General features: G+C 43.7%; 2 protein-coding genes and 2 pseudogenes across 8 annotated transcripts; 2 read left to right on the top strand and 2 right to left on the bottom strand.

The window, feature by feature from the left end:
- Positions 1 to 759: 759 nt before the first annotated feature.
- Positions 760 to 859, bottom strand: LOC121822190 (U6 spliceosomal RNA; annotated as a pseudogene).
- A 46,758-nt stretch (positions 860 to 47,617) lies between these two features.
- Positions 47,618 to 103,347, top strand: Acsl3 (acyl-CoA synthetase long chain family member 3). Of its 5 annotated transcripts, none has more exons than XM_076549987.1 (16): positions 47,629 to 47,753; positions 67,472 to 67,588; positions 76,598 to 77,015; positions 85,280 to 85,457; positions 87,736 to 87,845; positions 89,859 to 89,997; positions 90,340 to 90,490; positions 91,555 to 91,678; positions 92,246 to 92,317; positions 92,711 to 92,850; positions 94,960 to 95,132; positions 96,830 to 96,904; positions 98,466 to 98,657; positions 99,373 to 99,487; positions 101,449 to 101,606; positions 102,628 to 103,347. In XM_076549987.1, exons 3-16 carry the CDS (start codon positions 76,638 to 76,640, stop codon positions 102,783 to 102,785), a joined length of 2,163 nt encoding a protein of 720 aa, XP_076406102.1. In that variant the 5' UTR covers positions 47,629 to 47,753; positions 67,472 to 67,588; positions 76,598 to 76,637; the 3' UTR covers positions 102,786 to 103,347. The 5 variants fall into 5 exon arrangements, with proteins under 5 accessions (XP_076406099.1, XP_076406102.1, XP_015865354.1 ...); XM_076549986.1 differs by lacking the exon at positions 47,629 to 47,753 and adding an exon at positions 53,780 to 53,882; XM_076549984.1 differs by lacking the exon at positions 67,472 to 67,588 and having other exon boundaries at positions 47,618 to 47,753.
- LOC102919225 (U3 small nucleolar RNA-associated protein 14 homolog B-like) lies at positions 47,646 to 59,005 on the top strand. Of its 3 annotated transcripts, none has more exons than XM_076549983.1 (2): positions 47,646 to 47,753; positions 56,083 to 58,658. In XM_076549983.1, the coding sequence occupies exon 2, from the start codon at positions 56,144 to 56,146 to the stop codon at positions 58,517 to 58,519; it is 2,376 nt and encodes a 791-aa protein (XP_076406098.1). In that variant the 5' UTR covers positions 47,646 to 47,753; positions 56,083 to 56,143; the 3' UTR covers positions 58,520 to 58,658. The 3 variants fall into 3 exon arrangements, with proteins under 3 accessions (XP_076406098.1, XP_042115985.1, XP_042115986.1); XM_042260051.2 differs by lacking the exon at positions 47,646 to 47,753 and adding an exon at positions 53,746 to 53,882 and having other exon boundaries at positions 56,083 to 59,005; XM_042260052.2 differs by lacking the exon at positions 47,646 to 47,753 and adding an exon at positions 54,908 to 55,046.
- Positions 103,348 to 121,783: 18,436 nt separating the features above from the next.
- LOC102909542 (glyceraldehyde-3-phosphate dehydrogenase pseudogene) lies at positions 121,784 to 122,799 on the bottom strand (annotated as a pseudogene).
- Positions 122,800 to 143,741: the final 20,942 nt, after the last annotated feature.

Genomic DNA, 143,741 nt, shown 5'->3' with positions numbered 1-143,741 from the left:
TTATCGTTGGATTGGTTGGTTCTCCGAGCTGTGTGTGTTCCCTTGTTTGTTTTGAGTCATGGTCTCACTATGTATCTCAAACTGGCCTTGAACTTGAAACCTTGTGGCCTCAGCCCTCTTGAACAGTGGGATTACAAGGCTCTACTGGCACACCCAACTGGTATTGTCTTTGATTTGCAGAGATGCTATAGTTTGTTAAGCCATCCAACCCCCTCTAAGGCGCATGGGTTGATTCCAGTCAGCGCTCTTTCGAGTGAGGCTTTAATGGGTAACTCTGAGCATATGTCTTTTCCTGTGTGTGCTGGCACATATGTACAGCCACACTCCAAGAACTGAAGGTTCTAGAGCAGAGCATAAATGCAACTATACTTTTTTTGGATTACAAAATTACTCTGTTGCACTTCCAACAGCCAGGTATGGGAAGCCTATTTTCTCTGAGCTTTCCAGAATTTCATGTTGCCAACCAAAGTCATGCATTTATGCTAATCTATGGGATAGGGCGGGGAGATAGGGAGGGAGAGAGGAAGAGGAGAGGGAGAAAGAGAGAGTGAACCAGATACAGTAGTGCAAACCTGTAATCCCAGGACTTGAAAGATGGGGGTGGGGGCATCAGGAGTTCAAAGCCAACCTAGGTTTCATAGCAAGTTCAAGACCGGCTTGAGTTCGATGAACTTCTGTCTCAAAACGAACAAATATACAAACAAACCACATCTCTGTCATCTCTGCAAGGCTTTCATTTCATTATTGCTTTCTTTTCTTACATAATATGAATATTCCACAAATTTGTGTCATCCTTGTTCAGGGGCCATGCTGATCTTCTCTGTATCATCCCGATTTCTATATGCTGCTGCATGAGCGCGTCTTGGAATATTTTTTTATGGTTGAGACTGATGTCTATGGACAGCTCTGTGTGAGCCCCTTGTTGAAGCCATAGCCCCCTGATTTCATAGAGCGGTAGTGAGGGTTTTCCAGTGCTCGATTTTCACATCTTTGATCTTTTGCACTTTTGCACTAATACACAACAAAGGTATACATTTTAAGTAGGGTTAACTACCTTTGTAATATACATAGTAAGAGGGATATGATTTGTTTCTTCCCAAAAGGTTTTCCTAGATCAGTGGAAAGAGGAATTGTCCTTCACTGGGATGGCCACTTTGTTTGGCGGCATCACTGTTCTTGTGAAACTGAAATTCATATTAAATAAAACAACATATTTCCTTATAGCCAACTGAACTACTTCAATGTATGTTAGATGCCTGCCATCAATTGCACTTGGGTTTCTTAGAAATAATAATCCCTAGGATTTTCTGGAAGAGGAGTACCAGAGCCAAAGTAAACAAACAAAAAGCCCCAAACAAAAAAATTAGAAAGTATTACTTCGAATCGTCTCGTGCGTGTGCGTGTGCGTGTGCGTGCGTGCGTGCGTGCGTGCGTGCGTGCGTGCGTGCGTGCGTGTGTGTGTGTGTGTGTGTGTGTGTGTGTGTGTGTTTGATGTTTGGGTTTCACATAGCTCAGCGTAGCCTCAAACTCAAGGTGATCTTGAACTTCTGATCCTCTTGTTCCCCCCTTCTATGTTGGGATTATAGGCCTGTGTCACTGAAACCTGGCCTTTCCACTTGATATTTTATCAAGTAACCTTATCCTTTTGGAACTAAGACGCTTTTAAAGAAGTAAATGGAGGCCTGGAGTGGTTAAGTGCACTGGTTGCTCTTGCAGAGGACCTGGGTTCGGTTCCCAGTGCTCACATGGCAGTTCACAACTGTCAATAACCCCATTTTCATCAAGTTCCAGGGATCTGGTACCCTCTGCTGGCTTCTATGGCCACTGAAAAGTATGGCCACTGGTACACTTACACACATGCAGGCAAGATACTCATACATATAAATAAAACAAAAATAAATAAATATTTTTGAAAGAAAAAAAGAAGTAAATGGATTTATACATGTTCTGATTTACTTCCATTCACTGAACGAAAATCCTGAGACTTCTGCACAGGGCACAAGTGTTTCCCTTTAAGCAGTACTTCCTGATAGGTGACCATCATCCTCTCCAAGGGCACTGTCCAGCAGAGAGGTCTCACTGCACCCTGACAGACTGGGGTGTCAAGGCAGGGCAGCAGGAATTCTCCTGTGTGTTATCCACACCTCATCAAAGGCACAGTGAAGCAGGCAGGCCCTCCAGACTCTGACATAAACACTCCTCAAACAGAAGCCTGCCCTGACTTGTAGATGCCCTGATGCTCTCCCACAGACTAGGGCATGTGACTAAGGAACCACAGATAACAGGTGCCAGGGGTCAGAGCCGGTGATTCATTGCTGTGCTGGGAGCGTGACCGAAGCGCTCTCAGGTGTGGTTCTGGTTGGGGCGGGAGCAGGGGTGGTGGTGGGATGGGGGGGAAGGGAGGGTGTCTTTAATGAGCTAGGGTGGTGGCCAGGAAATGCCTAAGCTAGTGGACCAGCCCTGGCGGCAGAAGGATGTCCAGACCCTCCTGCAAAAGCTGAAGTCTCCAGCCTCAACTTCACCACTGTTAGATAAGTTTGCTTTTGTTTACTTATTTACTTAGTTGTTTTTTGAGACCAGGTTTCACCCTAGCCCAAGCTGACCTGAAACTCTGTAGTCCAGGCTACCCTCAACTTCACAGCAATCTTCACTCTTCTTCCTGAGGGCGGAGATTACGGGGTGTATGCCACCACACCCCCTCCCCCAAATTCTCGAAAAGAAAAAGCAGTCAGATATTCTGACACATGCATGCCATCTCAGCCCTTGGGCAACAAAGGCAGGTTGATCACCCCGAGTTCAACACCAGGCTGGACTACACAGAGAGTTTCAGGATAGCATAAGCTACAAGACTCCATTTCAATCAAACCAAAGATAAGGCGCCCCTTTTCCCCAACAACATAAATATATGTGAAGCTGCTTTGAGGGAAAAAAAAATGTAAAGATGAGAAGGTATTCCTTTTCCAAGATAAACTGACATAAACCCACGAGTAAACGAAGATGAAATTCCGACCTACTCTGTCATGAAGGGGAGGACAGTCCCACCTGGCTTCTGCTGCTGATCTTGTTGAAGCGCTTTCTATGGAGCCTGCTTTCTCGTCACGTGATAAGTTCCGCCCTGGGCTTTGTGTTTGGACTTCATTTGTCGCCAAAGGAAAACCGGAGAGAAAGGCTAAGTCACTCTCACCCCCCCCCACCCCCGCCCCCTTCAATAGCAGCGTGCACCACAGTACCAGTCCAGAGGAGGCAAGGAGTCTAGGAAGGCGGATGTGGCAACTCACCTAAAAGAAGACTGTTTTGGGGATGCACGTGCTCCCCCTTGGTTCTGTGATTTTTAAGGACGTAGGCTCCTGGCACTTTCTAGTTCCAGGAACTAAATCAACTGTTTCTGATGCTAGTTTCTTGGGCACGTTTGAAGAAAGAGCAGGCTCACCTGATTCAAGAGGAACCGGCCTTCTGCAAACAGACTTGCTGCCCTGTTTCTCACCATTGGTTCAATTGGACAAGGGATTCTTTTATTTATTTATTTATTTTTTAAATAATTTGCTTGTATTTTACGTACATTGGTGTCTTGCCTGAATGTATGTCTGTGTGAAGGTGTCAGATCCCCTGGAACAGGAGTTACAGATGTTGTGAGCTGCCAGGTGGGTGTTGGGAATTGAACTTCCTAAGGTTCCAGCCAATTCAACAGCTGGGATGTTTTGTGATAGGGATGTTTGGTTCTCCTCATTCAGTAATGTGGAGATCCTAAAATAGATTAAAAAAGAAAAGCTTAAAGCCTTTTTGGCTTTCCTGCCTGGCTTACCAGCAGCATAAACCTGGTTAAAATACTTATATGATTGTTTTTAAAGCAATCAAGTCCCTTGCAAAAGTCATCAAAAGCATCACTGGGTAAAGATTTTAAAATGCCTGGAAAAAAAGTTCTCTGTAGACTTAATAAGGAGCTACCTATGCGGTGTTGTTTTTTTTGTTTTTTTTTTTACTATAAAAATGTAAGGCCATGGGTAGCAGAGTGGAAATCCTTTTAATGTTAATTCCAGGATACAACAAGCATCCTGTGAGCACTGGACTTGGAATGCTAGCTCTCCCTGCTCTGTGGGAACTTTATAGAAAACCTTGCAAAAGTTCACTTCAAAGGAACTAGAAATGCTACCTGAGTTGGAGGGGGGGTGGGGGGACAGAGAAACAGCAGGAATTAAGAACAGCCTGGGCTGCTGGAGGGAATAAGAGACCCTTTGTGGCACCTCAGGGCCCATTGCGTCAGAGATCCCCAGGGAAAGGGCTGACAGCTGGCGAGTTGATGTGAATCCTATGGAACTATTAATTAAAAAGTCACAGCCATGTGGGTGGAACTCAAATTGAAAAGGCTTTTTGAGTGGTTATGAATATGTGAAACATCCATTAGTATCATGACGACACTATTCCAAGGCCCAGTAACATATGTCTCTGCACCCTTTAGATGGTTGTTACTTAAGATTTTTCTCAATTAAATTGGCTCAGATTACTAACAGGGGACAGGGGACAGCAGCTGTCAGGGCCTCACTCAATGTTATGAGCCCAAAACTCTTCTAAAAAAGAAAGTCTGTGGCTGGGGAGACAGTTCAGTCACTAGAGAGTTTGCCTTCTACGTGTGAAGACCTGAGTTCAAGCTTCAGAACCCACACTAAAAATGCTGACTTTGCCGGGCAGTGGTGCTACACGCCTTTAATCCCAGCACTCAGGAGGCAGAGGCAAGAGGATCTCTGCGAGTTCGAGGCCAGCCTGGTCTACAGAGTGAGTTCCAGGACAGCCAGAGCTGTTACACAGAGAAACCCTGTCTTGAAACAAAACAAAAACAAAATGCCAATTTTAATGGCACATGTTTATAAACCTAGCGCTGGGCTGGGGAAATAGGCAGAATCTTGGGGCTTGCTGGCTAGCCATCTAGCAGACTTGGTGATCTCTAGGCCAGTAAAAGACCTGCCTCAAAGAAAGAAAATAGCCATGTGCCACCTTAGGCTATCCACTGCCCTCCATGCACTGCTGTGCGCACATAAACATGCACACACGTATAAGTACTGAAAGGTAGTAAGTCTCTCCGCCAAGGCAATAAGCCAATACAAGCCGAATTAGAAATAAAAGACCAGGTTTATTGGGCAAAACGTTTTCAGGCAACCTTTCCAGCCCCTAGAAATCAGATAGGGAGAGCAGACCAGGAAAAAAACCACATGGCTGCTCTCTAGGAGGCAGTTTAAATACCCTGTAGGCATGGTCTTTAACATGGGGGGGGGATGGGGGTTGTTTGGCAGGCTTTCTGAGAGGGACAGGGTTCGGAATGTGGAGCACGGGACTGAGACCAACTGAACACATACAAAATAAAGGTGTGTGCGTGTGCGTGTGCGTGCGCGTACGTGCGTGCGTGCGTGTGTGTGTGTGTGTGTGTGTGTGTGTGTGTGTGTGTGTGTGTACTGGGAAGCCCAAGGTTAACATCTGGTGTTTTCCTCAGTTGGTTTCTATGTTACATATTGTTGAGGCAAGGTGTTGTTCAGCACCACCCTCTGAGCCAAACAGCCATCCTTATCACATCAGCTGTGCCTGCTTTTAAGAATCTACCAGGATCTAATGGGTAGACCATTGTCATTCCGTCTTAGAAGGAGGGGGTATGTAGAGTCATTGAAGCCTTCGCCCGCACCTCTGGCTACTCTTCCAGCCATTTGTATGCAGGTCTGTCCCGTCTCTGGGAGGGGCTAAGGCAAGTAGGGACTCCATTTGCTTGTCTATCTGGAAGCCATCATCCACGCTGGGTGAAGACTTACTGGTGTCAATACCCTCTCATATTATAATTAAGCCCAGTAAACTCACTTGTTTCCTCAGGATAAACCATGGTAGAACTGTACTTTGGTTTATTATCAGAACCTTACAAAGAGTGGGTTGACATTATTCTCTTCTCCCATAGAGAAGGAATTTTAGTAATACAGTGTGTCCTAGTTACTTGTTGACTGTTGTGCTGTTTGAATTTTAAAAGGTCTTTTAGTAAAAAATCCCAGTACCAGATATTGGGGTAAATGCTGAAAGATCAGAGAGACAAAGGAACAAACCACTGCCACATCTTACCTCTAGGACTCCTCAGCCTGAAAAGCCTCTGCCGACAAACTTCTATCCGAAAAGGGTTCCTCAGACGAAAAGGCTTCAGTTCCTGTCTCTTCACTTATAGACCTTTCTCCGTCCACCACATCACTTTCTTTTTAGTGCTGGGATTAAAGGCATGTGGCTTCCCAAGCAAAAGCCTGAGGTCTCAAATGCCTCCACTGCCTGCCTGGCTCTGTTTCTCTCCTAGACTGAGTCAATCTCATGTAGTCCAGGGTGGCTTTGAACTGACAGAGAACCAGATGGATCTCTGCCTCCTGAGTGCTAGGATTAAAGGTGTGTACCACCACTGCCTGACCTCTATGTTTGATCTAGTGGCTTGTTCTGTCCTCTGATATTTTAGGCAAATTTTATTAGGGTACACAATATATCACCACACTGTTGTGACAAAATACCATGACCAAAGCAACTTATTAAAATAAATAAAGCCAGCTGGTGGTGGGTCACACCTTTAATCCCAGCACTCAGAAGGCCAAGGCAGGCAAATCTCTATGAGTTCAAAGCCAACTAACCTGGTCTACAGAGTGAGTTCTAGGACAGCCAGGACTAAACAGAGAAACCTTGTCTCGAAAAACAAAAATAAAGAAGTCAATAAATAAAACAGTTCCAGAGAATTAGAGTGTTGTGAATTGTGCACACGTGGGAAGCCCCGCAATGGCCGAGCTAGGGTATCTCACTTGTGCAGGAAACCATGCTGGCATGCTGGGCAGATGCACGGCATGGGGGCATGGTGGTGAAGACAACAGCCAATAATTTACAACCCAGACACTGTATCCATGTGGAGAGTTTATTGTTATAATAGAGATGAAGGGAAAGACAGGAAAGAGAGAGACAGAGAAAGAGAGAGAGGGGGTTCGAGAGGTGCGCACCTCGCGGGAGGAAAAGCGAAAGAAAGAGAGAGAGGAAGGGGTGGAATTTTCTCTTAAAAAGAGGCTTTTACATCAGGATGCAGGTTGGCCCCAAGGGGCGGGCTGTCAAGGAGGCAGATCGGAATATTAATTAACATAGAGCCCATTGCTATCATGGCGGGAAGCATGGCAGCCTTGGCGCTGGAGCAGTAGCTGAGAGTTCACACTGATCCACAAGCATGAGACAGAGCAGAGCAGAGCTAACTGTGAATGGCAAGAGGCTTTCGCAACCTCAAAGCCCACCCCCGTGACACACCTCCTCCAACACACTGAGTGTGGCACACTCAGATTCAAAGTAGCTTTGCGGCCTGTGTGAAGCATGCCTTACTTTCAGACCATTGGAAGCAGATACAAAAGGAGAAAAAAACAACAACAACAACAACACAAGAGGAAGCCGGAATCTTGTATTGGCAGAGCTCAAGCAAGTCATCCCTTCCAGGCAAATCATCTCCGTAGCTTAGCCATTTGACACAGCATCACCAAGAAGCTCCTGACCTTGAGCAGCTGCGCCCGCCCCACCCCCATGCCCAGCTCCTCTTGACTGGAAACACTCTGACAGGAAGAGCTGCTTCTGCTACCAGAGGAAGAAAGAAGGGAAGAGAAGAGGGATCGAAGGAGATCCTCGTTCAAGAACAAAATCAGTCTTCCCCAAGCCTCAGCAAAACCACCTTAAAAGAAGACTTTCTTTTTGTTTTTTTTTTTTTGAGATCAGGTCTCAAGTTTTCTTCATCTTTCAGCCTGCCTCTTCACTTCCTATCTGGCTCCCAATTATCTACTGAGAGTCTGTGCCCAATTAAAAATGAAATGGAGTTGAGTGAATTAACGGTCGTGGTGTGCCCCAAATAATGGAATACCACTTAATACTGAAAAGAAAAGAGCTGGGACAGAGACAAAATGAAATGCATTTTGCTAAGTGTAAGACATCGTCTGGCCAGGCAGTGGTGGTGCACAATTTTGATCCCAGCACTTGGGGGGCGGTGGGTGGGGCAGAGGCCGGCGGATCTCTGAGTTTGAGGCCAGCTTGGTCTACAGAGCGAGTTCCAAAACAGTCAGGGCTACACAGAGAGACTGGGTCTTGAAAAATGAAATAAACAAACAAAAAAAAGAAGTCATCTGAAAAGACAGAATTACCGCACAATTCAATAACATTCTAAAAATGCTCTACAAAGATCAGGGGGTGCCAATGATTAGAAGGGACAGATGAACAGGCAGAGCACAGATTTGGGGATAGTGACAATATTCAGTATCACACTGTGCTGGTGGTGGTGGGTGGGTGGGTCTATGCCATTACACTTCTACGCAAACTCTTAGAATTTACAGCGTGAGAATGAGCTGTTTGTTACCTGTCGACCATAAGATGTGTCAGTGTGAATCATCTAGTACAAGGTGGCTCCTCCTCTTGTGGGGCTGTTGACAGTGGAGGATGCTGTGTACCGTGGGGGTGGAGGAGCCCAGGAGGAATCTGGACCTTCCTCTGCACGATCCTGCGAATCTAGAACAGCTCAAGAAGAAGAAGAAGAAGAAGAAGAAGAAGAAGAAGAAGAAGAAGAAGAAGAAGAAGAAGAAGAAGAAGAAGAAGAAGAAGAAGAAGAAGAAGAAGAAGAATGTTTTTTTAAAAAGGAAGAAATGACCAGGCAGTGGTGGCCCACACCTTTAGTCCCAGCACTGGGGAGGCAGAGGCAGGTGGACCTGTGTGAATTCGAGGCCAGCGTAAAGAACCAATCAGCTAGAGCTACAGTGGTGGCTCAGTGGTTAAAAACACTGGCTGCTCTTCCAGAGGACCTGGATTTAGTTCACAGCATCTACATGGCAGCTCATAGCTGGCTGTAAGTCCGGTGCCAGGGGACCTGACACCCTCTTCTGGACTCTGAGGGCATTAGGCATGCACACAATGCAAGACACACATGCAGACAGAAACCTGTACACATTAAGTTAATTAACTAATTTAAAGAACCAAACCAACCCATGGCTCCTGGTTGACTCATATTGAAGGAGTTGGCTTTTTATGTTTTGTTTTTGTTTGAGACATGATCTCACTCTGTAGCCTTGACTGGGCTAGAACTTGCTATGTAGACGAGGCTAGCCTCAAACTCACTGAGAAAGATCCATCTGTCTCTGCCTCCTGAGTACTGGAATTAAAAGCATGCACTGCCAGGTCCCATGGTGTTTTACATTTTCATTTTAATCTCAACAAGCTTAGTTTACTACCAAGAAAAGTTCTTCTAAGATATATAGATGCTAGTTAGCACGTGATGCTCCAAGACCTGAATGTCCGAAATATTAATTCACAGGGTAGATGCCTTCAAGCTTGAAAGACTTAGAAATCTTGCTTTTAAAAAAAATCATTTTTTAATAGCATTAGAACTGACTATACTTTAATCACAGCTTCTCAGTTCATAGGAAGGTTAATAAAAGTAACCACTAAAGGTAACTTGAAACAAGTGCTCCCATGACTAATGAGTTGATGATGCTGATGCACCCCTGAGATGAAACACAGGGTATAAAAAAATGCAATGCCACTGTTGTAATTACTGTGATTGCTCACACACCAGAAGCAAATGCAAGGGCTGTACTAGTTTCTTGTTTTCTTCTTCTTGATAATATAATGAAATAACTGAGGCAGGCTAGCTCCATAAAGACAAGAGAGTTGCTCATAATAATTTCACAGTTTGGGAGGTTGAAAGAGTCAACAGCCTAATACAGACTCTGGCAAGGGCCCCATTTGCCTACCTCACCTCTGGCCGAGGGCCACAGTAGAAGGAAGAAATCACATCTTAAAACAAGAAAGCAGTTGGGTGTGGTGGCACATGCCTATAATCATTTGGGAAGCAGAGGCCGGGAGCTGAAGAGTTAAAGACCAGCCTTGGCTACATAGTGAGTTCAAAGCCAGACAGTGCCCTGTGAGACCTTGCCTCAGTAAAACAGCAGACTAGCAGGAAGCAGAGAGATGTGGGACTTCTTAATCCTTTCTGAGGACAGTCCCCAAGCTCTCAGAACCGCCAAGTGGGTCCCACCTTGCACACACGTAGAGACACGTATACACAAATTAAAATAAATATTTTTGTAAAAAGTGAGTTCCTGCAGGCCTGACTTCTAATTTAGGAGAAAACAAGACCAGAGACGCCGTGAAGAAGCCACTGCAGGCATGATGGATGTCACCAATAATGCTCCTCAGGGTGCTGCCTTCATTTGTTCTAGGGTGGGAGATATTTGGGTCGTCTTTTGTTCCTGCCTTATATAACAGCCTTGCTTTGGGGGGCTGAATGGGGCTCATAGTGGTTCTTAATTCCATTATTCCCTTTCAGTAAAAAGCTGTGACTCACTTTGTATGTTTCACTGGCGCTAAGGGGAGCCAGGGAGATGGAGGAAACGGACCTATGAGCACAAGTCTAAAGAATAATGAAGTAGATGGTAGACTGGCAAGGAAGTCAAGTCTAAAGTCCTTTGTCCCCATCTGCATCTGAAGGTTACAAAGATAATATGTTTGTTTTGCTCACAATGGATGTTGCCAAGAAATTGCATGGTGCCGGGTTCATAGTGAAATTTCAATAAACGTGTCTGAGTGAGTGAATTACATCTCTTTTGATATCATGGAAACTGAGGTTCAAATTGGATTTTTTTGGTACTCAGCAAAATAACCACTTGAAAGTTTGCCTCTATTACCGTTATTAGTTGGCTTTAAAAATATATACATACAGATGTGTGTGTGTGTGTGTGTGTGTGTGTGTGTGTGTGTGTGTGTGTGTGTGTGTGTTATGTATAGGGTAAGGGTTTTGAACATATAAATGCAGCTGCCTTTAAAAGAGGATTTCACTAGGCTGGAGAGATGGCCCAGTGGTTAAGAGCACTTGTTGCTCTTGAAGAGGACCCTAGTTCAATTCCCAGTACCCACAGGGTGGCTCACAGCCATCTGTAACTCCAGTTCTAGGGGACCTGATGCCCTCTTCTTACTTCTGTGGGCACTAAACATGCCCATGGCACACACACATGCAGGTGAAACATTCATACACATAAAATAAAATACGTCTGAAATACAAGAGAAGAAGGGATCAGATCCCCTGGAGCTGGGGCCACAGGCCTGTGTGAGCCACCCAACATGGGTGCTAGGAACTGAAGGTCCTCGGCAAGTCGTGTAAACACTCTTAACCACTGAGCCATCTCTTCAGCACCCCTTTTTGAGATGGGGGGGGGTCTCATAAATAGCCCAGGCTGAGCTTGAGCTCACCCTTAAGCTTCCGATTGTCCTGCCTGCTCTTCAAGGGTGCTAGACCGACAGCCAGGCACCACCACACCCTCCTCAGTTGTGTTTTCCCCTCACCCATACACACTTCCGCCTTGGCTTAGGATGCACTGTTTGCCTTGTACATCTGGCCGAAGGACTTGGATCCTTTCACTGTCTCAGTATCGTCCCAGCCAAACATGATTCTCCGTGGAACCAAGCAAGAACTTGGTTGTTAAGTTCCTTGGACTACTGGCCATACATTTTATAAATTAGGTACGAATATCACCAATACTGAGTGAGTTCAATAGTACAGCTGTCAGTCACTGCGCAGGATGCTACCTCTCCATAATCAGAATTGTCTCTTTGTCTTCTCAAGAAAAGTAGTGGTTTGATTACTATCAGTAATTGTGGAGGGAAAAGTCTTAAATTACAACAAAAAAGCCCAAATAGCACCCCGAGCAGATTTGTCACCAGAGCATTTACAAGACTCGAGTGACATATCATCTTCACAAAATATTTTAAATTGAAGGGAAATTGTGTGGGGCAACGTTCCTTGAAGTATTAATTAAATGTGATCATTCAGCTAGCTGAGTAGGTCGGCTCACTGCTATTTTCCCGGGCATTCTGGAGGCCAAATAGAAGGCTCTCCCAGAGTTCAGGGCCAGCCTGGGCTACATAGTGAGTTCCAAAATTTTTTGACATCCTGTCTGAGAGTGAAAGGGAGAGAAGAGAAAGAAGTAAAGAAAGATCACCCAGTAAGATTTTTTTTTAAAAAAAATTAATAATATTTTTTAGCCAGGTATGGTAGTACATATCTGCAGTCCAAGTTAGAAGCTGAGGCTGGAGGATCGACCTCAAATTGGAGGCCAGCCTGGGCTACACAGTGAGACCCTTTTACAAACAAAAGTATAAGTAATAATATAAAGACAGTGTGTTTGCATGATGTATGATGTTGTACACTTATAATCCTAGCACTTGGGAGAGACAAAGAAAGACCTGGGGTTGCTGGGTGTTGGTGGCACACACCTTTGATCTCAGCACTCAGGAGGCAGAGGCAGGTGGATCTCTATGAGTTCAAGGCCACCCTGGTCTACAGAGTGAGTTCTAGGACAGGCTCCAAAGCTACACAGAGAAACCCTGTTTGGGGGGGTGGGGGTGGAGAAAGACCTGGAGTTCAAGGCCATCCATCCTGGCTACAGACATCCTATCTGGATAATATACATGTCATACCATCTTTGGAATTTCATAAAGAAAAAGTATGGTATATTAAATTGGACCAAGTCTAAGAGTAGGACTTAAAAGGTACATGAATACCACTGTAATCTGGCCATGAATCTACAGGAGACTGTTGTATTGAAGCAAACATGCCCATCTGGCTGTTTATAGATCTAGTTTAATGAAAGCTACCGAGTATCTAGCACCTGCTGAAATCATGCCATGGTATTATTTTTAATTAGCACAACCTGCTCTATCATGGTCAAGGTTCAAATGAGTCCACATTTTCCATTAATAGTTAATCATTGAGACTCTAATGGCTCATATATATATACAAGAAATCTCTTTTCTCTCTCCAGGGTTCTCCCCTCACTATCAAGGGGTCCCACAGTCCAGTCCAACTTAGAGCTGCTTCCAAACATCTTGTGAAAGAGCCTGGGGAATCTGATTCATCCCTCGGCGTCACAGTTTCTGAGGTTGCAGCTTCTCAAATGTGGCTGTTTCTCATGGCTGTGCCATAATCCTCAAAAGAACCACTAGAACTGTTAATCACAAAGATAGGAAGAGAAAGACCACCGACCCAAATCATCATGGCCAAATTAATTAAAGCAAGCAATTCATTAAAGGAAGTTTTTTAATTCATGTACATGGACTGCCTCCCCCTAAGGCGGAGTTCAAGAGATCAGCATTAGATGTGAAGAAGATAAGGCTTTTATATCAGGGGGAAGGGGTTTCTAAATGGGGGAGAATAGGTGGGGTTACAACAGCAGAACATAAACAGGTAACCCAAACGACGTAATCATAGGGAATCATTTAACCTTCTGAAACAAAGGTCGGATTGCAAGATGGTTATAAATAATATTTTGAAACAAAGACATGATTGCCATTCCTGGAACAGGCAGTACAGATCCATTTGTACTTAAGGTCACAGGTAGGGCATAGCCCAATCCTTGAGAAACCGAGGTTTAATCGTAAACAGGAATGAACCTAGTTTGTCTTTACTATAGGATGACTTCTAAGCCTAAGACAGAGGGAGGCTAATTCTTCAGAACCAGCTCTCTGAAGACTAGATCCTCGACGCCAGGCCTAGGAGAGTCTGGGCCAGTCTGCTCTTTCCTCCCTAGCCAGATTTTCCTGAAGACCATTTTAGTCCCGTAAAGAGAATTTAAACTCTCTAAGAACAGGGATTCTAGTTACTTTTGGGGGGTGAACAGTACTCATCTGAACCTTGACCATAATAAAGCAGATCATGCTAATTAAAATAATACCGTGCCATGAGAACTAGATAAACATACATGCAGATGAAACACTCTTATACATAACATAATTGAATTTTAAAATATTTTAAGTGTATGTAACAGCCAAGAAGTAACTCTTAAATTTCTACTTTTTGTCATTTAACTTTCTGGACATTTTCAAAAATTTATTTAAAATACTTTCTATTTATGTGTACATGTAAATACATCTTTGTGAATGTATGCCAGATGTGTTCAGGTGCCTGTAGAGGCCAAACGGTGGTACCAAATCCCCTGGAATTGGAGTCACAGATGGTTGTGAGCTGCCGGATGTGTGATCTGGAAACTGAACTTGAATCCTGTGCAAAGGCCCCAGGAATTCCATCCTTCCAACTCAATCTCCTATACACTTTTAATAACCACTCCACTTCAGAGGCCCTGTTCTTGGAACAAAATTATGAATGAAATATGCGTTATGACTAAAATACAGTGGCAAGTCATGGAATCTTGTTGCAGATGGGCTACAGTTAGATTTCTGTCATTCATGCTTGGTGAATCTTGTTAGCTTGACTGTGTTCAGATACATGAATATATGAATTAAGAATGAAACTAACCAAATAAGCCCTTTCGCAATCTTTCTACCAACTTTTAAAGATAATGCTTTTAGATTCTGCATCTTCACAGTAATTTTTTTTTTTTTTTTTTTTTTTTTTTTGGACAGGGTTTCTCTGTGTAGCTTTGCGCCTTTCCTGGAACTCACTTGGTAGCCCAGGCTGGCCTTGAACTCACAGATATCCTCCTGGCTCTGCCTCCCGAGTGCTGGGATTAAAGGCATGCACCACCACCGCCCAGCCACAGTAATGTTTTAAAACGATGTGATCATAAAGAGGGGATCTGGTTTTTATTCTTCTCTTCCATTCCCATGCCTGTATTCCTCAACCTCCAGGAGTCCAAGTTGATTCTTCTTCTTCTTCTTCTTCTTCTTCTTCTTCTTCTTCTTCTTCTTCTTCTTCTTCTTCTTCTTCTTCTTCTTCTTCTTCTCCTTCTCCTTCTCCTTCTTCTCCTTCTTCTCCTTCTTCTCCTTCTTCTCCTTCTTCTCCTTCTTCTCCTTCTTCTCCTTCTTCTCCTTCTTCTCCTTCTTCTCCTTCTTCTCCTTCTTCTCCTTCTTCTCCTTCTTCTCCTTCTTCTCCTTCTTCTCCTTCTTCTCCTTCTTCTCCTTCTTCTCCTTCTTCTCCTTCTTCTCCTTCTTCTCCTTCTTCTCCTTCTTCTCCTTCTTCTCCTTCTTCTCCTTCTTCTCCTTCTTCTTCTTCTTCTTCTTCTTCTTCTTCTTCTTCTTTTTAACTTAAAATATTATTCATGGGAGCAGAGTCTTCTTTTGGATTCCAAGAATTAAACACTGGTGTTTGGAATGGGCATTTATCTTTTCCTTTTCAAAAAAATTTATTGGTCAAATTCAACAACTCTCTCTTTCAAAGCAGTGTGAAAGACTGTGGAACCCCATGTTCGTACTTCTAAATAGTTTGTATACAGTTTCCAATGGTTTGTTAAGCAGTATTTGTTAAGCAAGAAGCCATGCAAACTCAAAAAGTTTCTGTAGGGGTCTACAGAAAACCCTTCAGAGTGGACTCTCTGCCATGGTATCTACATCCATTCCAGGTAAGTCTTTAAAAACATTGTAGAAGGCTGGCAAGACGGCTCATCAAGTAAAGACATCAACTGCGAAGCCAGACAACCTGAGTTCTGTCCTTGGGACCCAGACAGCAGAAGGAGATAATCGACCCCAGAAATTGACCTTCTCTGATGTCCACCTTCATGCTGTGGTACTCCTGAGTCCCCATTTATACACACACAGAGAGAATAAATCAGTGGGTTTTTTTTTTTTTTTTTTTTTTTTTTAAATTAAGAGGCTGGAGAGATGACTCCGTGGTTAAGAATACTTACTGTTCTTCCAGACAGAGTTGGAAGTCAGGCAGCTCACACCTACCGTTATTCAAGCATCAGGGGATGGACACCTCTAGCCCCCATGAGCACCTGCACTCACATGCATATGCCCTCAAACACACCCACAGAGATACACATCATTAAAATAATACAAAGTAAATCTTTGTGTGTGTGTGGGGGGAAGGTTTTAAAATATTTTAGAAGTTTATTTTTGCCAGGATGGTGGTTCACACCTGTAATCCCAGCACTTGGAAGGCCAAGGCAGGATTGTAGGCAAGGCAGAAATAACATTCATTGTATTAATTAGGACTTTTTACAATGATGAACAACCCTAATTTAGACAGTGAAAGGGATCTATTGGCCCATATAATTAAAAGTGAACAAAATATAGCCTTTAGACAAGGTCTAAACTCACAGTCTGTCCATCATAGAGGAAATCTGTCTTCTTCTGGCCATTGTTTCTGCTGGGCACCTCACCAGCCCCCAAGCCTCTGAGTAGCTCTGGGTAGCAAAATAACTGCCAGCTTCTTAGACCTCCTGCCTCCACGCCATACTTCCAGAGTGTAGTGGCCCATACCTGTAATCTCAGCTCTCAGAAGTCTAGGGCAGAATGATAGCTTTTTATTTAAGACTCGCTTGGGCTACAGAGGAAGACCCTATCTCAAAAATGAAAATAAAATAGGTAAGCCGGGTGGTGGTGGGGGGGTGGGGGTGGTGCACAGCTTTCATTCCAGCACTCGGGAGGCAGAGGTAGGTGGATCTCTGAGTTCGAGGACAGCCTAGTGTACAAAGTGAGTTCCAGGACAGCCGGGGATACACAGAGAAACCATGTCTTGAAAAACAAAAAACAAAATGAACAAAAAACAAAAAAGAAAGAAAGAAAACAAAGTAAACAAAATAAAAAGTGTAACTTTCCCATCCCTGAAACCATCCTGGCAGGAATGCTTTTGTCCCTCCCTTTGGCTATTAAAATACTGAAACAATGGACCCATGGAATTGGCCTTTGCCCAGGAATCTCCTGGAAGGGAAAGCAAAGGCTGAACCTGCTATCAGTCAGAGGAGGAACCCATCTAGTGGAAAGGGGTTTCCTGCAGTGCTGACCACTTACCTGAGGACCTTCCAGGTGAGACCAGAGCTGAGACAATGATGGGCGAGGCCACAACTCGACCAGGACTGCTCAGTTATGCATAGCTCCTGTTTTGTATTTAAACCTACACCTCATGCCTGAATCAGGGAGATGGACTTGTGATCACTGGCCCTCCATTACTTGTCTGTTTAATTAGCCTATCCAGAACAAGGTGCGCAAGCCTAGCTTGCTAGGACTTTCACGGGTGAGGCTCTGACCCTAACAATTTCAGTAACATCTTTCCTGAAGCATTCTTTGTAGGAATCTTAGATCAACCACATCAAATCCCTTCCCAGAATGAGGATGATCCCTTGGTAGAGCTCCAATCCCCACCCTCCCCCAAAGACAGAAGATGGGATAAAGGAGTGATCGCCTTTCTCTTCCCCTATATTCTTTTCTTTTCTGTTACCTTTCTCCTGAAGGCTTGAGGATGTAGAAAATAGCTGCCCAGGCAGGGCATGGTAGATCACACCCATGTCCTAACATTCTGAAGGCTAAGGCAGGTGAGTTTCTGGGAGTTCAAGGCTATCTTGACTACAGGATGAGGCTATGAAGATGTTGGAAGTCTGTTTACTCTTTGGTCTGTGCCTTTAGAGTAAGTAGTATGTTGTCTCAGTTTCCATAAAGTAAGACAAGGTTGGTAACTGTGTTGGTTGGAAGGAGAATGGCAACCTTGGGTTAAATTTTTGAATGCTTGGGCCACTGTTGGTGAACTGTTTAGGAAGGATTAAGGGGCGTGTCCTTGTTGGAGGAGGTGTGTCCCTGGGGGTGAACTTGGAAATTCTAAAAGCCCAGTCACTATCTCTGCCTCTGGGCCTCTGGATCAGATGTAGACTCTCAGCTACTGCTCCAGCAGCATGCCTACCAGCCTGCTGCCATGGTCCATGTCACGGTGATGATCGTGAACTAACCTGTTGAAACTGTAAGCAAGCTGACAATCAAATGCTTTATTTTATAAGTTACCTTAGTCATGGTTTCTCTTCACAGCAATGGAACAATAACTAAAGACAGTGCCCTTCTGTTACTATGACTCATTCAACTATGATTTATATTATTTCACGTGCATGTTCAATATACATCTATGTGCCTGGTGTTGTGTTTTGCTTCCTATCTTCTCTTAGGACTGGGTGTGCTGTTCTTGGCAGAAGGAGCTGGACTCAGGCAGAACCGGTATTCGGAGAGGGGATGGGCTCAGAAGAGATGTTCCAGGAAAAATTTTCTGTGCTAGTAGGCAGGCCTGCAAGAGCTTTTCTTTATAGATATGTAACTACCTACACCCACTTTTACCTAGAAATGCCTAGAGATTTTTCAAGGTTGTTAATTAGCTATTCAAGGATCCATTTTAAGAGGCTCCTATTTTCAAACCAGGTATCTTATAATGATATTTTAAAATTCTCTTCTTCACTAACAAAGGTAATCACTGCCATTTAGTGAACGCCTCCTAGGCACACCATTATTCACTTGACTTACACTGTTGTTAATTCTTCACAACAAACCTCCAAAGTAGGAATTATAATTTTGCCACCCTCGACTGAAAGCATAGTCTAGGGTGGAGTTCAGTTGGTAAGGATCATGTGTATTCCAGGCTGGCTTCAAATCCCTATGCTGGTAAGATGACCATGACCTGTTCTTTCTGCCTCTACCTCCCCAACACTGAGAGTTGGGCTCCCACACCCAGCTTCTTCAGTGGTAGCGAATCAAACTTTGTGCCTGCAAGGGATGCAGACATTCTATCACCTGAGCTACATCTCCAGTCCAAGTGTACCTTTTTAAAACCTGGGACTGCTGTTCCCATGATCCTTCGTGGCTTCAGCTGAGGTTCCTACCGCTCTCCCGTCTGAGGCCTGCCACAACTTAAGGCAAACCCCACTTAACCCTCCTCCTGCAGATGCCTGTTCATCCCCCTCCCTTACCCTCAGGCTGGGGTGGGAAGATGCCCAGCCAGACTCTAAGCAACACTGCCTGAAACTGTGAGGAGCTGAGCCTTCCGGGACAGCCTTAGGGCAAGAGCCCAAAAGGAGTACTCCAGGCTTCTGTCTTGAGGGTTGCTGGCTCAGGGAAACATTCTGAACGCTTCTCAGGAAGGCCTTTTTAATTAGTGTTTTCTTTCATATTTTTCTATCATCTTCTGGTTACTCCAATGTTCCCTGTTGGCCTACCCTAGCCTCCCTCCCTCCCTCCCTCCCTCCCTCCCTCCCTCCCTCCCTCCCTCCCTCCCTATCTATCCATCCATCCATCCATCCATCCATCCATCCATCCATCCATCTATCTATCTATCTATTTATGGTTTTTCGAGACAGGGTTTCTCTGTGTAGCTCTGGCTATCCTGAAACTCTCTCTGTAGACCAGGCTGGACTTGAACTCAGAGATCTGCCTGCCTCTGCCTCCCTAGTGCTGGGATTAATATGGATTAAAGGCATATTTTACTGCTGCCCCCAGCTTGGCTTACCCTAACTTTAAGTCATTCAACAATATCACCTCCCAATTAAACTACCTACACTCAAATCCTACTTCTTTTTAGGGGATATCCAAACCAAACCAATGACAATTAGGACATAATACACCCAGGAGGAGGAATAGACTCTTCCCAATTTCAGCACACACACACACACACACACACACACACACACACACACACACACACACACACACAGAGAGAGAGAGAGAGAGAGAGAGGAGGGAGAGAGAGTGTGTATGAGTTCTGATAATCAGCTAAGGATAAAAATTAAGACTAGCTTTCTATCAAAATTATGTTCCTTGATTCTGACCTTTTCTCCCAGTCTTGGGCTGTATGCTACAGATTTATTCTAAATGTGCTCTCACCACAGTCAGTCAACGGTTTCTAGTTCAAAAACAGTCTCCTAGAACAGTATGATAAATACCAAGCTCTTGAACTAAAACAAGTATAGATTCAGTTCTCTCTGTTACTGAGTGGGACATGGTAGCCCCCTTGGAAGGTGAGGTTTAAGAAGACCAGGAGTTCAAGGCCAGTCTTGGCTACATAAGCAATGTGGACTATAAACAAAGCAAGCCAGCAAACAACCATAACAACCAATGTCCCCCATTGGCTCAGGCCAGCTTCAAGTCATTAGATAGTATTTCTTTATAGTTACAACTACCTGTCCACATTCTAGAGAGCAAGCTTTTTCTTAAACAATCCTGACCTTGAGTTTTTCCCCAGTTCACCCTTTCCTTTGATTTTTTGTTTGGGTTTGTGGGTTTGTGGAGGACCAGGCTCCTTGGATGCTGGCAGAAATAACAGCCTTGGAAACCATGTCCCATCTGGTGGTTTCCCATCATCTTGCTATGGACCCATTTTCTTCTCATGGCTGCCCCTTTCTCTTTTCATGTCCTTGTTTGGAGTCCTGCTACAGGTTGGGTCCTCTGCAAGTCTACTCGGAGTTCATTCTTCAGTAATTCTGGGTGGGGGGTGAGAGAGAGAAGGGCAAGTCTGGCCAGAGGGCGGGAACAGACACAGTCAGATGCAGGAAGAACTTGTTCCACACTCTGCCCAGAGTTGACAGGGTTCTTTACAGTCATTCTATGACAGGGCCAAAACTCAGCCTTGATGACCCCCTTGTAGACTGCTCTAAGATATAGTGGCCTTGGGCCTGGGGACTCAAGTCAGCTCAGACATTCCTATAAAGGACCACAGAGGGTGAACAGCTGAGAGCTACTGGCCGAGTCATTCCCGCAGCTGAGGAGATACACTCTTCAGCCTGAGGAGAGGCAGGGAATCTGAGAAGTGTGTCATCCACCCATCTTCTCTTCTATTGCTTTATCTCCTACCATTCATCCTCTCACACCTTCATCCTAAGTGAACTATCTACAGAGCTTTGAGATAAAGACCAAATACCTAGCAGCATCCTTCAAAAGCCAAACAAATTGGAAAACATAAAATAATCATGCTATAAGATGGTCCTATTTTTTTTTTACAATGTTTTATTTTTCCTTCAGTTTTTAAAAATATTTCTCTTTTTTACAAATTTTTGTCTTGGGAGAATAGAGTGAGGCTTGATGGGGGTAAAACCCGGGAATCTGAGACAGGAGGATTGTGAGTTTTAGGTCATCCTGAGAAACCTAGTAAGGCCTGCCACAGACAAACAAAAAACATTGATTACTGTGGGATGGTCTGTGTGTCAAATTGCTCTGAGTGGTCAATAAATAAAACACTGATTGGCCAGTGGCTAGGCAGGAAGTATAGGCGGGACTAACAGACAGGAAAAAAGAAAGAACAGGAAGGCGGAAGGAGTTACTGCCAGCCACTGCCATGACAAGCGGCATGTGAAGATGCCGGTAAGCCACGAGCCACATGGCAAGGTATAGATTTATGAAAATGGATTAATTTAAGCTATAAGAACAGTTAGCAAGAAGCCTGCCATGGCCATACAGTTTGTAAGCAATATAAGTCTCTGTGTTTACTTGGTTTGGGTCTGAGCGGCTGTGGGACTGGCAGGTGACAGAGATTTGTCCTGACTGTGGGCAAGGCAGGAAAACTCTAGCTACAATTGATACTTTTTTTTTTTTTTTTTTTTTTTTTGTGCTCCCAAGTACACTTTGGAAACCTAAGGCATTCTTTTCTAGATACACTAAACTTAGTAAATTTATAAGAAATGGAAACTACTTTAAAAATAAACCTCGAAGCAAACTGAAAATAAAGAGGATTTTCCTTCTGAACCAATTCTAAAGGTCAAGGGAGCCCAGAGGCACTGTCCGTGAAAGGTCTCAAGACTTCTTAAGAACCAGAAGATTGGAATGACAGATGTTGTCATGTGTGACAAGGTTGTTAAGTAGCTGAGGGCATACTGGACAGGCTTCTGGTTAGAAACCTAGGTATTACTTTTTCTGAACTCTAAGTGTGTTCTAAGGTCCTTCAGACTGTTTGTATTGGTGCATGGCCAGCCTGTGCAGAGGAAGAACACAATTTTAAGTCACCATTACAGGCTGAGTTGTGTTCTGTCCCCCAGTCCCCGCCTCAGAAAAGGACAGGAAAAATATACTGGAGTAGTAGTTACCTTTATTACGGAATGCATCTTTATTTGGACATGGGTCTTTTAAAAGGATATATATGGTCACATGTAACCCAGGTTGGCCTTGAGCACCCTAGGCAGCTGCAGATGACTTTGAACTTCTGATCTGCCTCCACCTCCTAAATGGTGGGATTACAGGTGTGTTAGATCACCACTCTTGGTTTTATACAGTGCTAAGGTTCAAACCCAGGGCTTTGTGCATGCCAGGTTAGCCCTCTAATCAACTGAGCTAAATCACCAGCCTCTTTCCATGTATTTAACAAGGCATATGTGGTGTGTGTATACTTGTGTGTACTTGTGTGTGTCTGTGTGTGTTTCTCAGAATTGAACCCAGAGCCTTATGTATGCTAGGCAAGAACTCTACCACTAAGCTATATACTTAATCTTTAAGTAAGATAGGCTTTTTTTTCTTATTATTTTATTTGTGTGTGTGTGTGTGTGTGTGTGTGTGTGTCTGTGCATGGGCACATGCTTGTTAGAGTGTCTCAGTGCATACATACCCATGAGTAGCAGTCAGAAGACAACTGTGAGAATCTGCTCTTTCCCTCTGCCATGTGGGTCCTTAGGTTGTCAAATTTGTTGTAACCCCTGACCCATCTTGCCAGCTGTAGACAGACTCTTTATAGAAGGTAATCAAGTTCAAATGTATAACTGGTGTCCTTTAAAAAGGAAACTTTTGAGCCTATAATAGAGCCTCATACCTAAAATCCAGCACTTCGGCACCTGAGGCAGGAAGATGGTCAGTTTGAGGCCAGCCAGAGCTACATGATGAGAAACACTCTCAAAAACGAACTACTTAGAAGCTAGAGAGATGGCTCAGTGGTTGACCTGGGTTCGATTCCCAGCACCCACATGGTGGCTCACAACCATCTATAACTCCAGTCCAGGGAGCCCAATACCTTCTTCTAGCCTCTGCAAGTACCAGACATAGACGCAGGCAAAACATCCATGCACATATAGTTAAAAAAAAATTAAAAACAACATATATAAATAAAAAAACCTGGGTTTTTATAAAAATTTAATTGAGTGAAATAAAAAGTAAACTTGGACACAAAGACAGCTCTAGAGAGACACCATTGTAAGGGACACCGGGAGAGTTTCGTCTACGATCCAGGAAACATGGAGGAGAGGAGAAAGGACACAAAACACGTTTTCTCTGGATTCTTCGAAAGGAGCCAATTGCGTTGTCGCCTTTATTTTGAACTTGTAGCTTACCTCCCGTTGTACAGTCACCTGCCTGGTAGTGCTCTGCTAAGGCAGCCGCCGGGAGTGAAGATCACTGCTCCAATAGCACCTTGTCAGGCAAGCCTCGGACAGCTGTGAAGGCACCTGGGCTGTGGAATGGACATGACTGCGGAGCTGTCTTTGGGCAACTTCATTTCTCCAGTCTGTTTTCTCTTGTGTGAAATAAGAAGCTTAGCAGTATCTACCAAAGAGGCCTTTGGAATGTGAAAGGACCCAATAAAATCCTTCCTTTCCAGCCACTTTTCAACTCAAAAGTATCACCCGAGGCCCCTTGGCCACACTCCAGCAGACACTCACCGTGCAGCAAGCCATCAGTACCAATTATTAATGCTGCTGTCACTTCTGCTCAGCTCTCAGTGACAAAGGCAGTTCCATCTCCTGAAACAAAGCTACTGATTATCTTATGTGTCGAGGAAGTCAGAAGCCAGAAATCTAACCGTAGAGAAAGTACCCAGCTTGTTTGTTAAGACAAGCCATTGTGCACAAGCCTTCTGAGGATGTTAACCATTAGTTAGCCGTATGGGTCAGGTTTACAGAGTCATCCAGTGGAGTACCAGCCTCTTTTGAGTAAGATATTACTATAATTATTAAGAGATTTAGCCGGGCAGTGGTGGCACACACCTTTAATCCCAGCACTCGAGAGGCAGAGCCAGGCAGATCTCTTTGAGTTTGAGGCCAGCCTGGGCTACCAAGTGAGTTCCAGGAAAGGTGCAGAGCTACGCAGAGAAACCCTGTCTCGAAGAGAGAGAGAGAGAGAGAGAGAGAGAGAGAGAGAGAGAGAGAGAGAGAGAGAGAGAGAGAGAGAGATTTATCTATCATCATTTTATGTATATGAGTGTTAGCCTGTATGTATGTATTGGCACTACATGCATGGTTGGTGCCCATAGAGGATGTCAGATGCCCAGATCTGGACTTACAGATGGTGGATGGTTTCGAGCCACTGTGGGTTCTGGGAACTGAACCTAGGTCCTTTGCCAAAGCAAGTAAGTGCTCTTAACTGCTGAGCCATCTCTCCAGCACCTGGATATTATTGTTTTAAGTGGATATTTTAGGCCATTTAATCATCCTTGGTTTATATGGCACAGAAACTTTCAAATAATACCCAAGCATTACAAAATTAAGTATAGGTGGTAATGGGGGATTTATGAAGGCAACTCCATGTAGTTAAAAGGGAGGTTTATTTTGGGGTGACTTACAACAAGTGAAGGGATAGGTTACAGGATCCAGGAGAAGTGAAGTGCAGTCCAGCGGTGTTCTCTGGAGAACTCTGCTCCATCTACCATCCAGGATCACCAGGAACCAAGAGAGCCTGCACATCCAGATCTCGGGTCTTAAGGTCTCCTGTCTCAGCCATGCCTCAGGGGCAGGTCATAAGTAGGCGACAGTTACCGGAAGTCTCACTGGGGAGTAGTTCTTCCAGATCAAAGCTGGAACAGCTACCCACTACAAGGTGGGCTTTAGATGATTGGAGTAATCCATTCCTCTTGGATAAATGGAGAAATCAAAAGCCACTTAAGTCACAATGAGATATTACCTCTCCCCTAGGACGGATTAAATTAAAAAAAGACACGTGGAATGTCGAGAAAGTCAAAGCCTTGAGTTTGCTGGTGAAAATTTAAGCCGTACAGTGCCAAGGAACACGGTTGAGTGATTCCTCAAAAGACTTCAGTAAAGAATTGGGGTATGACCTGGGAACTCCTGGGTACGCTCCTGGAAGAACTGTAACAAGGACTAAAGCAGAGGCTGCTACAGGTCAGAACTTCCGGCAGCTTCACTCACCGTCCGGTAAAGGCAGAGGCAACGCAGGCGGCCATCAGCAGATGATAGGGGCCGAGAAAGGTGAAGTAGCTGCCCGCGGCGTCACACGTGGCCGTAGAAAGGGAGGAGGTCCTGATGCAGGCTCCACCCAGGTGCCACGCCAAGTGACATAAAGCAGGTGTAAGAGTGACATGGTTGACTTCATTTATACGTTAGCACCCAGGGCTGGTGTCCTAGTCGGGATTATCATGCCTGCGACGAAACACCATCGACCAGAAGCAAGCCGGAGAGGAAAGGGTCTATTTTGCTTTTACTTCCAGATTGTAGTCCATCATTGAAGGAAGTCAGGGTAGGAACTCAAGCCGGGCAGGAACCTGGAGGCAGAAGCCGATGCAGAGACCATGGAGGGGTGCTGCTTACTGGCTTGCTCCCCACCGTCACCGCCCCCCCCCCCCCAGTTTGTTCAGCCTGCTTTCTTATAGAACTCAGGACCACCATCCCAGGGGTGGCCCCATGCACAATGGGCTGCCCACTCCACCCGCCCCCCCATCAATCACTAATTAAGAAAACGCCCCACAGGTTTGCCTGCAGACCAAGCTATGGAGGCGTTTTCTCAATTGAGACTCCTTCCTCTTGGGTGGTTGTAGCTTGGGTAAAGTTGGCCTAAAAACTATTCAGCAGAGCTGGAGAGACGGCTCAGCTCTTAAGAGCCCTTGTTGCTCTGGCAGACGACCCAGGTTCGATGCCCAGAACCAACATCGTGAGAGGAGAGAACCAACTGCAACTGGTCCTCTGACTTCTACACGCAAGTTATGTTACTCACCTCCCCTACCCTCAGAATAAATAAGTAAATGAAAACGTAAAAATAAAACAGGACAGATGCTTGCAACTTGTGAGATGGCTCCGTGGTTCTGAGAGCTTACTGCTCTTGCAGGGAACTTGAGTTCAGTTCCTGGCACCTATGGTAGGTGTGGGGTGGGTAACGACTTTCTGCGACTCCAGCTTCAAGGGATCCAATGTCTCTGGACTCCACGCTTACACATATGTGCATGTGCCTACACACATGCATACATGATTAAAAATGACACGAATAAAAAAATATTTTTAAGAGTTCAAATAAAAAAAACAGACGTTTGTACGGCTGCATCAAACTTGTTTGGAGTTTCCCAGGGATTCAAACTCAGGCCATGAGGTTTGCATGGCCTGTTACCCCCTGAGCCATCTCCGAAGCCTCAAACACGTTTTGAAGACAGTAGCAAAGTTGCACAATATTGCATGTCATTAACGACAATCAAATATCTACTTTTAAAAGACCAATTTTGGAGCTGGGATGGTAGAGCGCTTGCCTAGCATGGATGAAGCCTTGAGTGCCATCCCCATTACAGCACAGATGGGTGTTGTAGTGTGCATCTGCCATCTTTGTGTTCAGGAGGCAGAGGCAGGGGGACTGCTTTAAGTTTGTCTGGTCTACATAGTAAGTTTCAAGCTGGCCAGGGTTATATAGAGAAACCTTTTTGTTGTTGTTTTGTTTTGCTTTGTTTAAAACAACAACAACAAAAAGGAAATTGAGTTTTCCCAGGAAGTCCATCTGAATATTTATGAAGAACAGATTCTTGTGACCAATGTATAGAATGTGTATATAATGACATCCAATATCTGGAAGAGAGCCAATATGCAGAAATGAGCCCAAAGCCCTTGGTAACAATGCATAGGGGAATAGAGAAAACACATTACATCAATGAACCACAGCTGGCTATTCTATTGGAGCCAGAGCAGAGAAAGGAATCAGACCATGTTTCAAAAGAAAAAAATTCTTTTTTCTTTTCTTTTCTTTTCTTTTTTTTTCTTCAAGACAGGGTTTCTCTGTATAACAGCCCTGGCTGTCCTAGAACTCACTCTGTAGACCAGGCTGGCCTTGAACTCAGTGAGATCTGCCTGCCTCTGCCTCCCAAGTGCTGGGATTAAAGGCGTGTGCCACTACCCCCAGCAAGAAGACATTCTTAGCTTCCTGGTAAGATGGAATTTCTCACTGCATGCTTGTAGGTCTGGCCCTGTGCTGGCTGGTTTTTTGACACAATCTAGAGCCATCTGAAAGGAGGAGACCTCAATTGAGAAAAATGCCCCCATATCATCAAGCTATAGGGCATTTTATTAGTTATTAATGGGGCACTCAACCCATTGTGCAGGGAGCCACCCCGGCGATGATGGTCATGGGTTCTATAAGAAAGCAGACTGAAAAAGCCATGGGGAGCAACTTGTCCACAGCCTCCGCATCAGCTCCTGCTTTCAGGTTCCTGCCTTGAGTACCTGTCCTGACTTCCTTTGATGATAAGCAGTGATATGGACATGTAAGCCAAATAAACCCTTTCCTTCCCAACTTTCTTTTTGGTCATGGTGTTTCATCGAAGCAATAGACACACTAACTAAGACAGAGGGGGTCTCCTAGCCTTGAATTTGGTATGTAATCCAGGATAACCTTGAACTCATGAACATCCTATCCATACTTCCCAAGCAACAGGATTATGGCTATACACCACCATGCCCAAATCCTTGTATATCTCAGACATATGTTTGATACAATTCCCTTTTGTTCTAGTTAGCTTTCTGTCACTGTGATAAACACTGTGACTTAAAGCATCTCAGGGCGGGGGAAGGGAGTTTGCTTTATTTGGCATGCTGATCAGCCCTGATCACAGATTAGCACTGTGAAGTCAGGCCAAGAACTCAAGTAGGACCCTAGAGTCAGGAAGTAAAGCAGAGAGAGAGGCTGTGGAGGAATACTCCTTACTGACTTGCTCCCCGTGTCTTGCTCAGATTTCTTATACAAACCAATATCATCTACCCAGAGGGGGCACCATCAAAAGTGGGCTGGGCCCTCCTTCATCAATCATTAATCAAGAAAATGCCCCCGCAGAACTGCCTACCGGCCAACCTGAAGGCAGCGTTTTCTCAATTGCGATTCCCTCTTTTCCAGATGACTCTAGCTTGTGTCAAGCTGACCACAAACAAACCCGCACACCTTTACAATATCTAACCTAGAAAGGGTACTTACTGTACAGGAAAATTAGTATGAGAAGAAGAAGAGTTTAGCATAGGCTGAGAAAAGAGGGTTACGAAGGAGAAGAGTGGGAATCAGATCTGAGTGCTGAGGGTGTATTTCTAAGAGATGATATTTGAGCCAAGTCCCTAAGGGCATGCAGGAGTAGAAGACAAGGAAGTGAACTGACTAGTTTGAGCCCACAGTAAGGGCCAAGGCACAGAAGCCAGGGCGCATGTCTGAAATGTCAAGTCAATCAATGTAACTATTTCTCTTCTGTCTGCATAACTTACTTGGCTCACACTTCAGCAAGTCAAGACAGGAACTCAAACAGGGCAGGATCCTGGAGGCAGAAGCTGATGCAGAGGCTATGGAGGGAAGCAGCTTACTGGCTTGCTTCCCATGATGTGCTCAACCCACCTTTCTTATAGAACGAACCTAGGACCAGCTGCCCAGGGATGGCACCACCCATCATGGGCTAGGCCCTCTCGCATTGATCGCTAAATGAGAAAATGCCTTACAGCTGGATCTCAAGGAGGCATTTCCTCAACGGAGGCTCCTTCCTCTGATGACTCTGTTATAGCTTGTGTCAAGATGACACACAAAACCACCCAGTACAACTGACCTCGTGTCAGCATGACACAGAAACACATCACTCCCAAGCCACAACCCTTCCTTTCTTACTCACCTCCATGATCCTAAATAACTGTCAAAGTCCCACAGTCTTTACAAATTCAAACACATTACAATTTCAGTTCTTTTAAAATAGTCAATCTCTTTAAAAAATCCAAAGTCTTTCAAAATTCAAGTCACTCAACTGCGGGCTCCAGTAAAATACGTTATTTCAAGAGGGAAGAATCAGGGCACAGTCACAATCAATGCAAAGCAGAAGAAAATTCCAGTCGTCGGAAATCTGGGATCCACTCACGGGCTTCTAGATTCCTCCAAAGGACTCGAGTCACTTCTCCAGTTCTGCCCTCTACAGTACACATAGCTTGCCTCCTAGGCGCTGATTGGCTCCACCCCATCACTGCTGCTGTTCTTGGTGGTCTGCCCATGGCACTGGCATCTCCAAACTTTGGGGTCTTCTGCTACAATTGGGCTGTACTTTCACCAATAGCCTCTCATAGGCTCTCCACATTTTACCAAATCTCAACTTCTTTGCATGGCCCCCACAGTTCTGGGCCTTTAGCTGCCACTGAGGCTGTACCTTCACCAATGGCCTTTCCTGGCCTCTCACAGTGCCAAGCCTCAGCTGCTCTCCATGACCCCTTCATGCTTTCAAAACCAGTACCACTTAGGTGACTCTTAAACATTACCAAGTCTAGCTGCCAGCACAAGGAACAACCTTGGCCATCTCTGGAGCACAGCTTCTCTTTGCTCTCAGGAAACGCTTCACAGAAGATTTCACTTCAGTACTGCTGGTTTCTTCTTAATCACTGGTAATTTCTTAGCTCCAGCTGACCAGCATCAGATGTCCCCTTAACATAAAGGTTTCACTTCAGAATTCTGTTATCTTGTTAATCACAGCAGATTCTTCAGCCTCAGCTAACCACAACCACAAGATCTTAAATCAAGATAACAAATGGCCCTGATTGTTGATTTTCTTCTGTCCCACACCAGGCAGCTCTTCTGATATGAGACAGAATCTCTTAATGTTTTTTCTTTTAGCAGCATGCTTGGGTTTAGAGGAGGAGAGAGCCATATTCCAACTCCAAAGCCAGCTTGATTTATAATTGGATCGGGACCATAACTTTTCTAGAGTTAAAGAGATATAGATGTTAGGCAGTGAGATATTACCCTGTGTATATTGGTTCCAATAGGTTCTTCCTTTCTGCTGTAGACATTTGGGTATCTAAGGCCTTATGATTTCTGGAAGATGGGTATTTCTATTATCCGATAAAGGCCGAAAACAGAACCCTGTTCCCATCCTTGTTTGTCGAGTTTTTCTTACAATTTGTAGAGTTGACACATGGGTGGATGAGCTGTTACTTCTCCTCATGGAGGTTTCTCCTGTTTGAATGGAATTTTTATTAATTTTATAGGTATCCATAGCTTTTCTTCTCCTGCAGAAACAAAAGCAAAACCGCTTCCCCAACGTAGGATACATCCTGGTTTCCATTCCGAGCTCAACACATCTTTGAAGTAAACCGGTTGGTTTAGCTCAGGAGTGTTTTCTGTTGTCCAGTGTCCTTCTGCAGCTGTTGTTACTTTCTTATCAGCACTGAGAAAATTCAAAGTTAATAAAGCATTATGCAATCTATTTCTAGGGGTCATTGTTACCTCTTTCTGTTTATTTAGCATATCCTTTAAAGTTCAATTAGATCTTTCTATGACTGCTTGGCCTGTGGGATTATGTGGTATATCTGTAATATGCTTTATATTGTAATACACAAAAACTGTCTCATTTTATTTGAGATATATGCTGCAGTCTTAATTTGTACAGGTATTCCCATGATGACCATAACTTCTAATAAATGTGTAATCACAGAATCAGCCTTTTCAGAACTTATAGGAGTCGCTCATTGAAATCTTGAATAGGTGTCAGTGGTATGATGTACATAATTTAATCTTCCAAATTCTGCAAAATGAAAACACATCCATCTGCCAAATTTCATTTCTTTGTATACCTTTTGGATTGCTTCCTACAGGTCATGGAGTTTGGTTATAGAAGAAAGAAGTAGAACTTTTTTTTTTAAATAATTTCCTTGGCTTGTTGCTAATTGATGGAGAAATCCTTCAAACCCTTGTTATTTACATGGTGTTTCTTATGAAATTCTGAGGCTTCTAGCATATTACCTACTAATAACTGATCAACCTCACCATTACTTGTGCTAGAGGACCTGGCAGAACTGTATGGGATCTGATGTGTGTTATATGTATAAGATGTTCCCTATTTCTGATAATTTCCTGTAATTGTATAAATAGTTAATTCTGTATTATTAAGAATAAATTCAGCAGTTTTAATAAGTAAAACAACCTTCTCTGTATGTTGAGAGTCAGTGACAATATTGAGGGGTTCTGTGAAATCCATTAGGACCAAAAGAATGGCTTACAGTTCTGCCTTTTGTACAGAATTATATAGGCTTTGAACTATTTTACTTAAGTGTCCTGATTTATATCCTGCCTTTCCTGATTTATTTGCTTCAGTATAGAATGTGGGAACTCCAGAAATTGGTTTTTGCTGTACAATGTGAGGGAAGACCCATTCATTTCTTTTTATGAATTCTATTCTCTTGTTTTGGGGATAACAATTGTTAATCTCTCCCAAAAAAATTACTGCAGGTTCTTTGCCAGTATTCATTATCTTTCCATAAAGAGGAAATCTACTCATTAGTTAAAGGTGCTACAATTTCTACCATTAGTTAAAGGTACTACAATTCTGTCCATTCTTATTAGTTGACAAAGTCTTAATTTTCCTTTTAGAACAAATCAGAGATCTTTTCCACAAATGTTTTTAATTTCTTACTCAGGGACATGGTAGAAATATCCACTCCAATATAATATCTTTCCTCTGCATCAAAATCCCTGTGGTGGATTGTCTAGAAGGGAATATAACCAAAATGCATTTAATTCTGGACTCACGTGATCCACATGTGCTTCTTGTATTTTTTTTTTTTCTACTAGAGCCAATTCCTTCTCAGTTTCTGCTGATAATTCTCTTGGACTATTTAAGTTCTGTCCCATTTTAGGGTATTAGCCAAATTTACTAGTCCATCTTTAGGTATTCCAATGATAGCCTGTAAGCTGGAAATGCTTCCTAACAATTTTTGAAAATCATGAAGAGTCTGCGAATGATTTCTCCTGAATTGTATCTTTTGGGGTCTAATTTTTTGGAGAACTACCTCATATCCTAAGTAATTAATAGCACTTCCTTTTTGTATCTTTTTAGAAGCATTTTGTAGTCTCCAGCAAGGCAAAACTTTTTTTTTTTTACTTCTTCAAACTTGCTTTCTAATATACCTAATTTTAGATCAGCTAATAAGATATCATTCATATAATAATAAATTAGATTGTGGAAAATTTGCACGAATTATTTCCAGTGGTTTTTGCACAAAATATTGGCACAGGGCAGGGCTATTTAACATTCTCTGTGGGAGGACCTTCCATTGACATCTCTTGACTGGCTTGGAATTATTATAGTTAGGTATTGTAAAGGCAAATTTTTCTCTATCCTTTCTTGTAAAGGTATGTAAAGAAACAGTCTTTTAAGTCAATAACTATAATAGGCCATTCTTTGGGTAACAGAGAGGGCAAGAGCATCCCATTCTGTAGGGTAGCCACAGATTGAATTATTGAATTACTTTATTAATGGCTCTCAGATCAGTCAGCATTCTCCAATTACCAGACTTCTTTCTAATAGAAAATACAGGAGAATTCCAAGGGCTGGTAGATTCTTCAATGTGTTGAGCATTTAACTGCTCTTGAACCAGCTGTTCTAAAGTTTGTAGTTTCTCTTTTGTCAAAGGCCATTGTCCAATCAATATAGGTTTATCAGTCAGACATTTTAAAGGTAGTGCTGTTGGTACTTCTGATAGTTCAACAGTAGTTGCACTCTATTTATGTACAGCCTAAACAGTTGGTGGTTGTTTTTTATAGTACCTTATAATGTTATTCCTAGAAACATGAATTAGTTTGTATTCCATTTCTGAGATTGTAGGAATTTTTTTTTTTTTTTTTTTTTTTTGGTTTTTCGAGACAGGGTTTCTCTGTGTAGCTTTGCACCTTTTCCTGGAACTCACTTGGTAGCCCAGGCTGGCCTCGAACTCACAGAGATCCGCCTGCCTCTGCCTCCCGAGTGCTAGGATTAAAGGCGTGCGCCACCACCGCCCGGCCGATTGTAGGAATTTTAATCTAGGTATTCCACTGCTGTAATGTGGAGGCCCACAAAGGTTTCCTAGTGAGATCTGAGCTTCCTTTACCCAGCAGAGCTGTATTATAGGATTGCTTGACCATGCACATGGTTTCTAGGTAATTGGAAGGGTCTATACTTGGTTGAGCTAGGGTCTTTTGCTTCACTCCTCAGCACTTCTATAAATAGCCTTTTAGAAGAGAGAGTAGGGGCTGGTGGGTTAGGATCCAGGTCCTCCTGAGGCTATCCTGTGTTTCTATCTGTTTCTCTCCCCTCTGTCTTTCTATCTAAATCTCTTATTCCTCTCGCCTCAAGAATACCCTGGGGTAAAATGTGGGATTTGGACGCCCAGCTGGGCTCCCTCACTGCAACAGATCTCAGCCCCAAAGATTAATCACTACATTTGCCACATATGGATTCAACCTTCTTCCCTGTCCTTCTGGCCCTGTGCATTCAACCAATCTTGAGCTTTGTTTTACCTGAGATAGGGTTCCAATGCCTAGAAATTGGACATCTTGAAGATTGGCCTCTTGAAGAGGCCAATTCAGATGCCATGGTTTTGGTGTAATCATAGTCACATCTGCACCTGTGTCTACCAGAAACTCCAGAACAATGCCATTAAGTCTTACCCTAAGCTTTGGTCTTTGTTCATTTATGGAAGTCTGCCAAAATATTTGTTTTATGGTGTGTTTTAGAATTTTTGATCCATCTATCAGAGCTGTTCTATCATCCAGTGCAGTCTCATTTTTTTTTTTTTTTTACATGAGACATCGGGTTATTTAATTGTTCTGGAGAGGAATTTCCTCCACAGTTGCAAGAAATGTTTGGACCATGTTTGGGTTGGGAGCCTGCAAGAGGCCCCCTGAGGCATTTCTTGCTGGTAAAGGGTTACCTTGTATATCTATTGTTGATCTACATTCATTGGTCCAATATCGGCTTTTGCCACATCTTCTACATAGTCTAGAAGGTTGGGGTCTCCCTTTGTGTTATTTCTAGAAGAAGTATTGCTTCTAGGAGCACCCTGTGTACAATTTCTTCTCATATGACCTGGTGTAACAAAGTTAAAACATTTGGTACCTTGAGGCCTCCTTCCACCTCTGGGAATTGCCTCTCCTATCCAAGCTTCATTACCATGGTTGAGAGACTCAACACCATTTGTATATTGAATCTATTCCTCCAAAGATGCTGACCTGCCCTTCAAAGGTGTAAATGTTTTTGCATTCTGTATTAGCATTATCAAAAGCCAAAGATTGAGTTAATACTTGTCTTCATTGTGGGTCTGATAGCCATGGTCAGCCTTTGTAAGAAATCAGTAAATGATTCTTGTGGCCCTTGGAAAAATTTTTGTATATAGCTCACTTGGTTTCCCTGGTTCTGGAAGTTTTTTCCAAGCATTTTAAGGGGATGTATGGCATAGGGATATTGTATATTCATCAAAAGTAGATTGCACATTTCTATCAGTGAAACACCCAGCTAGCTCAGTCAGTAGAGCACGAGACTCTTTTTTTTTTTTCTCGAGACAGCATTTCTCTGTGTAGTTTTGCACCTTTCCTGGAACTCGCTTTGGAGACCAGGCTGGTCTCAAACTCACAGAGATCCACCTGTCTCTACCTCCCGAGTGCTGGGATTAATGGTGTGCGCCACCACCGCCCGGCCTGAGCATGAGACTCTTAACCTCAGGGTTGTGGGTTTGAGCCCCATGTTGGGTGCCAGATAATGGGATTAATCTATGGAGTCTATTTAATGATCAAAGGAATTTAATTTTTTTTAAAGATTTATGTATTATGTATACAGTATTCTTCCTGTATGCCAGAGATGGCACCAGGTCTCATTACAGATGGTTGTGAGCAACCATGTGGTTGCTGCGAATTGAACTCAGGACCCCTGAAAGAGCAGCCAGTGCTCTTAACCTCTGAGCCATCCCTCCAGCCCCAGTCAAAGGAACTTATTTAGGGGGTAAACTCACAACCACAGGAGATTTATCATAGGGGCCTGGAAAGCTGAGCTATGTCCCACACTGAACAGCTTGGTCCAAGATCTCAGCATCCAAAACCATGAGATAGCCAAGAGAGAGGGTGGACGTGCATCCCCTGTCTTAAGTGTCCCAGTGCCCCCCCCCAAGGGGCAGGTATCTCAAGGTCATAGGCAGGTGTAACAGCTACAGCTACCTCACTAGGGGTGGTGCTTCAGGGCACTGCTCACACAGCTACCCACTACAGACAACACAATAACATAAGCCCACACACATTTTTAAACACATTGTAACCGTTTAGAGGTTTTTCCCATCTAATCCTGTTATACTGCATATCTGTAAACTTTTCTGACTGCACAGCAAAATCTTAAACCACTGTGCATCTAACCTCATGATATGATGGTGGTTCAAGCCCACAAGCAGTGGCTGGGAGACGTGTCTTTGTACTGCAGCCAGTATAAGAGACTGCAGAACTAGGAACCCACATCTGGCTCCATTTTTTTTTTTTTTTTTTTTGTGTGTGTGTGTGTATGTTTGAAGCCTTTTCTAAAGCTTTCTCAGGTCTTATGTGGAAATGAATCCTTCATGTGGGTACCATTTATAGGCAGACTTTTCTTTGGGCCATCAGCTCACAAATAATGACACGGAGACTTATTATTAATTATGAAATCTTGGCAGATAGATTGGGCTTGTTCCTAACTAGTTCTTATAACTTAAATTAGCCCATATCTTTTAATCTATGTTTTTAATGTGGCTCAGTTACCTTTACTGTGTACCTACTCATGCTGCTTCCTCTTTACCTGGCTGACAACTGTGCCTTCTTCTTCCCAGCGTTCTCTCTACCCCAAAAATCCTGCCTAGCTATTGGCCATTTACCTTTTTATTAAACCAATCCCAGTGATATATCTTCACTCAGTGTAAAAGGAATATTCCACAACACACACACACACACACACACACACACACACACACACAATTTCCTTTCAACTTTTCCTTCCTGAGGTCCATCCTGTATTCAATAAGCATCCTTACAGCCATTAAATTTTACTACATGCACACATAAGAATATAGAAGGTGTTTAAACAGTGGCCCTTTGAGGAACATTGACTGAGATTGTGTAGGTTCTGCCCATATCCACACTGAAAGAAGTCCCAGCCACCAAGCATGGCAGCACATGACTGTTTGCTGTGGATGTCTTTCTGTATGCTGTGAAAATGTGTTGCTATGATTGACTGATACATAAAACGCTGATTGGCCAGTAGCCAGGCAGGAAGTATAATATAGGCGGGATAAGCAGAGAGGAGAATGCTGGGAAATGGAAGGTTGAGTGAGGAGATGCTGCCAGCCGCCGCCATGAGAAGCAAGGTGTAAAGTACTGGTAAGCCACGAGCCATATAGCAACTTACAGATTAATAGAAATGGGTTAATTTAAGATTAAGATCTAGCTAGCAAGAAGCCTGCCATGGCCATACAGTTTATAAGTAATATAAGTCTCTATGTGTTTACTCGGTTGGGTCTGAGTGGGACTAGAGAAAACTCCAGCTACAACTGTTAGCTCTGGCTGGGCTCAAACTTGATGCCTTGAAGGCCAGTCTGACCTGACTTTTAAATCCTTCCTGGATATTTAAAAACCTTCTCTAAATTCCTGCCTCCCCACCCCACCCAGGGAAGAGAGGGTTAGCAAACACATTTTTTTTTCATTTTCCTTGTTCATTTAGAAATTTCATAAGCAATATGAACGTGTGCTTAATGTAACAACAGATTTAAAAAACACAGAAATGCACGGAACAAAGGGGGAAACCTACCTTTCTTTCAGAGTCTCACTTTGCCTTTCCTGCTTCTTCTCATTATATGGTGGATTGGTCCAGTTCTTTCGCCATGCCTTTTTACAGACATTGCAGCGATCTACTTTAATGACTTTTTCCATGTTGGTATTACATGACTAAGAGGTTAAGAGTCAAGTCTGGTGGTGCACACCTGCAATCACAGCTGTCAGAAGACTGACTGAGCCACATAGTAAGACCTTGTCTCGAAACAAACGAATGAAGATGGCGTTATAAAGTGCAGAGGATCTGCCTTTAGGTCACAAGATACAGGATGGGCAAGTTTTGAAGGGTGGAGAAGGGCCAGGAAAGTTTTGTCCACAAGGTTGTGCTGGGTGGAGTGTTGTGTCTGCATGGGTATGGTGCCCTGAAGCATTGTCAAATGCAAACCTCCCTGAGCTTCCAATTGTGTTAGCTCTGTTTTTCAAACCCCAAGTCTAGTAGGATATTGTATAAGTGGTAATAATGAGATGCTTGTATTTTATTCCTAATTTCTATTTAAATTTAACATTTTTTTAATCACAGTGGTTTTTTTTCTCAAATAAATTTAAACTATATATAGTTTCCCTTTCTCATTCATAATTTGATTCTCTCCTTCCTCTGTTATGTGGGTTCTGGGTATCAAATTCCCGCCATCAGGTTTGCATCATTGAGTACCCGTGTCTTTACCTGCGGAGTCATCTTGCTGGGGCCCTCTTAGTCATGATTTGAGATGCACAGTCTTTGAAGAATGGTTCTTGTTTTGAGTTCCTTTTACCTAGCAGAAGTTTCTTCTTTTTCCTCTCCTCTGCTTTTCTTCTGTTTATCTTTTCTCATTGGTTTTTGTCCCCCCCACCCACCCTACTGCTCCCCCCAGTCAAGTTTTGGGGAAGGGGAAGACAGGAAGTGCATTTTCTCTCCGTTTTTGGATTCTCATTTAATTGCTTATTGGTATGATACTTGACACTGAGACTTAATCAAAGACGAATCCGTGCTGTAGAATTGGAGCACGTGGGCTTTGCGGTGGTGAGGGAGGTACTAGGATCGCCGACAGTACCAACCTGTCCCCCGGACACACAGAACCCAGAAAACAGGGACCCGCTTCAGGGAGTCAGAGAGGCCTGGAGGCATGTCTAGGTTCGAGTCCCCACTACCTTCAGGATCTCAAGACGGTACTGGGTAAGCTGGGGATGTCACTTAGTTGCTAGACTGCTTGCCCACCCTGCGCAGAGCCCTCGGTTGGGTCCCCAGCATCATAGAAAACTGGGTGAAGTGGAGCACGCCTGTGATTTCAACTCTTTGGGGCAGAGGCGGGAGGATCAGAAGGTTAAGGTTACTCTCCCATATGTGCAAATTCAAGGCCAGTCTGAATCTGCAGGAGACCCCTTCTGGGGAAAGAAAAATAGTAACCCAGCAAAGGTTCAGGGAAATGCTTTATGAAGATGATTAAATTAAAAAAAACATATATAGTGGCATTCATGTGACATTGATTTAATAAATGAATGCCATTTTTCCCATTTTACCCCTTTGATTTTTGAGAATGATTGATGGAAATTGTATAACTCCTCCCAGTCCACCAGGATCCAGCAAGCTGGACTTAGAGAGAAGATCTGTCTGCTTCCCACTTCCTTCTTCTCTGCTGCATTTGCTTAGAAACCTGATCTTGTGTGGCCTAGAGAAGGAAGCGAGAAACCCTTGAAATATAATTCCTGCTTGCAGAGATGGGATGATAGAATACAGCCCATTCAGGAACCAGCAGAGGGCCTGGCTAAATGTTTGTTTAGTAAGCCGAGTCTCTGTTTCACCATAGCAACAAGCCATCTTCTTAAGCGGCAGTGAATTTCAATTTGAAATCCCTTTTCCATCTTTCTGTTTGTGTGTGAGGAAGCTTGAGTTGTGAAGGAGTCAAAAGTAGCCTAAGCAAGTGTGCATACTTTACTATATTGACTTATTTTATGTGAAACTAGGGGCAGGTGTTGACCCCAATACTTTAGGTAGGGATCCCCACTCTCACCTCTTTCCTAGGCTCTCATCTGTGTGTGTTGGCCCGATGGTTGACTTCTGAGAAACTCTGCTATGGACTTCAGGCCCTTACGCTTTCAAGCCTGTGTCCTTGTCAAGATACAGAAGACCACACTAGGGATGGACTCTGGGTGGTCCTCCCTGGATGGAGGAGACACCCTTTGAAATGATACTCCTGGCAAAAGTTGGAAAGGAATGAGTTGATTGTCATTTGGAGTCTGTTTTTATGTCTATCATCAGTGTGGTCAACAAGATTGATGACTTAAAAATTCTTTCAGAAAGTCAGAATGAGGAGGGGCTCTTCTACAAAAGGGAACACACATACAATAAGCAAACAAACAAATAAATAAACAAATGAAAAGGAAAAAAAAACCAAGCCAAAACAACAACAAAACATTAGTCATTTGAATCTGAAATGTCCTCCCAAACTTGCGTTTTGGTGTCTTTTCCCCCTTGGCACTGTTTAATAGGTTTTTAAATTGTTTTCAAAATGTTAGAATATTTTGGATTTATTAGGTTATACAAAATAAATTGCTTGAAATTAATTTGATTTTTTTCTTTTTGTGTTTTAGTGGATCAGAACATCTGAGACGACGTATTTGGCCTCTCTTGAATCTCTAGTGAAGGGTGTTGATCTAGATAAGTGGTTATCTATGGATTGATCAATCTATCACATGAACATTTTGCAGATCTCATTTGAGTAGGTCTGGAGGGCCCAAGATTCTGCATTTCTTACTCCCAGGCTGGGTTGATGTGGCTGTGCACAGAACACACTGTGAGTCCTAGGGGCTGGAGGACTTCGGAGGTAACCAATTGATATGGGCTATGATCCAAAGCTCATAAAAAATGTGCATGAGAGCTGGGCAGTGGTGGCACAATGCCTTTAATCCCAGCACTCGGGAGGCAGAGCCAGGAGGATCTCTGTGAATTCCAGGCCAGCTTGGTCTACAGAGCGAGTTTCAGGACAGGCTCCAAAGCTACACAGAGAAACCCTGTCTCAAAAGACAAAACAAAAATGAAAATGAGAATGAACTTCTTGTGCAAAAAATGATAAATATCACAGAAGAAATAACTGAAGCTAGGCCATACAAGGACTGTTTTCCCATGAAACATTGAATAAACACTTTAATCCAAAATATGTTTAAATGTGAGTTATCCAAGTACATGTGTGTATTTTCAGTATCCATAGTTGAATTCAGTAGATCTGTGCTGAGATGACTGGATGTTGACATTGTACCTATAGCACCTTGGCAGACCCTGGGGATTAGGAAATGAAGGCTACGTGACCCTGGGTCTCAAAAAGCTAATTGTAGAATCACGGAGAACTATAACTGAGCATACTACAAGGTAAACTGTATGAAGCTCATGGGAGCGTATCTGATAATTTGTTCTCTCTCTCATCTTTTTGCGAATAGTGTACTCTGAGTTTCGTGTAGCAAATTTTATCACCTCCCCAAACACATTCCTTCAGTATTTTAGGATTCTATACTGCAGAACCTCACCCTAGGAGCCAAACTGGAGTGTGTGAATCAGCCCTGGACGGACAGAAAGATTGGGTACAGAGACACACGACCCTACAAAAACAAGTCAGATTTCTGGGAAGAGACTTGAATTTCCAGTGGGATGAGAGACAGGAGGGGCCTCTTGCCATCTCACCGTCATGGGAACCTGAGAGCGGAGCAAAAAACCAGCAGGAAGGAAGCCGACCTGTGCAGTGATGACATCAATCACCTGGGTGTCTCTTTTGTTTGTTCGTTTCTTTGTTTTTCATGCGCTGTATCAAGCGGTCCTGGAACTCATTATACAGCAGAGGAACTCCTAAGCCACCTGCCTCCGCCTTCATAGTGCTGGAATCATATGTGCCGCCACACCTGGCTTTTGATATCTTTATCAAGATGACTCTGAGGGTGGATATACTCCTGGGGCCTTTAATTTTAGAAGCTAATAAATTCCATTTGCCGTAGCAAGTGTAATTTGCATTTCTCTTCCCTTTAGCCTAAAGAGGCCTAACCCATAAATCAACAACAGGAACAACAGCATGGAGAATTGTTATTTTGCATGAATGTAGTAGAATATTATTTTAAGGTGTGTTACTTTTGTTTATGTTGCCTTTGTTTAACTCTGTGAAGCTGTGTTACTGTGCCTGTCTAAAACACCTGATGGTCTAATAAAGATTATGTCCTTAGCGGTTTTTGGTCTTTTGTCTTTTGGGGGGCCCACCACCCAGCTCCCAAATAAATCACACACAGAGGCTTATTCTTACGTATGAATGCGCGGCCTTAGATTGGCTTAGTTTCTAGCCAGCTTGCCTTATTTTAAATTATCCCGTCTACCTTTTGCCTCTTGCCTTTTCCTGGTCTCTTACTTCCATAAATCTTACTCTTAACTCTGTGACTTGCTGGTTGTGTAGCTGGGTGGCTGGCCCCTGGAGTCCTCCTCCTTCTCTGGCCCCTAGCCTTAGATCCCTCCTCCCAGTTTTCTCCTATATATACTCTCTGCTTGCCAGCCCTGCCTATCCTTTCTCCTGCTTTGCTATTGGCCAGTTCTTTATTAGACCATCAGACAGGCACAGTAATAGCTTCACAGAATTAAACAAATGCAACATAAACAAAAGTAACACACTTTAAAATATTCTACTACACCTGAAGGTTTCTCTTGGCATGTTCAAGTTCATTGCCTTAAAAGCTGAAATTTAGATCACAGAACTGTGGTTTTTTTTTTTTTTTTTTTTTTTTTTTTCTTGTTGTTTGTTTTGAAACAGGGTCTCACTCTGTATCCTTGGCTGGCCTTGGACTCACCATGCAGACTGGGCTGGAACTCACAGAGATTCGTGGGTCTTGGCTTCCAGAATTGTGGGATTAAAAGTCACGTGTTTCTTGTTGCTTGTATGAATTTTGCAAATTGGTCAGGATTCCCCAAAATACCTGTGTCCACGGGTGACAAGAAGTGATTGTAGTTTCAGCAAGGCTCTCTAATGTGCAGGAACATTGGGGGTATTTTGTTGTTGTTGTGTTTTATGCCGTAAATACCGGTCAGGTTCTCGTTAGGTGTCAATTATCATTATCTCTTAAAACTGTCTTTTCTGACCTGTCCATCTAAACTGTCTCTATGCCCTCTTCCCAGTTGCCTGATTCACATTTCAGTGACCACTGTCATTATCTTTAATGGTCTTATTTTGTGACAGGGTCTCACATAGTAATCTAGTTGAGCCTTCGGGCGATCGTGTGGCCTCACAGCCTCTGACATGCTGAGATGTGTGTGCCACCACATCCAGATTATTTATTGTTTACTATTTTCCTATATTTTGAAATAAGATCTCCTGTATCCCAGGCTGGTCTCAAACTCACTGGACATCCTTGGTTTTGATCTTTTTTCCCTGCATTTCCTGAATGCTGGGATTTCAGGTATGATACCATCACACCAGGTTTATGCTTTGCTGGGGATTGGACCTAGAATTTTGTGCATACAAGGATGGCAAGCAATCTACTGAGTTACCACCTCAGCCTTTATTTACTTTTACCCTCTTTTGTTTTCCAAGACAGGATTTCAGGCTGTCCTCCTGTCCTGGAATTTGTTCTGTAGACCAGGTTGGCCTCGAACTCACAGAGATCAGACTGCCTCTGCCTCTCAAACGCTGGGATCAAAGTTGTGTGCCACCACTGCCCAGGCCAGTGTGATGGTTTTGGTTGATCGTCATGGTTTTGGTTGATCGTCAGCTCGACAGGATCTAGAATCATCTAGAAGACAAATCTTTGGGCTGAACTGGGAGGGAGTTTCTAGATTAGGTTGAATGAGTTGAGAAAGACAGGCCCTAGATGTGGGCAACACCATTCCTTGGGCTGTCATCTGGACTGAATAAAACAGAGAGACCAAGCAGAACCAACCAGATCTGTTTCTCTGTATTTCCTGGCTTTGTATGCATCAGGACCAGTTCTTGCCACTGTGCTGTCCATGAATCCATGCCATGATGGACTCCATTCCCTGGAATTGTAAGTCTGAAGTTGCTTCTTGTCAGGGATTTTTGTTACAGCAGTTAGTAAGGCAACTAAGATAATTATGTAAGAGTGTTTTTTATTAGAAAAATAAGGAAAAGTTGTTAGCTAGTGTCACAATTTCTAAATCACAGGGAGAAAAAGATAGTGTTCTGAGTGAAGAACTTGACTATTGCCACACTAAGCATTTCAGAAGTCAGCAGAGACTGTTGGTTCCTTGCCCAATGGATACTTCCTCCTCTGTGGGTAGGAGCAGACCTTGACTTTTGTTTGAGTTGGCATTGTGTGTTTGTACTTCCCAGTTTCCCTAGATGTGATGGCATTCTAGTCAATGAGACCTAAGGTAAAGCCTGTGGAGAAAAATCTGAGTTTCTACTAGATATCAAATCCCTTTTTTATCTTTCTTTCTTTCTTTTTTTTTTTTTCTGATGCAGATATATTGGCTGGCACTCCAGCACTTGTATTATAACTTTGAGTATGATAGTTGTACACTGGGAATGAAAAAAAATAGGAAGGAAATGCATCTTGGGTTTCTTTTTTTTAAAAAAAATAATTCATTTAACTTTATTTTATGTGCATTGGTATGAAGGCATCAGAACCCCTGAAATTGGAGTTACAGACTGGTCCTCTGGAAGAGCAGCCAGTGCTCTTAACTGCTGAGCCATCTCTCCAGCTCCATATCTTGGGTCTCTGATGATTTTGTCAAGTCATGAGTTATGAATCTGGGACTCCTTTTATGTGGAAGCCCCCACTTCCCCCCTTTTTTTAAACCACTAGTATTTCTAAACTTAGTTACATGCAGTAAGACTTAATTGGCCATACTTATGTCTTCTCTTCTTTAATCAAATATATCAAATCCACCCAAGGGAAGTTTTATTTATTTATTTATTTATTTATTTATTTATTTATTTATTTATTTATTTTTGAGATAGGGTCTCTTGTGGACCAGGCTGTCCTTTAACTTCTTACGATGTGGTTGAGGCTGACCTTGAACTTCTACTCTTCCTCCTTCCACGTCCCAAGTGCTAGAATTACAGATGTGCACTGCCATGCCCATCTCAGAAAATCTTTAATAAGAAAATCAACTACTTTGGAGAGTTTACCGTAACAGCCTGAATACTGGGTTCCTTACATGTATGAAACAGACCGTAGAGTAAGAAGTTCCAGAGAAGATAGGAAACATCCAGGTTCTTCGGGACTCACAGGATCTCTGACGACTCCAAGTTGCAGTCCATTACTGGGGATAGTCAAGGCAGGAACTTGATAGTCAAGGCCGGGCTGCTTACTGTTGCACACAGCATTACCTTCAACCAAGGAACTCACTTCACAGCCAAGAAGCACAGCAGGAATCGTGGAGAATGTTGTTTGCTGGCTGCCTCACATGCTGGTTCATGCTCTGCTAGCTTTCTTGTACAGACTGGGACCGCAAGCCTAGGTTTGGTGCTGCCCACAGTGGGCTGAGTCCTGCTATATGGGTTAACGACGGAAGCAATCCCCCATAGCTACGTCCACAAGTGGAGGCAGTTTCTCAATTGAGATTCACTTCTCAGGTGATGTTAGGTTGTGTCAAACTGACAGTTAAAGCCACCCGGGATAGCCTTGTGTGTAGAACAAATTGACTTGAACTTACAGCAGATCCTCCTTCCTCTGCATCCGAAGTGTGCCATTCGGCTATACTTGCCCTGCCTTTTGAGGTCTCTTTATGTGAAACAGTAAGTGATTTATTTATTTATTTATTTATTTATTTATTTATTTATTTATTTATTTATTTATTTATGAGACAGGGTTTCTCTACACATAGCCCTGGCTGGCCTTGAACTCAAAGAGATTCACCTGCCTCTATCTCCCAAGTTGGGATTAAAGGCTTGTGTCACCCTGCCAGGCTGTACTCCGACATTTTAAAGTTGCTTTTGTTGATTATTCTGCTCCTTGGAATAAGCCGGCTTCATTCAAACAGTATCGTGTGCTGTATTTACACCCACCCATTTGCTGGACGCGAAACAACAAAACCATTCCTGGTGAAACAGTGACTATCAGCTGGTCCTGCTGCTGGGTCAGAATGGAAAATGTAGTTTTTGTGATATAATCACAGAGTCTTTCTATGAGTCTTCGCAGGAAACAGGCCATTACATGTTTTTGCCAATTGTAGACAAGTCCCCTCAATGTCCCCTTAAGTTGGAAATATATCAAAATGGCAAAAGGGACTGCCTTGTTCCTATTCATGATTTCATTTGGTTGGCCATTAACAGTTTCTGACTTGAAATTTTACAAAAGGAAGAAAAAATGTAATCAAAATTCAATACCCTGAAAAGCTCTGAATGCACGCACACTGAAAACCTTTGTAAGAGAAAAGCATGTGTGTGTGTGTGTGCTGTTCTGAGACAAGGTTCACTCTGGAGGTTCGATCACTCAGGAACTGCTCCTGCAGTTCTCTTCAGCCCCAGCTGGGGTCCCTGTCATGGCAGCCCTCGGCCTGCCTCAGTGTCCCCAGTGCTGGGACTGCAGATGTGAGTCACTACACCCAGCGTGTTTTCGTTTTCCCCTTTTCTTTGTCATTTTTTTTTTTTTTTTGTATTTGCGTACATGCATCCCGTGGTGCTTCAGGGGAGGTCAAGGGACCACTTTTGAGAGCCAATTCTCTTCTTCCAAAATATGGTTCACGGATTGAATTCAGGCCACAAATTGGCAACAGGAACCTTTACCCTATGAACCACCTTGCCAGCCTTTATTTTTATTTTTTTTTTTGAGACAGGATTTCCAAAAAAAAAGTCTTCTAGCTGGCCTGGAACTTGCTAAGAAGACCAGACAGGCCTCAAATTCAGAGATCCACCTGCCTCTGCTGATACTGAGATTAAAGGTGTGTGTCATCATACCCTGCTGTCCTCCCACCCCCACCCCGGCTGCCCTCATACAAGGTTTCTCTGGCTGTCCTGGAACTCATTCTGTAGACTAGGCTGGCCTTGAACTCACAGAGATTCACCTGCCTCTGCCTCCGGAATGCTGGGATTAAAGACATGGCCCCTGCCGTTTTTAAAGCAACAATAACAATAACAAATAAATAAACCTAGGCGAGGCAATAGGCCAGGCTTCTTGCTCAGTGTAAGTCCCGATACCTGACATAAACAAAGCCTAACAAGGTGGATCACACCTGTAATTCTAGAACCACTTAGGATCACCAGGAATTCTAGGCCACCCTGGTCTATATAGTAAAAATCCAGGCCTGTCTGAGCTACCCAAGGAGATCTTAGTTTCCATTCTCCCACAAGTAACAAAACAACCATACAAAGAGGCCTAGCCAACAGAAATACAATAATTTCTGTTTAGCCTTACACAGCGAACAGTATTTGAATTTCAAGAGTATTTTCTGTTAAACGTAAATACAAGTCCATAAAACATTGTCTAACATATATAGAGATAAGGAAGAAAAGACATCCCTGGAATCCTACACATGTGTTTTGTGTTTATTAAATGTGGGAGGAAGGTTCAATCTTCGTTTTTTCCTGTCTCGAAGTCGCTTAGTTTTTCTAGAGTTTTCTTGTGGTTCTAGGATTATTTACCACGTCTACAGAGCAGAAATTCTGCATTCCATTTGTTGGCAGGGTTTCCTTGGACAAGATGAAAAGCGACAGATATGTCGATTTCCTAGTCGGAACAGGTTGCTTGAGTCAAGCCCTGTCTGTTCTTAGACTGGCCAGGGGCCCAAGGTGCGTGAGCTGTCTTTGTGGAGTGCATCGTGGCTCCACCTAGCTCAGGTTCTGGCAGCTTCCTGCCTTTTTTTTTTTTTTTTTTAAAGCTTGTCCTGGGAAGCGAGCCTTTGCTTGAGGCTACCTCAGCAACTCAACCTTTCACCTACTTCAAGAAAAGTTCACAGACCAACTAAATAATACGCTGGGTTAAGGAAAAAAAAAAAAAACCAAACAATCCTGCCATGAACAATCTTCTAACATTATACCGGAGTGGTTGTTTCAGTCATTTGTGCTGCGCTCTGTGTGTGTTTTGTTTGAATGGGGGGGACGGACGGACGGACGGGGGGGGGGGGGACGGGCGGGGGCGGGGGCGGGGGAGGCTTAATAAAGGCCTTTCCCTGATGCGGTGTCCAAAACGATATACAATGGCTAGCTTAAACACACACACACACACACACACACACACACACACACACACACACATTTCCCGTTCATAAACAATAATTTGGAGTAAATTTTCGCCCTTTGAAAACAAACATGAAACCTGGGGTATGCGAAGATTTGGGGGGTGGGGAGGTAAAGTGGTTACACACTGCGTTAAATGAAGCCCATGCAAGAGAAATAACACTACCGGGCGTGCTTTGAGCTTTAGCGCCTTTTCCCTCCACAGGCATTTCCAGACGTCATCTTCCCCCCCCCACCCCACACTCCTTGCAAGATTTTGCTAGAAATTCCTGCTCCAACTAGGCTAAGGAATGCATTCCAGAGAAAAATGGAAAAAAAAAAAACCAAAAACAAAAAAACGCAAGCATGCTTTTTTGCTCACTCGCTCTACATTGACATTTTTCTGCATCAAGGCAGTGAAAGCGGGTTTTGCGGTTCTCTGCGGGGGGGTGGGGTGGGGGGAACCCTCGTCGCCGCCTCTCCTCTTCCCTCGTACCGCCCCCCTCCCGGGTCCTGCTCGCCTCTGCAGCAGCAAAAGCACCAGCAGCAACCCGAGCAGCCGGTCGGTCCCGCCGCTCCCCTCCCGGAGGGTTCCATCCCCCGCCCCCTCCGCCCCCCGCCCCCTCCGCCCCCCGCCCACCCCAGCCCCAGCCCCGTCCAGCCGGCGGCGGGCGGCTGGGCAGAATGACCTATAGTAACCTCGCCCCGCCCCCGGCCGCCAGCGCCGCGGCTCCTCCCCCCACCCCCCGGCCCGGCATCTGATAGGCCCAGCCCCGCACGCGCCACCGCCCGCGGGCCAATGGGCGGCGGCCTCTTTGCATATGCAACGAGCGCCGGCCGGGGCTGCGCGTCCTGGACTGCGGCTCAACAGACGCTGTTCAGCCGGCGCCCGGGGAGCGTCGCTGCGGTTGTGGCCGGGGCTGCTGCGGGCTGGGACGGAGAGGAGGCGGCGGCGGCGGCGGCGGCCGCGGCGGCGGAGCAGCGGGAGGCGGAGCAGGCGGCGGCGGCCGTTCGTCCTCCCGAACCTCGCAGTGCGGCCCCGGTCGCTCCGCCAGGGTCCTAAGGAGGTGGCGCTGGGGCGGGAACCGCTCCGGGGACCCCAAGCCAGGCCTGCCTGCCTGCGTGCGTGGGTCGGAGCCCACGGTGAGTGTGCGCAGCGCCCGTTGTGAGGAGACGGAGGGGCGGCGGGATGGCGGTGAGGCCTCCCCCCCTCGGCATGCACGCGGCCCGCCGGTGCCTGAGGAGGGGAGGGGGGGAACGGCCGGGCCGCGGCGGGGTCGGGCTCGGGTGGGGAAAGGGGTGGGTGGAGGAGGGTGAGGAGTAGTCGTGGGGCGCCCGCGCGGGGTCGGTCGGGGGAAACCGCCGGCGTGGAGCCCCCCGGCCGGGGGGCGCGGGAGGAAGGATGCACCGCGGCCTCCGCTGCGGGCGCCGGCGCGGGCGCGGGGGTGGGGTCGCCCCGCTCCACGCGGCCGCGCGGCGTCCGTGGGAGGAACCCGCGCCCAGCGGTCTCCCGACATCCAGGCCGGGGCTTGCTGCGGGCGGGGAGGCGGGGGAAAGCAGAAACTGCGGGTACGGGGAGGTGGGACATGCGTGGGGACCCCGCCTCTCTCTGGTTTACCCTCTGAAGTGGGTTTTAGTCTCCCACGAGTCAGTCATGCGATGCACACACCAGCAGCAGCACCTCCCCCCCGCCCCCCAGCAGCAGGGTCAGGTGTGATCGGGTGAAGGGGTTTCACAGATGAAGATCCCGCGGCAGTGCCCCGTCTGGTTCTAGAACAGGCAGGCAGGCACTCTGATCCTCTTCTCCGTAGATCCCCTCCGAGATAGGAAGGGCAGGATAATTCTTGGGAATTATCTAGAAGCTAGAGAGGGGGCCGGCTTTGTGGAAGTGGTGATAAAACTGATCAGAATGACAGAGCTGAGATTATTGATGAGCCTTAGCTAAACGCCCCACACCGAGTACTTGATGCACAGGTATGTTTACATTGTTAGTCCACCAGGACGGATGCCACTTCCCATTTTACAGCGAGTTCTCTCGCACCGTGTGGACACATTGACTTACTCCCCCAGATCTGAGCCAGCAGGAGAAACTGGAGCCTCAGGAGGGCCCGTCAGAATCCAGAGCACTTACTCTGATGATGGCTTCAGTAGCTTGCAGCTGTTGGCAGCACGAATGAACAGTTTTTCCACCGTGGCTTTGGGTCTGGGGGGGTGGGGTGGGGTTCTGCTGGGCTCTGCAGAGTTCGGCGTTGTTTTTCTTGGTGGCGGTAGCCAGTTTTGTATGTCCACGTTGGTTCTGGGAGTTGTTGAAGAAAGTGCTACTGAGTTGCCTGCCTCTAAAAGCACCACAGGAGAAGCGTATTTCAGAGAGGAAGTGTTGGGACGCTGGAGTCCGTTGCACAGACTTTGTGCTTTCTGGCTATCTTTCTGTGCAGTCCTCGTATGTAGAGATGAAGGCTGATTGTATTTTAAGTTCTGATTCGTCTGCCTGGATTGCAGTGACGTTAGCCATAGGAGAGAGTCACCAGGTGTCTTTGGAGCCCAGTTACTGGATTTGTAGGACATTTGTGCGGTGTGACTTAAAGCACAAGTATTCGGAGTCCAAGATGTCGTCCTCAAAGAAAGAAGGGCAAAGTGAAGGACATCAGGGGGAACACCACTGGCTCATTCCTGATTCAGTTAATTGCTCACCTGGAGCCTTCCCGGTTCTGTTAAGTCAGACACCTTGTCAGGTGCAGGGAAATACAACAGGGACAGAATTGATGTGATCCTGTGCCCTTAGGCAGGAATTAGACTCCAAGCCAATGATCTTGTAGATTTGGTGATTGCAAAGTTACATGCAATAAAGGTGAGGTATTGAGTGAGTGGAGATTATAACGAGGATTTTGATTTAGATAGAAGTCTGGGGAGCTGCCTTTTTAAAACTGATAGTGTGAGATTTTCCTAGATTTCAGCCTTGTGTTCTGAGGCTGTAATTAAATGTACATAGCACAATGGCTTGAACACTCTTTTGAGCAACTATAATTCTTTTTCTTTAAATATCTGTTTCCAACGGATTGTCATTTCGGCTCACGTTGCAAGATACCTGAGTGAGATAGGGAATGTTTCCAAGCATTTATTCTGCCTGCCTTTAGGGTGCTTAAAGTTTAAACATTTCTGTCGTACTTCAATTTTTCTCCTGATGAATAGTTCAGAAGCAAGAATCTTCTTTATGAGCTTTGGATCTGAAGGTATGATTTAGACAATTCTCCCAATGCCCATGCTAGGCCCAAAGTGACAGGCTTTTCTAATTTTCAATAAGCAGCATCATAACTTTCAAAAGTATTCACTGTAGTTTATATTCTGGGTAATTTAACATAATTTCAACTCCTAGCTAGATGTGGTGCCACACACCTTTTATCCCAGCACTTGGGAGGCAGAGGCATGTAGATCTGAGTTCAGTGCTAACCTGGTTTTACGTAGTCCACATAGTGAAACCCTATCTCCAAAAACCAACCAACCAAACACATATCAATTCTTAGGAAGCAAGAAAAACCAGGCATGAAGTGGGAAATATAAACTGTTAACTATATAAATATTTCAGTCAAGCATTTAAAACTGTCATGTGTTAGATTAGTTGAGCCTTTAAAGAGGTTATTTTGGTAAGTGGAAATTTCAAGAACGCAGAGGGAGATGTTAGATGTAAAGTTGTCATGGAATGGTAATAAATATATGAACTGCAAGGAGAAGGCACTGGTTCAGACTCAGGCAGCTGGAGGTCAGTGCCTGCGCTCTTCTTCTCTGAGCTGAGGCTTATTGGGAAAAAACTAGGTTTGGGATGTGAGAGAACATGTTTCTAGGTATAGAATTGTTCTGTTGGAGTTGCCTTTTCTTTAGGGTGCTGGGTTAGTATTCAGAAGTAGAATGGATTTAAGCCATTTGGGGACCTTCCGTTGGAGAGGTGATAGTTTCTGAAGCCATGTGCATGTCGGGCTGCCTGTGGAGCTCCCAGAAGAGCAGAAAGAGGCTTGTGTTAGTACTGACCAGAAGAGGCAGTTTGCAAAAGAGCTAGCAAGAGTGGCGGTACTGTGTGTTACTGTGACAAAAAAATATCTGCTCAAAGAAGGCAGGAAAGATTGCTTTTGGCTCATAGTTTCCAAGATGTCATTGTGTTTTAGTGGGAGCAGAGGGCTTGTTGAAAGAGCATTTCATATCAAGGTGGCCAGGGAATAGAGAAAGGGGGATAGAGGAAGGTTCTAGGGGAAGATAAACCCCCAAGGGTGTCCCCCCAATGATGCATGTCCTTCAAAGACACCTCCTAGTCATGTTGTGCTATGAATCCATCAAGGGTTAGTGGGTCAGTTAGGCTAGAGCTCTGTGATTTGATTATCTCTGGAAATGCCTTCTAGACCCTCTCCCTAACCAGAGGTATGCTTTACTAATCCTCTAGGTATTTATTAATCCAGATTAACCATCTCAATGCTGTGAGAAAATTGCCAGAAGTAATTTACCACTGCAGGGAGGCAGTTAGTACTGAGGAGTCTTCTCTCCTGGGAGAAGTTCTTGGTGACCCTTGTCACTGTGGCAGGATGGGTCAAGCCATAGGTGAGGAAACCAGACAAGTAGATAGTAAGTGTTTCCCAGAGTTTTTTTTTTTCCCCCTTCTGTTTTGAGACAGGTGGTTTGTTGGACAGCGTCTCTCTATGTAGTCCTGGCTGTCTTCCAGGCTGGTCTTGCTCCAGTGCACAGAGATCCTCCTGCCTCTGCCGAGCTGGGATTAAAAGCATGCACCACCATGCCCCACTACTAACAGTTTTATTTTTTTATTAAAAAAAAAAAAAAAAAAACCCTCGAGACAGGGTTTTTCTGTGTAGCCCTAGCTCTTCTGGAGCTCACTATGTAGACCCAGGCTAGCCCCAAACTTGGAGATCTCCCTGCCTCTGTCTCCTACGTGTATTAAAGGAATGCACCACCACTGCTTGGCCTGTTAATAGAGGTTTTGATCTTATACTTTAAAGGGAGGCTTGGTGGAGAGGGTGCTGTTGGATTATAGATGGTTACCTTATTTGAGTAAGTTGCCGGGGCATGGGAAGAATTGGTACCTTTGTCCTTATAATCAAGAGTACAAAAACTCTAGTAAATACTTTTCCTTTAAGGCTATCTTTTTGGTAATTTTTATTTTAATCAGTCTAGCTTTACTTTCTTTGTTTCTAGTTTTCAAAATGTTCTTAGTATTTTTCCATTTGTGCATATCTTAATTATTTCACAAAAGACTGTAGGAAAAATTCACAAAGAAACAACCTGTTTCTGCTGGCGGCGGTTGTGCGCACACCTTTAATCCTAGCACTCAGGAGGCAGAGGCAGGGGGATCTCTGAGATTTCCAGGCCAGCCTGGTCTACAGGATGAGTTCCAGGACACACTCCAAAGCTATAGAGAAACCCTATTTGGAAAAGCCAAAAAACAAACAAACAAACAAACAAAGAGAAACCGTTTCCCTTGAATGTTTCTTCTTTGTAAGTACTAGTCATTCTGCCAATTCTTGGCATTAGTACTTGCTTCTCGCAAGAATTTCCCTGTAAAGTGTAGTACTCCTTTCTTCCCCAGTGGTGGTTTGGTGGACAGAAGCATGAGTCTGGAATTGTGGATGCTTGGGTTTGAATCCTCTCACTTACTGGATGACTGTCCTGACAGCTTAGTTAACTTTTCTGGGCCTTGGTTTCTTTACTGAATGGTGATGATAATCGAACCTATTGTTGACTATTGTGAGAATGAGAATTTAAGTGTGTTTGCGGTATTGTTGACAATAAATATGAACCAATTTTATTTGTTTTTAGAGAATTCAGTTTACTGCTCAGCTCCGTCACCTTTTTGGTGTTTTGAGACAGTTTCTCTGTGTTGTCTTGGCTGTCATGGATCTCGCTCTGTAGACCAGGCTGGCCTTGAACAGAGATCCACCTGCCTCTGCCTCCCCAGTGCTGGGATTAAAGGTGTGTGCCACTGCCACCTGGCTTTGCCTTCTCTCTTGAAGTAGCATTAGCTTTTGTATCACAGTCACACCATAAGGAAGTGTCTTATTTTAGTGGAGTTTGAGATATTGTATGTAAGCAGAAAAGCATAAGTTGAGGAATATTGACTAGTTCTATTATTTAAAAAATTAATAACGTGTATGTTGTAGAATATTATTTTAAGATGTGTTACTTTTGTTTTTGTTGCATTTGTTTAACTCTGTGAAGCTGTGTTATTGTGCCTGTCTAAAACACATGATGGTCTAATAAAGAGCTGAATGGCCAATGGTGAGGCAGGAGAGAGAAATAAATAGGCTGGCAGAGAGAGAGAGAGAGAGAGAGAGAGAGAGAGAGAGAGAGAGAGAGAGAGAGAGAGAGAGAGAGAGAGAGAATAGAGGGAGAGAGAAAATAGAGGGAGAGAGAAAATAGAGGGAGAGAGAATAAATAGAGGGAGAAATCTGGGAGAAGGAGATGGAGGAGCAAGAGAAGAAGGAGGACGCCAGGGGCCAGCCACCCAGCTACACAGCAAGCCATGGAGTAAGAGTAAGATTTACAGAAGTGAACAGGAAAAGCCCAGAGCAAAAGGTAGATGGGATAATTTAAAGTTAAGAAAAGGTGGCTAGAAACTAAGCCAAACTAAGGCCAGACATTCATAATTAAGAACAAGCCTCCATGTGTGATTTACTTGGGAGGTGGGTGGCAAGCTCCCCCAAAAGACCAGAAAACAAACGGCGTGTGTATACATGATTATGCGTGCCTGTGTGCATGCCACAATACACACGTGAAGGTCAGAGGACAGCTTTGGCGTTGATTCTCTCCTGCCTTTGTGTGGGTTCTAGACAGCGAACTCTGGTTCCCCAGGCTTGGGTGGCAGGCAAGCCTTATTGGCTGAGCTGAATCACTGACTCCATGATTTTGTTCTCTTTTATTTAGCATTAGTTATTTTGGACTTGTGCTTTAATTTTCTTGGGAAAATTAAATTTTTGTGTGTAACACATTGCAAGCAGGCTGACATTGTGACATTCTCATTTCCTCAGGTAACAGGCATCTACTTTGATTAATTATAAGGCTTATGTCATATGACTGATAATAATTCAGGTGGCATTTCTCTCTTTTTATTTTGAAACAGGGTCTCACTGGTAACTCCAAGGTGACCTTGAACTTGCTGTGAGGCTCAGGTTGGCCTTGAATGTGAGATCCTTCTGCCTCAGCTTCTGAATGCCATATCATCAACTTTGAGTTGCTGAGTGGAGAAGGCACCATTGCCATCCCTGTATATAAAACTTGGTATGTAAATTGGAACTAGTCACTTCTTTCTCAGACTTTTGTTTTCTTTCTGAAAAAATGTTTGTTTTGTTTTGTTTTTGGTAGGGTGGGGGCAGGGGTTGTTTTTTTTTTTTTTTTTTTTTTGCTTTTATTTTCTTCTAAATGAAACCCCATACTATCAGCCTTGACCTTAAAGTCTCAGTCTCCCAGGTGCTAGGATTACAGACATGTAATACCGTGTCTCTTAGCTTTCCATTTCAGGTTTTTTTTTTTTTTTTTAAAGATTCATTCATTTATTATGTATAGTATTATGCATGTTTGCCTGCAGGCCAGAAGATGGCACCAGATCTCATTATGGATGGTTGTGAGCCACCATGTGGTTGCTGGGAATTGAACTCAGGACCTCTGGAAGAGCAGTCAGTGCTCTTAACCTCTGAGCCATCTCTCCAGCCCCCTTTCAGTTTTTGTAATATGACAGTTTAAATTCTTTTTTTTTTTTTTAAATGCATCACTGAATGAAATTTTTTTTTTAAGATTTATTTATTTATTATGTATACAGAAGAGGGTGCCAAATCTCATTACAGATGTTTGTGAGCCACCATGTGGTTGCTGGGACTTGAACTCAGGACCTCTGGAGGAGCAGTCGGCGCTCTTAACCTCTGAGCCATCTCTCCAGCCCGACAGTTTAAATTCTTACTTCACAGGGTTATGCGGGTCGGGGAAGAAAACAGTAGTTGAGGAGACACAGCTGAGTGCTTGCTGCTTCCCTTACCTCTGCCTTTCTCCTGTTTTAATTTGCTTTTTCCTTTCTTCTTCTCCTGTCTCCGTGTTTTTGTGTTTTTTTTTTTTTTTTTTTTTTTTTTTTTTTTTTTTTTAATTACATAGTAACAAGCATTCTGAATCTTGCAGGTTAACAAACTTATATAAAGTACTTTTTTTTTTAAGATTTATTTATTTATTATGTATACAGTGTTCTGTCTGCATGTATGCCTGCAGGCCAGAAGAGGGCACCGGATCTCATTACAGATGGCTGTGAGCCACCATGTGGTTGCTGGGAATTGAACGCAGGACCTTTGGAAGAGCAGCCAGTGCCCTTAACCACTGAGCCATCTCTCCAGCCCAAAGTCTACATTTTAAAGGGGATTGATTGGAAGTGTTCCTTAAGTTTTTGCAAGCTCCATGAAGGTAATATAAGGCATGGTAAAGGCCAAGTGAGAAGAATGTGGACAAGGAGCTCCTGTTTGGTCAGAGTAGCCAGGGAAGGGTCAGCTAAGGAAATGAAGTGAGCCTTGAGGTGGGTTGGAAGTAGACAGAAGTTTAAGGAAGGTGCTCACAGTGGATGTTGAGGGGTAGTGGGGTTTGGAAGAGCGCATTGTCAGCCAACATTGAGGGTCAGCTGTTGAGGACTAAGGAGAGGAGAGTACATCCTTTGGGGGAGGCGTGGAGCAGAGGTTTGAGAGACAGATCCAGTTAAGATCCTGCATGCATTTCATTCAGTGAATCCACTCAGAGTAATTGTCAGATGAACTAAAGTTGGATGAATTCTGGGTATAGCAAGTGAAGAAGGTGGGGTGGTCTTTTCACTTGTTCTGTCCAGGAAGTGTCTTGAGAAGCTGGTCTTGAGTTGGTTGCCATGGTGCCACTAGGACTGGAGATGGAGCTTTGTCCACAACCTTTGGCCTTCCCATTGGACTTCGTTTCCTGTCTGATCTTCTCTTGCCATAAAGTCTTTTTCCATCATGGCTCTTTATCTTCACTTCCCCTTTCCTTTTCCTTGGCTTGAGATTTTTCTTATCTGTGCCATAATTTTTAGGTGTCCATGTACACACACACACACGCACACACACACACACACACACACACACACACACACACACACACACACTCATGAGAGAGACAGACACAGAGACTGAGTCTTTTTTTTTTTTTTTTTTTTCTTTTCCTGAGACAAAGTTTGGTTATATAGAGACAAGGTTTCTCTATATAACAGTCCTGGCTGTCCTGGAACTCATTTTGTAGACCAGGCTAGCCTCGAACTCCCGAGGGCTGGGATCAAAGGCGTGTGCTGCTGCCGCCGCCACCACCACCACCACCACCTGGAGAGACTGAGTCGTATGTAGCCTAGGCTGTCCTTGTATGTCACCATCCTGGCTGGCCTGTAAATTTTATGTTGACTACATGGAAATTGCTGGGGTATTTATATGGGTCTTTTCTTCTTTAGACATCTCAGTAACTAAGATTCTCAGAACACATCTGTATCAGAGACAGTGGGCAGTAAATAGATGGAGCCAAAGAGGAGTCAGACCGGACGCTTCTTCAAGAGCTCCCAGCCTGCTAAGAGAAAGCAGGCTGCTACCATGAACGTGACCAAGAAGGTGGCAGAGCTCCTGCCTTTGAGCCACCAGGACGAACTAGTGGAGTTGCCAGACCACTACCCATTGAGTACAAGTGAAGATGAGGGGGGCAGTGATGGAGAGAGAAAATGTCAAAAGCTTCTGGAAGCAGTCAGTTCCCTTGGCGGAAAGAAGAGTTGGAAATTGGCAGAGAGATCGGAGGCTAGTCTGATGGTGTCCGAGTTCAATGTCACTTCTGAAGGGTCAGGTGAAAAGCTGGTTCTTTCAGATTTGCTGGAGTCTGCTACAGCATTATCTCCGTTGGCTGCTGTGAAAAAGCAATTGCTTAGGGCCAGGTCAAAGACTCTTGCAGTACCCCTTGACAAAAAAGAGGCTGACCAGATCCTCAGGGAAGCAGCATTCAGCAAAACCTCACAGATGCTCTCCAAGTGGGATCCCGTTGTTCTGAAGAACCGGCAAGCAGAACAGCTGGTTTTTCCTATGGAGAAGGAGCCGCCAGCTGTTGCTCCCATTGAACATGTATTCACTGACTGGAAAACAAGAACTCCCCTGGAGCAAGAAGTTTTCAACCTCCTTCACAAGAACAAGCAGCCAGTGACAGACCCTTTATTGACTCCCATGGAAAAAGCCTCCCTTAAAGCCATGAGCCTGGAAGAAGCGAAAATACACCGAGCAGAGCTCCAGAGGACGCGGGCTCTGCAGTCCTACTATGAGGCCCGAGCTCGAAGAGAGAAGAAAATCAAAAGTAAGAAGTATCACAAGTTTATAAAGAAAGGCAAAACCAAGAAAGCCTTGAAAGAGTTTGAGCAGCTATGGAAGGACTGCCCAAGTGCTGCATTGCAAGAACTGGGAAAAATGGAAGAGGCCAGAATGATGGAGCGCATGAGTCTGAAGCACCAGGGCGGTGGGAAATGGGCCAGGTCAAAGGCAATTAGGGCCAGATATGACCTGGAGTCCCGCAAAGCTATGCAGGAACAATTGGCGAAGAACAGAGAACTGACACAGAAACTCCAGGTAGTTTCGGAGAGGGAGGAGAAGGAGGAGGAAGAGGAGGAGGAATGCACCAAAGAGGGAGTAATCCCTGCCTCTGATGGAATGAACGACCTACAGATAGATGCAGCTGGTCGAAATCCCTGGATGCTCAGGAGTTGCAACAGCCATGCAACAAGGGGTGAGATCAAGACCGACCCTGGACAGCTGCCCGAACTGGTGGCCGATGGGGCTTCTGAAAGTGAGAGAGATGAGAAACCAGTGGCTGAAGAGCTTCTGGTGAAGGAAAAAGTCTTTCAAGAAAGAGTTGAGCCCAACAACGCTAAGCCAGTGGGTGGCCAGGAAACGGAAGACTCTGATGGCCAGGAGGTATTATCTGAATCGAGGGTATTGCTTCAGAAACTCCACAAGGAAAACCATCAATCTGAGCAGCAAAAAGGGAGTTCAGTGGGAACTGCTCTCCAGACCCAGAGAGAGGAACTTGCTCTGGAGGAGAGCCTGATGCTTCAAAGGCTAGAGAGAGCACCTGTTCTGGAAGAACAAGGAGAGTTGAGCAAAGAGGGACATTATCCAAAAAAGGGGCTTCCCAGACCTATGGTAAAAGGAGAGGGGAAGGAGAGGAACCCACCCAGTATACCTGATGCCTCCAGAAAGAAGAGAAAAAAGGAACCAATGATTGATCTACAGAATCTCCTAACTACTAGACCTTCTGTGAAGTCTTTGGCAGTGCCCACAGTAGAGGAGTTAGAAGATGAAGTGGAGACAGACCACAAGCAGATAATAAAGGAAGCATTTGCTGGGGATGATGTCATCAGAGAATTCTTAAAAGAGAAAAGGGAAGCTGTAGAGGCGAGTAAACCAAAGGATGTGGACCTGACATTGCCTGGATGGGGTGAGTGGGTTGGTATAGGTCTGAAGCCCAGTGCCAAGAAAAGACGCCGTTTTCTCATTAAAGCTCCTGAAAGTGCTCCAAGAAAAGACAAGAATTTGCCAAATGTGATTATCAATGAGAAGCGCAACATCCATGCAGCAGCTCATCAGGTGCGGGCTGTTCCGCACCCATTCACCCATCACCAGCAATTTGAAAGGACCATCCAGAACCCTATTGGGTGCACATGGAACACCCAGAGGGCCTTTCAAAAGCTGACAGTTCCCAAGGTTAGCACCAAACTAGGCCATATTATTAAGCCCCTAAAGGCAGAAAATGTGGGCTACTGCTCCTCCTCAAGGTCCGACCTTTCTGTCCTACAGAGCAATCGGAAGCAGCTCTCCAAAAGGCAGCAAAAACAGCTGAAGAAAAGCTCTGCAGATTGAGCTGCCGGGAGACTAGAATCTTTGTTCCTGGGACTAGGAACCTTGAGTGTTTCTCTTGGTTGCTTCATGGTGCTTCAGGGGTATTTCCTAAATTGACAGAACACTTTGTAGTTAAACCACATTATAGAAATAAGACATTTTGTCTAGTAAAGAGCTTCCATCCCATTTTGAGATAAGTGATAAAGACAGAAATGATTCATTCATGGGAAAAATGACTACCATAAGTTAGAGTACCTATGTGTAGTACCTATCCTAGGATTAAAGAGGGATCACTGAGTGGACAGAGAAATTCAGGCTGGGATAAGGGAGAGGAAGTATGAGCAGCAAAGAGTGCTCAATTAGTTCAGATATTAAGTTAATAGCTTCTAATGTGGCTTATACATGTAATCCAGCATTCTGAGAGGCTGAGGCAGAAGAATTATTTACTTGAGTGAGAACTTGGCTTACAAAACAACCCCGAAAGTATTTTAGGAAGAGTTAATAGACAAAAATTAACACATTTAGAGATTTGGAGAACACAATGAGAATAGATAGAGGTGACTAGAGTTTATTTAAGAATAAAGTGTAACAGAATTGGGAGGATTGAAAAGTCAGTTGTGGAGGGCCTTAAATGCTTTGCAGAGGAATTTGGGATTACATTTTATTTCTTTTCTCTTAGGCAATGTAGAGCAAGTAGGATTTGTATAGGGGATAGATGTGGTGACCTTTATGTTAAAGGAATGTGGGTGCCAAGCTGGCAGTGTGCATGCAGGATTTACTGATGGGGATGAGAGTTAAAGACCTCAGCTGTAGAAGTTAGAGTGAGCATGGGCAGGAGGGTGGATGATAGGAAGTGGAACAATCACTTGGCAAGAGATCTGGAGAATAAAGGGCAAAGGGAATTTTACTACATGCTTTGAAGTTTTGAGAGGGTTTTGGACCTGGGAGGATTTAGCTTTCCATTTATTTATTTTTGGAAAGATGAAAGGTGGAGTGATAAGTGTGAAGTGAAGCTGAGCATAATGGGATAGTCCTTTCAATCCCAGCACTTGGGAGCAGGCAGAAGCAGAAATGGATAGCTGCAAGTTCAAGGCCGGGAGGGTCTACATAGTTCCAGGTAAGGATCTCATCGTTAGGGATCTTTTAGTAAGTGATGGCTAGAGTGGGCAGTGAGGGAGTGGCAAAGCTGGGTTTAGAGCTTTATAGACTGGCAAGAACCACTCAGTAAGACACATGAAATGACTTCCTCTAGTTAGCCCCCACTAAGGCATTGTCTGGAGAGGCTTCAGCTAAATTAGGTCCCAAAATGTGTGACATTGACCAGGGTTAACTACAGCTATCTCCTTGAGGATAGGAATAGAGACTCTTGAGGGGGAGGTCATGTTTTGGCACTTGGTGCTCAAGACTTTTTCCCTCAAGAACATGGCTGCCAAGAATCCATCTGTGAGTCTTTGGGACCAGATCAATGGGACAAGTGAGGCTAGAAAGGGATGGTGTTCAGAGTGGGGGTCGTGGAGAGCAGATCAATGGATGAAGGGCTTTGAGGTATTCAGCCCATTGTAACTATTCATTTTTAAAATATTGAATTAGTTTTCTGTTGATGGGGATCTTGTTCTTGGGATCCACAAATCAAACTCTTTTGGGTCCCTGCTTTTTACTTCTTTAATTTGAGTCACTTCAATAAGGCAGTGCTCTGTAGGGTATTTATATATTTTATATTTTATATATTATATATATTTATTATATTTTATAATTATATATATAAAAATAAAAGGATTATAGGAAAAGTCATTTAAATTACTAAATTTTGTTTTTTCTTCTCCCACTAATTGGGCCTCAAACCTTGGCCTCAGCCAGTCTAGGCAAGTGCTCTACCACTGAGCTACATCCTCAGTTTTGTTTCTTTTTCTTTTTTGGAGAGGGTCTTAATCTGCATCTTAGACTGGCTTTGACCTTGATGTGTAGCCCAGGCTGGCAGGCTGGCCTTGAGCTCTATCCTGCCTCCCCAGGAAACCTCTGGGATTAATAATCTATTTCTATGATACTGGGATTGAACTCATGGCCTATGTATGCTATTTATGAGCTCTGTTGATGAGCTATATCTGCAGCTGCCTCCCTACATTTAGAACTAGATCTCCCCGACCCCCCACCCAGGGAACCCCCCCTCTCCCTTTTTTCTGTTTTTGGTTTTTCGAGACAGGGTTTCTCTGTGTAACAGTAGTGACTGGCCTGGAACTCACTCTGTAAACCAGGCTGGCCTCAAACTCTCAGAGATCCGCCTGCCTCTGCCTCCCAAGTGCTGGGATTAAAGTCGTGGTTCACTACTGCCTGGCTCCTTTATTTTTAAGACAGGGTCTCATTAAGATACCCAGGCCAGGATTGAGCTCATTATGTAGTTGAGGTAGTCCTTGAATTTAGAATCTTACAGCCTAAGCTTCCTGAGTAGCCAGGCTTATAGGCATGTATCACTGTGCCCAGTAACTCATTATTCAACATCTCTAATTCACCCATGTGTTTGTTTTTCCATGCCTGCCTGCCTGCCCATCTATCCATTCGTTCATCCACCCACCCACTCACTCATCCATGTGATTTGTGTTTCACCAGGTTCTGTGATGGTGGCCACTAGGGATGGAATAATGAGTAAGAGACATTGTTCCTTCATGCATAGAGAAGAAGATGGATATTAAACAGTTTTATAAACAATCATTTAATTATATAGCATAACAGGTACTGCTAAGGCAAATGTAGAAGGTGGTGAGAGTGGAAAACTCGGATGAAGTGGTGTTGCCCAAATCCAGTAGGAGAGGGAGGGATAGTAGTGGGGAGGTAGGGCAGAGTGGGCAGTATACTAGGCCAGAGACTTGGCACTGGGGATAGTACCCAAGGCCCCCAGAGGGTGAGTATTTTGTGGAGACTCTCTAAGATAAAACTGGGCCTGAAGTATAAGGCATCAGATAAGAGAAATATGAACTGAGAGTAGGCTGGGAAAGTTAGGGAACGTGGAGATTGTTCTGCGCCAACTGACCAGCAATGTCTGTCTCAAGTCAGTTTACTCTTTTGATCTCACTACAAAAAGGTTAGTTTTATTACTACAAGACATGGAAGGAAGGGTTGGGGACTTAGCTCAGTAGTAGAGCGCTTCTGGGTTCGGTCCTCAGCTCTGGGGGAAAAAAAAAGATACGGAAGGAGCTAACATTTTTCTTCCTGTGGTTCACATATGATTAGAAATGTTAGAATTTACCAGTCTTTTTTTTTTTTTTAAAGTAAAAGTATCTATAAAAGCTTAACTGTTATGCCTAATTATAATTTATTATGTTAGTTTTGGGATTACTCACTTATTGAGGCCATTGGGAAACTTTCAGCCAGACTACATAAAATTAAAAATTCTATAGAATTGTATGTTTTGCTTTTTTTTTTTTAAATGTATTCAGGCTGTCTTCAAACTCAGTCTCAAAATCTGCCTGCTTGTGCTACCATACCTGGTTCGAGTTGTTTGTTTTAAGCAAGGTCCCACTATGTAGCCCTGGTTGGACTAAAACTCGTTATGAACACCAGGCTGGATTTGAACTTAATAGCTATTCTTCTGCTTCAGTCTCTCCCTCCCCTTTTCCTTCCTTATTACAAGGTCTCTCTGTGTAACCCTGGCTGTCCTGGAACTTGCTTTATCAACCAGACTAGCCTAGAGCTCACAGAGATCCTCTTGCCTCTGCCTCTTAAATGCTGGGATCATTATGAGCCACATTTCAAGTTGTATGTTTAGAACAAAAATATTTCAAGTTAGTGTTAGATTTTCCAGGTTCTATTTAGTTTCTTGTTTAAAAAAAGTCGTAAATTGGCTTAATGTTGTGATTTTTAGTATATAAAATTTGTTCCTGTCTGAATGTGTAGAAATCATTATGTATGTATTTCTTTAGGATTTTCCTTGGTTATAACAATATATGTTCTATATGAAAAACAAAATATATAAAAGCATAAAGATAAAATGTTAACTAACAGTCAGTATTAATTTTGCATCTTAAATATAGCCACTGCTGATATTTTGGTGTTTTTTGTTAACAAGTGATACTATATTGTGTATATTTAGTATTCAGCCTACTTTTCCTTGTCATTATATCACAAGCAATTACTGTGTTAATAGATGTTTGAAATATATTTTAGTGGCTATATAATAATCTAGTGAATGTACATGTCATAGTGTGTTTGACAATTCCCAGTTATTGTGTGTTTGCTTATTTCTTTTTGAATGCCTGTTACAAATGACTAATGGAAAGCTTGAAATGTTTTCTTTATTAAAGATTTCTAGAAGTGAAAATACTGGGTAAAGGATATGAAAAACTCGAGTGCTCTTAATAAAAATCACAAACTTGCTTCCAAGTGGTGGTGCTTCATTCTTGTGGCCTCATCATGAGGGTGACTTAGTTTTATTGGTGCTTGCATTTGAGTACCCAAAGCCAGAAGAAAGACTTTTTTTTTTTTTGAGACAGGGTCTCTATTATGTAACTATCCACAAACAACTTGGCCTCTTGAGTATTTGGTTAAACTAGATGTTCTGATTTAAATAGTCACCATACTTAACCATTATCTGTATTCTACTGAAAGATTTGAAGAACAGTACTACTCAGGTGACAACATAAACCCTTTAACGATTTACTGGTTGTTGAGTGAGTTGATAGAGAATCCAGGTAACCAGATTTTTTATCCCCTTGCTTTTCTTTGAAATTTCTAACCTGTTTTTCGGAAGCAAAGACATAAGATTCCTTACTGTGTTTTCTGTGATGTTTCTTGTTTTTCCTCTTTTGGAAATAAGTTCATAAAGTGACAAAAACAAAAAAGTAAAACTAAAAACAGACAGCTGGAAGCCTGGACAGTCATCAAAAGTTCCTTTGTAAAGTTGGGCATCTGTCTTCAGCCCACAGGCCTAGAGTCTCAGTCACTTCTCTCTGTGTCCTGTGCCTGGCAGTTTCCTCTGCAAAGCAGGAACCTCTGAAGGACCATTTCGCCAAGCAAAGTTCAGTGGTCAGCTTCCTATGAGTCCTGCATGTCCAGTCAATACATCATTTGTCAAGCAGTCCAGGCAAGAACAGTTTTTTGCCCAAATGTCTGTTTTTTCCAAGAAGAAGATAAACTCCATATAGAGTGTCTTTGATGTCCATCTTCTCTGAAGTAAATCGGTGCTACAGACATGTCTCAATGTCCAGAAAGTCTAAATTTTTAAATGCCATATTCTGTAGGTCTTTGAAGTGTTTGAAGATTACCTACCTAATTGAATTATATCTATGTATACCTAGAAAAATTATCAGGACTATAAGTTTGACTATTGTAGAAGACTCATTAATCTGTATTTTTAATTATCCATTATAATCTAAATGAGTTATATAAACATAATACCTCAAACTAGAGTAGAAATATATATATATATATATATGTATGTAGTGTAACAAAATTAAGTTTAAACTTGTATCAATAAACTAAAATCCATAGCAATGTAAAACATTTCTAAACAAGTTATTGCTCTTTAAAAGGTTCATTAACCTGTCCTTTTATCCTATCATATCTATACTATCTCCTTTTTTTCTTTAGAAAGAGATCGTATTTATAATCAACCTGTTTTAAATAAAAATATTGGTTTTCCTCTGTCCCACACCAGAGGGCTCTTGATATGGGACAGAAGAATATCTCAACCTTTTGTTTTTACCAGTATGCTTGGATTTAGAGAAGGAGTGAGCCAGTTCCATCTCCAAAGCCAGCTTGGTATATTTGGGAATTTGGGTGTGGCTTCTCATACTACTTCCTGCTGGATGAGGGCACTATATTCTTATGGGGACACAGAAAATTTTAGGATTATGGAGTAGTCGGTGAGGCTGTATTGTCTGAGCCATTTGCCTTGAAACGGTTCTGGATGTTGGATCATCTGGGCCATGGTGTCATTGGAGACCTTTCACTCGGTCTTGGCTGGTCAAACCTGATGTATCTTAATCTGGAACAAATCTGTGGAAACAGGCAGAGCCTCCTTTCCAAAGCAACATATCCTTAGATCTGAATTTTGAAGTCAAAATACCATATATACTGATTTAACTGAACAGCCTTTACAAATCAAATGTCTTTCTGCAGTTAAAACTCCCAAAGACAACACAATCCAGATTCTCTGTTTGATATCCATTTTATGTGGCTTTTAAAAAATACTTTACATTCTCTTTAAAGACTTTATTTTTTAAAACTATTTGTTTATATAACTGCATATATTACTTTTTTTTCTCTCTTCCAAGCCTATGTACATTTTTACACACACTAAACCGTTTAGAGGTTTATCCCATCTGAATCTGTCTTATTGTGAATCTGTTGCTTTGAACTGCATCATTCTCTGTCCACCTCAGCTTGTCAACATGGTGGAACTACGTTTACTGCCAGCTCTGGGTCTGGGAGCCATGTTTACCATCAACTCTCAGGAGCAGTGGGTCTCTGTTTCTATCAAAGCAGTGTGTAGCCCAGAAACCTTTTTTTTTGGGGGGGGAGGGGGGCTCTGTACTAGCAAAGCCTAAATCTGCCATGCATTCCCGCCATGCTGTAGGTCAAGCCCTCATACCACAAACCCGACATAGATTAGCTCAAGCCTGCAGGCTGTGGCTAACTTAGAGAACTAGGAAGCTGTTTTTAGCTCCGTTTAAAAACTTCTTCCTGCCTGGGCTCACAGCTGCTCAGACCCAAATAAACATATAGAGGCTTATATTAATTATGAACTGTATGGCCTAATGGCTCAGGCTTCTTGCTAGCTTGTGGGAGCCTGTTCTCAGGCTCCTCGTGGCTTTACCCAGTAGGTCCCCATAGAGAGGATGATTGGACCATGGGGCCTGAGTGCAGGTATCTGAGATGGTCACTTGGCTGTGCTGGGGGGAGGTCTTTAGTTCCACCCCTTGGCATCTCTATAAATACCATGGGGCAGAGACAGTCAGGGCCCTCTCAAGGCTATCCTTTATTTTCTGTTTATCTCCATAATCTAAATCCTTCTGTCTAATACTTCTGTTGCTCGCATTCAAAAAAACTCTGGGGAACTGTGGAGTTGGTGGGTAAATGCCCTGCACTAGCTAGATCTTACATCTTAAATTAACCCATTTCTATAAATCTATACCTTGCCACGGGGCTTGTGGCTTATCAGTATCTTTACATCTTGCTTCTCATGGCAGCTGCTGGCAGCGTCTCCTGACTCAGCCTTCCTGTTCCCAGAATTCTCCTCTCTGCTTGTCCCTCCTATACTTTCTGCCTGGCTACTGACTAATCAGCACTTAATCAATCAGAGCAACACATTTACAGCATACAGAGCGATGTCCACAGCAGCACTGGGATTCATGTGTCAGGGGAGGAGAAAAGTAGGATTTGTAAATTCTCAGTATCAATGACTGTACCCTGTCCATTTGTGTGTGAGAGGGAGCCTTCAGCAGCCCTCTCCAGTGCTGGACCTCACAAGGGCTCAGGTGTGCACTCACCACAGAGTAGCGTGTCTAGTCCTCAGCAGATGTGTCAACATTAGCTAATGATTACTTTATGGCTAAAATATTTTCTCTTTTGTTTCAAATTGGAACTAAACGAGTAGAGAAGATAGCTCTTTGAAGGGGATGGAGTGAATACAAGTGACCCAGTGGTGTTAAAGTGATGCTGATGTTAAGTCATGAGGTCTACCCTCCAGGATGTTCTGGCAGTAGAAGTGGGTGGAAGAGACCCAGGAAAGGGTTAGGGAGGAATCCACTGAAGGATGCAGAAGAGGGACGAGTACAGACTAGAGAGGCACAGCGGTACCATGGCGGTGGAACGATCACACGTAGGGAGTTGGGAATTTGAGAAGGGAGCACTTGGGCTACAGAGATGAACTGAGTCAGGCCAGGAGAGGACCTGGAGAGGTCAAAGGAAATGCAGGAACTGATGACATCAGGGAAGGATGGAGGAGACTGCTGGAATTGGGCTGCTTACGAGTAAAAAACCGGTTTTGAAAATTTGTGTTTAAGCAATTCTAATATTAAATAATTTTTTTTAAAAAAATAACAAACATTAAAGTCTTGTGTGTGTGTGTGTGTGTTTGTGTGTGTGTGTGCGCGCGTGCATACTCGTGTGGGTGTGTATGCCATCGCCCTCTTGTGGAAGTCACAGGGCAGTTTATCGGGGTTGGTTCTTCCCTCTGCCCTGCTAGTCCCGAGTTAGAGCTTGGGTTGACAGGTACTTAGTAGCAAGTACTTTTACCACTAAGCCATCTCTGGCCTAAATGTGTGTGTATATATATATATTTGGTTTTGTTTGTTGAGACAGGGTTTCCTCTGTGTAGCTCTGGCTGTCCTGGAACTCACTTTGTAGACCAGGCTGGCCTTGAACTCACGGGGAGATCCATCTTCCTCTGCCTGCTGGGATTAAAGGCCTGCACCACTCCCCCACTCCCCAACCCCCAGCTTGGCCTAAACATTTCTCACGTCTAAGGAAAGTGCTTAACAGCCTTAACAGGTATCAGTGTACATGTCAGGCCTGTGTAGAGTTTTCTTTTCCTGAAGGTCAGGTTTGTAGTTTTCCTTAGAATTTGAAAGGTTAAACAGGTGACAGCCCAGATGGGCAGGCCTGTCTAATGCTCTGGGCTTATTATGTAGATCTGATCTTTCAAGTATCGAGATAAAAAGAAAAACATACTTGCTATTTTCCTAAGGTGTTTTTTTTTTTTTTTAGTGAGAAATGTTTGTATTGACATTTGTTGTTTTAATTATGAGTATTCACTACACAGCTACCTATTGCCCTTTAAAAATTATCTTGGTTCTAAAATGATTTTATAGGCATAGGACATGTGGGCCAGCTTCCTTTCTTCCTCTTTCTCTCCCCAATTCGCACCCTAGCTTTGCATACAGCAAATTTTAATTATCTGTATTAATGTTTCGAAGGATGTTTATTTTTTGGCTAAATTATGAAATTTCCTTTTTTCTTTTTCTTTTTTCTCTGAGACAGGGTTTCTCTGTCATAGCAGTTCTGGCTGTCCTGGAACTCCGTCGACTAGGCTGGCCTGGAACTTGGAGATCTGTGCGCCACCACTTCCTGGCTTGAAATCTTCCTTTCAAGCACAAGGTTCATTATTTGTTTTTTATTTTACACAGTTTGCTTTTATTCAGACTGTATTACCACAATGCTGGCTTTGTTACCATAAAACTAAACATAAGACTAGAAAGTCCTCTTGTTCCTGTGGACTTGATCGCTGGGCTGGGTTTCCACTGTTTGAGGCAGGAGAGTGTGGCCAAGTTTCTTCTAAAATGAAGCAGGAAGTTTTAGTTTAACAGAAAACCAGAATGATCCAGGGTGAATTAATCTAGCATTACATGTACACGCACATCAAAACAGGATCTCACCATGTAACCCAGGTTGGTCCCTCTTGCCACAGTCATCATACCTGGTTCCTAGAGGTGTTTTAGAGGTGTTTTTGATGTCTTTCTTTCTTTCTTTCTTTCTTTCTTTCTTTCTTTCTTTCTTTCTTTCTTTCTTTCTTTCTTTCTTTCTTTCTTTCTTTCTCTCTCTCTCTCTCTCTCTCTCTCTCTCTCTCTCTCTTCTTTCTTTCTATCCTTTCTTTTTTGGTTTTTCGAGACAGGGTTTCTCTGCGTAGCTTTGCGCCTTTCCTGGAGCTCACTCTGTAGCCCAGGCTGGCCTTGAACTCACAGAGATCCGCCTGGCTCTGTCTCCCCAGTGCTGGGATTAAAGGCGTGGGCCACCACTGCCCGGCTTGATTTCTTTTTTCTTTTCTTTTTTCTTTTGTCATTCTGAAATAGTCTCATGCATTTGAGTAAGAACTCAGTCACTGAGCTACTGTAACCCGAGTCTGAAGTGTAGGTAATTTTAATGTAAACAGATGAAATTGTCTTACTGATAGGGACAATAATATGTGGAATATTTATTTTTTATGTGGTCACCGTTAGTATTTCCCTAAGTCTTTTTTTTTTTTTTTAACTATATCATATAACATTGTATATTGGGAGACTGTTGTAGAATTTGTATTCATCATTCATTCAAAGTAACCATGACATGAGCATTGAAGCCTGAGGCTTTTAGACACTTACACAGTAAAGCTGTTTAGTTTGTATATTATTTTCTAGGCATGGAAACAAAACCAATATGCTGGGATGGGGATATGGGGGAGGGAGTGACTGCTGGGGCTGAGATAAGGTCTGGGATGTAGACCAGAGCAGTCCAAGTGTAAGTAGAAGGAGATTAGAGTGGTAGATGGATACAGACGAGCTTGAACTCTGAGGCCGCAGCGGGGTTCAATCTGCAAACCTGGTTCCTCGTCATTCTAGTTTTATGACCATTACAATTTACACAGTGACCCAGCTGTTGCTGCTGCTTCCTTTTTGAGACAAGAGTTTGCTCTGTAGTGTAGGCTGCGGCTGGAATGTGCACCTGGCTCTCCTGTGGCTTCCTGAGTGCTGGGATTATGGGCATGTGCCACAATACTGGACCTGAAGAGATCTTTAATTTTTATTTTTTATTTATTTTTTAGTGTGTGTATTATCCCCCCCCCCCCAACCCAGGGCCTTGCACTTGCTAGGCAAGCGCTCTACTACTGAGCTAAATCCCCAACCCCCTGTTTTTTGGTTTTTCAAGACAGGGTTTCTCTGTAGTTTTCAAGTCTGTCCTGGAACTCACTTTGTGGACCAGGCTGGCCTTGAACTCACAGAGATCCAGCCTGTCTGCCTCCCAGTGCTGGGATTAAAGGCGTGTGCCACCACCGCCAGCGTGTGTGTGTGTGTGTGTGTGTGTGTGTGTGTGTGTGTGTGTGTATTTGTGTTTGTTTCTCTGTGGTGTAAGTGCCTGTGTTTCTCTGTATGGATGAGTGTAAGCACAGCCTGGCTTGTAAACAAGGATGACCTTGGACCTCTTGGACCTCTGAGTCTAGTTTGGGAATATATGAGACCCTGTCTCAAAAACCTTCACATAAAGACAACAATCACCCCAAAATTTGAGCTACTGCAGCTTTTACTCACAACAAACAAGCATTTAAAATCACATCAAGAATAGCAGTTAGATACTTTATTCCTTTTTTTTTTGTTTTTGTTTTTTTCTCTGAGACAGGGTTTCTCTGTGTAGTTTTGGTGCCTGTCCTGGATCTCACTCTGTAGACCAGGCAGGCCTTGAACTCAGAGATCCTCCTGGCTTTGCCTCCTGAGTGCTGGGATTAAAGGCGTGTGCTGCCCCTGCCAGGCTTTCCTCTTATATATTTAAAAACTAAACATATCCAATGAGCTGTCTTCTGTAGGACAGGCTGACCTTACTTATTCATGTATTTCCAGAGCATTTTGTACTTTGTATTTTTTTTGTCTCTGATCTTTGGATTTTCTTTAATGCATCTTTTTTTTTTCCCTGTCTCCTTCCTTTATCCCCTCCCTCCCCTCCTTTCTTCTTTTGAGACAGGGTCTCTGTGTAGCCCTGGCCATTCTGGAATTTATTCTGTAGTCCAGGCTGGCCTTGAACTCAGATCTTTCTGCCTCTGTGCCTCCTGAGTGCTGGGATAAAAGGCATGCTCCAGGCTTTTTATTTATTTCTTTAGGAAAGAAAATTAAAGTTCAGAAATTGTTATTTATCTACTTAAAACAGCCTTCATCAAAAAAATTGACACTTTAATGGCTATGGGTTCATGGAATACTGAATGTATTCTCTGGATTGAGAATTGTTAAGACACAAGCAGTTGGATGTCATGTAATCTAGCAGCTAATGTTCGGGGTGTATGTATTATATGCATGTATGTGTATATATGTTATGTATCTGGCTCTCACTTGCAGAAAATGATTGAGTATAGTCATTGATCCTATCACCCAGGAGGCAGAGATCCGAGTTCAAGGCTTCACTGGGTTACATGAGAGAAACAGAACCAGGCAGTGGTGACACATGCCTTTTTAATTTTTCTTTTAATTTTTTAATTTTTTGGTTTTTCGAGACAGGGTTTCTCTGTGTAGTTTTGGTGTCTGTCCTGGATCTCGCTCTGTAGACCACTCTGGCCTTGAACTCAGAGATCCGCCTGCCTCTGCCTCCTGAGTGCTGGGATTAAAGGCGTGTACCACCACTACTGCCTGGGGGCACACGTCTTTAACCCCAGGAAGTAATATGGTAGGACAGGTGAGGAAATAGGAACTCGCTTTCTTTAGACTGAGGATTTTGTATACAAAATAGTATACAAAGCGTACATAATTTTAGTCATTATTGTCTGAATTCACAGGGCATTCAGTTATTGGCTGGTTGGCACATTACTGATCAACACAATTGCTGTCAGTGAGATATGAGTACCCAGCTCCAGTCACTCTGCTTTTACACTTGACAGAGAGATGGTTGGACATACCATTCCTTCCTTTAATCCAACAAATCCTCATATAAACAAATCCCCATATAAAATTGCATCTTTGAATTGAGACAACTTCAGACCACTTCCTTTGGATATAATATGAAGTGTGGATTATGGTTTAGAAAAGTGAATTAGAAAGAAGAGTAGGAATAGATTTTCCTGGGGTAAGCAAGTTGAAACAAGGCGATTCAGAATCCAGTACAGAATATAAGTACTTTTTTGTTTACCAATTGTGTGTGTGTGTAGCACTCAGTGAAGAAGCTAAGACAGCAGAGTGGACCACAGCACTTTAGGGGTTCTACTGTATGTGTACCCCAATAAAGCTTACCGGAGGATAAGAGGACAGAGCCAGCTTCTAAATTAGACACAGAGCTCAGGCAGTGGTGGCACACACCTTTAATCCTATCCCTCGGAGGCAGAGGTCATGTGAATGTAGTGAGTTCAGGGCCACACTGGGCTACAGGAGAGAAACAGAGCCAGGCAGTGGTGACACACGCCTTTAATCCCAGGAATCAAAATGGCAGGACACAGAAAGGTATATAAGGCGTGAGGAAACAGGAACTCACCCTCTTCAGACTGAGGATTTCATAGAGGTAAGAACGAGTGGCTGGCTTGCTCTGCTTCTCTGATCTTTCAGCTTTCACCCCAACATCTGGCTCTGGGTTTTCTATTAATAAGACCGGTTAGCAGTTCATGTTACACTTCTGTATCTTCCTCTGGGCCCTAAGGAAGCTTTTTTTTTTTGGGAGCGGGGGGCAGTTTCGAGACAGGGTTTCTCTGTATAGCTTTGCGCCTTTCCTGGAACTCGCTTTAGAGACCAGGCTGGCCTCGAACTCACAGAGATCTGCCTGCCTCTGCCTCCCGAGTGCCCGGCTTTAAGTCCTTTTTTTTTTTTTTGGTTTAAGGAAGCTTCTTATAGGAACATTGTTGAGGTTGTGTAAGTAGAACTGGTCAGAGTTGGTGTTGAAATTTATCCAAATGCATTTTCTACGTGTGGCACTGTGGTGAGGTTAGAAAGTGGCACTCAGTGCTTGTTTTCATAGTTGTGTGCTAGAAACTCGAGTGATGTTTAACTTAGCATGGAGTGCTAGACAGGGAAAGATTACTAGTGTGTGAGTACATATTCAATTTTGTAACCAGGCATGGTCACTTGCATTCTCCAGAAACTGAGGAATGTACAGATCTGTAATCCAAGCACTCAGCAGGCTGAGGCAGGAGGACTGCCTTGAGTTAGAGTGACCCACTTACTGAAGCTCATGGAGAGAGCTCAAAGCAGAATAGTACTAATTTCTATCGAAGATACTTAGGAATTATATTTTTTCAAAAGCAAACCAGATTTGCCGCTGAGAATGGGCTGGTGAAAGGCACCTTTGGGCATTAAGGCTCTGGGCCATCTGCTTTCCGGGCATGTGGGGCTGGCTGGGACCCTTGCCTCAGCTGTTCAGAATGTGCTGCTGCTGCTGCTGCAGAGGCTGTTGCTGGCTCTCACTTGAGTGAGTGACTTGTCATTACTATTTATTTCATGTCATAAGGCACATCATGGGTAGACACATGACTTCAGTCTCCTGTACGAACCTAAAAGCTTAAGGGTGGCAAACAAATTGATGGTGATGAAAACCTGGCTGAAATGACCTCGTGAGAAACGTGCAACAGACTTGAAATATGTTAATGACTTAATCCTCATAGTGACTTCATGATATGAGAATTCTCCACTTTCTGTAAATGAGAGATAGAAACACAGTTTATGTGACATTTAGTGAGGTGACAGTCAGTCCTGGTATTTGGCTTCATAGTTGAAGTGCTTAGGAGTGAAGGTGAATAGGCTTGAGTGTTTTCAGACTGAGCAAGGTGTGAGAAGTACTTACGGTCAAGTAAGACTATTGGAATGGTCAATTGATGGGTGGAAATCAAGTCCTGGCAGCAGATGCATTGCAGTTTGCAGTGGATGTAGGGATTGTCCCATGTTCTTGTTTGCTCCTAGGAGGAGTTGTGGGGGGTACTTGGTATTGTCTGTTCAGCCTCACAGCTTTAGAATGTTAGTGATATACCATATTTCCATGATGAGTAAATGGGAGCCAGCATTTATAAACCAAGTCCTTGTTACCATTGTTCTCAAAGGAACAAGCCTTAAGTTTTTTTAAAATCTGTTATCAAAATAATACTGCCAGTAAGAGTTCTCAGCAGGTCATGTGACATCTAAATAAGTATGTTCCTATATGCTTTTTTCCCCCCTGTATGTTTTGTCGAATGCAAATGACTGAGGAAAACCTCAGAGGTAGTGAAGTGCCCACCTTTTTTTGTTTGTTTGTTTTTTGAGACAGGGTTTCTCTGTGTAGCTTTGTGCCTTTCCTGGATCTCGCTCTGTAGACCAGGCTGGCCTTGAGCTCACAAAGATTTGTCTGCCTCTGCCTCCCCAGTGCTTTGATTAAAGGCGAGCGCCACCACGCCTACCAGGACCCAGCTTCTTAATGAAAAATTCAGTTTAAAAGAGAGTACATGTCTTAGTGTTCTCTTGCTGTGAAAGAGAGACACTGTGACCAAGGCTCCTTCCTTGTGGCCTTGCTTCTATTTCCGTGGTTTAATCCATTTTCATCACGGTGAGGAGCATGGCAGCACTCCTGGAACTAGGGCAGTAGTAGCTGAGGGCTGCATCCTGATCCGCAGAGAAGCGGAGAGGGAGAGGGAGAGAGAGACTAAGACTGGACCTCAGTGATATACTGCCTCCACTACAAAGCCACACTTGGTAGTCTTTCTGAGCTTTTCAAACAGTCCTAGTCCCTGCTGACTAGGAATTCAAATACATGAACCCATGGGGGCATTCCTACTCAAACCACAATATTAGATAATACCATTTTTTTTTGGAGTTAGTAGGATATTTTTGTTCTTTCAGACTCTGATGTTCTGGAAACACCAACACCATTTGTTTTCAGCTACCGCTTACCTCTATATAAGCTGTTAGTGCCATACAGTCTCTGCCCCCCTTAGGACAAAAATCCATATTCTCTGGACTGGTCTTCATAATACTGTGTAATGATTGTCAACAACAAAACAAATTAGCCTGGAATGGCGACTGGTCCAGGCTCAATGGAGAGTTCTGGCTGCCCACTAGTGGTATAGCAGGTTTGGAGACCTTCCTTCCTTTTTTTTTTTTTTCCGAGACAGGGTTTCTCTGTGTAGCTTTGTGCCTTTCCTGGAACTCACTTTGCAGCCCAAGCTGGCCTGGAACTCAGAGATCCGCCTGACTGCCTCCCGAGTGCTGGGATTAAAGGCGTGCACCACACCGCCCCAGCTTGGATATCTTTCTTATTCTGTAAGTTAGGCTGGCTGACTCCCTCCCTCCCATCTTAGTATAAATGTTTTGAGAATTTATATGCAAGTAATATGTTTACATCATTTCCACCTTTCCTCTTCTTAAAATGCCTACCGTGTTCCCCCACTCAAATCCATGTTCTCTTTAATTAGAGAGAGAGAGAGAGGGAGGGAGGGAGGGAGGGAGGGAGGGAGGGAGGGGCAGGGGAGAGGAAGGAGAGTGCCTGCTGAGACCATTTAGTGTTTCTCACATATATACTTGTTTAGAACTGGGCATTTGGGATTGCATAATCTATCAAGGACCTCATCCCTGGAGAAGGCTGATTCTCAGCAGCCATTACTTTTTCTGCAGTTCTTCATCCAGGGGTAGGGTCTTGTGAGATTTTCATAGTTTACACTGGCGTGTCAGTTGCTGTTGAAATTGTACAGGTCCTGTTTAAGCTGCCATATTTTGAAGACAGCTTTCCTGTCATGTCTAGAAAGCATCTCACAGATTGTGTCCAGAGGCCCCTACAGTCTTTCTGTTTACTCTTCCATGATGTTCCCTGAGCCTTAGGTGCGGGGCTTGTATTATAGTTGTATCAGTTGGGGTTGGGTACTGCATAGTCAGTTCTCAGCATTTTAACCAGTTGTGGATTTCTGTAATGAAGTCCATTTGCAGCAAAAAGAAATTTCTTTGATGAAGAGAGAGAGCTACACTTATCTGTGGGTACAAGAATTAAGTATTTAGGATACAGTTAGAAATTATACTGGTTAGGAAAGTGGCAATAGTATGTATGTTCTCCTTCAGGGTCCCTAACCCGAACCACAGGTAGTTGGCTAGGGTTACAGCTAGGCCCAAATTCCTTCAAGTTCAGTTAGACAGCTGTGGTTATCCCCAAGTTTGTGTCACTCCTTTACCCTTGAGAAGGTTGCCATGCTGGTCCTGTGGTTCATAGGCCATCTCAGCTGTGTAGAACTGCTGATTCCTTTTCTCCCTTGGCAGCTTGCTTGCATAGCACCCTTAGATGCTATGAGAGCTAGTCCTCAGTGAGGGGGTTTCCAGGTCAGTTCCAGCTTGATTCTTCTAAGTCCTGTGTCTGAAGTATGTGGTGGTGGTGGTGGTAGCAATAGTGTCTTGCCTCTAAGTTATGGGAGATTACCAAAGGCAACCATACTAGCCTTTCTTGTTGGGAGTCTTTCCAGCTCTCCTGACCACCTTGAAAGTTTCCCCTGCCTGGCACTGGGGTTGTTGTTAGGTAGTATATGGCTCTTGAGGAAGGCATTATCACCTCAAGTGGCATAACTTCATTCAAAGTGTGTGTGTGTGTGTATTTGTATACACATACTATATTACATATATTTATTATAAGTATATTTATAAGTAAACCTAAAATGTTTCCCTATGGCTTTCAAGCATCCTTAATGTGATTTGTCTGTCCTTTCTCCCTCCCTTTGCATTTCTAGGTAATCCTGTCCCGTCCCAGTTTTTCCCATTCTCCCTTTATAGCCCTTGGGTCCTACTATTTCCCTCTGCCATAGAAATGCCCCTCTTTGGTCTCTTTAATTTCTGGTTTCTATGGTTACTCCAGGTTATATACTCCTATCTAAAGATTCAGAGATCTATAAATCCATAATTAAGAGAGAACATGTGATGTTTTTCTTTCTGGATCTAGCTTATCTGCTCAGTATATTTTCTAGTTCCATCCATTTACCTGAAATTTTATGATTTTATTTTTCTTTACAGCTGAATTTAAAATTCCCTTGTGAATATGTATCACATATTACCCATCAGTTGAAGTTAGGTTGTTTTCTTTTTCTAATTATGGTGAATAGAGCATCAGTGGATATACTGAGCAAGTATCTGTGGAGTAGGATGTTGAATCCTTTGGGGTAATATGGTAGATCTTTCAGCTTTTTGAGAATTCTCCATACTGATTTCCATAATGGCTGCACCAGTGTTGATCAGGAAATTGGTGAATGCTAAAGACACAGTGGTCATACATACTTTACCATCTCGCTTCATAACTTGATCTGCAAAAATTGACCAACATGTAGAACTACCATGGAAAATAAAGTTCAGTGTACATGTCTGCCAGTCCAATTCCTTGCTACTACATAGAGTACTGATAGGGCCCACTGGGAAATATGCAGTTCGTATTTACAGTGGCTGATGCTAGTGAAACATAAGAACATGAGGTGGGCAAATTTGTGGTTTCTTTTCCTCTTCCCCATTGTCCTCACTACTTGAAGTATTTGTGGATACTGAAGGTTAGGTTGGAAAGGCTACTTTTCCCAGTATGTGGAAAATGTTAATAGACTAAAGTTTCTTAAATTTAGGATATTAACAGAGGGCCAGTATACTAACTCAGTCTGATCCAAAGAACTCTAGTTGCCTAGCTAATATTGAAAGTTTTTCTTCTAAAGTGATTTTGAACTAACTTATTTCTTTTTCTTCCTTTCAGATTCTTGTTGAAATCTGTTAATTCTATTTTTTGAACACTTATGAATAACCACGCATCTTCAAAACCATCTACCATGAAGCTAAAACAAACCATCAATCCCATACTTTTATATTTCATACATTTTATAATATCACTCTATACTATTTTAACATACATTCCATTTTACTTTTTGTGTGAGTCAAGACAAGAAAAATCAAACAAAATTAAAGCAAAGCCTGTCAATTCAAAACCGGATTCTGCATACAGATCTACTAACAGCTTGGACAGTTTGGCTTCAGTATTGTATCCTGGCTGCAATACACTTGATAAAGTCTTTATATATGCAAAAGATAAATTTAAGGACAAAAGGCTATTGGGAACACGTGAAATTTTGAGTGAGGAAGATGAAATTCAACCAAATGGAAAAATTTTTAAAAAGGTAAGATGATCTCTGCTGCCTTGTATCCCCTCCATACTGTACCCACAAGCGTCCTCTCCTTGTGCACTTAGCATTGTGGGAAGTGTAGTCTCCTGCAGGTGGAACCTGCTGGTGTTGTAGGAGAAAGTCTCCCTCCAGGGTCATAGACTGCTTTCAGTCCTCTGTCTTCACGTTTACTGATTTGACCATATTTTTCAAAATGGTCAAATATGGAGAATGTGCCCTGGTGTGGGGCTCCTGAACCTGATATCTCCTCGGGTTAGGATAAAACTTGTAGGTAGTAGCCGGGCGGTGGTGGCACACACCTTTAATCCTAGCACTCTGGAGGCAGAGGTAGGGCTACAGAGTGAGCTCTAGCAAAGGCTCCAAAGCTACACAGAGAAACTCTGTCTCCAGAAACCAAAACTGAGCGGGAGGTGGAGAGATGGCTTAGCAGTGGCTGTTCCTTCAGAGGACCCAGGTTCAATTCGCAGCACCCACATGGCAGCTCACAACTGTCTGTAACTCCAGTTCCAGGGGATCTGACACTTTCACACCAGTGTACATAAAATAAATTTAAATAAATTATTAAAAAAAAAAAGAAAAACTAAAAACCAACCAAATACAAAACCTGCTAGGTAGTTTGGGGTGGGGAACCTTATTCTAGGGTGCTTGGCACCATGTGACTTGTTTTGATTTTTTTTTTTTTTTTTTTGGTTTTTTTTTTTTTTGGTTTTTTTGAGACAGGGTTTCTCTGTGTAGCTTTGCGCCTTTCCTGGATTTCGCTCTGTAGACCAGGCTGGCCTCGAACTCACAGAGGTCCACCTGGCTCTGCCTCCCAAGTGCTGGGATTAAAGGCGTGCGCCACCACCGCCCGGCTTGTTTTGATTTTTCATGGAAATTACAGTGGGTGTTAATATCTTGGTACTTTGGTTATAGCAATTGTATGGCTTACATTTTTTTTAACCACTGCAGAGAATCTTGCCTGCTATTGGCTTGAACTAGAAACAAGCTGTCTTTACAGATAGAAATAGTGTGGTTAAGAGCCTGGGCTTTGGATCCAGACTGCAAGTTTGAATTTTGGTTTTGCCACTTACCAGTCTTGTGGCATTAGAAAAGTTATTTAATGACTGGAATTAGTGTTTATGAGCCAAGGTGTTTTAATTAGTATCAAGTTCTTTTAAAACTGGAAGTAACCTTATGGGTTAGATGATGCTATCTCTACTTGGAAGATGAGAACCTTGAAGCATGGATGAGTTACTAACTAACCAAGGACCCTAAAGCTACTGAGTGGAAAGCTGAGATTTGAACTCAGGCTTTTGTCTCCCAAACGCATACTCTCTAACTAACTACAGATTGTGAGAGAGGGGAAAAAGCCAGACGGTTATTTATGTCATTTTCCTATTTATTTATTATTTATAAATTATGTCTTGGAACTCTGTGCAGACCAGGCTGCTCTCAAACTCAGAGATCTGCCTACCTCCTACCTCCACAGAGTGCTGGGATTAAAGGCCTGTCTGTGCCTTTAATTCTTTGTGAGAAGATATATATGCCTATTATTAGTACTTGCTGTTAAATTTGCATTTGTGGTTTATCCCTTTTTTCTAAGGCTATATATAGACGGACAAAAACATTATATTTTTCTTGTCTAGAATCAGCTGTTTGGGGGACCTAGAATTAAGTTTTAGGTTTTGTATATATAATAAATGAAACATACTGTCTGTTGTCTGTATTAGAGTGTGCTTTGCTGTCAGTTAGCAAAGACTGGTGTTTCTCTTGATGTGCAGCAGCTGTGGGGATGGGCTGCAAGCTAGAGACGGAGTTAAACAACTCACCCTGCACCCACCCACGTGCTCTGGGTTCTTATCACACCCATTGTGTTGTGTCAGGACCCGCATCTGTCACGGCAGGGTATTGGATGACATAGCTTAGTTAGTCTTACTGAACAGACAGCAGAGGGCAGGCAGAAGGCTTTTATTTATTTTTAGAGTCTCATGCAGCCCAGGCTGGTATCAAACTTTTGATCCTCCTGCCTCCCTGGGACTTGTAGGGCGCTGGGATTGATTGCATTGCTCTGGCTACCACAGCAGACAGAAGACCTATTTTTGGTGACTTGTTTTCATTAGAATAGTTACCACGTTTAAAGATAACCTTCAATCTGAGGAGCTTATGTGTATTAATATCTAAAAATGTCCTTACTTTGAGAAGTGGCAGCATAGAATATAATGTGATTAAAGCAAAGTTATGCAAACCTTATTTCAGATTAGTCCATTCGTTCTGTGTGTGTGTGTGTGTGTGTGTGTGTGTGTTTGTATGTATGTGACCGTCCACCCATCTGAGATGGAACCTAGGGTCTTATGCTCCCCACCAAGAGTGACCACCATCTTCACCAAGATGGAAAACGGGAGCACGAACATGGAGTAGAAGCTGCCATGTTTCTGAGGCCTGACAAGCCTTTTCAGAAATACTGATTTGTTGTCTAGGTTGTCCAATGGGGCTTTACAAAGCTGTAGCACGGAAACTACGTGGAATCTGGTTGCAGCTTTCCCAGCAGCAAATGGATTGCCCAGTGCCCTGTAGACAGAAAGAGCAGGGAATGGCTAGATTTCAGAGCAGCCTTCTGGCGCAAGTGTGCCTGAAATCTTGAACTAAAACATTAGACACAAACTGTTTCACTAGTTATTTTGTTAAGTATGAGACACTTTTGATGTTTTATACATATTCTAAACACATTAGAGAGAATGTAGTTAATAGTGGTCATAGAAGATTTCAGACAGTTAACATGAAAGTAGGCATGCTTTGTTAGTTGATATAGCTTCCTCTTGTTTTTTCTCAGTGCTGGCTTTTGTGTGGTCTTTTTTCTTCAGAGTCACATTTTTATCATGTCTGTTTATTATACTTTTGGAAAGTCGGGCTTTCCATGTGCTTGCAATCCTAGCAGTTGAAGGCTAGGGTAGGATGATTATGAATTCAAGACCATCCTGGGCTACATATCAATATCCTGTCTCAAAGCACCAAAAAAGAAAAAAATTGCTGAAGTTACAGCTTAGTAATAGAACAGTTGCCTATTATACTCAAGACTCTAGGTTCAATCCTCAGGTGGTTCCCCCACCCCAAATAAATCTAAACAAAAATATTGGAGAACGGCTTTCCCCTTTCGGCTGGGTTCACACTACTGATAAGCCTATGATTCAACAACACTCAGGAAGGAGACAGAGGCAGGAGGATAGACACAGGTCCCAGGCCAGCCAGGGCTACATAGTAGTAGAACCCTGTGTAAACATGGCCCCCTCCAGTAAACGGACACTTTTCTCTGTCCCACACTGCACTTACTTCCAAAATTGTCACATGCTTGGCCGATGGCACAGGCTTATTATTTGCTAGTTCTTAATTTAAATTAACTTGTATTTCTTATCTGTGCTTTGCCACGTGGTTTGTGGCTTGTTACCTCATTTTTTACCTTCCTTGCTTCCTCAGATGCTGGCTGGTGTCTGCCCCAACTCCTCCCTTCCTCTTCCCAGAATTCTAGTCTGGCTCTCCAATCTCTTCCTGCCTAGCCATCAACCAATCAGCTTTATTATTAACAATGAGTATAATCCACACTACCGTCCTGCACTTTCTGAGTTGTGGGGACATTTACATCATAATTCATATGAAAAGTAGTAGCTTTCTTGGCCTGAGATCTGAGTCTATGTTCTTTCTTCACTCTCCTGTGGATCTCCCTTCCATGGTTGCTGTCCCTACTTCCTGTTTGTTAACTGTGTGTCCCAAATCACACAAGCTCAAAACACGAAAGAGAAGGTTAAAGAAAGCCAGGCATACTTTGTTAAAGAAGACAGGAAGTGTGTAATTCTGCAATAGTTCTATTCTAGATAGTAAATGAGGAGAAAAACCATCAACCTCGTTCTTAAAAGAGGTTTGAATCAGCTATCTGAAATCTTGATTTCTATTAGACTGTCACATCAGCCAGAGGTCTGAATGGTTAAATATTGGTGTGCTTTGATTTTAATAACTTCTGTATGCTGTCACCATTTATTATTTTTCTTTTGAGGTACATACAAGACAGTCATCAAAAAGCATTGCATTTTTTATGTTCCTGGAAAAGCTTTAAAACACTAAGGTTCTATATTCCAGGAAGTTATACTTTTTTAGATAGTATTCTCTGAGTGACAGTTGATATTATGACATACATAGTGATATTGTGTGTCACTTCTTTGACAGGATTAAAAATGCCAAGTGGGCAAGAACAAAGTGACCCCCAAGGTTACCATGAGGACTGGGGATCTGTAGCTCCAGGATAGAATGCTCACATGAGGTTACCACGAGGACTGGGGATCTATAGCTCCAGGATAGAATGCTCACATGAGGTTACCATGAGGACTGGGGATCTATAGCTCCAGGATAGAATGCTCACATGAGGTTACCACGAGAAAGTGACTCTGAGAACGGTACTGTCAGGTGTCCTGAGCCTGTTTGCGTTGTATAGCAAATGTATGGCAACAGGACTGAATGGGGACGAGAACAAACATGGTTATGGCTCCAGCTGTTCCACACACTGAGAGAATTATCACTGAGTGAGTGTCTTAGCACTGAGAAGACACACTGGTTAATCTTGGTGGCATGGGTCTTAGCTCATCAATAGTGTGAAAAGAAAAGCAGAAGGGTGATTTAAGGAATGCCTGCCAGAATAGGTTGCAGTTAAGATGAGACCTGAACAAGGTCTAGCAAACTTGGATAAAGAACCTTCTGGGCAGGAAGACAGCTTAGTGGGTCCCAGATAAGAGTGAACACAGCTGAGTGAGGGGCTTGGGGATCATTTAAGGATCATGCAGAGGGTACCCTCTTTCCCTATTCTCACATTTCTGAAGAACAGAAAGGATGGGGTTGGGTTTTAGGATGTGAGTTTGGAAAGGGGGTTTGCAAGGGTCACCGCGGCTTATAGCTTTTCCGGTCCTTCTGGGCCTCAGTGCTACTAGAAAGGAAGAAGCCTGCAGTCTGAAGTAAGGGACCTTGTTTGTGTGTTTGTAGGGGATAAGAGTGGTGTGAATTGTGGGAGGAAGGCTGAAGGGCGGGAGGAGGGAAGAAAGGGGGATCTGCGGTTGGTATGTAAAATGAATAAAAAATTCCTTAATTAAAAAAAAGGTGGTGTGAATTATGGAGAAGATGGCCTGGCCTGATAATAATGGACGTGAAAGAAATGTGTGGTTTCAGGCTGTATTTTATAGATAGGTTGATAGACTCTGAATAGATTTAGAAATGAGACTGAAGATGACCGTAAAGGCTAATAACTTACTGTGTGGAGCAGTTGGTGGATGGTGTGCTTCCTCTGCTCACATAGGAATGATGGAGAGATGAGTAGTGGAAAGAGGGCGAGTGAGAGAACTTTTGGTTTGGGACTTGCTGAGTTTGGTCTCTGTTAGATACCTTGTTGAACAAGTGCAAACAGGTGGCTGTAGTGGAGGTGGGAATTTGAGGAGCTGTTTGAAGCAGTCCTTGGGAGTCTGGCTTTTCTCAGGGACATCCAACCATGTGGACTGCAGAATGTGAGTACCGGTGTATGTGGCTTATTCAGTTTGGTGGTAGGAGGTTTGAGAGTGTCTGTTTAATTCCTGATGGTTTAGTGAGGTGGGCGACGATGATGTCTCCAGTTAGAGGGAGGGTATTTAAAGAGAGGAAAACCTTACAGTTATTAGAGGATGGGAAAATGAGTAACTGGGCAAGTGTCTTAGACTCTGGGCTGATGAAATCTGTGGTCCTGCATTTAGTGAGGTTCATGTTCTTCTGCAGCAGTGTTTAATGGTGTAGGCAGAGGGTTAAATTAATGAGCTTAGTTTTGGGTTAGCCATAGAGACAGTTAGGATTAGAAACTGCAGGATGAGCCAGATACGGATGGGTAGACAGTGTCCACAAATTTGTGACTAAGATAATTAATTAGGACACTCAGTGCCTTAAATAATGAAACCAGGTTTCCCTAAAATTTTTTTTTTTTTTGTTTTTTTTGAGACAGGGTTTCTTTGTAGCTTTGGAGCCTGTCCTGGAACTCACTCTGTAGCCCCAGGCTGGCCTCCAACTCACAGAGATCCACCTGCTTCTGCCCCCGAGTGCTGGGATTACAGGCGTGCGCCACCAGTGCCTGGCTATATTTTCTTTTTTACTTTCTTCCTTCCTTCCTTGGAGACAGGGTCTCGCTATGTAGCCTTGACTGTTCTGGAACTCAGTGTAGACCAGGCTGGTCTTGACTTTAGAGAGATCTGCTTGCATCTGCCTCCTGGGTGCTAGGATTAAAAGTGTGTGCCAGCTAGGCCCAGCTAGTTCTTTTTTTTTTTTTCCCTTTCCTTATTCCCCCCCACTCCCACTCCTTCCTTTGTGGCCTGAATTTTCATTATGTAGCCTGGGCTGGCCTAAGATTCAAGGCAATCCTTTCCTTCAGCCAGCTGAGTACTGGGATTATAGACATGGGCACTTGAATTAAATTTTAGAATTTCATTTCTTTGTGAGATGGTGGTATCATCACATGAGTTTATATACTTGGGTTGTATATTAAGTGATTGTTTTTCCATGTTCTTAGACAATGGTAAAGCTGGTCATTTAGGTTTAGAATCTAGGCAGGTGCCCCATTTCTATCTTGGAGTTTATAGTTCTTAGTAACTATAATCCGGTTCCCGCACATTTTAGCCAAATTCTCATCTATCTTCTCACCCACACAGAGCTCCTTTTGAAGTCATTGGAGCTCCCATGCTGAGCATTTCCTGGGGGTGCAGAGCAAGGTGAGAGTTTGGGACTGCTCCAGTTAAAGAAGTGTAATCTTAGATCTATACTGACTAGAACACCAGAGGGCACCATTTATTCCTTCATCGATCTAGCCTCTTAGGGAACATTGCATTTTTAGAAATAAATGTGTTCAGATGGTTTTGATTTTAAATTTTTTTTAAAGATATATTTATTTATTATGTATACAGTGTTCTGTCTGCATGTATGTCTGCAGGCCAGAAGAGGGCACCAGATCTCATTACAGATGGTTGTGAGCCACCATGTGGTTGCTGGGAATTGAACTCAGGACCTGGAAGAGCAGTCAGTGCTCTTAACCTCCAAGCCATCTCTCCAGCCCCCTTGATTTTAAATTTTAATTTTATGTGTATGAGTGTTTTTGCCTGCTTGTGTGCCAGGGCCTGTGGAGGCCAGAAGTGGGTGTTGATTGCATCCTCTGGACCTGGAGTTACAGATGATTGTGAGCCGCCATGTGGGTCTAGGGACTCACACCAGGGTCCTCTGGAAAAGCAGTCTCTGGGCTATCTCTCTAGTCCCTGTGCAGATGATTTTTAAGATGCTTGAGACATAGATTAACACAGCCATGCTTAGATTTGTAGTTTGCTTTTTGTTCAGTTTTTACAAATAATGGGGAAATCCTGATTGATTGTCTTTAAGTTGAAAATCCTTAAAGACAGAAATGTGTTAACCAGCTTTAAAAGAAGCTTATTATTATTAATGTAAGCTTGGGTAACCTGCACTTCTGACAAATCCAAATAAAATACTATGGGCTGGTTAAGTATTGGAGGCTTAAACAGAGGGATTGTGAATAATATAACTCAGTCTCCACGTAGTTGTAGAGAGACTTTGTACTTTATCATGATGGATAATTATTCAAATTAAATGGCCATAAATATTTCTATGAACTTGGGCAGTCGGGTAACATTCTAGCTATACTATCTGTTTTTGAAATCCAAAAATTCTCATGTAGAGAATAAGTCAATTTTTTTCTCTAAACAAATTATTAGTATAGGGCCATTTGCCTAGGGAATTGACCTTTGTGATTCCTTCAAACATGTTCAGGGTTCTCCCCTGCCTCCATCTTATATAATCCCCAACTCATGGTGACCTCGATCCTTGCACTTGTGAAATGCCAAGATTTCAGGCATGTGCCACCATACCAGCTTGTCTTTTTGGTTCATTAAAATAAGGCCACACTGCATAAAATAGTGCCTTACTGTATAACTCTGCTGGTCTTGAGCTACATAGATCCTGATGTTTTAGCTCAATTCTGAATAATTTGGAAAACCAGAAATAAAGCCAACTCCCAATTCTGTCATAGTTAAGCGCTAACATGGGATTTGGGTTGTCGTAGACCATGTCACAAAGCTATATTTTAGAGATACATCTTTACTTGAAGCTAATATGTTTTATATTCATATAACTTTCTGGCTATATAAAGTTTGAAATTTGCTTCCTACAAAATAGTATTTTGGCCATGTTAAAAAATATTTGTGTTTTATACTTTGTTTTATCAGGTTATTCTGGGGCACTATAATTGGCTTTCCTATGAAGATGTCTTCATTCGAGCCCTTGACTTTGGAAATGGGTTGCAGATGTTGGGCCAGAAACCAAAGACCAACATCGCCATCTTCTGTGAGACCAGGGCTGAATGGATGATTGCCGCACAGGCCTGTTTCATGTATAACTTCCAGCGTACGTATGGATGACACTTTTTAAAAGAATGGTTCTTTTTTGTTCTTTTGTTTTTGAGACAGTCTCTACATAGCCTTGGCTGCTCTGGAACTCATTGTGAGGTCACCAGGCTGACCTCAAACTCAGAGATCCACCTGTTTTTGCCTGCTGAGTGCTGGGAGTAGAGGTCTTTGCCACCACACTTGGCCCTACAATAATATTTAAGAGAGAGGTTAACATTCTGATACCATTTTTTTCCTTTATCTACTTAGTGGAGGGGTGTTTGCTAGGGCTCAGATACTCATTCATTCATTTGTCTATTTTGAAAAAAAGAATCAGTTTGGGAAGAAACCCTGCTGTAACTAGAGTTTTCCTGCCTGGCCCACAGTCAGGACAAATCTCTGTCACCCGCCAGTCCCACAGCTGCTCAGACCCAACCAAGTAAACACAGAGACTTCTATTGCTTACAAACTGTATGGCCGTGGCAGGCTTCTTGCTAACTGTTCTTATATCTTAAATTAATCCATTTCCATAAATCTATACCTTGCCACGTGGCTCATGGCTTACCAGCATCTTCACATGCTGCTTGTCATGGTGGCGGCTGGCAGTGACTCCCTCCACCTTCCTGTTCTCAGTTCTCCTCTCTGTTAGTCCCGCCTATACGTCTTGCCTGGCCACTGGCCAATCAGTGTTTTATTTATTGACCAATCAGAGCGATTTGACATACAGACCATCCCACAGCACCCTGCTGGTCAGATGTTAAGGGGGGGTTCTGCATCTGGAAAGCTAGACCTAACTTATAGGGTCCATTATTGGCTACCATCCCTTAGGGACCTTTTTGAACCTACTGCCATTTTGTTAATCCACTTCTGCTAGTAGCTACAGTTAACCTCTAGAATAATACATCCTTGTTGTAACGTGGTGGACTTCCAAGTACTAGGTTACACGATGAAGAAATCTTAGTATTGCTGAAGATTTTCATGGTGACCATGGTGGCTAGCCCTTGCAAAGCAGTCCTGGAAGGTCGGTTGGGAAGTCTTGGTGCCAAAGTCATGGTAAATGAACAGGAAACAAAAACAACGCTTCAGCAGACTTCTTGTTATGAATTCCTCTGGGTTTTTTTTTTTTTTTTTTTGCTTTTCTTAAGAGTTATTTTATTTTATGTGATGGGTGCACATGTTGCTCATGGAGGTCAGAGAGAGCACTGAATTCCCTTGGGACTGGAGATAGCCACCATGTAGGTGCTGGGAATTGAGCGTGGGTCTTCTGCAAGAAGAGCAAGTGCTCTTAGTTAACCTCTGAGCCACCTGTCCCGCAGTCCCCCCTTTTCTTCTTTAGTTGAGACAGGGTGTCACTGTGTTCCCCTAGCTGGCCTGGAGACCAGCTGGCTTTGAACCCTTGAACCCTGCTTGGGATTAAAGACGTGCACTGCTACACGCAGGCAACTTCTGCTTTGTAAACTAGGGACTGCCTTTGTGTTTCCAAGGTTCGAGTTTACACTTCTTTATTGTTTGTCCTTTTGCTTCTATTTGCAGTCATACGGAAAGTAAAAAAAAAACAAACCCAAAAACCAAAAACACCAATTTTTTTTTGTTTTCATTTTTCAACTGTAGAATAAGCTGTACCACGTATGAATTCCTTAGTTTTTGTTTTTTTGAGCTAGGGTCTCATGTAGCTGGATCAAACTCACTGTGCTGTGTAATGGAGGGTGACATCCAGTCTCTCCTCCCAAGTGCTAGGATTACAGGTGTCACCACTACTCCTGGCTCATGTTATTTGTTGACACGTGATTCTTAAAATCTGACATTCAATGTGCTGTCTTACTGGCTTGTCTAGTGGGTCTCGACCCATTTGAGGGTTGGGGATGGAATGGCCCTTTCATGGTTTGCATAAGACCTTTGGAAAACACACATATTTGCATTATGATTCATAACAGTAGCAAAATTAGTTATGAAGTAGCAATGAAAATAATGTTATAGTTGGGGGTCACCACAACACGAGGAACTGTATTAAAGGGTTACAGCATTAGGAAGGTTGAGAATCACCTGATTAGACTCAAGTGGCTATAGGTCACTTAAATCTTTACTTAGAATACTAGAGACCTTGGGAAGGTTGGAGGAAGGGGAGTAGGTAGGATACTGTAGGGAGTAGTACAGTAGTCATGTTCACAGCCATGCTAGTTTCTCCTCATGGGCTGTGCGTGAGAGCACTCCTTTATGCTTCACGTGCACTTCCAAAGGTGCTGATATGTGGGAAGTGTGCCTTTTTTAACATGTGACCTGTGTTCTTTTCCTCATAGTTGTTACACTGTATGCTACCCTGGGAGGGCCGGCCATTGTTCACGGACTCAATGAGACAGAGGTGACCAACATCATTACTAGTAAAGAACTCTTGCAGACAAAGCTGAAGGTGAGGACCACAGTTAACTCTAGTGTAATCACTTTGACTTTTGCCTTGACCAGTCATACTGGTCCTCGGTTACCTTTGTGAGATTTTGTTCTTTTCGAGTTTGTGTTTCTGGGCTCATGTGCATGCATATGTGTCATGGCATACCTGTGAAAAGTGAGGACAACTGTGGGATTCCCCTGCAGCCTTTACAGCAGGCCAGGAAAAAACAACCCATGAAGAGACAAGAATGAAATTCAGCTCAACCCAATTTTATTGTATCCAGTGCTGGACCAGGACTTGTAGAGAGTCTGGCTCAGATCATTTTACTTTAGCACAGCACAAATGTATTCAGATAACTCAGTCCCGAGTGCACAACAATTTAAGACATGTTTACGTTGAGATTCCTTACAAAGTCCATCTGGCTTCTTTCACAAGAATGGGTACTGTTGACTCAGAGATAGTGCCCCAGATTTAGGGTCTAGGGAGCTTGTTTGAACTCAGCATAATGCTTATGGGTGTCGGGATTGGCCTGGCCTAAGTTAACATAGAAGTCACTAAGGCTGTTGTAAAGCACAAGTGAGCTCACTCCTGAGAGTGGGTTTATGGTCTAAAAGCAGTGCTCAGGATTTAGGGGAAAGGTTTTGGACAAGTAAAAACATCAAGTCTGGGAGATAAGGCAGAGCCTGTGTCCTCAGACAGCAAAGGATCGCCAGGTTGTAAAACTGCATCATTCCTGGCATTCCAGGAAGAGCAGCTGCGCACCTCATTCCATTGAAGAGGTGAGCTGTGTGTTTAGCTTTCCTGGCTCCTCCAGTGCTTATCTGTGTGCACAGGACTTTTTGTCCTCCACAGACAACCTATAGGAGTCAACTCTGCCTCCATTCACCATGAGATTCCTTGTGGGTTTTGTTGAAGTGTACTTACCTCCTGAGCCATCTTGCTGGTCCCTCAACATTTTGTATTTCATGTGGATAGGTGTTTTGCCTACATTCATGTATATGTACCATGTAGGTCAAGTGAAATGCTTGCATTCGTAAGCACGAGGACCTGAGTTTGATTATAATAAGTGTGGTGGTATCTGCTTACAATCCCAGCACTGTGTGAGTGGAATAGGTGGATCCCCGAGGCTTATATTTGTCATGTTCCAGGCCAGAGCACCCTGTGGGGGAAGGTTTGGAGAGCACAGAATTGTACATAGGCTTCCACAGGTGCACACAAAATCTCAACATGGGGAGATGGAAGTCATCCTCAGCTGCTTAGTAAGATTGAGGCCAACCTAAGGGGCATGAGATTTTTATCTCCTGAAAGGAAGGATGAAAGGAAAAACAAGAGGGAGGGAAGTAGGGAGGGAGAGAAAAAAGAGGAAGTAGGGGAAGAAAGGATTGGAGGGAGGGGTGCTGAGAGGTGTACAGAGTGGTCAGAAGCGGGTGCTGAATCCCTGGAACCAGAGTTACAGGATGCTATTATGGGTGCTCTAGATCACTCTCCAGACCGTGTTCATTTATGAAGCACTGAGTAATGGTTTGCTTGAAGATTTTAAGTACTAAAATGGGAGACATTTTATGAAATAATAGGCAAAGGATTCTTGTAATTTCTAGGCAATTTCCCCTGAAAACATTACTGTCTCAGGCATTCTTTCATTTTTCTTTTTTAGTAAATATACAAGTGATTTTCTCCCTTCTCCCATATGTTCTTGAGAGACTATGGGCTTCCCTATATGTAGTTCAGGTGTTCTGTGTTTATATGTTCATTTTGTGGACCAGTAACGTTGTTGATAAGGATTTTATCAAAGAACAGAGTATACATAATACTACAGGATAGTGAGTGCACCCCCCTCCTCCCTTCCATCCTTTCTACCTACTCACCCCTTCTTCCTTCTCTCCCACCCTCCCTCCCTTCCTTCCCAGTCCCGCCACTTAACTTTCTTGGGACAGGAAGTCAATTGGTCACTCCATGTAGTAGCTACTGTCATGCATTTGAACTAGACACTCAAACATGGTTAACACATGATGGTGACTGTTGGTGTTTCTTCAGGACATAGTCTCTTTGGTCCCACGTCTGCGGCATATCATCACTGTTGATGGGAAGCCTCCAACCTGGTCTGAGTTCCCCAAGGGCGTCATCGTACACACCATGGCTGCAGTGCAGGCTCTCGGAGTGAAGGCCAACGTGGGTATGTTGTGTGCTCATCATTCCATGTGTGCATTCTCTGCTTCTTCTCTAGAACCAACCAGAGGTTTGATCCTGGACTTAGATCACACATCAGCTTTCTAGACTGTCAACTGTAGAAACGGGATCTTCTACAAGTACTTTTATCTAGCCTTTAAAGAAAGACTGAAGGAAAATGCCAGCATTTCCTCATTACTGTTCTTTAAATGTTTGTCCCAGTATTGTTTATCCCTCCTTATGTGTTGGCTGTTGTTTATTTTGGTTGAATTATATAAATGAGTGAGAAGAAAATTGGTGATATAGCTGAGTTCCTCAGAAGCGTATGTTTTTCTTTTCTTCAATACAGAAAACAAAGCTCACAGCAAGCCAGTGCCCTCAGACATTGCAGTAATCATGTATACAAGCGGGTCCACAGGGATTCCCAAGGGAGTCATGATCTCCCACAGCAACATCATTGCTGCTATAACTGGGATGGCGAGAAGGATTCCGAGTCTGGGGTATGTATGTCATGGTCAAAGAGTCACACTTGTAAAAAGGTTTATTTTAAAGTGTACATGTGTGCATGTGTCTCCCCATCCCTGCCCATGAAGCTGGAGCTGTGAGTGCCCAGCAGAGGTGTTGAGAACCAGACTGAGCTAGCCTGAGTTGTTAACTGCTGAGCCGTCTCTCCAGCCTCTCAAAGTAGTTACAATCAAGTAATTTTAAATGATAGTTCAGTGGTTGATATTTTAACGATGCAAAGTTCAACTGACTTTGTAGTTTTAAATACCCTAAATTTAAATTGTTTCAGTCAGGTAGGATTGCTTCCTGATGTACATAGTCATTTTTATATGTCAAGTACAGTCCTGGTGGGCAGAGAGGTATTGTAGTCAACTGATTGGATTCTGGGAGTGGGGTGGGCAAAGAAATGACCGAAGGAACCAGACGGGGTGAGAGGAGTTGAGACGGTACTTCAGAGATGAAATCTGTCCTGATGCCTGAGCTGGGACACTGCTCTGCTCTTCTCTTGCCCTTATGCACAGACAGACAGACATTCAGACACATGCACTTAGCTGTGGGACTGAGTTTGGGAGTAGAGCTGGAAAACGCAGCAGCACTTTCCCTGTGGACTTTGCTTAGTTGCTCTTCATGATGTAGATGCAGGGCCATTTCTTGAAAACTGGACGAATGCACATATTGTCTTGCATACGAAGGACCCATCTCCTGGAACAGGCATCTGTTCTGTGAGTGTCACAGTAGGTGCCTACCATCTCAAAAGGGCATCTCCTATGGTGACATCCTGCCGTTGAAAAGACCCACTAACTAGGCCCTTCTTTTGCCTTAGCACTTTGCTTCCGCAAGAGACCACATTCTGAAAGTGCCTACTTGTGTGTTTTTGGATTGAACTGTAGTGTTTTTTTTTTTTTTGTTGTTGTTGTTTGTTTGTTTGTTTGGTCTGTCGTCTCTGCACCCTATCAGCAGGGAGCTTCGATGGGTGCATAGCTGTTCCTCTGTGTATCTGGAAGCCTGCTGTGTGCTGGAGAACTCCATCACCGTTGCTTTTATCTGTCTTTCCTTTCAGAGAGGAAGATGTATACATTGGATATTTGCCCCTGGCCCATGTTCTAGAATTAAGTGCCGAGCTTGTGTGTCTTTCTCATGGATGCCGAATTGGCTACTCTTCACCACAGACTTTAGCAGATCAGGTAAATTAAGTATTTGTGGTTTGATATACTAAAACATATTTTTAACATTTCTTTTCCTATCAGTTTATAATATATTTATTATTATTATTATTATTATTATTATTATTGGTTTTTTGAGACAAGGTTTCTCTGTGTAGCTTTGGGAGCCTATTTTGGAACTTGCTCTGTAGACCAGGCTGGCCTCGAACTCACAGATCCACTTACCTCTGCCTCCCAAGTGCTGGGACTAAAGACATGTGCCACCACCACCTGGCCTTGTTAATTATTTTGAAATAGACCTTTTAGAATATAAATACATTGAAAGGATAAGTTTATCTTATTATTTGCCTTTGAGCTAAGAATGCCATCCAGTTTTTAAGTTAGATTTTGTTGTTGTTTTTGGTTTTAAGACAAGATTTCTCTATGTAGCCTTGGCTGTCCTAGAACTTGCTCTGTAGATCATGCTGGCCTTAAACTCACAGAGATCTACTTGCTTCTGCCTCCCTTGTGCTGGGGTTAAATGTTTGTACCACTACCAACTGACTAAAGTGAAAGATCTTTATATAGGTTATTTTTTATGTTTTGTAGTCTTCAAAAATTAAAAAAGGAAGCAAAGGGGACACATCCATGTTGAAGCCAACGCTGATGGCCGCTGTCCCGGTAAGAACTGCCTGTTGTTCAGTACTGAGCGGTCCAGAAGTGCTGTCTGTCAGCCACGGGTCATGGAGTGATAATTGTGACTCTGCTTACTTAAGAGTTTTTAGTTCTGATAGACTGTATCGTTAACATGACTTAGTATCTTGGCAGTAAGGTGCCGGAGTGGGTCAAGTGCTTGTTATATAAATCTGAGGACCTGAATTCAGTTCCTAGAACCCACATAATGGTGAAAGAGGAGACTCAACTCTGTATAGTTGTCCTCTGACCTCCTCTACATACGCACCATGGCACATGCACCCCCAAAACTGCCCTATATCATATATATGATAATTAGAAGTATTAATCCTAAAATATGAAGATTGCTTATATAATTAATGAACTTGTTTATACATCTAGGAAATCATGGATCGGATCTACAAAAATGTCATGAATAAAGTGAATGAAATGAGTAGTTTTCAACGAAACTTGTTTATTTTGGCCTATAATTACAAGATGGAACAGATTTCAAAAGGGTGTAGTACTCCACTGTGTGACCGGTGAGTAAAGCCACTTCTCTGTTAACGCCAGTTCACTTGGACAGTCGAGGGAAGTGAGGCATAAATAAGTAGTACGTTTACTTTAGCATGGGTGTGATGGCACAAGACCTGAAATTTGGGAAGTGAGGGAGGAGTATCTAGAGCCCAAGGCTGATGAGGGCTGCAGATGTCATTCAGCATTACCGCAGAAAGGATGAACAACAGCGCCACCTTCTGGCCTCTATGTGTGGGCACACACGATCTTAAAAAAAGTCCAAGGCTAGCCTGGGCTCCGTGGCAACCCATTTTGGGCTGTGTAGCAAGAAATTCATTTGAAAAGTCAAAGGGACTGTAACAATCCATCCTGCATAAGAACTGGAAAATTTTCAGTTATCATTTTTCTGTGTTTAATATTGTACTTATATTTTTAAAGACATAAGTTTCAAAACTATTTTACAATGTATTTGGATGTGCATATTGCTGAAAATTATTAACTTTTATTTTTAAAGTTTTAAGAGATTTTTTCCCATACACTTCACCTATATTTTATAGTGTTAATAGAGTAGTACTAATTAGTTTGAAAATTATAAAGTGAAAATAGGTTTTTTGTTTGTTTACCAAGACAGGGTTGGCTGTCCTGGTGGAAATTACTCTGTAGATCAGGCTGGCCTTGAACTCACGGAGATCTGCCTGCTGCTGCCTCCCAAGTGCTGGGATTAAAGGCGTGCGCCGCCGCCGCCTGCCTATATGTTTAATTTTTTTTTTTTTTTTTTGGGTTGGGAATATAAAGATAGTTTTCCGATGCCTTACATTATCTATTTTAGGAAGATATGTAGGTTGATAATGGAAAATCTGATACATTTTTTTTTCTTTTTGAAGATAGGATCTCCCTTCTGAGTGCTCAGGTTAAGAGACTGGATAGCTCACTTGGCAGAGCATCAGTCTTAAGGTGTATGCCACCAATCCTGGCTAATTCAACTAATAAAAAATGATTGACACATATCTTCATCCTTTTCAAAATGTTAACAGACGTCAGTTTCCATAGCCTTGGAGCCTAACCCTAGGGTGTGCTTCTCGGGAAGAAGCACCACCACTAAGCTACATTCCCAGCCTCCAGCCTTGCCTCTTACTTGAGTATGTCAGAAACATATCAAATAGATATTTGAAATACTTTCTTTTAAAAATTTCTCCCAGATAATTTGCCATATTTTTAAAACTAGAATAAACATTTCAAAGCTTGTATTAGATAGAGTTTTAAAGAGGTTGCTATATAGAAAATATGCATAAGCTGGGTGGTGGTGGAGCACACCTTTAATCCCAGCACTCGGGAGGTAGAGCCGGGAGGATCTCTGTGAGTTTAAGGCCAGCCTGGTCTACAGAGCAGGATTCAGGACATGCACCAAAACTACACAGAGAAACCCTGTCTCAAAACAAACAAAAAAAGCATAAATTTCTAATGAATAAATACAAGCAGAGAATTAACTTGCTTTTAATAAATTATTTGAAGATGTGATATATGAATTTATCATAACATTCTCTGATCATTAAAAAATCTATTACTATAAACAATTTAATATGCCAGTTTTATATTTGAATATTACATGCAAAATAACTGAGAAGAAACGACATTTTCTTTGCTGCTTGTACCATTAATATTTAAGACAGAATTGCTTAAGATAATCTCTTTAATTGACTGTATCATTGATTACTTAATCTCCAAAGCTCCATATAACAAAACTGAGAGATTAAAGATTTGGAAAATCTCATTCTGTTGGCTTAGTTCTTTTTCTGTGTATGTAAAGGCACATGGCCAAGGCAGTTTATAAAAGAAAGCATGTAATTGGGGGCTTGCTTACAGCTTTAGAGGGTGTAGTCCATGGCCACCATAGCAGGGAGCATGGCGGCAGGCAGGCAGGCAGGACCCACTGGTCACTGGGACAGTAGCTGAGAGCTCACATCCTAATCCGAAGGCAGCAGGTGGAGGAGCCCCCTGGGAATGGTGCTAATCCTCCTAGACGGTTCCAACAGTGGGGAACCAGACGTTCAAGTATCTGAGCTTGTGCAGCCCATTTTCATTCAGATTACCACTCTGCTTTAAAACGTCTTAGAATTTTCTATTGATATTTTTAGCTTTGTTTTCCGGAATGTTCGAAAGCTGCTGGGTGGAAATATTCGTCTTTTATTGTGTGGTGGTGCTCCACTCTCTGCAAAGACGCAGCGATTCATGAATATCTGTTTCTGCTGTCCTGTTGGCCAGGGGTATGGACTCACGGAATCAACTGGGGCCGGAACGATTACAGAAGGTAGGCACTGTCATCTGAGATGTCCCCTGTGTGCCTAGCCGAGGCTGGAGTACAATACAGCATAGCTTCCCCCCGCCCCCCAATTTGATATGAATTGTTTTGTAAAAATACATGAGCAATCAAGCTTTCCAGGTTTTAAATAATAGAATGGTGATTAACTCTGGGTACTGTAATTATTGATAGATATTCATCTACTAGAGCTTTTCGTATTATATATTGTCATATGATATTGAATATTCTGGGAAAGAAGTTTTCCAAGAAGCATTGTTTTGTACATTTATTTTGTCCCAGCAGTTATATAGACTAGTGTTTTGTGTGTTTTTTTTTTTTTTCTAGTCATTTGGGTAGCGCAGCTCAGACTTAGAAATGTTTATGGGACTATATATGTGTAGAGAGAAACTGGAGGCAGGTCTAGACACTGCTGGAGCTTACCCCAGTGAGGTGGTAAGTGGTGTGGAGGGGAATCCACTACCCTCAGTGCTTCAGGTGGACCCAGCATGCTCTGTGCCTCCCTTCATAGAAGAGCTGTTTTGTTCCCGGTACTGGAAAAATGGATGCTTCTACCCCATTTTCAGACACTGAACTTGTCAGCTGAGCATTTCTTGGGCTTGTTGTGAGTCTTCAACGGGCCAGCCACTCTTCTTTACTTACTTTGCGTTACTTCTTCATCTCTCTGCTCTTAAGTTTGGTCTTTGTATTTCTGAAAGCTATTTGCAAGTCCTTGTTTTCAAGGAATCAATTACAAATGCATGTACATGCAATTTCTTCTTTGAATCTTTATTTTTCTTTCAGCCAGGCTCTCACTTAGTAGCCCAGGGCTTCAGTTCCATAGACTTTTTATCTTAGTCTCCTCAGTGGTGGGGTTACAGATGTGAGCCACCACATGTGACATAAATAAATCTTAATGTGTTAAATATCAACCTTTTATTTCTGGTATTTGAATGGTCTTTGTTGAGGAATCACAGTGTACTAATAATCCATCATTCTGGGGTTTTGCTCCTAGATCTTGGGAGCTAGCATCAGTTTTCTTCTGGCTTCCAGCGTAACTATGAATTTTAGTAGGGTGTGATAGCTAAAATCGAAATAGTGATATGGGGAAAGGTGGGTGGGAGAGGTCGTTAGCATCACAGTGCTGTGAGACCTAACAAGGAAGAGGAGCAGGTATAAGCTGTTGTGTCCCACTGTCCTGTAAGATAGGGACTCCCAGCTATGAACTAGGCAGCCAGTCCTGAGTGAGCTAGGTCTGTATGTGAGGGCGTGTGATGGGCAGAGTCTGGGGACTTAGAGTAGGCGTGCCTGATTTCACAGGACTCTCAGCTGCTAATGTAGAGTCCAAGCCATATGAAACTTCTCTTTTTCAATGGTTGTAAGAGGTGACCCTCTAAGAGAAGGCTATGCCCATGTACCTGGTGTGTTTCACTTTCTGAGGGCCTCTCTTTCTCGTAACTCTTTTGCTTAAACTCTGTTTGAACATTTCTTTAGTAAACTCCAAACTATGCTTCATAAACACAACAAGTGAAATCAGTTTCAGTGTACCTGTGCTGAGCAGAGCAAGCGTCCTGTGGCTTGCTTCTGTTTGTGAGGGTTCTCTTGGGGATGGGGGCGGCTGTCTAAGGTTTAGGATAAATCGTTATTTTAAATCACTTAGGAAAAGGAAGGACTTGATTAACTAGCCTTCAAATACTTTTTCTTCTTAGTGTGGGACTACAATACCGGCCGAGTGGGAGCACCATTAGTTTGCTGTGAAATCAAATTGAAGAACTGGGAGGAAGGTAACAGCTTCCTTTAGTCACAGAACATTAACTTGTGTAAGACGGAAATGAGAAATGCACTCCATTTCCTTTTGTTGCATAGTTTAGAATGTAAAATTCTAAGTGTTCATTCTGTTGATTATATTACCTGTGTTTTATCTAGAGCTGAGTAGTTGTACTTAATTTGCAAGCTTTAGAACTGATTCTGAAGAATTGAATTATTTTTATTTTGCTTACTATTTGCGTGTGTGTGTGTGTGTGTGTGTGTGTGTGTGTGTGTGTGTGTGTGTGTGTGTGTGTGTTCGTTCGTTCGTTCATGTGTGTAGGCTAGATATCAGTCTTGGTCTTGGGTGTCATTCTTCAGGAGCCTTGTCTACCTTATTTTCTGAAACCGAGACTGTGGGTTAGGCTAGACTGACCGGCCAATGAGCCCCAGGAATCTGTCTCTGCCTCCTGAGGACTGAGATGACAAGCCTATGCACCATGCCTGCCTTTTTAAATAGGATTTTTGGCAGTTGACCCCAGGTCTTCTACTTGCACAGTAAGCTCTTTACTGACTCAGCAGTCTCCCTAGTCCTTGCTTATCATTTTATTACATAAATTACATAAAGTAAAAATGGTAGCAGAAAGTTGAGAACTGTGCTAAGTGAATAGTGTTCACATAATGCACTCGTGCGCATGCACAGAGTCACATGGCGGGTAGGGGAGACGGGAGGGAGAAGAATATAAAAAAGTGGTCATAATTTTACTTTGTAGAAGAAAAAAACCAAAAATCCATTTCCTTTTCCCTGTGGGCTTCAAAGTTTTTTTTTTTTGAAGGAAAAATTTCACTATAATTCTTTAAGTTTGTTGTTTATTCTATTTAAAATAAAAATCACTGTAAAATGTTTGTGTCATATCAAAGCATATAGATTATCTGTGATTTATTGGAACATCACCTTCTTTCTAAAGATTCTAAGGTTCTTATAAAATTTCTCATCTTTTTGCAGAAGTTAGAAAAATATTCAATGAAGCTTAAGCTCAGAATCTTTCTGAAATTATTTGAAAGAACAAACGTCTAAGTATATAATAGTGTGATTTTATGAAGGGATTTGTTCTATTCTTTTATCATTTTGCTAGCATGATTGAGTATAAACTTTGTAATTATTGTTTTTTTTTCCCCTTCCATTCCTTTTTTTTTTTTTTTTTTTTGAGACAGGCTTTCTTTGTGTAACAGCCCTGGCTGTCCTGGTACTCACGCTGCAGCCCAGGCTGGCCTTGAACTCACAGAGATCTGCCTGTGTCTGTCTCTGAAATGCTGGGATTAAAGGCTTAAGACACCACTGCCTGGCTAAAACTTTGTAATTATTTTACATAGTAGGTGGAGAGTGCTGAAATTTAGAATGTGCTTTTTTCTTGGAATCGTAGCTTAAGAGCATGGTTACTTATTATTGAACAACTGAGCTTTGTCTCTAGCTTATTGATAAGGTTTAGCCACAGTGTCTACTTCATTGTTCTTGGCACTCTAATTGGTTAAAAGAAGATGTGTACTTTGAAACTAATAGTTTTGAATTTTTTTGTAATACCTCTATGGTTTATTTAGGTGGCTATTTTAATACTGATAAACCACATCCCAGAGGTGAAATCCTTATTGGTGGCCAAAATGTGACAATGGGGTACTACAAAAATGAAGCAAAAACGAATACTGATTTCTTTGAAGATGAAAATGGCCAGCGGTGGCTCTGCACTGGAGACATTGGAGAGTTCGACCCTGATGGTTGTCTGAAGATTATTGGTGAGTTTAGTCCATTCTTTCTTTTTTTTTTTTAGATTCTCTCTCTCTCTCTCTTTTTTTTTTTTCTCCAGTTTCTCTGTGTAGCTTTGCGCCTTTCCTGGAACTCACTCTGTAGCCCAGGCTGGCCTCAAACTCACAGAGATCCGCCTGCCTCTGCCTCCCAAGTGCTGGGATTAAAGGCGTGCGCCACCACCACCCGGCTTAGGTTATCTTATTTTATATTACGTGGATGACTGTTTTGCCTACATATATGTTTGTGCACTAGATGTGTGCATAATGTCCACTGAGGTTAGAAGGAAGTGTTAATCCTCTGGAACAGAAGTTACAGTTGCTTGTGAGCCACCATGTGGGTGCTGGGAATGTCCTCTGTCAGAGCAGTACATGATCTTAAAAGCTGAGCCATCCTCAGGCCCTGAATTCTTTCTTGAAAGTGAGTTTTTCTCAGATGCCTTTACAAAGAGGTGCCCGTGTTTAGAGAGACTCTTTAACAGTGAAGGAGCTTATCTCTGTAATAATAGGGCGGGCTCTTATATCATCCTCCAAATACAACATTTTAAAGAGGGACCAAGTGTTCCTAAAGCTTGACACATTCTGGATGAGGTTGTAAAAGCTCTTTAGCCACAGATTTGTAACTTAGTTATTCTCCATGACAGTATTTCTATGTGCTTAAGGTGTTCTGTACTGTTCTCAATGTTTCTGCCTTTGTTCTGTGCAGATCGTAAAAAGGACCTTGTGAAACTACAGGCAGGAGAGTATGTGTCTCTTGGGAAAGTAGAGGCAGCTTTGAAGAACCTTCCATTAATAGATAACATCTGTGCGTATGCAAACAGGTAAGCACATGGAGTCTTGGCAGAGTGTATAGGAGTTGATGCGTGTGCCATGAGCAGTTTGCAGCCCATATGAACTGCTTGTGAGATCACTCTGGGAACTCTTGTGATTCATGGGCCCCCAGGTAGTGAGCTGGCACTTCCTTCCCTGTGGTGCTCTCCTCTTCATCTTCTGTGTCTGTGCGCTGCTTTCCATCTCTCTGTAAGTGTCCTGAGTGACAGAGTTTAGGAAAAGAAATTCTTCCTGCTGCCTTCCCTGCACAGGGACTAGGGGAGTAAGCAGTGTCTTCCTGCAGGCCCGCCTTTCCTTCTTCCTGACCTCTGGCCGTGGCTAACCACAGCCTCGCAGCCTCCTCACAGCCCATGGCAGCATTGGCAGCAGGGAATGGAAGTTCATGTTTAGGAACCTAGAGCTGTGTTGAAGTGTGATGGAGAGTAGACCTGACTACAGAAGTTACAGGAATTGTAATGGCGTGACAATTGCAGAGTTAGAAAGAATTGTAGTCAAGTGACAGTTCTCCAGTGATCATGGTTCCTTATCTGTGGGTAAGCCTAGAAACCTGTCTGTAGCAGTTGATACAGTTATGGGTGTCATAGGAAAATCAACTTAGAAGTAGACCTTGGGGTGTACCCCAAGTAGTAGTTAAGCTTCTGGTGGAGTAGTTAGTTGTCTTCTGAAATAAATAACTGGGACAAGAAATGTTTCAGATTTTGGAGATGTGGATTTTGTGATTTGGGACAGGGTCTCTCTACATAGCCCTGACTGTCTTGGAACTCACTGTGTAGTCTAGGCCACCCTTGACCTCTGCCTCCCAAGTGCTGCTGGAATTAATGACATGCACTGCCACACCCATTCCAAGATGGTGGATTCTTAAAATATTTGTCTAGACTTGACCAGTTAGCACATGGGCACTGAAATCAGCCATTTGTTTCCTTCAGCATTGTTTCAGAGCTGGGTTTTATTTATTTAAGAATAACTCCAAACCTGGCAGTGGTGACACACACTTGAATCCCAATACTAGAGAGGCAGAGGCAGGTGAATCTCTGAATTCCAGGCCAGCCTGCTTTACAAAGTGAGTTCCAGGACAGCCAGAGCTATTACACAAAGAAACCCTGTCTGGGGAAAAAACAAAACAAAACAAAACAAAACAAAACAAAAAAACCACACAAACAAACACAACAAAAAACTCCAAATGTTTCCTCTCTTCATGATGCTGTTATTTTTTCAGGTTCAGGCTGGCTTTGAATTCATGGCAGTCCTCTGCCTTAGCCTCTCTGGGGCGGGGTCCACAGGCTTTCTGCCCAGCAAGCATACTGTTTTATACTGTTGTCTGTTTTTCAAAACAATGCCTGTCTTTGTGCATACCAAGTTCCTTTGGTAATACAAATTCTTCATCAGAAGAAAATGAGCATCTTTGAAGGACTCCCTCCCTCCCTCCCTCCCTCCCTCCCTCCCTCCCTCCCTCCCTCCCTCCCTCCCTCTGTCAAGGCAGGGTTTCTCTGAGTAGCCCTGGGTGTTGTGAACTCACTCTGTAGACCAGGCTGCCTGCTTCTTCCTGAGTGTTTGGATAAAAGGCATGCCCTGGCTCATCACAAGATTTTGACTTGTTGCTACATTTTTTTTAGAAACGTAATTTACAGGTTTTGCTTTTTTTATCTTGTTTCCAAGAATTTACTGATCATTTCAAAGAATTGGGAAAAGATTTAATTTTCCTTTAAAAATGTGTACATTACATTACTACTTATAATAGTTAGGCACACTTAGAAGTTATGAAGATTACTTGTAGTGAACTCTGCCAGAGCTCTCAAATGTACTAAGTAGTGAGAGGCATTGCATGAGATAAGTGTGACGATAGTTTTTAATGTATGTTTGTAGTTTTTTCCAATATTAAAGCGCTGGCTACAGTGTGCCAAGGTAATGGGTTACATTAGTGAGCATTAAAGTTATCCTTTCTGTGTTTCAGTTACCATTCTTACGTAATTGGATTTGTTGTGCCAAATCAAAAGGAACTCACGGAGCTAGCTAGAACAAAAGGATTTGAAGGGACTTGGGAAGAGCTGTGTAATAGCAGTGAGATGGAAAATGAGGTCCTTAAAGTGCTTTCTGAAGCTGCTATTTCAGGTGAGTGTTCTGTCTGGTAAACTGATTTCTTAGAACTGAAATGTGAAAAAAAAATGTATTTATTTAACTTGTTATGTTATAAGGGCTGGAATGCAGCCTTTTCAGGCCTCTTTGCAGGACATTGAAGTATTTGCTTCTACTAAACTGACTTTTGTTTGTTTCTTTTTGTTTTTTTTGAGACAGGGTTTCTCTGCTTCCCAAAAGTGCTGGGATTAAAGGTGTATGCCATCACTGCCTGGCCCTAAACTGATTTTTAAAATAAGTTTAAAAAAATTTCTAATTTTCTTTTAATATGTGTGCACGGCACTTTTATAATATGTATGTAGTATGGAGTTTGTCAGTGTCTTAGTGTCTTCCTTTTCTGTTGCTGTAATAAAATACCCAGGAAAAAGGAGGAAAAAGCAACTTAGGAGAAAGTCTGTTTTGGCTCACAGTTCAGTCCAACTTTAATTATCCCGTCTACCTTTTACATTTGGGATTTTTCATTTTCTTACTTCTGTAATCTTACTTTCACTCTAACTCCATGGTGGCTGGGTGGCCTAACATCTTGCTCCCTCTTTTCCTCCCAGATTTCTCCTTCTATTTTCTCTGCCTGCCAGCCCCGCCTATCCTTTCTCCTGCCTTGCTATTGACCATTCAGTTCTTTATTAGACAGTCAGGTGTTTTAGACAGGCAAAGTAGCACAGCTTCACAGCCTTAAACAAAGGCAACATAAACAAATAACACACCCTAAGAGCCTCTCCTCACACTCTCTTTCTCACTTGCATATTCTTATATCATTTATTTAGTTTATTCTCCTATGGATAAATTAATTTGTGAAATGGTTTTTGCTATTTATAGTTCTCATGTGTCAAAAAAACTTGTACGTTTGAAGCTCAGAAGTGAGACGGATACTGGTGGGTTGCTTCTTGTTTTGGTGGGTATGCCTCGCAGAACTGTCCTGTTTGCTGAGAACGTTGACTGTGTTTCTAATGAGTGTGCATTCTTATTGTTGTGTTTTCCTTTGTTTTCATCATCTCAGCAAGTCTGCAAAAGTTTGAAATTCCAGTGAAAATTCGTTTGAGCCCTGACCCATGGACTCCTGAAACTGGTCTGGTGACGGATGCCTTCAAGTTGAAACGCAAAGAGCTTAAAACACACTACCAGGCAGACATTGAGCGGATGTATGGGAGAAAATAATTGGTGTCGGCATCAGTTTGCTGAAGTGAGCTCAGATCAAATAGGAAAATACTTGAAATGTGTGTCTCTGGCCGAGGCAAACTCCAGGCCTCATACTACCCCAGCTATTACTTCTCACTCCATCACCATTTTTAACGGACAGGGTTAGTAAAATGTTAAGACAGCAAACCTGTGTCTGTCTGTTTCTTCCCCTCCTCCAGTTTGCTTCGGCATCTACGACTGTGTTTGTCAATAGGAGAATTTTTCTGAATCATACTGGGGAAGCAGTGATTTTAAAACCTCAAGTTTTTAAACATGATTTATATGTTCTGTACAATTGTTCAGTTTGTAACTTTTTAAAGTTTGGATGTATAGAAGGATAAATAGGAAATATAAAAATTGGTTATTTGGGGGGCTTTTTTACTTATTGTATTTAAAAATAAAAGGGTATCAATGTGAAATTATGTAAATTTTAAATGCTTATGAATCAAGTCACTGTTGAACAAAAGATTTGTTGCTGTGTAATTATTGTCTTGTATGCATTTGAGAGAAATAAATATACTCAGACTTATGTTTTAAGAAATTGAGACCTTGCGAATACCTGCCTGACACCGTTGGTTTTGTACGCTTATTTTTACTTATGTCTACTGGGAAGACAGTTGGGTTGGCGCTGCATGAAATGAAGTAGCAGGAGAGCGACGGAGATCAGTGACAAGGCCGGCGTACTTCAGGGCCTGACGTCAGCACGGTCAGTGCTTGTCACGTGGCTTCCCAGCCTCACGACTAGACTGAGTGGGCACAGTCTGAATGACAGTGCAATCTCACAAGGAAAGGACGGAGCTGTGTGTGCTGGCGCTGGCAGCATACGCCTTTAAACCAGCACTTGGAGGCAGATGCAGGTGGATATGTCCATAGAACATATCTCCATATGATCTCCATAGAAAGTTCCAGGTCAGCCACAGTAACACAGTGCGACCCCCTCTCACAGGGGGGGAAAGACAAAAATAAAGGATGGAAACCTGCTATTTATTTCGCTGATTGTATGCACACTTATTTGCCTCAGGTTAGTCATAGAAAACCATTCTGTTCAAACTCACCTACTTTCTAACATTAGATAGTTCTCATTTTGTAATGAATTGTTTTACAGTAGTGCACAATGTTCAAGAGAGTGAGTGCAAGGGGTAGAGATGGGTAGACCTCAGTGGTGGGAGCTTGTTAAAATCACAATTCCTTACCGCTGTAGCATTTCATATTAGAACATGCACGTTTAGCCTGTCCGCGAATCCTACTTACTGTGTCATTTGCAGTGACCTAGAGTCCTGTTGCATCAGTTAGGATACATGTGTGGTAGTGAACTCATCAGCCTATCTTTCCTCCTCTCCTCCTCTCTGTCTCTCTCTCATCCCTCCCTCCTTTCTTGACAGGGTCTTGCCACATAGACCAAGATGGTCTGGAACTCACAGCAATCCTCTTGTCTCTGCTTCTCAAGTGCTGGGATTAAAGTTGTGTACACCACCACACCCAGCCAGACATTTGTCTTGATCTCAGTTACTTTAGGCGTCAAAAGTAAAAGAGGATATAGAGAACAGAAAACATGAGGATGCAGGCCTGTGTAGGCGAGGTTTATGTGTGTGTCAGGGGTGGCCTGGCGTGGGGAGAGGAATCAGCACATCACAAACTACTTATTTGGAGATATCCTAGTACAGTGTTGTGGCTTTGTATATTACGTTTGGAATACTTTCTTCTTTGCTGAAATTTAACTCTTAAATGACGTTTGAAAACTTTCAAACTTTCCAAAGAAGGAAAAGTGTAGAAAGAAGTCAGTGAAACTTCTCAATATCAGAATGCTGTGAGCTGTTAATTAACACATGGTGGGTAGAGAGCATTTGTGTCTGTCTTACCTTCAGAATAATTGTGTTAAAATGATATGTATGTGTATGGCGGGTGGTGGCATGTGCATAAGTGCAGTTGACTGAAGAGGTCAGAACGGGACATGCAATCCTCTGAAGCTACAGGCTACTGTGAGCCTGATGTGGGTGATTGGAACCAAACTCTAGCCCTCTGCATGAGAGGTACATGCTATTAATGCTAAGCCATCCTCCCAGCCCTTGTTCAAAGGATTTTTTTTTTTTAAAGATTAGATGTAAGCTTCAATGTATTTGGAAGGATAATAATTGCGATTTGAAATGTCAAATTAAGAGGTAGTGTCTCATCAGGTCAGTAATGGCTAATTTCTCTGAACAGCAAATAAAGCTGGTTTAGTCTATCAAATTCCATTCACTTCCTTGTGTGAATTAAGTTTAGAATTATGTTTGGTTCTAAAATATCAGAGGGCAAGACTTAAATGCCACAGTAGAACATAATGACCCATTTCAAACAAACCGTTCTCTAGCCCAATCAAGGTGACCTGAAAAATTCACAATATTTTTTTGTTTCAAGGAGAAAAATCTTTCAATTAAAAAAAAAAAAAGACACGAGAACCTATCCCCCAAGCCCAAACTAACTAAATAAAACCAATGGATTATTAATTACTGTTTAAGAAAAAAACTAAGGAATTTCAAAGTAAGCTCTTTGAATATGTACATGTGTAAATAATGTGGATCCTTAAAGAATGGTTCTGAACCACTCTTACTCTTTTCTAGAAATAAGCTGAATGTGGGATAATTGAACATCAGTAAGTAGCTGTCTCTAGAATATGTCCTGCTGGCCACCTCTCCTCATGCTCACTCTCAGCCTTCTGTTGCTTGCTTGGTTTTGTGGTGGTGAAATTTCACTTACCAGGTTTTTGCTGCCTCTACAGAAGAGCTGAAATGAGCACCTGTTACTAAAACCGAGTTTGTGAGCTCTTGTCGACGTCTACAATGTTGCATAAAGTTTGTAATTGTTCAGCATTGCTTAAAAATAGATGAATCCAAAATAACAGCAGCTGACAGAATACTAAATGTTTTACAGCCTTAAAATACAACTTTCTAAGACATTTAGGAAAATACCTGCCCTGTGAGTCCCTTTTGTAGGAAGAGTATGTCCGTTTGATGTGCCCCCAGAGAGCTTCCGCTAAACATTGCATGCTGGACCACACTGAATGGCCATGATGCATCCTGCCTGGATCTGCTGCTTGCCTATTGTGAGCTGATTTCCAGTGCGTTCTTGGGTATTGCTGTTTTTTTTTTTTTTCTCAAGAACGTATGCATCCTAAACAAGTTGGTTGTAATGGCATGAAGTTTGAAGATAAAGATATATGAGAGTTTCTGGCAAACTATGGTGTTTTTCTAAAGAAGGAAAAGCTCTATAAAAGTTAAACTTTGACATTCCTGAAATATTGGTTGAAAAAGGAGTTTGAAGAATTTTCCTCTGTGGCCTAGCAAATTGTGTTCTTACTATGTTGTAGCATTCTTGTACTCTTACCTTCTCCCTAGCCTACCCTTAGTTCCTCCTTCACTCCTTTTGGTTACAGTACTGATAAACATAAAGACTGTAAATTTACCATTAAAATTGGTTGGGTAAAAATAATGTCTATCTTTTTTTTTCTCCAACTTTTAATGCCATGTTTATGGTAGGAAGACTGTATCAGGCCAAGTATCTCAGAAGGTAATTCCACCTTGCCAGTAATGTTTATTTCTGGTAAGACAGGGTACATATAACTTGATAGTAACTTAGCTTTTAAGTTTTTTTAAATTTTTATGTGTATAGATGCTTTTTTTCTGCATGTATATGTATGTACTATACAGTGAGTACAGTGCTCACAGAGGCCAGGAGAAGGATACCCTGGAACTGGAGTTAATAGATGGTTGTGAGCCACCATACAGATGTTGGGAATCGAACCCAAGTCCTCTGGAAGAGTAGGCAATTCTCTTAGCAGTGGAGCCATCTCTCCAGCCCCAACTTAGCACTTTTTATAAAAGCATTTTTTATGTTATCCTGTAGTAACCAATGCAAGGTATTTATTATTTTCGTGTATCTGGAAGCTTCAGTATGTTTTACTTGTTAGTTGCATCAACAAAATACCCGTATCTCATTTTCAATAACTTTGCTCAGAATATTATTTTAAAACATTCTTAGCACGTCAAGTTTGTATATGATTTTAGCATAAGGTAGTATTGTCATACAAAGATTCTGTTTTAGTTTTCCATTGCTCTGACAAAATACCTCGGAAAGTTAAGTTGAGGCAAAGTTTGATTTGGCTTCTGGTTTCAGAAGTTTCAGTTCGTGATCAGTTCAAATCAGTTTCAGTTCAAATCAGGCTTTGTTGTGCCTTGTCCTGTGGTGGTCAGGAAGGAAAACATGGGTAGATTTTCTCACACCTTCAGGTAAATGGCCCCAGCAGCCTAGCATCCTCCCATAAAACCCTGGCTCCTTACCATCAGCTGGGGTCTAATCCTTCAAAACCTATGAGGGCCATCTAAGATCCAAACAGTGATATACCGTATTAAACACAGCAGAGTGCATATATCTATATATCTTGGTGTCAGTGATGTTTTTCATTGATATGTCACAAAAACATCCTTTTGCAGATTACTTTTAAAAATACATATCTATCCTTTAGGAATTTCATACAATGTATTTTTATCATGTTCACCGCCTTTTTTTTTTTTTTTTTGGTTTTGGTTTTTTTGAGACAGGGTTTCTCTGTGTAGTTGTGGTGCCTGTCCTGGATCTCACTCTGTAGACCAGGCTGGCCTTGAACTCACAGAGATCCACCTGGCTCTGCCTCCCAAGTGCTGGGATTAAAGGCGCGCGCTGTCACCGCCTGGCACGTTCACCCTCTTCTAACTCCATCTCTTTCTAACGCATCTCCTCACGATTTCTTTCCACATGTAAGCTAAGGGCCTGTCCATTCAGAATTACCTCAGTAAACCTAGTGCCTTAACATGATGTGTGGCCTCTAGAGACAGTATATGGAGCTGGTGAGTGAGTTAATACATATGTATCTTCATTCAGTGTTGTGTGAGTTCTTCAGCTAGCCCTTCTCCATCTATATATCTCCCATTGGTGATTCCTTTTCATATTGGTCCTCAGTTTCTTGTGATGAAAGGCTTTTCCTCCCATGTGGGTTTTGTTAGCAAATACAAAAAGATTCCAGCTTGAAGACTTCCTCAAGGATGCCCTTCATAGAAACTTCCTCTCTAGTATGGCTCTGTGGGTGTTGCAAATGTGTACGAACAGATTTTCTTTCTGGAGAGCTTCCTCATATGGAAGGGGACGGCCCACAGCTACAGCTTTCCCCATGCCTTCACAGTTTTTCTTACTGTGAATTGTTTTATATTCAGCGAAGGGCACAATAAAGGAAGATCTCCCCACACTGGCTATCTTCTTCAGTTTGAACTTTGCCGTTCACTACTTTTTCCACATTTGCAGGTTATTTATTTATTTATTTTGTTTTTTTGAGACAGGGTTTCTCTGTGTAGCTTTGTGCCTTTCCTGGAACTCACTTGGTGGCCCAGGCTGGCCTCGAACTCACAGAGATCCACCTGCCTCTGCCTCCCGAGTGCTGGGATAACCACCGCCCGGCTGCAGGTTTTTTTTTTTTTAAATGTTAATCCTTGTTGAGTAAGAAAAGAACGGTTGAAAGAAACAATACAATTATGGGAAGAAACATGGCAGCTTGAAAGGGCACTAGGCCAAGTTCACCCTTTGTTATATTCTTGGATAAAACATTTTTTAAAAGATGATCACTATGTCTACATACTAAGCTGAGTAAAATCTGAGCCAAATTATGAGGAAGAAGAAAGGGACAGACACCACATGTGGAAAGATAACAGGTTAGTTACCCTAAGATTGTATATTATTTATGGCTGTTGTGAAGTGTGTAGCACAGACACTGAGATCAACAATTAATAAATAGGACCTCCTGAAACTATAAAGCTTCTGTAAGGCAAAGGACACTGTCAGTAAGGCAAAACATCAGCTTACAGAATGGGAAAAGTTCTTCACCAACCCCATATCTGACAGAGGGCTGATATCCAAAATATAAAAAGAACTCAAGAAACTAAACATAAAAAACCAAATAATCCAGTTAAAAAAATGGAATATAGATCTTAAGAGAATTGTCAACAGAAGAATCTCAAATGACTGAAAAAGAATTGTTCAACATCCTTAGCCATCAGGGGAATGCAAATCAAAACAATTCTTACGTCTGTCAGAATGACTAAGATAGAAAACAGCTTATGCTGGAGAGGATGTGGAGTAAGAGGAACACTCCTCCACTGCTGGTGGGAGTGCAAACTTGTACAGCCACTTTGGAAATCAATATAGTGGTTTCTCAGAAAATTGGGAATCAATCTACCTTAAGACCCAACTATACCACTCTTGAGCATATACCCAAAGGAATTTCAATCACACCAAAGGACATTTTCTCAACTATGTTCTCAGCAGCATTAATTTTTCATTTTTATTTATTTATTTATTCTATTATCAGCTTGATACAGTATAAATTCTTATCCTGATAGTGAAATGTTTCACTGAGGCTTGCCCAGTGATTGAGTAAAACCAAAACTTACTATAAGCCACAGTCATCTTAGGGTCCCCCCTGCTATGTAGCCTCCCCGGTTCTGTGGTTTGCAGTCTGATTGTTCTTTGCTTTATATCTAGAATCCACTTATGAGAGAGTACATACCAAGTTTGTCCTACTGGGTTTGGGTTACCTCATTCAGGATGATATTTTCTAGTTCCATCCATTTGCCTACAAATTTCATGCTGTCATTGTTTTTCTCTGCTGAGTAGTACTCCATTGTGTATATGTACCACATTTTTTTTTTCATTTGCTACAGCAGAATGCTGAATGCCGTTTATTGAAAGAGGGAGGGAACCTTAAATACAGGCTTACAGCACAATGTGAGAACCTCAGAGGGCAGAAGTTCGCTACAGAACGTTCTATATTCTTGCATCTAAGCTGTTAACACCCAATATGCAGGATACACAAACAAGGAACTTCCCTTAAGCATTCAGGAGGGTGGATACCAGCAGGGAATTAGCATAGGGAGGACATCTGGTCAAGGTCAGCAAGCAGGCAATGGCTTTACTTAATATGGGAGGAGACCAGGGCCCTACAGGTCCCCCCTTTTTAGTAAAAAATGAGCTTCTGACTTAGGTTGCATGGGATGTTAGCAGGTCACCTTACCCGTCATGGAGACACCTGCCCAGGCCACACAGGTGCTCTGTCTTAGGTTGGTGAGCGCCCCTCAGGCATTACCCATCTCCGAATACTCATTATCATACAGGCTCAACCACGTGAGCTGTAGAGTTAACTGCTGCCAAAGATCTCAAAGTGGCGCTGGGCTTGCAATCTGTGTGACACAGAAAAGACCAACAGAAGTCCTAACCCACCCATAGTCAGGAGGCTAAAGGCAATTGAGCCATTCTCTTCCTTCGAGCCTTATGCAAATTGGAGTCCTCGTTAAGATGGTATCCCAAAAGCAAATGGTGGTTGCTGGGAATTGAACTCAGGACCTCTGTGGGAACAGTCAGTGCTCTTAACCTCTGAGCCATCTCTCCAACCCCTCACCTCTATTTCTTGACCTCATTCTCCATTCCATGACCGTGTGCTTCTGGCCCCATCACTCTAAGGAAGCAGCTCCTACATGGTGCCCCAGGGCCACCATGTCAATGGATCCAAAGTTTGAAATTGGCCTCTGTCCCCTTTAAGTTAGCCCTGAGTTTGAGGTATTGCTTTTCAATGGAGGCCTCCCTTGCTTTCTCCGGACACATCTTGCTTTCCTCTAGCATTTCCCATGGTGCTTGTCCTCCTCTGGCCCTTCATCAAAACTTGGAATCTCAGTCTCAGCCCCAAGCTGCCCTTTCATCAAAACAAGCTTGGTCTCCTTGTTTTCTGCTCCAGTAGAAGGAATGAAGCTTCATGTCCACTAGGAACTTGGCTGGCTTCACACTGCACCCAAGCTCAGGAGTCAACCAGGCACCAAGAACTGGGTGTGACACCTTAGTCTTCCTCAAATAGTCCCCTCCTTCTGCCCCTCAAGATACCTTGACCTTTAGAGTGGCCTGCTCACTGGCCCTTCTGTGTTCATTTTTAAAAAATACTTCTCAGATTTTTTTCCCACACTACCGCCAGGGTGACCTTTCCAAAACATAAATTGAATTATGCCTTATAAAAAATAATTTCATCGAGATATAATTCACCCACTTAAAGCTTAAAGTTCATGCCTAACATTAAGGGATGTGTGCAAACAGTACAACATCTAATTTTAACATTTCCCTGTACTCATTAGCAATCGTTTCCTGTTCTCTTCCCTTATCCCTCGAGACTTCTGAGTTACTTTCTGTTTCTATGGATTTACCTATTCTGGACATTTCATATAACTCAACCATATATACATACATACATATATATATATATATATATATATATATATATATATATACACACACACACACACACACACACACACACACACACACACATATATATATAACATGTGGCCAGCTATGATTGGCTTCTTTTTGAAAAGGATTTTTCTAATTTTCTAACATTTTGTGTCTCTGTGTGTGCACATGTATTCACATTATGGCAGCATATAGAGGCTTCAAGACAACTTCTAGGCGTGGGTTCTTTTCTCCTACCATGTGGGAATTAAGTACCTTCACTTAGCTAACTTTCCTACCCAGCAAATATTGTTGTTTTTTTTTCTGTTTAGAAAACATGACTTTATTTACAAACTTTATTTTCAGTGGGAAATTTTTATTTTTTACTTTTCAGTTAGCATACGAAGAAATAGGTTTATCTTCACATTTTAATATGTATATCATTATTCATTTAAGTATTTTATTAGCATATAGCAATTATACATGACAATGGGTTTCATGATGGCATTTTCATGCATATACGTAAAGTATTTAGATCATATTTACCCCCATTGCTCTCTCAGCTCACTTTCATTCCCACTAAGCCCCTTCTTTCCAATATGCATTGTTCCTTTACATGCCCAAACTATCTCCATGCCTATCTCTCCCCTCTAGCTGATTCTCTCCAAATAATGTCCCTCTCTACTTTTATGATACATATATTCCATTACCCTCCCTTGTTCCACCTCTCCCTTTAGGCCTCTTCTTACCCATCATTGTACCTTTCCTTCTTTCATCACACACACACACACACACACACACACACACACACACACACACACACACACACACACTCATCTGTTGGTGGATGTCTATAGGAGAAAATGCAGACACGACCTAGTGGCCAGCCTATCTGGAACACTGTGCCTCTGAATAAGAAGCATGGCACACCATGCTCCTGAGTATTCCCAGAAGCCAGAACATTGATTCTGAAGTAGTGTGAGTAGCCAGTAGCTGGCCTGCTGATGAGTGAGTGTGCTCTCTCCATGTCTCCTTGTACGTGCTTCTTCCACATAGAGACCCTGGCAGTGTCAGGACACACTGTCCAGTCTGAGGTAATGTACTGATCAATCAGTCGATAGGCTTTCGCTACATAGCTGTTTACATGCAATAAAGCAGATGCTGTTTCCTGAAACCATTTACTCTGCACCCTTTACTGACCCATGGGTATTGTTATCTTATCAAGGGACACCCTGGTATTGTTGGCAGATGTCTAGGCTGGTTCCGTATCTTGGTTGTTATTCCATATCTTGGCTGCTGTGACATGGATGTGCAGGCGCCTTTGAAAATTCACTTAGAATCCTTCAGATATATACCCAAGAATGGTATAGCTGGAGCATAGAGCATTTCTTCTTTTAGTTTTTGAAAAATACATGCTGATTTCCATAGTGGATGATCCAGTTTATATTCTTGCCAACTGTAGACAAGGGTCCCTCTTTCCCCACATCCTCGCCATTTTTTTTTGACCATTGTCATTCTTTTTTTTTTTAAAGATTTGTTTACTTATTATGTATACAGTGTTCTGTCTGCATGTTTGCCTGCAGGCCAGAAGAAGGCGCCAGATCTCACTACAGATGGTTGTGAACCACCATGTGCGTGCTGGGAATTGAACTCAGGTCCTCTGGAAGAACAGCCAGTGCTATTAACCACTGAGCCATCTCTCCAGCCCCCAGCCATTGTCATTCTTTTTTTTTTTTTTTTTTGGTTTTTCGAGACAGGGTTTCTCTGCGTAGTTTTGTGCCTTTCCTGGAGCTCACTTGGTAGCCCAGGCTGGCCTCGAACTCACAGCGATCCACCTGGCTCTGCCTCCCGAGTGCTGGGATTAAAGGCGTGCGCCACCACCGCCCGGCTGCCATTGTCATTCTTAATGAAAGCCATTCTGACTGAAGTGTGAGCTTACTTAGTGGGTTTTCAAAGTTCGTCAGTGCTGTGGCATGTGCAGGTGTCTCATTTGCGAGTTTACTGGCTAAATGAGAGCTCTGTATAGATATATTGTACTTTGTTTACCTGTCAATCGCTTGCTAGGCATTTGAACCGTTTCCACTCTGGGGCTATTTTGACTAATGCTGATATAAACATTAATGTTCATGTTTTTGTGTGAGGTCCATTTTCATCTCTCTATGAGAATGACTTTAGCACCTCTACCCCAACTCCAAAGGCTCATATGCTAAAGGCTTAGAGGTTGTGTTTTCAAGAAGTGATTGGCTCATGAAGGTGTTGACCTAGTCAATGGATTAATTAAGTGATGGTTTTCTCATTGATTGACTACTAGTTATGATGGAAAATGTGTAAGGTAGAGCCTGAATGGAGGAAGTGGGTCACTGGGATGTACCTTTGAAGGGTATATCCCTTTCTTCTTGAGAGGATATCTTTGACTCACTGGGCACTTGCTATGTAGACCAGACTGGCATTGAACCCTCAGAGATTCACCTGCCTTTACCTCGAGAGTACTGGGATTAAAGGTGTGCCTCACCCTGTCCAGACTATTTTATTTTATTTTTGGAGTCACAGTCTTTATTGGGCTCACACAGAGTCCATTGGCTTTGGGGACTTCTGTGAACTTGGCTTTTTTTTTTTTTTTTGCCTGTTTCTGTAGTCTCGTGAGTGGCTGCTTTTCCAGGTAGTACATGTCTTGTCTTCAACCTCTTCCTCTCTGTATGTCTCTGCTTCTGTCTACCATGAGGTGAGCAGCCTCCACCACATTCTTCTGCTACCATGATGGAATTTGCCTCAGGCCCAAAGCAATGGGGCCAGGGCAGCCAGGGGAGTGAAACTTCTGCCAGCGTGGGCCCAAGCAGACCTTCTATCCTCTTAAGTAGCTTTCCTGAGGTCTTTTGTCACATCGATGAAACAGTGCCTCATAGTGATTTCAGTTAGAATATGTCACGAATGTGAATGATAAAATGGCGTGTCTTTCCCAAAGACCACCCCAGCAGCTGAGTATAATTTTGCGGTGGGAATTGACTTTTCAGCAGTACATGGACTCATGAGGCTTCTGGGAAAGTAAACTCACCAGGAATAAGAATTCTGTTTCCCACGGAGCAGAAAACTCCAGGATCTGCTATTTAACTGGATTGCTCTGGGGTGCAGAGCTCAGGATTTCTCACACGGGGTTAGGAGCATACTGCTGCATTTTGACACACCTCCATAGACTTCCTGTCTGATCCCCGCAGCTGCCTCCGAGGGCTCTAACTTAATTAGATCAAAATGTAAGCTGAGCGCCGCCTTTCCTCCCTTCAACTGAAACAAGAGAATTAAAAAAAGAAGCACCATCCTCCCCAAGTATGTTTTGGGAAACTGGAAGGAGATAAATGTGGCTCCCTGGGAGCAATTGTCTGACTACCCTCTGAACTTTGAAGCTTCCTTCTGGCTTTGTGAATCATGGGACAGGAAACCCCTTCAAGGTGGGGTGGCTCTGAGCAGTTTTCCTACCGGCTTAGAGAAGTCCACTGAGAAGAGTGATGAGGGAGGGCTGTCCCCAGATCTTTTGCCCTCTTGACATTTCAAGAACCCTGGCGACAGCATCCGATCTCAAATCTCAGTAAAAGGATGCCACACAGATCCTGTGGAGGCTGTTTTGCCAAGGACCGTGGCCTGGAGATGCTCTGCATCGCATCGTATCGCACCTGCCCTGACCATGTCCTTCCTCTTTCCCTCCCTCTTTCTCGCTGTCTCAGTTTAGAGTCCTCCAACACGGATGCTGAGCTGAAGATGTGTGTGCAAGGGCTGTATGGAGGACTCCTGGGAAAGTGTGGTAGGAGACAGACAGACAGACAGCAGCACACACTAGGGAGAGCCCACAGAAGGAAGCTTCTGCTAGACCCTGCAAAGTCGCTGGAGTATAAACCCTACTGCAGGGATGTCTGCCTCCAGGCTGTGGAGGGGACTATTATATTCATGTCCTATCTCTCCTGGGTAAGGGCCTGTGGGGTTGGAGTTCAAAGAACCTCAGTTGCCTTACCTTGCTTTTAGACACAAGCCCACACCAGGAACGGGAGGCCCAGCCTCTGCAAAAGAGCCCCAAGCGCTGCCATTAAAATCAGAGCCCAGCAAACGAAGTGGGATAGAGTCCAGTGATAAACATGGATCCTGGGGTGGGGGTGGGGGGTGCGGAGGAGAGCATGGGCAGTGTAGCTACTTCATCGGGGAGTATGTTAGGATTAAAGTGTAAAAATGAATTGAGTCTACCCAGTCCCTGCTGAGATATGTTTGGGTCCACAACTGCGTGGAGACCCGACTTCATGCAGAAGTGTGACATGACGAGGCCCTTTATTTTACCTCAGACCACCCAACTGCTGCTAGCTCAGCCTTCCACAGCACTCTTTCTCCACGTCATTCATTTTTCACAAACCTCCTACGGCTTCCCATGGCCTTAGCGACCCCCCTGAAGCTCCATTACGTAACACTTGAGGCTTTAAAGAAAAGATTTCTTTTCATTTCAGGTGTGAGTGTCTTGCCTGGGTGTGTCTGCACCACACGCACGTAGTGTTCACGGAGGCTGGAAGAGGACGTTGGATTCCCTGGAACTGGAGTTGCAAATGGTTGTAAGCACCATGTAGGTACAAGTGTTAGGAACTGAATCTGGGTCCTCTGCAAGAGTAGAAAAGTACCCTGAACTTCAGAGCTGAAGGGAGCCATAAGCCTAAGTGACCCTTGACACACATGCTGCCATATTTGGGTTTCTTTCCTCTTTTCTTAGATCTAGGCTTTAGTTAAGTCTCCATAGCACCAGAACCTCTTCCCACAGATACCAGAACCTCTTCTCAGATATCAGGTGAATGAGCTGCGGTCAAGCAATTAGGCAGTTAGACAAGAGTAGATAGATAACCTTCAGAGCAACATTTCCTGCTGGCTGAACAGCCCATAATTAAGTCCCTTCCTGCTTGCAACCCCCATTACTAAGTCCCTTCCTGCTCTCAGCCCCCTTTGCCCCCGCCTACAAATGCCTTGAGAGAAAAATAAAAATTTGGAGCTTGATCAGACATCCTGTCTTGCTCTCATTCTTTGTGTCTCTTGTCCCTCTCATTCGCCGGCCCTCCCTTTAGGTCCCCATTGAAGACCCCGCTGGCCATCTCTCTACTCCTGTATTTGAAGCTTTTGAACATGTAATCTATGTAACTTGTTTTGACCTGTCTAGTTAAAGAGTCCTCTTTTTCATCCCGAGGACCTTCAGTTCCAGTCCGATGAGTAAGTGGGGCACATAGAGTCTGAAGGTATCATGGGCATGAATTCTAGACCAGCTGGCTGTGTGATCCGTCAGTGCATCACTCCCTTCTTCCAGGCTGAGAATTCCATAAATTCTACCAATGAGAACTGTGAGGTGGTGGAGAGGATTCCGGTGAGCACAGCTTGGAGGGAGCTCGGACTGCTGGCTGGAGAAGCTGCTGCTAGGAAACCGGTGTTTAAATCTGAGACTGTGCCGTTTCCTGGTCCTGACCTTTGACTTGACGCTGTGCCGCACACCTTGACAGTCTTGCCTCTTCCCATTGGTCAGAATCTTGTGCATTCTTTAAGGCGGGGTGGAAAATTTCCCTCCTTTGTGCGGATTTCCTCATGACCTGAGTCCTCAGGGTCCAGATGTACCTCTGAATTCTCACTGTCTTGTATTATGTCGTTAATAACTTCTTTGCCTCTCTTTCTCTAAGTTCTCAGTCTCCCACTGAGTCTACAGAATGGTCTTCCAGCTCTCCTGTCTTTTTCGTCTCTTGCTTCCCATCCCCATCTATGTTTTGAATGATCTGGATTCTATTTAATTATTTAACTGATTTTTCTCTTTGAGTCCTTTGAACATTTCTGATAGCTATTTTGTGACAGAGGGGCTTATTTTTGTTTGTTCCCTTGACATAACACCTTATTTTTTGTTTTATGGACACAATTGTTAGAAGTTTAATTTTTTTTTTCTTTTTACACTGACTTGGGTCCTTAAAAAATGACTCCATCTATCCTGAAATGTTTGGTTGCCCTTGCACAAGATAAGTGTGAGGCTTCGGGAAGGTCCTGTGTGGGGATACAATCCATTGGCTGTGTGGGCTTGCCTTTGGGAGGTGTAGGGATCCTGAAGAACAAAGAGTGGAGATGCTTTCAATGGGTCAATGTGACTTGAGGAGAACATTCGAAGAGGAGACTGAGGCATGAGGATGTGTGGCTTGAAGGTGCTCTGAGGGGATTTAGATGGAGAACAGGAAAAGTCCAGGGTTCCATTTCACTGCTCTCACCACCCACGATCTTCTTGAGAGCTGTCTCATTGCGGGTTAGCAGAGCGGGCAGGCTCATCCTGAAATGTGTCCCCCTTCGTGGAGACTCCTGACTACAACATCCTTAGGAGACTCCTCCTCTTCCTCCTATGTCTTTGCTTCGATCCCCTTCCTACTCTGTCTTCTAGTTATCTTTGAATATTTATGAATCTCCACATCCTTATTTTCTTTTAGAAGGACTATATCTTTATTAACATTTCTTTCAGTCATTTTACTGAAAACTCACGTGAGAGGAATTAGACGCACATATCCAACCTTTCCAACCTTTTATTTGGAGCTAGAATTCCTAACTTTCTTCTTCTTCTTCTTCTTCTTCTTCTTCTTCTTCTTCTTCTTCTTCTTCTTCTTCTTCTTCTTCTTCTTCTTCTTCTTCTTCTTCATCTTCTCCTCCTCCTCCTCCTCCTCCTCCTCCTCCTCCTCCTCCTCCTCCTCCTCCTCCTCCTTCTTTACAGGGCACACACCTTTAATTCCAGTTCTTGGGAGGTGGAGGCAGGCAGATCTATGTGACTCTGAGGTCAGTCTGGTCTACAGAGCTAGTTCCATGTCTTGAAAAAACCAATTACATACATAAAAGATGTTTCACTTTTTACCAGGCTTGCTATGTAGCTGAGGACAGCCTTAAACTTCTAGTTCTCCTGCCTCGAAAAACCAAAACCAAACCAAACCAAAACCAAACAAAACCAAAAACCAAAAACCAAACCAAACAAAAAAAACCAGAAGATGACAGGTAGATGAAATACAGATAGATAATGATGAGAGGTTACAGACAGATGTGTGGGCAGAGAGATAGTAGGAAAGACAGAAAAAAATGGAACATGGCTACATAGTCGTTCCTTGTGATGGCTAACCTGGGTTGTCAACTTGACACTGTTGGGACCAGGAAGCTTCAATTGAAGAACTGCCTCTGTCAAATTGGACAGTGGCCATGGCCATGGGGCATTTTTGTGGTCATTGATTAATGTAGGAGGACCCAGCCCTCTGTGGACCGTAACACCTCTGGGTGTGTGGATATACACACATGTAGAAGGAAGGTGGATGGACATGGAGTGCTGACATTATAGGAATGAACTGTCAGATCTGGTTCTTGTGGTGCTGGGAGTCCAACCTGGGGCCTCTTGTATATTTGGTGAGAATTCTATCAACTGGGCTGTGGTCCCAGTCCCTAGGATTCCCACTTTCTACATCACTTACTGATTAGCTGCTCCAGTCAGTTCCCTGTTTGGGATTAGCTCCTTTAAAATGCTCAGCTGTATCGTGGTCCGCAGTGGAGAAAGAGCCCATTTTGTTCCTTATTGACGTCTCTGTAGAAGGCATTCCAGCACATTCGCCAATGGAGACAGCTTTTACACGGAGCATCACTGCTTTGCTCTATGTTTCTGGTCGCCAGCCCTCACAGACGTGTTTTCTCACAGGAGGGACTCATAGCTGGAGAGGCATTTGGATCTCTACTTTATGGTCTTCAATATTTCCAGCCCGGATCATGCACATCTACAGATTTGGATGTGATAAGAAACCACAATAAGGGCTCTGTGTGTAGACACCCACGCTCTAACTCCTTTAGAGTTATGATCCGCTTGACTTCCTTTCCTTCTAGAAAAACCAGAGCTTGGGAGTCTTACTATCAGTTATCTCTTGTTTTTGTTTGTTTTGGTTGGCTGGGGCAAGTAGGTTACTTCCGCTTGGCATTTCCAGTTGTTTTGAGTTGAGGGATTCTCCCCTTCCTTCCCTTCTGGGGCAGTGCCTTCTTTCCTTTCCTTTCCTTCACCCACACCCAGAGTAGCTGGATGTTTTTCCCCAAAGAAAACCAAGTGGCCGATTCCAGCACACCCAAATAAAAACCATGAGCGGAGCATCGTGACACGGTCTTCAGCCTCATTCAGGTCACAATTTTGGCAAATGGCTGTATCCTGTTAACAATCATTCCCATGGTGTCCAGCTTTCCCCTTCATCTATTACAAGACTTTTCCTGGCTTCGGAATGGTCCATATTGATTAAAATGGGAAGAAGAACAGTCATTCTTCTACATTGAACACAGGGCGCGGTGAGGGTGGGGGGGACTGTATTTTAGAGATTTTATTCTTAACTCCAGAGAAGGAAGTTGCCATCCCTATAGGAGTTGGAGAGAATCTGGTCTAGGATGGAGGAGACTCGAGAGGAAAGTTATGAGTATCCTTCCTGTGTCAACTCATTAGAGCATTTTCTCGTTTTGTGCTCCAATAATCAACAAAGCTACACCTATTAGCTCACAGAGTCTACTGAACTCAATTTTTGAACACAGTGAATGAAACTACATTTACACAGCCCGATAGATAGTATAGTACAGGCACTGGGTGTTTTGGAGGGGAGGCTGAACAGCCATTTGCAATAATGCAATACTGTAATCAGCACGGACCCAAAGCAGCTTGGGGAGGAAAAGGTTTATTTCCTCTTATAGGTTACAGTTCATCATTGAGGGAGGCCAAGGTAGGAGTTCAAGACAGGGGCCTGGAGCAGACACCCACTTCCTGTTTTGTTCCTAGGCTCATGTCCATCCACCTTCCTTCTACATGTGTGCATATCCACACACCCAGAGGTGTTACGGTCCACAGAGGGCTGGGTCCTCCTACATTAAGCAATGACCACGAAAATGCCCCACGACCATGCCTACTGTCCAGTCTGATGGAGGCAATTCTTCAATTGAAGCTTCCTGGTCCCAACAGTGTCAAGTTTGACAACCCAGGTTAGCCATCACAAGGGATGACTGTGCAGTCACTTCCCATTCTTCCTGTCTTTCCTGCTGTCTCTCTGCCCACACATCTGTCTATAACCTCTCATCATTATCTATCTGTATTTCACCCACCTGTCATCTCCTGTTAGGCAGCTATTACCTTTCTTCTCAGTTTCCCTGTCAGGGCAATAAAACACTCTGGCCAAAGCAACTTCAGGGTGAAAGGGTTTACTCTGGCTCATCATTTCAGGCCCAGTCCATCATGGTGTGGATATCAAGGCAGCAGGGGCTTGACGCAGCTGGCCACATTGTGTCCTCATTCAGAGGAAGGGAACAGGGAGTAGTCATGCTCAACTGATTCTCTTCATTTTGTGCAGTCAGGATTGCCGGCCCAGGGAATGGTGCCGCCCACCATGAAGTTGTGCCATCCTATATCAATGAACATATGACAGTCCTCCACAGGTATGCCTGTAGGCCAACTTCCAGGTGAGTCTAGATTCTTTTAATTTATTTATTTTTATTTGCATTGGTGTTTTGCTGCATGTATGACTGTGTGAAGATATCAGATCTTGAGTTACAGACAGTTGTGAGCTACCATGTGGGTGCTGGGACTTGAACCCAGGTCCTCTGGAAGAGCCGTCAGTGCTCTTAACCACTGAGCCATCTCTCCAGCACCTAAAATATTCTTTTTTTGGTTTTTCCAGACAGGGTTTCTCTGTGTAGCTTTGTGCCTTTCCTGGAACTTGCTTTGTAGACCAGGCCGGCCTCGAACTCACAGAGATCCGCCTGCCTCTGCCTCCCGATTAAAGGTGTGGCTAGTCTAGATTCTATCAAGTTGATAATTAACACTAGTCTTCATACCAGTTCATCTACTGATCTATGGGTTTTCCTCTTATTGTGGTAACATTGCCTTTCATTTTGAACAGAAGCTCTACACATATGGAAGAAAGACTCCCCTTCTATCTCCTCACAACCCCAGGTGCTCTCTGAAGATCATCCATTCTAGGAACCTCAGTGGAGACATGTTCATCCTTTCGGACCTGGCTATACCATCGATGCCTCCAACTTCATGCTATAATTGGCATCAGAACATCTTTCTTTTTTCAAGATTGATTTTTTTATTTGTCCCTCTTTGTGTGTATGCTCTGCATGTGTGTGTGTACCCACAGAGGCCATTAAGTGATGTTGGATTCCCAGGAGTTACATAGGGCTGTGAGCTACCTGACATGGGAACTGGACTCTGGTTCTCTGTAAGTGTTCTTAACTGCTCAATGCATAATTTCTTTTCATCTAAAAGCATGATGATAACCCATCATCACAGTGCAACATTTTGTTTATTCAGTCACTTGGCGATGGGCGTTTGGGGTATTTCACCTTCATCAGTGCAGAATTCTGCTTGAATGCCTGCTTTCACGTTGACGGAAGCATCCAGAAGTAGGATCCAGGATCATGTGGAAATTCTGTGTTGAGCTGTGTGTGTGTGTGTGTGTGTGTGTGTGTGTGCATGTGCACTGAACTTTATTTATGGTATTCAAGAGAATAGGGCTCCCCGAGTCTCCCTCCTTCTTTTGGGGGTCTGGGATGGAAACTGTGAGGGAGATACTCAGTGTCCAGGGCTGAGTTTGGACAGAGACTCATCCTCAGCAGCTTAGGGCTTCTCTCTTGCTCTCATGTCCTTTCTGGGGCAGGTGGTTTAGGGCTTCTTACTCATCGGAGGCCATGTAGGCCATGAGGTCCACCACCCTATTGCTGTAGCCATATTCATGGTTATGCCAGGAACTGAGCTTTACAACGTTGTCATTGAGAGCAATGCCAGCCCCAGCATCAACAGTGAAAGAGTGGGCATCACTGTTAAAGTCCCAGGAGACAACCTGCTCCTCAGTGTGGACCAGGATGCCCTTTAGTGGGTCCTCACATGTCTGCTTCACCACCTTCTTGATATCATCATACTTGGCAGATTTTTTCCAGATGGCATGTCAGATCCATGACAGATACATTGGACATAGGAACATAGAAGGCCATGCCTGTGAGCTTCCTGTTCAGCTCTGGGATGACCTTGCCAACAGCCTTGGCAGCACCAGTGGATGCAGGGATGCTGTTCTGGGCAGCCCCATGGCTGTCATGCCACAGCTTCCCAGAGGGTCCATCCACAGTCTTCTGGGTGGCAGTGATGGCATGGCCTGTGGTCATGAGTCCTTCCACAATGCCAAGGTTGTCATGGATGACGTTGGTCAAAGGGGACTAAGCAGTTGGTGGTGCAGGAAGCATTGCTGGCAATCTTTAGTGGGTTATCAAACTTCTCATGGTCCACACCCTTCACAGACATGGGGACATCAGCAGAAGGGGCAGAGATGATGACCCTTTTGGTCCCACCCTTTAAGTGAGCCCCAGCCTTCTCCATGGTGTTGAAGATGCCAGTAGATTCCATAACATATTCAGGCACCAGCATCACCCCATTTGATGTTGGTGGGATCTTGCTCCTGGAAGATGGTGATGGCCTTCCTGTTGATGAAGAGCTTCCTGTTCTCAGCCTTGACTGTGCCATTGAACTTGCCATGGGTGGAGTCATACTGTGGTCATACTGGAGCCTGTAGCCCATGTAGTTGAGGTCAATGAAAGGGTCATTGATGGCAATAACATCCACTTTGCCAGACATGAAGGAAGCCTCGGTAAGCAGGCTCCCAATACCGCCAAATCCGTTCATTCTGACCTTCACCATCGTGTCTCAGGGATGAGGCTGGCACTGCACAAGAAGACGTGCCCGTGTCTTCCTGTGGAGGCGGGAGGAGCAGAGAGGCCTGTGTTGAACTTTTTGAGGACTCGGCAAACTGCCTTTCACAGCTTTAGTTTACCATTTCACAGGGTGGGACATGGAACCCAGAGAGGTGGAGCCCAAGATCACACAGCTGGCTGCTGAGGAGAGCTATTTAATTTAGGTGCCTGGGTTGTGCTTCCCACAGTGCTCCATTACCGTGGATTTTCCTCCTTCCCCTCTTGAGGGTAATTCAGATACATCGGCTCGAAGTTGTACTCTTAAGACGTTGTGCTCTTTTTCATTTCCTCTATAGATGATGCAAAAGCAAAAAGCCTCTATAATCTTGGCTAATGTGATTCCAGAACCTTCTCATAACTCAGAAATGGGGTCTTCTCAAACGATTCATCTCCTTCCAACAAGCTGCCCCACTCAGTCCACAGCCCTTTCCCAGCAGCTTTACGTGGCTGGTGTCCAGACAGGCTGAGCTGAGGTGACACAGAACTACTTACTCCCTGGCCTCTTTTCGCTCCCCGATCCCAGCACATGGCGGGGATTCTGTGCTGTCCTGTACAGCTAACCAGGCAGAGCAGAAGGTAATCCATACACCCGTGAAGTTGAATTTGGAATCCCCTGGCCTGAGTCACGGACCTGCCCCTTCATGTCCACCCGCCTCTACAGTTTGCCTTCTAGTGGACCAGTACTGCCTTCCACCTCTGCCCTCTAAAGGACCCGCACGTTAGCTGGTGGTCGTGATAGCCACAATCACTGAACCGCTAGCTCGGTGGTCCCTTCTCCTAGGAGTGTTTATACCTAGCACCTGGGGTCTGACATTGGAACGGAAGACATGGTAGCACGCCTCACGCCGCCTCATCAGGCTTGCTTTGGGAGGACCGCAAGCTCTGCGCCTGGAGTCATGCCTCTTTCCCACAGGGCTTCCTGATTTGGGGTGTGGGGCGGGTGCTGGGAGGATGGAGGCCTGCTTGCTGGGCCAGGAGGAAATTTGTTTTTCATGAGAGTGAGAATCACGAAACTTAAAAACACTTCTAGCCAAGGAACGTTTGGAAACCGAGGCCTGGCGAGGGCCTAGGTGTGTGTGTGTGTGTGTGTGTGTGTGTGTGTGTGTGTGTGTGTGTGTGTGTGTGTGTGTGTGTGTGTGTGTGTGTGTGTGTGTGTGTGTGTGTGTGTGTGTGTGTGTGTGTGTGTGTGTGCGCGTGCGCGCGCTTGCTTTTGGAATTGGGAAGGGACTTCAATAAGCACGCACTTCTCACGCGCACGCGTGGAAAGCAGAAGTCGGCTTGTTTGTAGTTGTAGTTCCAGAGTTGCCCACAAGATGGCGGAGGAACTCTGTTCACAGCGTCCCAGTGCACAGCCATTAAGTCTGGACGATGGTTTGGTTTGATTCTGAAGCCTTTCTGGTCTTCACAAGATACCTGGCATTTAAAGCATTCTGCTTTAGTATTCAATGGAAATTCGAGCTCATAATAAACCAAATGAAAAGTGTAGGGAAGCTCCCAGGAATGTGGATAAGAAGAGGTCAGTGTCAGATAGGGAATTGATAATGGGGGTGGGGTGGGGGTGGGTTGTGTTTGGGGTGTGTGTGTAGGGGGGAGTGTAAACTCTTCGAAGGCAGTTTTGACTGGCGGTTTAGTTGTTCACTACATGGGATGTTTTCCGGGAATAACGCTAAGCTGTGTGCAGTGGCGACAGCAATCCAAACAGCCTCTGCATTTGGAGAACTTACATCCTACTGGGACACCGACAAGAGCTTAGGTAAAAAAACAAAACAAACCAAAACTGGTGTGTCGGATGACAACGAATACTACGGGGACATCAGGTGGGAGTGGAGGGCTGTATCTTTAAATCCGCGGTCACAGACGACCTCCTGAGAAGGACGACGACGAGATTTCATTGAGACCTGAAGGCTTCTTGAGCAAGCCCTGAAGACCTTCGGGGAAAGACTTCCGGCAGAGGGCACAGTAATGTAGCAGTCCTGTGACAGAATCAAGGAGGCCAGGCTGGACGCCGGGCAGAGTGAGGCTGGAGAGCAGGATGTGAGTCAGAGAGAGGCTGGGGTGAGGAGGGGGAGTTTAAAAATGGTTTTTCTTAGCATGTATGAAGTGTGCATTATAATGGGCTCACCATGCCATTCTCTACACACACGTTTCATAATTCAGACATATTCACTCCTTGATACCCTGCTCTGTCCCCTCCAACTCCCGATAGCCATTTCCTCCTCTTAATTAGCCCCCCTTATTACTTTCACCTTTCATGTTTTTGTGAATTAATGAGTTTAATTCCAGTTATTAGCAGTTATTTATTACACTGGCTGCCCCACTGAAAAATGCATTTCTGGAGAAAAGGGGAATTTTGAAGAGAGAGGATGAAAATAAACCTTGTAAGAGAGGGGCTAATGGCCAGCACCCTACCAAAACAGCACCCAGCCAGGCCAGCACTCTACCAAAAACAGCACCCAGCCAGGCCAGCACTCTACCAAAACAGCACCCAGCCAGGCCAGCACCCTACCAAAACAGCACCCAGCCAGGCCAGCACTCTACCAAAACAGCACCCAGCCAGGCCAGCACTCTACCAAAACAGTACCCAGCCAAGCCAGTACCTTACCAAAACAGCACCCAGCCAGGCCAGCACTCTACCAAAACAGCATCCAGCCAGGCCAGCACTACCAAACCAGCACCCAGCCAGGCTAGCACTGCCAAAACAGCACCCAGCCAGGCCAGCACTCTACCAAAAACAGCACTCAGCCAAGTCAGTACCTTACCAAAACAGCACCCAGCCAGGCCAGCACTCTACCAAAAACAGCATCCAGCCAGGCCAGCACCTTACCAAAACAGCACCCAGCCAGGCCAGCACTCTACCAAAAACAGCACCCAGCCAGGCCAGCACTCTACCAAGGCAGCATCCAGCCAGGCCAGCACCCAGCCAGGCTCTCTCAGCCTTTGCCCAGCCCATGCTTGGGAGTCTTTGCTGGCCAGGGCCCAGGAGAGGGTGTGCCAGCCGCCTGTCTGTCCAGCTCCCCCCACGAGGTGCCAGTGCCTCCGGTAAGCGGGGCTTTGAAGGTTGGGTACGAATGGGGAGTAGCTAGAGTGGAGCGGGAAGGCTCCTCAGCCAGCAAAACAAGCCGACCTTTGACAAATGTCTGTGTGGAGACCAGTGTCCCTTCCTGGAGTCATGGAAACCATTTTATCATTTCCCCGATCCTCTGCTTTTGGCCTAGGCGCAGTTTCCATGACATCTGCCTTACAGCAGATGGAGGCCTGGAGCCAGAGGCTAAGTGATTTTTTTTTTTTAAATTTTTTTAGGGAGGTTTAAGCAGGATAATACATGTTATACAATTAAAAAAAAAAAAAAAACAAGATTAAGAAAGAAAAACTGCTCTTTTGGCCTCCTCACCTCTCCTACCTACTGACCCCTGGCATCTTTCCAAAATGAGAAATGAGAAACTTCTCCTGGCTTCCAGATAGGGATCAGATTATTTTTCTACCACTGGAATATAAAATTAATTTATAGCCTCGGTTAAATTTGATTTAACAAAAATTTCAGCTTCTCTTACACACACACACACACACACACACACACACACACACACACACACACACTCGATTGAGATATTTTTGTTGTTGTTGACGTTTTAAACAGTTACTCCACAGACCCAGCATCAGGTTTCATGGGGCGTTTACTGGAGTGCTTATTTTCAGTGATTCTGCTCTTGGATACTTTCCAATTATTTCCAGAGGACAAACTCACGCTGTGTGTATAAGAATCTCAAAAAAAAAAAAAAAAAAATTCATGGCAGGAAGAGCTCTGATGATTTCAACTTTAGGAGGGTAAAGCTTCAGAGGCTGGTTGAAGTAGAAACTGTAAGGCTTTCGCAGGAGGTGCTTTGAGGCTGGGGAGCAGGGAGACCCTTGGATAAGCAGAAGGGACCGACTCCCTGCTTTTCTTTCTGTGCTTGGCTCTTGCTATATCAGCTTGCTGGCAGCTGCTATAAGGAGAAATACCAAAGAACAAAGAGAGCTTCAGATGGAGAGCCTTGGCTCTGAGCATGGACATGGCTTGCTCCTGGGGTCTCCAAAGCTGCTTACTCATCACCATCATCAGAGATGCTCATGTGGTGAGGTGACTCCCACATCTGAGCTTCTGGGTCAGTCCATGTCTGATAATACACAAATCCCTGGTGAAATTCTGACTACTGAGCCCCAGGGCCCCATCCGTCTCTGCCTCCCCAGTGCTGAGATTACAGGTACTAACCATGCCATCATGTCTCGCTTTCTCTCCCTCTTCTTTAAACATGGATGCTGGGGATGGGACATAAGAAAACTTTTCTTTTCTATAAGAAAGGCACCTTACCAACAGAACTATCTCCCTAGCCTTCATTTTTTTTTTTAAAGAAAAGTTTTCTATGGAGATGAAGATGTTAAGAACCAAGAAGAGCCATAAGGAAGAGCTTGACTTCGAGACTTCCCTCGTGCACAGGGTGATCGTTTCCTTACTCTTTTGGGTATTCTGCTTTGCTTTGCCAATGAACACTGTCATCAAATACTATTTGTGTGGTCCACAAGGCCCTGGCCCGTGACTCTGCTGCTCAGGCCAGAGCCAAAAGGTCTGACTTTGTTTACGCAAGGAGCTTATGCATAGTGATATGGGTTTGTCATTCACACAGATGTGACAGTGACTTCAGGCTTGGTCTCTGCTGACATTTGTCAGCCTGGCAGAAACACTCACCTTTTACACCATCCTGGCTGGAGTGTTTATCTTACTCTATTTTCCTGCTGCTAAGATAAAAATACTCTGACCGAAACAGCTTAAGTGAGAAAGGGTCTATTTTGGCTTACAGTTGGAGGTGATGGTTCGGCATGGTGGGGAAGTCACAGTGGCCGACATTCGAAGGAACCGGCCAGATGACATCTACAACCAAGAATCGGAGAGTGATGAATGGTTGTGCATAGCTCAATTTCTCCTTCTTATGCACCCACAGAATGGTGCCATCCACAGTGGATGAGTCTTCCCACTTCAGTTCACCTAATCAAGATAATCCATCCCAGGCACGCCCAGAGGCCCATCTCCCAGGTGATTCTCGATCTCATTAAATTGACAACTGAGATTGACCACCACAGCATCACTAATAAGCAAGGCAGGATGACTGCTCTCCAGGCACTGGAAAAACCAACATTTTCTTAATGAATGAAGGATGGCAGCCTCCCCGTCTCTTTCTCATTGAGTGTCATGGAAGCTGAGATTGCAGGAGACTGGCTGCCCTGTGTGAGAAGTCCTGATTTTTATGGCAACATCCCAGCACTAGTTCAAAGGAGCCTTATCCATTAGCAGTGGAGAAATCAAGATTAACAGAGGACCTCGTCTCAAGAGGTCTTGGCTAGCTTTAGAATCATAATCTGACAATGAAGTGTGATATTTGGAGAATGTCTCCTCTGTGGGAACTTAATGGCTCCCTGCCAGGCCATAACTGGCTTTCTCCGAAGAGTCTTAAACATGAAGACATGACCAACTCATTTATGGCTTCTCTCCATTAACAGGGATGCCTTCTCTCCATGGATGGAGCAATGACTACCAATGGTTCAAGCTATGTAAAGAAATATGGCTCAGTTATAAGACATTGTATTGAGAGTCTCTAGAGCAGTCGTTCTCAACCTTCTGAATGCTGTGACCCTTTAGTACAGTTCCGCATGTTGTGGTGACCCCCCAACCATAAAATTATTCCCATTGCTACTTCACAACTGTAATTTGACTAGTTATGAATCACAATGAAATTATCTGATATACAGGATGTTTGATATGTGACCCCTGAGAAAGGGTTGTCTGACTCCCAAAGGGGTTGTGACCCAAAAGTTGAGAGCTGCTCCTCTAGAGGCATGGATGCTACAATGAATATGTGTTATAGGGGTATTTGTTAGCTTGGCTTGCCCTCAGGGGCTGGGTAGTCCACTAATGGCTGTCTACATGCAGAAGAAGAGGTTGAGAACCTGAGCTAGCTGCTCAGACATGAAGCTGGATGCCTCAGTAGCCCTGATCTGGCACTGAGATGCCAGTCTCCGGTCTCTGGAAGACTGAAGATGCTCTTTGGGGTGGCAGTGAAGGATGGTGGGAATACAGTGTCAGAGCTGAACTCACCAGCAGGAAGGCAGGTGGCTGAGCTACTCTGTTTTTGCCTTGGACCTCCATAAGGGACATGGAAGATGCTACCCTGTGAATGGATTTTCTTTTGTGCTGCCACCTCTCTGTCTGTCTGTCTGTCTGTCTGTCTGTCTGTCTGTCTCTCTCTCTCCCCCCCTCCCCCCCACACAGACACACACAAATGACATGGAGACTTATTAATTATAAAAGCTAGGCCTTAGCTTAGGCTTGCTCCTAACTAGTTCTCATAACTTAAATTAACCCATATTTTTAAATCTACATTCTTCCATGTGCTCATTACCTCATCTCCATTTTTACCCATCCTGCTTGCTCTGTGTCTCCTTTGCATCCACTGGCTACTTCTTTCTTCTTCCCAGAGCTCTCTGTCCCCAGAAGTCCCACCTAACCTCTTCTTGCCTAGTTAATGGCCATTCAGCTCTTCATTAAACTAATCACAGTGACACGTCTTCACACAGTGTAATGAAATATTCCAGAATACCACCCACTCTGAGGGAAGTCTTCTCCCCCCAGTTACTTCTTCTGGGAAATTTGCTGGCAGACCTCACTAGAGGCACACCTCATAGTTGATCCTAGATCCAAACAGGATTAGCCATCACAGACATCTCAGAGGCTATTAAGACAATGACAGTCTTAGCAGTCAGGTGTCAGCACGTCTTCAGGCCTACACAGTCTATGAAGTCTTCCATGTGCTTCGTCTCCTTACTGTTCTCAGCTGTCATGTGAGGTAGGTACCACAGTTAGGACCATTCTAGAAAAGGGTGAAAGTGAGTCTTGGAAGCTTGAGGCTGCTGGGGTCCAGAAAGGAAACCAGGTCTGCCTAACCCCAAATTCATGTTTGTAAATTGGTTTTGTTGTGCTTCCTTTTGGGAGCTTTTATTTATTTACTTTTTATTTATTTATTTTTTATTTGTGTGTGTGTGTGTGTGTTTATGTAGTCAGTATGTTTGTACATATATGAGCATGCATATGAAGGACAGAGATTGACGTCCATGGTGTCTTCCTCTATTCCTCTCCACTTATTTTTTTTCTGAGACAGCGTCTCTCAGTGTCTTAGTTACTTTTATATCATTGTAATAAGATGCCAAGAATGAGGGCTTGCAGTTTCAGAGGGTGAGCCTAAGACCATCGATCGTAGTGGGGAAGCCTGACAGCAGGCAGGCAGGCATGGCGCTAGAGCAGTGGCTGAGAGCTTACATCTGATCCACAAACATAAGGCAGAGGAAAAAGAGACAGTTAACTAGAAACAGAGTGGATTTTTGAAACCTCAAAGCCCTCTGCTAGTGACAACATCTCCTCCAACAAGGCCATCCTCCTAATCCTTCCCAAACAGTTCAACTGACTGGGGGCCAAGCATTCAAACATATGAGCCTACAGGGGCCATTCTCATTCCAACCACCACAGTCACTGAACCCAGAGCTTGCTGACTGGCTAGACTGGCTAGTGAGTGATTCTGGGGACCCTGCAGTCTCCACCTTCCAGTGCTAGGGTTCAGATTTATACCACCACATCTGGCTTTTTAATATGGGTGCTGGGGATCCGAACTCAGGTCCTCAGGATTTTGTGGTAGGCACTTCGTCACCTGGACCACCTCTCAGTCTTCTTTATGTGCTTTTGACAGGATCATTACACAAGGAGAATGTGAAGTCTACATGGGGTCTGACCAGTGTGAATTCTAGCACGTTTGACTAAGAAACCCATCTGTACCTGAAGCCGGCTAACGTGTAAGTGTGGCTGTTGGTGTGGTTTGTGTCGAATGAGATGCAGAGGGCTGAAATTCTTAATTCCCCTTGCTCTACTGTATCACACATATTCCCCCCCCCCCATATAGGATCTATCAGAGAATGAAGTAAACGACTTCCTGTTTATCCTCTTATCACCCCAGGAAATCAATTAAAGATTAAATCCCGAACCGACCAATATTCTTAGTCACCGTCACCGAGCGCTATAGACCATTAGGTTACATCAAGCCTTTGACATGTCACTGATTTCTTAATGAGCAGCTTGTGACTCATAGCTGGAGAAGGGAGAAGCTGCCTGTGACCCTGTACTGTCCTAATTGCCAACCGAGCTGTTCTCGTGGGCTCACTCTGTGTATTTTAAAAAGCTAATACTGCCACCAGCAAATTCACGATCGCCCAGGAAACTTCTAAATATCTTTAAAGATGCCATCTCCCCGTGTTATTTCATCTAATGAGACCCGAGGGCAAGGCAACCTTGTCTTCTTCCTTCAGCGCTCTGTCTGGATCCTTTGCCGCCTGCTATTTATTGCCACTCGGGCTGTCTTCATCAAGTCTCTGTTTCTCTGAAATGTCTTCTTGAATTTTAAGCAATTTATTTTTACCACCCTCACACACACAGAGCCCTTCAGACTCCAGGCGATGCATTTTGGGACAAGTGGACTTCGAACCAAAGTCCTTCCTCAACGAGGGAGTTGACTTCAGCATGAGCCCCAGGACACACGTGCTGGATTCCGCCGCCTTTTGTGAGCTCCGCCTGTGTGCAGTTGCTGAGTAGAGGGTGTAGACAATTTGAAAAGGACCAATCTGAGAAGACCAGTTTTCTGTGCCTAGGGCAGTTGCAATCAAATATGGAAGAAAAGAAGTATACAAGATAAACACACACACACACACACACACACACACACACACACACACACACACACACGAAAGGCTAGAATGGACAGCTGCAGGTACTCAGTGTAGTCAGATGGACAGAATCTGGATTCACTCGCTTAGATTGATCACTGTGGGGAGAACCGTCTTTACTGTGGGCGGGACCATTCCTTGGGCAGCGGGTTCTGGACTGCATAACTCCTGGAAAACTGAGCACCGGCATTCATTCATCTCTCCCTGTTGCCTGACTACCGTCCACGTGACCACCTGCTTCAACTTCCTGCTGCCTTCACTGCCCTGCCGAGGTGGATGGTACTGTGAAGTTGCCCTTCCTCCTGCAGGTTGCTTTTGTCAGGGTATCTTATCCTAGCCATGCCAAAAGAATCTAAAACCCTCCCCAAACTTGAATATAAACTACAGCACACATACACACCCAACACACTTTCTTGTATGTTATTTCTACACGGGAGACTGCATTCTCCCTCCATCATCCTCTCCACCCTTCCTTATCACCACTCACTCAGTCACTCAAGTGGTTTCAGACCGTATCAGTTCCTCCCTCATCCCTGTGTTCTTCGCTCAGTCCCCTTTGCTGTCACCGACCTCATCCGTCCTCCAATGCTAAGGCCACCAGACCTGTCGGCATCTGCACTTTTCTATTGTTCCTTTGAACCATTTCTCTGACTTAATTAAAGTATGACTCTTCTTGCATTAAAGTGCACATCCCTTAACTCTACATGTGACAATTTTTACTTAGGTGTATATTTACATAGCAGTCATGTAGATCTTGCAGAAGAGCCCCAGCATGACCCTCTGGGCCAAGACCCTTCAGGGGACCCTTTGTTCTCATCCCTTTCACCATATGTTTGCTTTTTTATTTCTGATCTCCGTGTGAATGGAATCATGCAGTGGATACTATCCTGTACTTAATTTCTTTCGCTGGACCTTCTGTTTATGGACCTTATGTTAGGTATATCAGTAGCTTGTTCCTTTAAGAAAAAGATATATTTTTATTTTATATGTATGGGTGTTTGCCTATATGTATGCATGTATACACAGCATGTATGTGCCTGTAACCAAGGAGCCAGAAAAGGATGTTGGGTCCCTTGGAACTGGAGTTACAGATGGTTGGGAGCTGCCATGTGGATGCTGGGAAGCACAGCGGGTCTTCTGCAGGAGCAGCCAGTGCTCTTCACCCCTGAGCCATCTCTCCAGTCCCTAGCTTGCTCCTTGTAATGGAGTTGACTTTAGACATCCTCTGAGACACCCTCTAAGCAGGGTCTCATGACTCTGAGGACTACAATTGGAGGAAGAGAGAAATGACAGAGAAATGTCTCCGACACCAGATCTGCTGATGCTAGCTAATGGTTTGGGAACTTTCATTTGAATAGCTTCTCGAGCCAAAGGAAGAGTACCCGTTTCGTGTAGAGTGGGTTGGGAAATCTCCTGATAAGACACGGATCCTTTATACCAGAAAAACCCTGAGGCCATCTCAGCGTTTTGCATCTCAGCCTGTGCTTATGGAACTGCTGTCACGTGACATGGGAGGAGCCGAGGTTCCGGGTGACTAACCACTTAGGCTGAAGCCACTTTGCAGCTAATGGGAAGGCAGCACAGGAAGCTGGGTCTCCTGATGCCGGGAACCTTCTGGCCCCATATGGACAACCCTCCCAAAACCCTTCTTCTTGTTTACATATAGGTCTTTACAATTAAACTTTCTCTTGTAGACATGACCCCTTCCATTAACCACTGAAGGTGGCGGTACTCAAACTGCACAGGATGAATGTCACTTTGGCAGAGAGCAGAAATTAGAATCTAAAAGCAAAGCTTTACTGTAAACACAACAGCTCTGCTGCTTTTTAGAGATTTGATAGGAGAAAGCTTGGAAAAGGCTACTTTTTTCATAGGCTCTAGGAACATGGTCCAAGAACGGAGTTGAGTGAGGAGAATTCTGAGTGCTTGTGAGAAAACCCTTAGGAAACAAGAGTCTTGTGACCCCAGTTTCTTCAAAACAGGGAATGCATTTTCTTGTTCCCCCAGTTGTAGCAGATAGGAATGAGTTTATTTCACATTATTCTTTACAACTGACTATTGTAACTGGTTTATATGCCGCTATGGAAAAAAAAAAAAAAAACACGTTTTTTCCCCCGCATGTTCTTGTGATTGCACACCTTACTCATGTGATTCTTTTTAACCCTCAGAGTATAAGTTGTCTGATGCTCTCAATAGTTAGCTATTGCATGAGACTTTAGTTCACTTCATTTATTGGCTCTAGAGTGGTAAACAACAGTCAGGGTAACCCTTAACTTTTCTAGCCTCCTTTGTTCCTAGTTCATGCATTCAGAGAGGAACCTTTAACCCACTTCTCCCCATCCCCCACTCCCAGCTTCAGGCAACCACCAGCCTACTCTGGTCTCTTTGAATTTGACATTTAAGATTCCACTAACAAGTGATCATACCATCCTTGTGTTGTGGGAATTTATTCCGTCCAACCAATGACCTTTGGGCTATCTGGCCTGATGGGCATGGCCCTTTCTGGGTATGTGATGGGTTAAAACTGAGGAGGGGGCTCGGGTGCTCTCTCTTGGGTGGTCAGAGACTGGACGATTGGTTTCTGTCACTCCTGGGCAGAACAGAGGACAATGACGGCTGCTTATTTTGTTCTGTATCCATGAGTGTGTTATCCCCATTTTATATCTTAGTAAATTGATATCCTTTAACAGACTCTCATGGACTCTCATAACATTCTTGTCTTTCTCTTACTGAATTCTTTCACTCAGCACAGTGCCCTCTGGGTTTATCTGTGTTCTTTCTCACAGGTGGCAAGATTTCCTTCCTTTTCATGGCTGAATAATATTCACTGCATATGTGTGCATGCACATATTTATCTCATATTTTTTTGGACATGTGTCATAGATGCCTCAATCAATTCTGTATTTAGCGAATAATTCTACAAAGGACAGTAGAGGGTGGCTATTTCTCTGAGGTATTGACTTTATTCCTTCTGGGAACGTATAGATACAATGATAGCAAGTTGAGATGAAAGACGTGTTAGCCAACTTGATTGTGGCAATCATTTCTCAGTGTACACATGTATTACAACCTCATGGATACTTCAACAAATGCCATTTTATTTGTCAACCAGACTCAATAAAGCTAAAGAACAATAAGTAAAGGAGGACTCGACTGGTTCTCTACCTGAGTTCTGTCTCAGTCCAATCCAATGAAAGTGCTCCCCAGCTCCCAATGCTTTGCTTCCCTGATGGAAGCCTCATTGTTCCTCTCTCATGCCTCACATGGCTGGTGGTCATGAGATCTCCTCAGGAGACCTCCACAATTTTCAAAGGCTTCTGTGACAGTTCCCAACCCGGATCCAGCTGTTCCGCCTGTCATGAAGAGTGTTCTGGGCTGTGGCTGACAGGTTGGCATGAGAGGGACCTCTGTGTCCTAGGGTCCTTTGCTTTTTCTTACGTGCCCACGGGTGTGGAGGAGTGCCAGAGAGAGTCCTTTCCTTTTCCCTCTGTGCCTGCTAGGTGTGGGCACACCAGGAAAGGAACTTGCTGTCTGCTTTATTTGTGGATCTGTATCACTTAGGCCCTTACTAAACAGATTATAAAGCAAAATTCCCTAGACAGAGCTGGAGGACGGGAAAGATACAATACATAGCCCAAGGTTAAGTCCTGAATGCAGAATTTCTGGTTCTGTTCTGACAGTCACTGAAGCGATTAAAGATAAAGAAAACTTGAAGGCCTATGCTGTAAGATTAAGGAGAATTCCCCACATAAAATTCAAGTGTGGGTTAAAGGAGGCAACACCGTAGGCCGGTCTTTCTTCTCCCATGGATTCTATTATGGGTATCTCTGGACTGAGGAACCAAGAGGAACAAACTGTGGAGACGCTTCTCCTTTAAAAGCTTATTTCTGCCAGTGACACCAGGACAAAGGAGGAATCCAGAGGCCACCTGCTTGGCCAGTGGAGGGCACATCAGTGATAACCACTTTGTGACCTAGAAGCCCGGAAGCAAGCCAAACACTCACAGAAACAACTCCCGTGTGCAACTGACCAACTGACTTTGCACCTCTCGGTTCCTGCTCTTTTTCTCTGCTTTTCCTCTGTGCTCCAAAGGTGTCATTCTAGAAACCTGACCTCTGTGCTTTACAGTCTAGGACGGGGAAGGAGTTCTGAAGCCATGGCTACATGACCTTCAAGGGGATTATTAGGCTGTATTTGGACTGAAAGGAACACTGTAAGACTCAGAAGCCGTGTTTACGGGTTGGGGCTCCAGTCTAAAAGATGACACTGCGAGCGGACACTTTCTGAGCTCAAGAAAGCACACACGACAAGTTCCGGGTCACCCACCTTCCCACGGCATCCTGTTTTCCCAGAGTCAGTGTTGCTCTTAGGAAGCCTGAAGGAAAACCACTTCCACTGGAGGCCTTCCTGACTCCCGTCGTCGTCCGGTCCCCGTCCCCAACAGCCCAGCAAACCTTCCATAGGCTCCGCCCACTGACTAGCCAGCGCCCACCACCCGCCTGACTTTGTCTAGTCTCCTGCTAAGGGACAGGAGACATGGTGGAGTGACACTTGCCATCAGGTGTTTGTCTTTGGATGTGTGACTCTGTGCTTCATCCAAGGAATCCGCAGCTTTGCCCATCCCTCTGCAAAATGCCTTGCGTGTGGAAGGGCCTCTTGTTAGAGTCTGGCCACCCTGCATCATATCTTTGGAGCCATTTCTGTGTGGGCCAGGGAAGACCCCTTCCCTAGCACCAACAACATCCTTCTTTTCAAAGTGGGCCCGTGCCTCAGACAGTCTGTGACCTTGAACTTGCGTCCTTGCCTTTGGGATGGCTGTCCTATAGTTTATTAATATTTTTAATATGTAGATAATGGTTGTGCATCTTTAAGGGGTTCAGTGTGATGTGTGGTATGTTGACCCTTCATCTAATGAGCAGCTCAGGATATTTAGGTTCTCTAGCATTAGACGATCACCATTTCCCTATAACAAGAACAGAAAAACCCTCTCTCCTGGCTTGTTTGATCAATGACACAACTTTGTGGAGTATAATCACCCTCAGGCTAGAACTTTTTCTCTTCTCTGGGTGACTTTGTACCTGATCACAAATCCCCACCCATCCTTCCATTTCTTGTACTTTGTCCAGCCTCTGGTAACTGGTAACTAACTTCCATGCACTTAGCTATTATAGATTTTACAAATGAGTGCAATCCCTGAGATGGTTATCATTCTGTACCTGGCTTGTTGAGGTAAAACCTTCTGATTTCCGAGTCCATCCACACTGCTTTCTTGTTTGTCTTACACAGGAGCTGTGGAGGAGAGCTGGAGCCAAGATGGTGAAATAGTGTGGTAATATTGTGCTCTCCAATAGAGTGTGAACCCAAGTAAACTTATCTGGGGTCAGAGAACAGAACAGCCGCTAAATATAGAGGCCAGAAAATGGTGACACACATACCTTTAGTCCTAGAATTCAGAAGGCAGAAATCCCTCTGGATCTCTGTGAGTTCAAAGCCACACTGGAAACAGCCAGTCATGGTGACTCACGCCTTTAATCCCAGGAAGTGATGGCAGAAAGCAGAAAGGTATATAAGGTGTGAGGACCAGCAACTAAAGCTGGTTAAGCTTTTAGGCTTTTGAGCAGCAGTTCAGCTGAGATTCATTCCAGATGAGGACTCTGAGGTTTCCAGTCTGAGGAATCGGGATCAGCTGAGGAATTGGCGAGGTGAGGAAGCTGTGGCTTGCTCTGATTCTCTGATCTTCCAGCATTTCACCCCCAATACCTGGCTCCAGGTTTGATTTTATTAATAAGACCTTTTTTTTTTTTTGTTTTTTTTTGGTTTTTTCGAGACAGGGTTTCTCTGTGTAGCTTTGCGCCTTTCCTGGAACTCACTTGGTAGACCAGGCTGGCCTCGAACTCACAGAGATCCACCTGCCTCTGCCTCCCGAGTGCTGGGATTAAAGGCGTGCGCCACCACCGCCCGGCAATAAGACCTTTTAAGATTCGTGCTACAAAATAGCTCAGTTGATAGAATGTTTTCCTAACATGTTTCCTATTGGAGCTCTGAGTTTAATTCCTAGCACTGTATACACTGGACTCTGGTGTAAGCCTGACATCCTAACACTTGGGAGATAGAAGCAGGATGATCACAAGTTCAAGGTCATCTTCAACTGTGAAACAAGTTTGAGTCCTTGTATAAAACAACAACAACAAAAAGCCTGTGCTCTGGGGCCATCAAGCCTGGTTGCTTCAGTTTTCTCTTCTGAAAAACAACAAACAAACAAAAAAGTACTGTCTCAGAACCAACTTCTAGAATTGTTAAAAGGAATACGTGATCTAGCCCCTATTAAGAATTTAAAATTGTGCCGGGCGGTGGTGGCGCACGCCTTTAATCCCAGCACTCGGGAGGCAGAGCCAGGCGGATCTCCGTGAGTTCGAGGCCAGCCTGGGCTACCAAGTGAGTCCCAGGAAAGGCGCAAAGCTACACAGAGAAACCCTGTCTCGAAAAACCAAAAAAAAAAAAAAAAAAGAATTTAAAATTGTTTGTGGTGTGTAGCAAATGGCCAGAAGTTAGCTAACAGTTAAAGCAGAAGGAGGGGGAGATGTGATTACATTGATAAAGTCCCTCAAGTGTGCAAACTCCCTGTGTGTGTGAGAGCAGCCCACCATTACCCTGGATGTTGAACACATGCTGGTTCTGCGAATGGACCTGTTTGGTCCAGCTCTATCATTTCTTCCTCTGCCCGTGACACAGAGGTGTGAACGCCTGCATTTCTTCATTTCCCTCTCGGACCAATGGTTGGAAAGATTATCCTATAGTATATTCAGGACTTCTCAAGTTCTGATGAACACAGGAAGTACTTGGAAAGCCTAGAAAAGTGCAAATTATTTTTAGGTATGTCTGGTGGGTAGGGCTGAGCTCTTCTCTCTCTTTCTTCCCATCTGTCGCTCTTTCTCTTTTCTTTCACTCTCCACAAGGTTTGCCTATGTAGCTCAGGCTGGCCTCACACTCTTGATCCTCCTGCCTTATCCTCTGAGTTCTGAGATTATGGAGAATGCCACTACTCTTGGTCCTACATTTATTGTTAAAATTTCTTTTAACGTTCATTTATTTATCCTTTATTTATTGTGTGTGTTTACATGTGTGGGTATGGAACTGTTCTGGTACTCATGTGGCGGTCAGAGGGCAACTTGAGGGTTTTTTTTTCCTCTTCCTTCAGCATTTGGATTCTGGGGCCCACAAGTTCCGTTCCTCCTGAGCCATCTCGCCAGCTCCTGGTTCCACATTTGTTGCTCCTGTTTCTGGTCTGGGGACCACATTTTGAGTAGTGAGGGCCCAAAAAGAGAGCCTCTGCTAGGTAAGTCCTGTGAAAAAGAGCCCCAGGAGCTCAGCTGCACATGCTCGTAAGAGGTTCCAGACCTGCTTCTGCGCGGCCCTCCACCGGAAATGCAGTGAGAGATTCAGGCATGCTTCTGCTTGGCCCTTGACTGGAAATGCAGTGATGCTGTGGATATTGTTCTATATAAATAAAACACTGGTGGCCAGTGACGAGGCAGGAAGTAGGTGGGACAAGGAGAGAGGAGAATTCTGGGAAGCAGAAGGCTGAGGGGAGAGACGCGGCAGCCACGGCGAGGAGAGGCAACCTGTACAGACGCCGGTAAGCCACCAGCCACGTGGCAAGGTATAGATTTATAAAAATGGGTTAATTTAAGATAAAAGAACAGTTAGCAGAAAGCCTGCCACGGCCATACAGTTTATAAGTGATATAAGCGTCTGAGTGATTATTTTATACATGGATTATGGGACTGCGGGGCTTGGGGAACCTGGAGAGAAGCCCTCCAGCAACACAGTGAGAAATTCTTGTTGAAGCCCCTGAAAAGACCTCAAAACACGGACACCCAGTGGCCAAGGCCACTTTACTTTGAGTTCTGCCTTTAATTAAATTTAAAGATTTGAATCTCTCTCTTAAGGGAGTAAGACTCTAATAAAAAGGTATTCAAGCGTGTACTTTGCAAGCATAGGCACTCATAAGTAAATTCAGGTCAAATGTGTCTCTAAGAAATGATGATGTCACTTGACTTGAATGTAAAGCATTGCCCACAGGCTTCCCATTTGTGATCAATGTTAGGGTTCAAGAGAAGCCCCCAAGAAAGACCAACAGTTACATACGCAATTTAGCAAGAGCATTTATTTCCAACAGGTTAAGATGGCAAATAGCGACCCCGAAGGGAGGTCACAAGCTCCTTTTAAGTGGAGTTAGGGGAATTCCAGGAAGGAGGAATTAATCTGGTGCTGATTGGTGGAGGAAAGATTAGTCTGGGAGCTGATTGGTGGAGGAAATAATGGCAATAATGGAAATAATTGGTGGGGAGGGGTCTAGTGCTTAGGGGCTTGTTGATGGGGAGGGTGGGAAAAGCTATCTTTAGCTAGCAAAAGGCTGGGGGCATCTGCTGAGCCAGCAGAAGGCTGAGGGGCACCCACTGATTGGTTGCCCCTAAGTTGTGGTTTTCCTGAGAATTGCTTGCTCCAGTGAACCAAAACTAAGGCCTGGTCTTATTGGTGAAATTATTAAGGCCACTCAACATAGTTAAAAGGGAGGTTTACTTTGTGGGGTAACTCAAGTGAAGGGGTATGTAACAGGGTCTGGGAAAGGTGTAGCGCAGTCCGGCGATGTTCTTTCTTTGGAGAACTCTGCTCGGTCTATCTCCAGCGTCCAGGGTCCAGGAACCAAGAGAGATGACGCATCCAGATCTCGGATCTTCAGGGTCCTCTCTCAGCCTGGCCTTGTAGGCGTGACAGTTACCGAAGCCTCCATGGGGGTTGGAACTTCCAGATCAAAGCTGGAATGGCTACCCACTACATAGTCTGTGTCAGAGCTGCTGGGGGGCCTGTCATGACCCTGGTTTGGCCATTTAGTCCTCTCAATCAAGGGCAACTTCAATCTTACTTTTACCTACCTGCCTACTACCTACCTACCTACCTATCTTTGTGTCTACGTGGTCTGAGGTGCATGTGTATATGAAGACCAGAGGTCAACACTAGGTATCTTTCTTAATTGCTCTCCATTGTATTTTTTTGAGACAGGGTCTCTCACTAGTGAATGTCAGGGATCTGTTTGTCTCTGCCTCCAGCACTGGGGTTACAGATGCATGCTGCTGTACCCAGCTTCGTATGTGGGAGCTGAGGATCTGAGCCCAGGTCCTTACCCGTGAACCAGGAACTTTACCTGCTGAGCCATCTTTCCAGCCCTAATAATGATGGTGCGTGTCTGTGAGGGAAACAAGGAGCGGGTATTTGAGAGATGTTAGGAGAGGGAGTGAACATGATCAAAATACATTGTACAGATTTCCCAGGGAATGAAGTTTAGGAAAAAAAAAAACTATAAAAAGTATAGAAAACTTCTTGTTTTCTAAATGGAAAGAAAAAGAGGCTCAGGAAGGCTGTGTGGCCCTTTGACCCCACACTCCAGAGAGATTAGATAACCAGGGCTTCCATCTAGTGAAGAGATTAATCCTTCAATAGAGTCAAGATTTGAAGAGACTATTGGGAAGTGGTTAACTATGGAAAGTGAGGCCTGGTTGGAGACAGTAAGCTATGAGGGGTGTTCTTGGGGATTAGATCTTGCCTTGGGCTCTTACTGTTGTTGTTCCTGACCACTTCCTGTTTGGGTGGGAGCTCCAGCTCAAGCCATGGCACCCTGGCATCCCTATACCCAAAGAGTCTGGAATGTTCTGGTGGAAGATCCACCTCAACTCCTCTCCCCATTTCTTTCCCTAAACCCGCCCCTTCAAAGCCCGCCAAACACAGCTCCTCCCCAAACCCACTCCTTCAAAGCCAGACAAACACAGCTCTTCCCCCAGAGAGACTCAAGACCACTCCCACAGGGTATATAAACTGAATCCCATAAAACAGACTCGTGGTTCTTCTGGTCTCACATCTTCGTCTCCTGCTGGGCTGGAGAATCGCCTGGGAGTGTTTTACCCATTAAACCTGGGCTTTCCAATTTGGTCTGATTCGGTTTGTTGTGATGGCGGAGAGACCTTCAGGAAGCCTAAGACTCATCACTTCCCATCAGCCGTGATGTGGTGATGTGAGAACTCTCCATCATACACTCTTGCTGCTTTGCTGTTATGCTCACGCATAGGAGGTGAAAACAGTGATGGACCGAAGACTCTGCAAGCCTAAATAAGTCTTCCCCACTTGTGGTTTGACTGGAAAATGTTTGGTATAGGCTCACCTGTCTGAACACTTGGTCCCCAGCTGGTGCCACTAATTAGGAAGGTTGTAGAACCTTTTGGGGGAGATAGAGCTTCACTGGAGGAAGTGAGTCACAGGGCACGGTGGGGGTGGGGTTGAGTTGTTAGAACCTAACTCTGCTTCCTGTGTGTGGGTGCAATGTGACCTGCCAGCATCTGCTTATGTTGCCATGCCTTCCCTGCCGGATGTTGTGTCTTTCCTATGGATTTGTAGTCCTGGAACTGTGAGCTACAATAAATCCTTTCTTTCTTAGGTCGCTATTGTCAGGATATTTTATCATGGCAATGAGAAAATAATTCAGACAACCCTTTCAGATGTTCTATGAGATATTTTGTTACTAATACAGAAAGATCTATTTCTGACGATACAACCGCAAGTCTTTTGGAGGAATAATTGATATTCAATCTTGCTTTAGTTTTGGGCTGCTATAAAGAAATATCTTTGATAGGAAGATTTACAAAGAATAGAAAAGTACTACTCTGTGTTTTGAAGACTGGCGAGTCAGTACGATCTATCATTGCATTTGGTGTCTGCTTAAGGCGTGTTAGAGGCGACACCTCCAACGTATTTTGTGCTGATGGAAGGACACACAACCTTTCTCAGAGTTATTTTTTCCTTTTCACTTTCTTATTAGGTCTTTGAGAATTTTATACAATGTATTTTGACCATAATCACCCCTCTCCAAACTCCTCCCAGATCCCCCTTCATTTCCCTACCCAACCAACTTTGTGTCCTTTAAAAAAAAATTGTCAAGTACAGTTGGTACTGCCCATATGCTCCTGGGTATGTGGCTGTCCACTGGAGCATGGTCAACCTACTAGGAGCTACACCCTTAAAGAAAACCGACTCTTCACTCTCTTCTAATAGCTCCTCAGCTACCTCTACTGTAAGTTCAAGACAAGACCTCAAGGTCTACATAGTGAGTTCCAGCACAGCCAGGACTTGTAGAGAGACTCTGTCTCAGAAAAAGAAAGAGAGAAAGAAAGAAAGAAAGAAAGAAAGAAAGAAAGAAAGAAAGAAAGGAAGAAAGAAAGAAGAAAGAAAGAAAGAAAAAAGAAAATTAAACCACATGTTTACTCAGGAAAAAGGACATCTACCTCTCTCTACCTCAGCTCTTCCATGTGAGATCTCTGTCTGGATTGAGCTTGCACAGGTCTTTCTGGTTTGCGATGTCATGACTGCTATGATTTCACACGTGCCAGTGTCCTGCTGTGTCCAGAGGTCCCTGGCTCTTTGTGGTCAAGGTTGCTTTTATAATGTTACTCATCCCATTAATGAAGGCTGAGCCATCACGATTTAGCCACTTCCCCAGACTCTGCCTTCTAATTCTGTCACCTTGAGGGAGAGGCATCCATATCCAGAAGAGAGCAAGTCTCACCTCATGGGAGTCCAAAGTCCACTCTCACATTCTAAACAGGTGGTCATGTCATCGTTATTATTGTCACTGTCATGCCACCACCACCACTCGCTCTGTGCAGAAGAACCTATTTACAACTCAAGAAAAGATCATTTCCAGCAAATGCAAGCCAAGAAAGCACTCGTCTTTGCCTTAGCATGCAGGCATAATTTTCTTGTTTGATTCCACAAGACTGTGTTGGGAGGGAGAAGTGCTGCTTTGGAAACGGAGTGATAACATGAGGCTGTCTCCTCCAAACCTACGCTGTCCTGATGGTTCAGACCCTGGCATCTCCTGCTCCCACGCTGCAGGAGCCTCTTCACTAGTTTCCTTGCTTCTGGTCTTACCCTAGCTGCACCATCCTGACCCAGGAGCCACAGGTAGCTTCTTACTATGAAAATATGATAGTGGTAATTTCTGACTTAAATAACTTACAGGGCCCTAGTTTTCATGTGACAATG

Source organism: Peromyscus maniculatus, chromosome 13, assembly GCF_049852395.1.
Source record: "Peromyscus maniculatus bairdii isolate BWxNUB_F1_BW_parent chromosome 13, HU_Pman_BW_mat_3.1, whole genome shotgun sequence".
Taxonomy (NCBI): domain Eukaryota; kingdom Metazoa; phylum Chordata; class Mammalia; order Rodentia; family Cricetidae; genus Peromyscus; species Peromyscus maniculatus.
The sequence above is the reverse complement of the archived record's forward strand: the minus strand, read 5'-3'. Positions and strand labels throughout refer to the sequence as shown.

Coding starts and splice junctions, on each gene's coding strand:
- Acsl3 (XM_076549984.1), top strand. CDS start 76,638: ATGAATAACCACGCATCTTCAAAACCATCTACCATGAAGCTAAAACAA. Junction 77,016..85,279: donor ATGGAAAAATTTTTAAAAAG/GTAAGATGATCT, acceptor TTGTTTTATCAG/GTTATTCTGGGGCACTATAA. Junction 89,998..90,339: donor CGGAGTGAAGGCCAACGTGG/GTATGTTGTGTG, acceptor TCTTCAATACAG/AAAACAAAGCTCACAGCAAG.
- LOC102919225 (XM_042260051.2), top strand. CDS start 56,144: ATGGAGCCAAAGAGGAGTCAGACCGGACGCTTCTTCAAGAGCTCCCAG.